Source organism: Heterodontus francisci, chromosome 43 (genome assembly GCF_036365525.1).
Source record: "Heterodontus francisci isolate sHetFra1 chromosome 43, sHetFra1.hap1, whole genome shotgun sequence".
Taxonomy (NCBI): domain Eukaryota; kingdom Metazoa; phylum Chordata; class Chondrichthyes; order Heterodontiformes; family Heterodontidae; genus Heterodontus; species Heterodontus francisci.
The window spans coordinates 26,311,781-26,455,372 of record NC_090413.1 but is presented as its reverse complement, the minus strand read 5'-3'; the positions used below and the strand labels follow the sequence as shown (position 1 = coordinate 26,455,372).

The window sequence follows — 143,592 nt, the reverse complement described above, 5'->3', positions numbered from 1 at the left end:
CTTTGCACTCACATTGTGTCCCAGTGTGGGGAGTGTGTCACAGTGTAGGGAGTGTGTCACAGTATGGGGGAGTGTGTCACAGTGTGGGGGAGTGTGTCCCAGTGTGGGGAGTGTGTCACAGTGTAGGGAGTGTGTCACAGTGTGGGGAGTGTGTCACAGTGTAGGGAGTGTGTCACAGTGTGGGGGAGTGTGTCCCAGTGTGGGGAGTGTGTCACAGTGTAGGGAGTGTGTCACAGTGTGGGGAGTGTGTCACAGTGTAGGGAGTGTGTCACAGTGTGGGGAAGTGTGTCACAGTGTGGAGGAGTGTGTCCCAGTGTGGGTGAGTGTGTCACAGTGTGGGGAGTGTGTCACAGTTTGGGGGAATGTGTCCCAGTGTGGGTGAGTGTGTCACAGTGTGGGTGAGTGTCTCACAGTATGGGGGAGTGTGTCCCAGTGTGGGGAGTGCTTCACAGTGTGGGTGAGTGTGTCACAGTGTGGGGGAGTGTGCCCCAGTATGGGTGTGTGTCACAGTGTAGGGAGTGTGTCTCAGTGTGGGGGAGTGTGTCTCAGTATGGGGGAGTGTGTCTCAGTGTGGGGGAGTGTGTCACAGTATGGGGGAGTGTGTCCCAGTGTGGGGGAGAGTGTCCCAGTGTGGGGAGTGCTTCACAGTGTGGGTGAGTGTGTCACAGTGTGGGGGAGTGCATCCCAGTGTGGGGAAGTGCGTCACAGTGTGGGGGAGTGTGTCGCAGTGTGGGTGAGTGTGTCACAGTGTAGGGAGTGTGTCCCAGTGTGGAGGAGTGTGTCACAGTGCAGGGAGTGTGTCTCAGTGTGGGGGAGTGCGTCACAGTGTGGGGGAGTGCGTCCCAGTGTGGGGGAGTGCGTCACAGTGTGGGGGAGTGTGTCGCAGTGTGGGTGAGTGTGTCACAGTGTGGGGGAGTGTGTCCCAATGTGGGGGAGTGTGTCCCAGTGTGGGGGAGTGTGTCACAGTGTGGGGGAGTGTGTCCCAATGTGGGGGAGTGTGTCCCAGTGTTGGGGAGTGTGTCGCAGTGTGGGTGAGTGTGTCACAGTGTAGGGAGTGTGCCCCAGTGTGGGTGAGTGTGTCACAGTGTAGGGAGTGTGCCCCAGTGTGGAGGAGTGAGTCACAGTGTGGGGGAGTGTGTCTCAGTGTTGGGGAGTGTGTCCCAGTGTGGAGGAGTGCGTCACAGTGTGGGGGAGTGTGTCTCAGTGTGGGTGAGTGTGTCGCAGTGTGGGTGAGTGTGTCACAGTGTAGGGAGTGTGCCTCAGTGTGGGTGAGTGTGTCACAGTGTAGGGAGTGTGCCCCAGTGTGGAGGAGTGCGTCACAGTGTGGGGGAGTGTGTCCCAGTTTGTGGACTGCGTCACAGTGTGGAGGAGTGCGTCACAGTGTGGGGGAGTGTGTCTCAGTGTGGGTGAGTGTGTCACAGTATGGGGGAGTGTGTCCCAGTGTGGGTGGGTGTGTCCCAGTATGGGGGAGTGTGTCCCAGTGTGGGTGGGTGTGTCCCAGTATGGGGGAGTGTGTCCCAGTGTGGGGAATGTGTCACAGTGTGGAGGAGTGTGTCACAGTGCGGGGGAGTGTGTCACAGTTTAGGAAGTGTGTCACAGTGTGGGTGAGTCTGTCCCAGTATGGGGGAGTGTGTCACAGTGTAGGGAGTGTGTCTCAGTGTGGTGGGTGTGTCACAGTGTGGGGGAGTGTGTCCCAGTATGGGGTGTGTGTCACAGTGTGGGGAGTGTGTCACAGTGTGTGGAGTGTGTCTCAGTGTGGGAGATTGTGTCCCAGTGTGGGGAGTGTGTTACAGTGTAGAGAGTGTGTCCCAGTGTGGGGAGTGTGTTACAGTGTGGAGAGTGTGTCCCAGTGTGGGGAGGGTGTTACAGTGTAGGGAGTGTGTCCCAGTGTGGGGGAGTGTGTCCCAGTGTGGGGAGTGTGTTACAGTGTGGGGAGTGTGTCTCAGTGTGGGGGGGGGGGGGTGTCACAGTGTGGGGGAGTGTGTCACAGTATGGGGAGTGTGTCACAGTGTGTGGAGTGTGTTACAGTGTGGAGAGTGTGTCCCAGTGTGGGGAGTGTGTTACAGTGTAGGGAGTGTGTCCCAGTGTGGGGGAGTGTGTCCCAGTGTGGGGAGTGTGTTACAGTGTGGGGGAGTGTGTCACAGTGTAGGGAATGTGTCACAGTGTAGGGAGTGTGTCTCAGTGTGGGGGACTGTGTCACAGTGTGGGGAGTGTGTCCCAGTGTGGAGGAGTGTGTCACAGTGTGGAGGAGTGTGTCCCAGTGTGGGGGAGTGTGTCCCAGTGTGGGGGAGTGTGTCCCAGCGTGTGGGAGTGTGTCACACTATGTGGGAGTGTGTCCCAGTGTGGGAGAGTGTGTCACAGTGTGGAGGAGTGTGTCCCAGTGTGGGGGAGTGTGTCCCAGTGTGGGTGAGTGTGTCATAGTGTGTAGGAGTGTGTCCCAGTGTGGAGGAGTGTGTCCCAGTGTGGGGGAGTGTGTCCCAGCGTGTGGGAGTGTGTCACACTATGTGGGAGTGTGTCCCAGTGTGGGAGAATGTGTCATAGTGTGGAGGAGTGTGTCCCAGTGTGGGAGAGTGTGTCCCAGTGTGGGTGAGTGTGTCCCAGCGTGTGGGAGTGTGTCCCAGCATGTGGGAGTGTGTCACACTATGTGGGAGTGTGTCCCAGTGTGGGAGAGTGTGTCCCAGTGTGGGAGAGTGTGTCACAGTGTGTCCCAGTGTGGAGGAGTATGTCACAGCGTGGAGGAGTGTGTTCCAGTGTGGGGGAGTGTGTCACAATGTGGGGGAGTGTGTCACAGTGTGGCGAGTGTGTTCCAGTGTGTCCTAGTGTGGCGAGTGTGTCACAGTGTGGGGAGTGAGTCCCAGTGTGGGGGAGTGTTTCACTGTTTGTTCCAGTGTGGGGAATGTGTCACAGTGTGTTCCAATGTGTCACAGTGTGGGGGAGTGTTTCACTGTTTGTTCCAGTGTGGGGAGTGTGTCACAGTGTGTTCCAATGTGTCACAGTGTGGGGGAGTGTTTCACTGTGTGTTCCAGTGTGGGGGAATATGTCACAGTGTGGGGGAGTGTTTCATTGTTTGTTCCAGTGTGGGGGAGTGTTTCACTGTGTGTTCCAGTGTGGGGGAATATGTCACAGTGTGGGGGAGTGTTTCACTGTTTGTTCCAGTGTGGGGAGTGTGTCACAGTGTGTTCCAATGTGTCACAGAGTGGGGGAGTGTTTCACTGTTTGTTCCAGTGTGGGGGAATATGTCACTGTGTGTCCCAGTGTGGGGGAGTGTGTCACAGTGTGGGGAGTGTGTCCCAGTGTGGAGGAGTGTGTCCCAGTGTGGGGGAGTGTGTCACAGTGTGGAGGAGTGTGTCCCAGTGTGGGGGAGTGTGTCACAGTGTGTCCCAGCGTGTGGGAGTGTGTCACACTATGTGGGAGTATGTTACAGTGTGGGGGAGTGTGTCCCAGTGTGGGGGAGTGTGTCACAGGGCGGGGGAGTGTGTCACAGTGTGTCCCAGTGTGGGGGAGTGTGTCCCGGTGTTGGGGAGTGTGTCACGGTGTGGGGGAGTGTGTCACAGTGTGGAGGAGTGTGTCACACTATGTGGGAGTGTGTCCCAGTGTGGGAGAGTGTGTCACAGTGTGGAGGAGTGTGCCCCAGTATGGGTGTGTGTCACAGTGTAGGGAGTGTGTCTCAGTGTGGGGGAGTGTGTCTCAGTATGGGGGAGTGTGTCTCAGTGTGGGGGAGTGTGTCACAGTATGGGGGAGTGTGTCCCAGTGTGGGGGAGTGTGTCCCAGTGTGGGGAGTGCTTCACAGTGTGGGTGAGTGTGTCACAGTGTGGGAGAGTGTGCCCCAGTATGGGTGTGTGTCACAGTGTAGGGAGTGTGTCTCAGTGTGGGGGAGTGTGTCACAGTGTGGGGGAGTGCGTCCCAGTGTGGGGAAGTGCGTCACAGTGTGGGGGAGTGTGTCGCAGTGTGGGTGAGTGTGTCACAGTGTAGGGAGTGTGCCCTAGTGTGGAGGAGTGTGTCACAGTGTAGGGAGTGTGTCTCAGTGTGGGGGAGTGCGTCACAGTGTGGGGGAGTGCGTCACAGTGTGGGGGAGTGTGTCGCAGTGTGGGTGAGTGTGTCACAGTGTAGGGAGTGCGTCCCAGTGTGGGGGAGTGTGTCACAGTGTGGGGGAGTGTGTCCCAATGTGGGGGAGTGTGTCCCAGTGTTGGGGAGTGTGTCGCAGTGTGGGTGAGTGTGTCACAGTGTAGGGAGTGTGCCCCAGTGTGGGTGAGTGTGTCACAGTGTAGGGAGTGTGCCCCAGTGTGGAGGAGTGAGTCACAGTGTGGGGGAGTGTGTCTCAGTGTTGGGGAGTGTGTCCCAGTGTGGAGGAGTGCGTCACAGTGTGGGGGAGTGTGTCTCAGTGTGGGTGAGTGTGTCGCAGTGTGGGTGAGTGTGTCACAGTGTAGGGAGTGTGCCTCAGTGTGGGTGAGTGTGTCACAGTGTAGGGAGTGTGCCCCAGTGTGGAGGAGTGCGTCACAGTGTGGGGGAGTGTGTCCCAGTTTGTGGACTGCGTCACAGTGTGGAGGAGTGCGTCACAGTGTGGGGGAGTGTGTCTCAGTGTGGGTGAGTGTGTCACAGTATGGGGGAGTGTGTCCCAGTGTGGGTGGGTGTGTCCCAGTATGGGGGAGTGTGTCCCAGTGTGGGTGGGTGTGTCCCAGTATGGGGGAGTGTGTCCCAGTGTGGGGAATGTGTCACAGTGTGGAGGAGTGCGTCACAGTGCGGGGGAGTGTGTCACAGTTTAGGAAGTGTGTCACAGTGTGGGTGAGTCTGTCCCAGTATGGGGGAGTGTGTCACAGTGTAGGGAGTGTGTCTCAGTGTGGTGGGTGTGTCACAGTGTGGGGGAGTGTGTCCCAGTGTGGGGTGTGTGTCACAGTGTGGGGAGTGTGTCACAGTGTGTGGAGTGTGTCTCAGTGTGGGAGATTGTGTCCCAGTGTGGGGAGTGTGTTACAGTGTGGAGAGTGTGTCCCAGTGTGGGGAGTGTGTTACAGTGTAGGGAGTGTGTCCCAGCGTGGGGGAGTGTGTCCCAGTGTGGGGAGTGTGTTACAGTGTGGGGAGTGTGTCTCAGTGTGGGGGGGGGGGTGTGTCACAGTGTGGGGGAGTGTGTCCCAGTGTGGGGGAGTGTGTCACAGTATGGGGAGTGTGTCACAGTGTGTGGAGTGTGTTACAGTGTGGAGAGTGTGTCCCAGTGTGGGGAGTGTGTTACAGTGTAGAGAGTGTGTCCCAGTGTGGGGGAGTGTGTCCCAGTGTGGGGAGTGTGCTACAGTGTGGGGGAGTGTGTCACAGTGTAGGGAATGTGTCACAGTGAAGGGAGTGTGTCTCAGTGTGGGGGACTGTGTCACAGTGTGGGGAGTGTGTCCCAGTGTGGGGGACTGTGTCACAGTGTGGAGGAGTGTGTCCCAGTGTGGGGGAGTGTGTCACAGTATGGGGGAGTGCGTCACAGTGTGGGGGAGTGTGTCCCAGTGTGGGGAGTGTGTCACAGTCTGGGGAGTGTGTCCCAGTGTGGAGGAGTGTGTCCCAGTGTGGGGGAGTGTGTCACAGTGTGGAGGAGTGTGTCCCAGTGTGGGGGAGTGTGTCACAGTGTGTCCCAGCGTGTGGGAGTGTGTCACACTATGTGGGAGTATGTTACAGTGTGGGGGAGTGTGTCCCAGTGTGGGGGAGTGTGTCACAGTGCAGGGGAGTGTGTCCCAGTGTGTCCCAGTGTGGGGGAGTGTGCCCCGGTGTTGGGGAGTGTGTCCCGGTGTTGGGGAGTGTGTCACAGTGTGGGGGAGTGTGTCACAGTGTGTCCCAGCGTGTCGGGGTGTGTCACATTATGTGGAAGTGTGTCCCAGTGTGGGGGAGTGTGTCCCAGTGTGGGGGAGTGTGTCACACTATGTGGGAGTGTGTCCAAGTGTGGGAGAGTGTGTCCCAGTGTGGGAGAGTGTGTCACAGTGTGTCCCAGTGTGGAGGAGTATGTCACTGTGTGGAGGAGTGTGTTCCAGTGTGGAGGAGTGTGTCCCAGTGTGGGAGAGTGTATGACAGTATGTGGGAGTGTGTCCCAGTGTGGGAGAGTGTGTCCCAGTATGGGAGAGTATGTGACAGTATGTGGGAGTGTGTCCCAGTGTGGGTGAGTGTGTCCCAGTGTGGGTGAGTGTGTCCCAGCGTGTGGGAGTGTGTCACACTATGTGGGAGTGTGTCCCAGTGTGGGAGAATGTGTCCCAGTGTGGGGGAGTGTGTCCCAGTGTGGGTGAGTGTGTCATAGTGTGGAGGAGTGTGTCCCAGTGTGGGAGAGTGTGTCCCAGTGTGGGTGAGTGTGTCCCAGCGTGTGGGAGTGTGTCCCAGCGTGTGGGAGTGTGTCACACTATGTGGGAGTGTGTCCCAGTGTGGGAGAGTGTGTCCCAGTGTGGGAGAGTGTGTCACAGTGTGTCCCAGTGTGGAGGAGTATGTCACAGCGTGGAGGAGTGTGTTCCAGTGTGGGGGAGTGTGTCACAATGTGGGGGAGTGTGTCACAGTGTGGCGAGTGTGTTCCAGTGTGTCCTAGTGTGGCGAGTGTGTCACAGTGTGGGGAGTGTGTCCCAGTGTGGGGGAGTGTTTCACTGTTTGTTCCAGTGTGGGGAGTGTGTCACAGTGTGTTCCAATGTGTCACAGTGTGGGGGAGTGTTTCACTGTTTGTTCCAGTGTGGGGAGTGTGTCACAGTGTGTTCCAATGTGTCACAGTGTGGGGGAGTGTTTCACTGTGTGTTCCAGTGTGGGGGAATATGTCACAATGTGGGGGAGTGTTTCATTGTTTGTTCCAGTGTGGGGGAGTGTTTCACTGTGTGTTCCAGTGTGGGGGAATATGTCACAGTGTGGGGGAGTGTTTCACTGTTTGTTCCAGTGTGGGGAGTGTGTCACAGTGTGTTCCAATGTGTCACAGAGTGGGGGAGTGTTTCACTGTTTGTTCCAGTGTGGGGGAGTGTTTCACTGTGTGTTCCAGTGTGGGGGAATATGTCACAGTGTGGGGGAGTGTTTCACTGTGTGTCCCAGTGTGGGGGAGTGTGTCACAGTGTGGGGGAGTGTGTCACAGTGTGGAGGAGTGTGTCCCAGTGTGGGGGAGTGTGTCACAGTATGGGGGAGTGCGTCACAGTGTGGGGGAGTGTGTCCCAGTGTGGGGGAGTGTGTCCCAGTGTGGGGAGTGTGTCACAGTGTGGGGAGTGTGTCCCAGTGTGGAGGAGTGTGTCCCAGTGTGGGGGAGTGTGTCCCAGTGTGGAGGAGTGTGTCCCAGTGTGGGGGAGTGTGTCACAGTGTGTCCCAGCGTGTGGGAGTGTGTCACACTATGTGGGAGTATGTTACAGTGTGGGGGAGTGTGTCCCAGTGTGGGGGAGTGTGTCACAGTGCGGGGGAGTGTGTCACAGTGTGTCCCAGTGTGGGGGAGTGTGTCCCGGTGTTGGGGAGTGTGTCACGGTGTGGGGGAGTGTGTCACAGTGTGGGGGAGTGTGTCAAAGTGTGTCCCAGCGTGTGGGAGTGTGTCACATTATGTGGAAGTGTGTCCCAGTGTGGGGGAGTGTGTCACACTATGTGGGAGTGTGTCCAAGTGTGGGAGAGTGTGTCCCAGTGTGGGAGAGTGTGTCACAGTGTGTCCCAGTGTGGAGGAGTATGTCACTGTGTGGAGGAGTGTGTTCCAGTGTGGAGGAGTGTGTCCCAGTGTGGGAGAGTGTGTGACAGTATGTGGGAGTGTGTCCCAGTGTGGGAGAATGTGTCCCAGTGTGGGGGAGTGTGTCCCAGTGTGGGTGAGTGTGTCATAGTGTGGAGGAGTGTGTCCCAGTGTGGGAGAGTGTGTCCCAGTGTGGGTGAGTGTGTCCCAGCGTGTGGGAGTGTGTCCCAGCGTGTGGGAGTGTGTCACACTATGTGGGAGTGTGTCCCAGTGTGGGAGAGTGTGTCCCAGTGTGGGAGAGTGTGTCACAGTGTGTCCCAGTGTGGAGGAGTATGTCACAGCGTGGAGGAGTGTGTTCCAGTGTGGGGGAGTGTGTCACAATGTGGGGGAGTGTGTCACAGTGTGGCGAGTGTGTTCCAGTGTGTCCTAGTGTGGCGAGTGTGTCACAGTGTGGGGAGTGTGTCCCAGTGTGGGGGAGTGTTTCACTGTTTGTTCCAGTGTGGGGAGTGTGTCACAGTGTGTTCCAATGTGTCACAGTGTGGGGGAGTGTTTCACTGTTTGTTCCAGTGTGGGGAGTGTGTCACAGTGTGTTCCAATGTGTCACAGTGTGGGGGAGTGTTTCACTGTGTGTTCCAGTGTGGGGGAATATGTCACAATGTGGGGGAGTGTTTCATTGTTTGTTCCAGTGTGGGGGAGTGTTTCACTGTGTGTTCCAGTGTGGGGGAATATGTCACAGTGTGGGGGAGTGTTTCACTGTTTGTTCCAGTGTGGGGAGTGTGTCACAGTGTGTTCCAATGTGTCACAGAGTGGGGGAGTGATTCACTGTTTGTTCCAGTGTGGGGGAGTGTTTCACTGTGTGTTCCAGTGTGGGGGAATATGTCACAGTGTGGGGGAGTGTTTCACTGTGTGTCCCAGTGTGGGGGAGTGTGTCACAGTGTGGGGGAGTGTGTCACAGTGTGGAGGAGTGTGTCCCAGTGTGGGGGAGTGTGTCACAGTATGGGGGAGTGCGTCACAGTGTGGGGGAGTGTGTCCCAGTGTGGGGGAGTGTGTCCCAGTGTGGGGAGTGTGTCACAGTGTGGGGAGTGTGTCCCAGTGTGGAGGAGTGTGTCCCAGTGTGGGGGAGTGTGTCCCAGTGTGGAGGAGTGTGTCCCAGTGTGGGGGAGTGTGTCACAGTGTGTCCCAGCGTGTGGGAGTGTGTCACACTATGTGGGAGTATGTTACAGTGTGGGGGAGTGTGTCCCAGTGTGGGGGAGTGTGTCACAGTGCGGGGGAGTGTGTCACAGTGTGTCCCAGTGTGGGGGAGTGTGTCCCGGTGTGGGGGAGTGTGTCACGGTGTGGGGGAGTGTGTCACAGTGTGGGGGAGTGTGTCAAAGTGTGTCCCAGCGTGTGGGAGTGTGTCACATTATGTGGAAGTGTGTCCCAGTGTGGGGGAGTGTGTCACACTATGTGGGAGAGTGTGTCCCAGTGTGGGAGAGTGTGTCCCAGTGTGGGAGAGTGTGTCACAGTGTGTCCCAGTGTGGAGGAGTATGTCACTGTGTGGAGGAGTGTGTTCCAGTGTGGAGGAGTGTGTCCCAGTGTGGGAGAGTGTGTGACAGTATGTGGGAGTGTGTCCCAGTGTGGGAGAGTGTGTCCCAGTATGGGAGAGTATGTGACAGTATGTGGGAGTGTGTCCCAGTGTGGGTGAGTGTGTCCCAGTGTGGGGGAGTGTGTCCCAGTGTGGGGGAGTGTGTCCCAGCGTGTGGGAGTGTGTCACACTATGTGGGAGTGTGTCCCAGTGTGGGAGAATGTGTCCCAGTGTGGGGGAGTGTGTCCCAGTGTGGGTGAGTGTGTCATAGTGTGGAGGAGTGTGTCCCAGTGTGGGAGAGTGTGTCCCAGTGTGGGTGAGTGTGTCCCAGCGTGTGGGAGTGTGTCCCAGCGTGTGGGAGTGTGTCACACTATGTGGGAGTGTGTCCCAGTGTGGGAGAGTGTGTCACAGTGTGTCCCAGTGTGGAGGAGTATGTCACAGCGTGGAGGAGTGTGTTCCAGTGTGGGGGAGTGTGTCACAATGTGGGGGAGTGTGTCACAGTGTGGCGAGTGTGTTCCAGTGTGTCCTAGTGTGGCGAGTGTGTCACAGTGTGGGGAGTGTGTCCCAGTGTGGGGGAGTGTTTCACTGTTTGTTCCAGTGTGGGGAGTGTGTCACAGTGTGTTCCAATGTGTCACAGTGTGGGGGAGTGTTTCACTGTTTGTTCCAGTGTGGGGAGTGTGTCACAGTGTGTTCCAATGTGTCACAGTGCGGGGGAGTGTTTCACTGTGTGTTACAGTGTGGGGGAATATGTCACAGTGTGGGGGAGTGTTTCATTGTTTGTTCCAGTGTGGGGGAGTGTTTCACTGTGTGTTCCAGTGTGGGGGAATATGTCACAGTGTGGGGGAGTGTTTCACTGTTTGTTCCAGTGTGGGGAGTGTGTCACAGTGTGTTCCAATGTGTCACAGAGTGGGGGAGTGTTTCACTGTTTGTTCCAGTGTGGGGGAGTGTTTCACTGTGTGTTCCAGTGTGGGGGAATATGTCACAGTGTGGGGGAGTGTTTCACTGTGTGTCCCAGTGTGGGGGAGTGTGTCACAGTGTGGGGGAGTGTGTCACAGTGTGGAGGAGTGTGTCCCAGTGTGGGGGAGTGTGTCACAGTATGGGGGAGTGCGTCACAGTGTGGGGGAGTGTGTCCCAGTGTGGTGGAGTGTGTCCCAGTGTGGGGAGTGTGTCACAGTGTGGGGAGTGTGTCCCAGTGTGGAGGAGTGTGTCCCAGTGTGGGGGAGTGTGTCACAGTGTGGAGGAGTGTGTCCCTGTGTGGGGGAGTGTGTCACAGTGTGTCCCAGCGTGTGGGAGTGTGTCACACTATGTAGGAGTATGTTACAGTGTGGGGGAGTGTGTCCCAGTATGGGGGAGTGTGTCACAGTGCGGGGGAGTGTGTCACAGTGTGTCCCAGTGTGGGGGAGTGTGTCCCGGTGTTGGGGAGTGTGTCACGGTGTTGGGGAGTGTGTCACAGTGTGGGAGAGTGTGTCCCAGTGTGGGGGAGTGTGTCCCAGTGTGGGAGAGTATGTCCCAGTGTGGGGGAGTGTGTCCCAGTGTGGGGGAGTGTGTCACAGTGTGTCCCAGCGTGTGGGAGTGTGTCACACTATGTGGGAGTATGTTACAGTGTGGGGGAGTGTGTCCCAGTGTGGGGGAGTGTGTCACAGTGCGGGGGAGTGTGTCACAGTGTGTCCCAGTGTGGGGGAGTGTGTCCCGGTGTTGGGGAGTGTGTCACGGTGTGGGGGAGTGTGTCACAGTGTGGGGGAGTGTGTCACAGTGTGTCCCAGCGTGTGGGAGTGTGTCACATTATGTGGAAGTGTGTCCCAGTGTGGGGGAGTGTGTCCCAGTGTGGGGGGAGTGTGTCACACTATGTGGGAGTGTTTCCAAGTGTGGGAGAGTGTGTCCCAGTGTGGGAGAGTGTGTCCCAGTGTGGGAGAGTGTGTGACAGTATGTGGGAGTGTGTCCCAGTGTGGGAGAGTGTGTCCCAGTATGGGAGAGTATGTGACAGTATGTGGGAGTGTGTCCCAGTGTGGGTGAGTGTGTCCCAGTGTGGGGGAGTGTGTCCCAGTGTGGGGGAGTGTGTCCCAGCGTGTGGGAGTGTGTCACACTATGTGGGAGTGTGTCCCAGTGTGGGAGAGTGTGTCACAGTGTGGAGGAGTGTGTCCCAGTGTGGGGGAGTGTGTCCCAGTGTGGGTGAGTGTGTCATAGTGTAGGGAGTGTGCCCCAGTGTGGAGGAGTGAGTCACAGTGTGGGGGAGTGTGTCTCAGTGTTGGGGAGTGTGTCCCAGTGTGGAGGAGTGCGTCACAGTGTGGGGGAGTGTGTCTCAGTGTGGGTGAGTGTGTCGCAGTGTGGGTGAGTGTGTCACAGTGTAGGGAGTGTGCCTCAGTGTGGGTGAGTGTGTCACAGTGTAGGGAGTGTGCCCCAGTGTGGAGGAGTGCGTCACAGTGTGGGGGAGTGTGTCCCAGTTTGTGGACTGCGTCACAGTGTGGAGGAGTGCGTCACAGTGTGGGGGAGTGTGTCTCAGTGTGGGTGAGTGTGTCACAGTATGGGGGAGTGTGTCCCAGTGTGGGTGGGTGTGTCCCAGTATGGGGGAGTGTGTCCCAATGTGGGTGGGTGTGTCCCAGTATGGGGGAGTGTGTCCCAGTGTGGGGAATGTGTCACAGTGTGGAGGAGTGCGTCACAGTGCGGGGGAGTGTGTCACAGTTTAGGAAGTGTGTCACAGTGTGGGTGAGTCTGTCCCAGTATGGGGGAGTGTGTCACAGTGTAGGGAGTGTGTCTCAGTGTGGTGGGTGTGTCACAGTGTGGGGGAGTGTGTCCCAGTGTGGGGTGTGTGTCACAGTGTGGGGAGTGTGTCACAGTGTGTGGAGTGTGTCTCAGTGTGGGAGATTGTGTCCCAGTGTGGGGAGTGTGTTACAGTGTGGAGAGTGTGTCCCAGTGTGGGGAGTGTGTTACAGTGTAGGGAGTGTGTCCCAGTGTGGGGGAGTGTGTCCCAGTGTGGGGAGTGTGTTACAGTGTGGGGAGTGTGTCTCAGTGTGGGGGGGGGGGGGGGTGGGGGGTGTCACAGTGTGGGGGAGTGTGTCCCAGTGTGGGGGAGTGTGTCACAGTATGGGGAGTGTGTCACAGTGTGTGGAGTGTGTTACAGTGTGGAGAGTGTGTCCCAGTGTGGGGAGTGTGTTACAGTGTAGAGAGTGTGTCCCAGTGTGGGGGAGTGTGTCCCAGTGTGGGGAGTGTGCTACAGTGTGGAGGAGTGAGTCACAGTGTGGGGGAGTGTGTCTCAGTGTTGGGGAGTGTGTCCCAGTGTGGAGGAGTGCGTCACAGTGTGGGGGAGTGTGTCTCAGTGTGGGTGAGTGTGTCGCAGTGTGGGTGAGTGTGTCACAGTGTAGGGAGTGTGCCTCAGTGTGGGTGAGTGTGTCACAGTGTAGGGAGTGTGCCCCAGTGTGGAGGAGTGCGTCACAGTGTGGGGGAGTGTGTCCCAGTTTGTGGACTGCGTCACAGTGTGGAGGAGTGCGTCACAGTGTGGGGGAGTGTGTCTCAGTGTGGGTGAGTGTGTCACAGTATGGGGGAGTGTGTCCCAGTGTGGGTGGGTGTGTCCCAGTATGGGGGAATGTGTCCCAATGTGGGTGGGTGTGTCCCAGTATGGGGGAGTGTGTCCCAGTGTGGGGAATGTGTCACAGTGTGGAGGAGTGCGTCACAGTGCGGGGGAGTGTGTCACAGTTTAGGAAGTGTGTCACAGTGTGGGTGAGTCTGTCCCAGTATGGGGGAGTGTGTCACAGTGTAGGGAGTGTGTCTCAGTGTGGTGGGTGTGTCACAGTGTGGGGGAGTGTGTCCCAGTGTGGGGTGTGTGTCACAGTGTGGGGAGTGTGTCACAGTGTGTGGAGTGTGTCTCAGTGTGGGAGATTGTGTCCCAGTGTGGGGAGTGTGTTACAGTGTGGAGAGTGTGTCCCAGTGTGGGGAGTGTGTTACAGTGTAGGGAGTGTGTCCCAGTGTGGGGGAGTGTGTCCCAGTGTGGGGAGTGTGTTACAGTGTGGGGAGTGTGTCTCAGTGTGGGGGGGGGGGTGGGGGGTGTCACAGTGTGGGGGAGTGTGTCCCAGTGTGGGGGAGTGTGTCACAGTATGGGGAGTGTGTCACAGTGTGTGGAGTGTGTTACAGTGTGGAGAGTGTGTCCCAGTGTGGGGAGTGTGTTACAGTGTAGAGAGTGTGTCCCAGTGTGGGGGAGTGTGTCCCAGTGTGGGGAGTGTGCTACAGTGTGGGGGAGTGTGTCACAGTGTAGGGAATGTGTCACAGTGTAGGGAGTGTGTCTCAGTGTGGGGGACTGTGTCACAGTGTGGGGAGTGTGTCCCAGTGTGGGGGACTGTGTCACAGTTTGTCCCAGTGTGGAGGAGTGTGTCACAGTGTGGAGGAGTGTGTCCCAGTGTGGGGGAGTGTGTCACAGTATGGGGGAGTGCGTCACAGTGTGGGGGAGTGTGTCCCAGTGTGAGGAGTGTATCACAGTGTGGGGAGTGTGTCCCAGTGTGGAGGAGTGTGTCCCAGTGTGGGGGAGTGTGTCACAGTGTGGAGGAGTGTGTCCCAGTGTGGGGGAGTGTGTCACAGTGTGTCCCAGCGTGTGGGAGTGTGTCACACTATGTGGGAGTATGTTACAGTGTTGGGGAGTGTGTCCCAGTGTGGGGGAGTGTGTCACAGTGCAGGGGAGTGTGTCCCAGTGTGTCCCAGTGTGGGGGAGTGTGCCCCGGTGTTGGGGAGTGTGTCCCGGTGTTGGGGAGTGTGTCACAGTGTGGGGGAATGTGTCACAGTGTGTCCCAGCGTGTCGGGGTGTGTCACATTATGTGGAAGTGTGTCCCAGTGTGGGGGAGTGTGTCCCAGTGTGGGGGAGTGTGTCACACTATGTGGGAGTGTGTCCAAGTGTGGGAGAGTGTGTCCCAGTGTGGGAGAGTGTGTCACAGTGTGTCCCAGTGTGGAGGTGTATGTCACTGTGTGGAGGAGTGTGTTCCAGTGTGGAGGAGTGTGTTCCAGTGTGGGAGAGTGTATGACAGTATGTGGGAGTGTGTCCCAGTGTGGGAGAGTGTGTCCCAGTATGGGAGAGTATGTGACAGTATGTGGGAGTGTGTCCCAGTGTGGGTGAGTGTGTCCCAGTGTGGGGGAGTGTGTCCCAGCGTGTGGGAGTGTGTCACACTATGTGGGAGTGTGTCCCAGTGTGGGAGAATGTGTCCCAGTGTGGGGGAGTGTGTCCCAGTGTGGGTGAGTGTGTCATAGTGTGGAGGAGTGTGTCCCAGTGTGGGAGAGTGTGTCCCAGTGTGGGTGAGTGTGTCCCAGCGTGTGGGAGTGTGTCCCAGCGTGTGGGAGTGTGTCACACTATGTGGGAGTGTGTCCCAGTGTGGGAGAGTGTGTCCCAGTGTGGGAGAGTGTGTCACAGTGTGTCCCAGTGTGGAGGAGTATGTCACAGCGTGGAGGAGTGTGTTCCAGTGTGGGGGAGTGTGTCACAATGTGGGGGAGTGTGTCACAGTGTGGCGAGTGTGTTCCAGTGTGTCCTAGTGTGGCGAGTGTGTCACAGTGTGGGGAGTGTGTCCCAGTGTGGGGGAGTGTTTCACTGTTTGTTCCAGTGTGGGGAGTGTGTCACAATGTGTTCCAATGTGTCACAGTGTGGGGGAGTGTTTCACTGTTTGTTCCAGTGTGGGGAGTGTGTCACAGTGTGTTCCAATGTGTCACAGTGTGGGGGAGTGTTTCACTGTGTGTTCCAGTGTGGGGGAATATGTCACAGTGTGGGGGAGTGTTTCATTGTTTGTTCCAGTGTGGGGGAGTGTTTCACTGTGTGTTCCAGTGTGGGGGAATATGTCACAGTGTGGGGGAGTGTTTCACTGTTTGTTCCAGTGTGGGGAGTGTGTCACAGTGTGTTCCAATGTGTCACAGAGTGGGGGAGTGTTTCACTGTTTGTTCCAGTGTGGGGGAGTGTTTCACTGTGTGTTCCAGTGTGGGGGAATATGTCACAGTGTGGGGGAGTGTTTCACTGTGTGTCCCAGTGTGGGGGAGTGTGTCACAGTGTGGAGGAGTGTGTCCCAGTGTGGGGGAGTGTGTCACAGTATGGGGGAGTGCGTCACAGTATGGGGGAGTGCGTCACAGTGTGGGGGAGTGTGTCCCAGTGTGGGGGAGTGTGTCCCAGTGTGGGGAGTGTGTCACAGTGTGGGGAGTGTGTCCCAGTGTGGAGGAGTGTGTCCCAGTGTGGGGGAGTGTGTTCCAGTGTGGAGGAGTGTGTCCCAGTGTGGGGGAGTGTGTCACAGTGTGTCCCAGCGTGTGGGAGTGTGTCACACTATGTGGGAGTATGTTACAGTGTGGGGGAGTGTGTCCCAGTGTGGGGGAGTGTGTCACAGTGCGGGGGAGTGTGTCACAGTGTGTCCCAGTGTGGGGGAGTGTGTCCCGGTGTTGGGGAGTGTGTCACGGTGTGGGGGAGTGTGTCACAGTGTGGGGGAGTGTGTCACAGTGTGTCCCAGCGTGTGGGAGTGTGTCACATTGTGTGGAAGTGTGTCCCAGTGTGGGGGAGTGTGTCCCAGTGTGGGGGAGTGTGTCACACTATGTGGGAGTGTGTCCAAGTGTGGGAGAGTGTGTCCCAGTGTGGGAGAGTGTGTCACAGTGTGTCCCAGTGTGGAGGAGTATGTCACTGTGTGGAGGAGTGTGTTCCAGTGTGGAGGAGTGTGTCCCAGTGTGGGAGAGTGTGTCCCAGTATGGGAGAGTATGTGACAGTATGTGGGAGTGTGTCCCAGTGTGGGTGAGTGTGTCCCAGTGTGGGGGAGTGTGTCCCAGTGTGGGGGAGTGTGTCCCAGCGTGTGGGAGTGTGTCACACTATGTGGGAGTGTGTCCCAGTGTGGGAGAGTGTGTCACAGTGTGGAGGAGTGTGTCCCAGTGTGGGGGAGTGTGTCCCAGTGTGGGTGAGTGTGTCATAGTGTGGAGGAGTGTGTCCCAGTGTGGAGGAGTGTGTCCCAGCGTGTGGGAGTGTGTCACACTATGTGGGAGTGTGTCCCAGTGTGGGAGAGTGTGTCACAGTGTGGAGGAGTGTGTCCCAGTGTGGGGGAGTGTGTCCCAGTGTGGGTGAGTGTGTCATAGTGTGGAGGAGTGTGTCCCAGTGTGGGAGAGTGTGTCCCAGTGTGGGTGAGTGTATCATAGTGTGGAGGAGTGTGTCCCATTGTGGGGGAGTGTGTCCCAGCGTGTGGGAATGTGTCACACTATGTGGGAGTGTGTCCCAGTGTGGGAGAGTGTGTCCCAGTGTGGGAGAGTGTGTCACAGTGTGTCCCAGTGTGGAGGAGTATGTCACAGCGTGGAGGAGTGTGTTCCAGTGTGGGGGAGTGTGTCACAGTGTGGCGAGTGTGTTCCAGTGTGTCCTAGTGTGGCGAGTGTGTCACAGTGTGGGGAGTGTGTCCCAGTGTGGGGGAGTGTTTCACTGTTTGTTCCAGTGTGGGTGAGTGTGTCACAGTGTGTTCCAATGTGTCACAGTGTGGGGGAGTGTTTCACTGTTTGTTCCAGTGTGGGGAGTGTGTCACAGTGTGTTCCAATGTGTCACAGTGTGGGGGAGTGTTTCACTGTGTGTTACAGTGTGGGGGAATATGTCACAGTGTGGGGGAGTGTGTCACAGTGTGGAGGAGTGTGTCCCAGTGTGGGGGAGTGTGTCACAGTATGGGGGAGTGCGTCACAGTGTGGGGGAGTGTGTCCCAGTGTGGGGGAGTGTGTCACTGTGTGTTCCAATGTGGGGGAATATGTCACAGTGTGGGGGAGTGTTTCATTGTTTGTTCCAGTGTGGGGGAGTGTTTCACTGTGTGTTCCAGTGTGGGGGAATATGTCACAGTGTGGGGGAGTGTTTCACTGTTTGTTCCAGTGTGGGGAGTGTGTCACAGTGTGTTCCAATGTGTCACAGAGTGGGGGAGTGTTTCAGTGTTTGTTCCAGTGTGGGGGAGTGTTTCACTGTGTGTTCCAGTGTGGGGGAATATGTCACAGTGTGGGGGAGTGTTTCACTGTGTGTCCCAGTGTGGGGGAGTGTGTCACAGTGTGGGGGAGTGTGTCACAGTGTGGAGGAGTGTGTCCCAGTGTGGGGGAGTGTGTCACAGTATGGGGGAGTGCGTCACAGTGTGGGGGAGTGTGTCCCAGTGTGGGGGAGTGTGTCCCAGTGTGGGGGAGTGTGTCACAGTGTGTCCCAGCATGTGGGAGTGTGTCACACTATGTGGGAGTATGTTACAGTGTGGGGGAGTGTGTCCCAGTGTGGGGGAGTGTGTCACAGTGCGGGGGAGTGTGTCACAGTGTGTCCCAGTGTGGGGGAGTGTGTCCCGGTGTTGGGGAGTGTGTCACGGTGTGGGGGAGTGTGTCACAGTGTGGGGGAGTGTGTCACAGTGTGTCCCAGCGTGTGGGAGTGTGTCACATTATGTGGAAGTGTGTCCCAGTGTGGGGGAGTGTGTCCCAGTGTGGGGGAGTGTGTCACACTATGTGGGAGTGTGTCCAAGTGTGGGAGAGTGTGTCCCAGTGTGGGAGAGTGTGTCACAGTGTGTCCCAGTGTGGAGGAGTATGTCACTGTGTGGAGGAGTGTGTTCCAGTGTGGAGGAGTGTGTCCCAGTGTGGGAGAGTGTGTGACAGTATGTGGGAGTGTGTCCCAGTGTGGGAGAGTGTGTCCCAGTATGGGAGAGTATGTGACAGTATGTGGGAGTGTGTCCCAGTGTGGGTGAGTGTGTCCCAGTGTGGGGGAGTGTGTCCCAGTGTGGGGGAGTGTGTCCCAGCGTGTGGGAGTGTGTCACACTATGTGGGAGTGTGTCCCAGTGTGGGAGAGTGTGTCACAGTGTGGAGGAGTGTGTCCCAGTGTGGGGGAGTGTGTCCCAGTGTGGGTGAGTGTGTCATAGTGTGGAGGAGTGTGTCCCAGTGTGGAGGAGTGTGTCCCAGCGTGTGGGAGTGTGTCACACTATGTGGGAGTGTGTCCCAGTGTGGGAGAGTGTGTCACAGTGTGGAGGAGTGTGTCCCAGTGTGGGGGAGTGTGTCCCAGTGTGGGTGAGTGTGTCATAGTGTGGAGGAGTGTGTCCCAGTGTGGGAGAGTGTGTCCCAGTGTGGGTGAGTGTATCATAGTGTGGAGGAGTGTGTCCCATTGTGGGGGAGTGTGTCCCAGCGTGTGGGAATGTGTCACACTATGTGGGAGTGTGTCCCAGTGTGGGAGAGTGTGTCCCAGTGTGGGAGAGTGTGTCACAGTGTGTCCCAGTGTGGAGGAGTATGTCACAGCGTGGAGGAGTGTGTTCCAGTGTGGGGGAGTGTGTCACAGTGTGGCGAGTGTGTTCCAGTGTGTCCTAGTGTGGCGAGTGTGTCACAGTGTGGGGAGTGTGTCCCAGTGTGGGGGAGTGTTTCACTGTTTGTTCCAGTGTGGGTGAGTGTGTCACAGTGTGTTCCAATGTGTCACAGTGTGGGGGAGTGTTTCACTGTTTGTTCCAGTGTGGGGAGTGTGTCACAGTGTGTTCCAATGTGTCACAGTGCGGGGGAGTGTTTCACTGTGTGTTACAGTGTGGGGGAATATGTCACAGTGTGGGGGAGTGTTTCATTGTTTGTTCCAGTGTGGGGGAGTGTTTCACTGTGTGTTCCAGTGTGGGGGAATATGTCACAGTGTGGGGGAGTGTTTCACTGTGTGTTCCAGTGTGGGTGAGTGTGTCGCAGTGTGTTCCAATGTGTCACAGAGTGGGGGAGTGTTTCACTGTTTGTTCCAGTGTGGGGGAGTGTTTCACTGTGTGTTCCAGTGTGGGGGAATATGTCACAGTGTGGGGGAGTGTTTCACTGTGTGTTCCAGTGTGGGTGAGTGTGTCGCAGTGTATTTAGTGTATCCATTTAATGAACTGCCTATTGGGTTATGTGGTGGTATGGGAACAGTCCTTCAATTTAATCCTGCGTAGAACTAAGGAACTTGTTGACCTGTGTTTACAAATTGTGACAATTGGCCAAGACTCCAATGGTTGGAGTGTGTTTATGGTGGGAGTTTGTACCCACTCTTCCAGCTCCTTGTATGTACAAAAGTGTGGGAAATTTGGAACTGGCCATTGGCCTGTTGGTTAACGAGTCTCAATGGAACTTTTGATGCAACAAACTGACTCACAAAACATCAGTTGTATGTAGCTAGCTGTTGTTAATGGGGTTCTCAGCTGACTAGATTCCACACTATTTGACATTATGAGATGTGACGATTTATCTCATGAAATAGGGAATGTAGCAGGTAATCCCACAATGGCACATTCCCAAGCATGGGGAAGAAGCAGAACTGAAAGAAAGTGTGGATCAGAGATAGGAACAGGAGTAGGCCATTCAGCCCCTCGAGCCTGTTCCGCCATTCAATGAGATCGTGGGTGAACTGTATCTTAACTCCATCCACCTGCCTCGGCTCCATATTGCCTTACCCTTGTCTAGCAAAAATCTATCGCTCTCAGATCTACAATTATTAATTGAGCTAGCATCTACTGCTTTTTTGTGGGAGAGAGCTCCACACTTCTACTGCCCCTTGCGTGAAGAAGTGTTTCCTAACTTCTCTCTTGAATGGCCTGGCTCTAACTTTATGTCCTGGATTCCCGCACCAGTGAAACAAGTTTCTCTCTATCTAACCTCCCAACTCCTTTCAAAATCCTAGTGAGATAGTCTATGTCAATGTAGCATTGATTCTCCAGCCTGTGCTCCGTACGAGCGTGGCTTTCATCCGGGAATCTGAGATTGGGGAGCCACTTCCTGGATCACCCGGCTGAAGCAGGTGACTTCCACTATGATGGAGCATGAAGTCCTGATATTTTCAAGGTTGGAATTGGGGTGAGATTGCCCACCACTTGCTACATGGTAAGAATGTCCTAAATTCACCATTTCTAGGGAAATCCCAAAAGGGTTCAAAAAGACTGCCTTTTTTCTCATTCGCCTTGCCATCACAATCTGCCTTGCGGGGGGAGTAATGTTGAGACTGAATGATGTTGCGATCTGCTCCTGTGAATTCTGGCAGTGGCTGCCTCCAATAGCCAGCTGTGAAGAGAGCATAGTGGAGAATTACAGGCATAGAGTTCAGTGAAAGAAAAGAAAGACTTGCATTTATATAGCACCTTTCACAACCTCAGGATATCCCAAAGCATTTTACAGCCAATAAAGTACTTTTGAAGTGTAATCCTGGCACTATAGAAATGGAACTTCTTTCTTCCTCATCTCTAGTCTGTTTCAGGCCTTCTTCTGCCTCCTGAAGCTTTCTCACCAAGTTCTGTGTGAGGTGTTGGATATAATCAGAGTGAATGATGTTGGAACAATTCATTGAATAGCCCTAGGGATGCTGTGGAATAGATACCCCATGCTGAATACCATCACAATAGCCTGTACAATGATGCCCATCTCAACAGGCTCCTCTGTTTGTAAATGGCCGTGCACAAATAAAGTCAAATTCAATCTTTGTGCGCTGCATGTGTTTTACACTCTGTGTGACACAGGTCACTGCAAGCCTCTTTGTTCAGAAACAGGTGGCTGAATCTGGCTTGGAGACTGAGTCTCATCATAATCAGACGAATGATCTCGGTTCCAACATGATATTCAGCCATTAGCTGGATCAATACAGTGCAATGGAGAGAGGGAGTAGAGAAAGTAAGGAGAGAAAACACAGACTGTAATGCAATATTATAGTTTCACAAAGGGTCGACATTAAAAGCGTGAACATGCCTTTTCCCTGTTCAGATACCGACAGCAGAGCTGAGTCCTTCCAGAATTTTCTGGCATTTGCTGCTTGTTTCCTTTTTACCAAAAGTGTACCAATTAATCCCTCCTCCCTTCACGTCCACCGCCAACATTATACACCAGGCCTGATGCTCCTTGACATCATGAGATAAAGAGTTGGAGGGGAGGGCGCGGGTATACATTGGGTGATAATATCGTCCGTTTCCCACCCTGACTAAATGTTAACGTTCTCTCCCTAACGTTTGGACCCCTTTGTGAACTGTAGGGTTGAAATATGAATGAATTGCAGCCATTTCCTAAGGTGCTTCTTGGTAGTTCTGTGTTATCTGTATACAGGATGACTCAAGCTCATACGAGGGAGAAGAGTCTAGTTACAAGGAGAGGCTTGAGACACTGTGGGGTTGGGGGGGGGGGGGTGGCGGGGGAAGTGTTGGAGCCAAGGGTGGGGGGAGGGGGTTGTCAACTCCCTGGAGTTTACAGGAATCAAAGATTAATCTCCGAGACTGTCTGCAGTGAGCAATGTTCGGGAGATAAATCAGAGGAGTTTTAAGAAAATTGTGTGTTTTTCATTTTTCTTTGTTACTTATTGGAGATGGAGAAAAAGGCTGCTTGCTTGACGGTCAACAATCATCCAATTGGTTAATGAAGAGTCTGTGGGCTGTGGGGAAGCGGGGCTCCGAGAGGATGGACATGTTGGGCGACCAATGGCAGGAGTGTGGGGGTGAGGAGGGTTGACGCTGTTCTTTAAAATGGACAGTGTTCAGTTACGTTACAGAGGGTATAGTAGTGCAGTTACTGGACTAGTAATCCAGAGGCCTGGACTAATGATCCAGACACGTGAGTTCAAATCTCACTACAGCAGCTGGGGAATTTAAATTCAATTAATTAAATAAATCTGGAATAAAAAGCTAACCTCAGTAATGGTGACCATGAAACTATAGGATTGTTTTAAAAATCCATCTGATTCACTAACCATCCTTACCTGGTCTGGCTGACATGCGACTCCAGACCCACAGCAATGTTAACCCTTAACTGCCCTCTGAAATGGCCTAGCAAGCCACTCCTTCCCAACAGGCTGCAATGCGTGTTTGATGTGGGGCAGAGCCTGCTCACTTGGCCCGTCAAACAATCCTGTGCCTGTTTTGCTTTAACTGGATGATTGCAGATGGAAAACAGCCAATGCATTTGCTTGTCAGCACGTCACAGATGCAGTTTGGCAACCTCACTGCGTGGAGGTGAAAATGGGTCTTGCTTTGCAGCCAGCTGCTTTCTGGTACAGGCTCCAGCTGGGGTGCCTTCGGCACATTGCTGATGAGTGACCTTCCAGGCCCCTATATCCTGGCAATACAACGAGCAAAGCCCAGCCAGCTCTCTGCTGTTTCTTCATGTGTAAGCTTGTAAGGGTTGGTTAGGGCTTCCTAAACCACAGCAGCAAAATCTGTTCCATCACCAATTGACATGAACATGATCATGGATTGGGGTTACCAACCTTCCAGATTGCCCTGGAGTCTCCAGATTAATCTCCAGGAAAGTGCAACAAGCAAGATTTTAGGGGAGAAAAATCACAGTGACATTGAAATGATATGGTGTGTGATTTTTAAAAAAAAAAATTTCTTTTGAACTTTTATTAGTTATTGAAGACAATTAACTCGCAGTCAAGCATCATCCAATCTGGTAATTGAGAGCAAGCTTGCCTTCCAATTGAAATGGGAAGGCAGGGCGCTGGGAGGATTGGCGTGTCAGGTGACCAAAGGTGGGCATGGAACAGTTGGAGGCATCAGGGTATATATATATAATGAAACCTCCAGAATCCAACCAGAGGTGGCAACACCATCATGGATGCAAACTTTCGGGCACAAAATTAACTTCAGATCTGGAGGCAAAGAGACCTGATGGGGACAGAAATATGAAAGGGAACTTGATAACAACGTTAGATTACCACTTCCGTTTTTCGGCCTTTGTAGGCACAGACAGTTTGTTAAGACAATCTTCTTCAACGTATGTTATAGCCTCCAAAACTCTGAAATGATTATTCATCCTTGTGAAGGGGGGTGTATTATTTCCAATTCCCAAACCTTTTATTGTCAAAGATTGTCCACATTGCTTCCTCAGAAGTACTTTCAGAGACTAAGATGTCATGATATTCAACTTACAAGATACGAGTGAAAGAAAGACTTGTACTAATATGGAGCCTTTCACAACCTCAGGATATCCAAAGTGTTTTACAGCCAATGAGGTACCTTTTTGAAATGTAGTCACTGTTGGAATATAGGAAACAGGAAGTACAAGTGTACACAGCAAGCTCCCACAAGAGCAATATGATAATGAGCAGATAATCTGTTTAAGGTGTTGGTTGAGGGATAAATATTGGCTAAGACACCAGGGAGAAGTGTTCTTGTTCAAAATAGTGCCATGTCCACCTGAGGGAGCAGACGAAGCCTCTTTTTAAGAGCTCATGTGAAAGATGGCACCTCCAGCACTGCCTCAGTGCACTGGGAGTGTTGGCCGAGATTTTGAGCTCAAGTCTCTGGAGTGAGACTTTTTTATTTATTCATTCATGTATTTATGTAATTCCCATCAGGAGTTGGTAGTGAGCCTCCTTAATGGCTTGCTTAGGTCATTTCACAAAGCAGTTAAGAGTCAACCGCATTGCTGTGGGTCTGGAGTCACGTATAGGCTAGACTGCATAAGGATGGAAGGTTTTCTAACTAAAGGGCCTGAAATCCCAAATTCCATGAAATGGTAGAGACATTGAGTTCCTTAGTGCCCTGTAGTGGCTGGATTGCCCTCCACCATTTCCAACACGGATCTTGGGCCTTGGGCAGAGATTTCCCAAACCTGGACTCCTGCTCCTGCTCCCTAGTAGGGGATCAGGCGGGGAAGAGGTTATCTCAGGTCGCTGCTCCTGCCACACAATGCACCTTGCTACAAAGCTCTGATGGAATTGGATCGAGATTTTTTTAAAGGTCATGAAAGGGAGAAGACCTTTCACCCCAGCAGTCCCCAACTAGATTCCAACAAAGGTCCTAAAAATGAAAGTTCAGCCTTAGGACAAGTTTGCCACCCAGCCGCTCTGCTTTATATTTTTGGTAACCTATCCCCAACTAAATAAGCCCTTATATTGCCGAATATATTTTTGTTTTACAACAGGATGGACCAAGACCAAAAATAGTAAACTATGCAGTAGAAACATGCTAGTAGGAGCTGTAATAAACTTACGGTCTTAACCCCAACAGAATTTTCCAACTATTCCATATCAAATGCAACCACAATCCAACCATATTATATCCCAGAGCTTCATTCCAACCGCACTCTGAAAAGCTCAAACTATCCTTCACTGGAGGCAGCCCCAGAAAAACATGGAAATGTGCCCAGACTTTCAACCAGGGACAAGCTATTGAGTTGATTCCACTGCTGATATGAAGGCACAGCAGTTTATAAATATGCAGGTGTCAGCTGTGGCCCTAATGGGTAACACTCCTGTCTCAGAATCTACATGCTGTGGGTTCAAGCCTCACTCCAGGAAGTTTCAGCATAAAATCTAGGCTGATGTTCTCAGTGCAGCACTGAGGGAGTGCCTCTTCATTGGAGGTACTGTCTTTTAGATGTGATGTTAAACTGAGGCTTCAGGTGGTCATAGAATATTGCTATTTATCTTTGTGGTCATTGCTACTCAAATCTCAGTGATGTTGTGTTAGCTGCAAATTATACTCCATACCTGATTTTCTTAGCCTTTGAAGGCACTGGGCAAAATTGGATGGGGGTGGCCAATTCAATTGCACCTTATCCCAAAACTAAAGTTACCCCTGATGGTGTCACATCTTCAAAATGTGGACTGACAAATGCTCATTTGCCTGTTTATTTAGCAAGCATCCATTCACAAATCAGCAAGTACCACAAATGGGCTGAATGGCCTCCACTTGTTCTCATATAATCTTCAAACTTCAGTTGGATTACCACTTTTCCATAGAAACCAAATTCACCTCACTTAAGTTTTCCTCAGAAGTTCTACACCTTTGCTTTCCCCTCCTCCCAAAAAAAGTTTTGAATTGCATCAGCTGTCTTCCATCTGATGTCCGTCCTCCCTTGACTCGTGAGCTGAAACTCCAGAATGAGTCAACACAAAACCATTAAGGGTTACAATGACAAACTTGGGAGGTGAAATCCACGTATCACAGTATGAATCATGATGTATGAAATTCCCTTGTCTGCCTCTGTTAAGATAGACAATAGAACAATTTCAGACAAAAGCATTAGGCACCAATACTGGACGACCTGATTGGAGATTTGTGACTATTTATTTATTGGGTGCACAACAACCCTGAATTTTGACACTTTTTTTCACAATGCTTCCTCCACCGTACATTAACGCCATTATTGCAGTGTCTGACACACACTGTAAACTATCTATGTGCCCAATACAAAACTACCCAAAAGAGGAATTTAAGATAAAGAGAAGGAAGCAAGTAGTTCAATATGAATGGAATTATGCAGCTGCATTTGAAACAACATTGAGTATACAAGAAGAGTTAAGTAGGGGAACTGGATACCATGAACTTCAAATAACAGTGCTGTTACTTGAATCACTAAATTCGATGCGGATAATAATAAACATGAGAAAACACAATTAATGGTGTTGAAAATAGGTGTGGCCTGTAAGTGTCTGAACATCACAGACATGGCCCAGTGACCTTGCTATGTGTTATTTAAGGAAGGATGTAAATGCATTGGAAGCAGTTCAGAGAATAGACTAATACCTAGAATGGGCGGGTTGTCTTATGAGGAAAGGGTGGGCAGGCTAGGCTTGTAATCTGCTGGAGTTTAGAATAGTAAGAGGTGATTCTAAGGGGTCTTGACAGGGTGGATGTGGAAAGGATGTTTCCTCTTGTAGGAGAATCTAGAACTAGGGGGTCACTGTTTAAAAACAAGGGGTTGCCCATTTAAAACAGAGATGAGGAAAAAAATTTTCTCCCTGAGGGTTGTGAGTCTATGGAATTCTCTTCCTCAAAAAGCGGTGGAAGCAGAGTCTTTGAATATTTTTAAGGCAGAGGTAGATAGATTCTTGATAAGCAAGGGGGTGGAAGGTTATCGGGGGTAGGCGGGAATGCGGAGTTAAGGTTACAATCAGATCAGCCATGATCTTGGTGAATGACTGCAGGCTCGAGGGGCTGAGTGTCCTACTCTTGTTCCTAATTCGTATGTTTGTATGTATGTTCCTATGACACCGACAGTAACAGATTATTAGAAACTTAATCTGTAATTACTGAACTGTGAATGAAAGGGGAAGAAAATCAGGATATGGAAAATGGTGAGAAATGAAGATAAGGAGTGATGGTGAAATAATGAGCAGTAGAATCGATCAAGTCTGTGATGGTGGGGATCATTACAAAGTGAAGTGTTTTAAGTCGACATAAGGAAGATTAATAACTAAACAGTATGGCTTGAAAATTTTCCAAAAGGCAGTGGTCTTTTGAAAATTTAAAAATGTAGGTAGATTTTTATTGGGTAAGGGTGTTAAGGAATAAGTTCAAAAGCAGGCAAATTGAGTTGAGGTACAGATGAGGCATGATCTAATTGAACATTGGAACGGCTTTGAGAAACTGTATGATCTCCTTCTGTTCCCACGGAAGAGGCCAATGAATATGAAGAGTTTGGTTAATACATGGTTACAGCTTGAGAAATGGACCTGAGATTCACACAGCAGGGTTTGGAAGGAACAGGAAACATGAATAGCAGAAGGGCAATGTTACATATAAAGGATGACCTCTTGGCCTCTTTCCCTGCCTACTGCAAGCCTCTCTCTTTGTGCCTCTTTCTGTTGTTGTGTGCTTTTTTGCCATTTTCCTCTGATGCCCTTCCTCTTTCGGAACTGTTTTCCTTGTTCGTTTCTTGCTCCTTTTCCTTCTCCAATTCCCTCCCCAAATCTCTCTGCCTCTCCAACTCTCTTTCTTACTTTAAGGCACTCAAACTTGTGTTCTACATGCTTGACAGGACCTGCCTAATAGGGGCATTACATTCGATTTCTGTGATACCAAATCTCAGCAAAAGGACAAGGGCACATAGATTGAAATCGTCAGAAGGCAACTGTAAAATTGATGTCAAAAAAACCCTTGATAACACTTGGAGTGGGCTGAGAACTAAGGTATTGAAGCTGAAAGCTTGAAGTCTTTTATCTGCCAGTTGGACTGTGATAAGGAACAGTAGGACTTTCCAAACACACAAGCTGAAATGAGCTAAATGATTCTCCTTAGCTGTACTTACCTTCCCATCTTTTGAAGTATTCTTTAAGGCAGCTCTTAATTGTTGCTGTTCTAGCTCAGCTGTTGGCCCAATGGGGGACTGGTGTGAAGATGCTTCCTCTGTGGGGGGATATCTTAACAAGGTATTTATTTAATGTCACACAGCTGGGCTGCCAAGATTATCTTTAAGCAATGGCTAACATTTCCAGATGAAATCACTGCCCAGAAAGTACAAAAGGCGCTTATTTTTCAAAGAGTGAAATACCATTTAAGATACTCCTTATTTAATCCCAAATGAGGATCCCAACTCTGTTTAGCTGACCATGTTTTGAGTAGATGGGATCTGACCAAGGCTCTATACAACTGCAGTAGAACTTCCTCTCCTTTGTATCCAAGCCCTCTTGGGATAAAGGCCAACGTTCCTTCAGCTTATGAATGAATAAATTGAACATGTTTTTGTAGACAGTGGGTTTACAATTTCTTTGCCGATAACTATGGAGAAAAATTCCTCCTTGACCTCAGTGGAGATAGGATCAGACTTGACCTTGATACTCCAATGGGTGAATCAGTTCTTGCTGCTCATTGCTAAGGTTCACAGATAAAGGTTGTGAACTTTGGTAAACCATCAGGCTGTCCTTCCTGAACAATGGCCCAGCACAAGTTAATAACTTCAGCAGAGGAGTGGAGAAAGTTGAATAGGACTGGTCTCCTAACTTACTGTACCCCGTGACTTAAGAAAAGATACGCATTTCTATGGCGTCTTTCACAACCACAGGACATCCCAAAGCACTCTATAATCAATGAAGGACTTTTTGAAGTGTAGTCACGATTGTAATGTTGGAAACGCACCAGCCAATTTGCACACAGCAAGCTCCCGCAAACAGCACTGTGATAATAACCAGATAATCTGCTCTAGTGATGTTGGATGAGTGATAAATATTGGCCAGGATACCGGGACAGGTTTTAATGTGAGGTTTTCCACCTCAGTGCATATCACAATGTTACAACTGACCGCCTGTGATTTTCAATCTTGGTGAGCAATTTTCTGAGATCCAGGAGGTGACAAAGCAAAAGAAATAATTCTACATTAATTCCTGTTTTTTTGAAGGATTCCCTTACAAAGGATGCCATAGAACGACCAGCACAGAAACAGGACATTCAGCCCAACATATCTATGTCAGTTTTATGCTTCACACGAACCTCCTCCCACTCTACTTCATCTCACCCTTACAGCATAACCTTCCCTCGTGTGTTTGTCCACTTCCCCTTAAATGCATCTATGTTATTCACCTCAACCACGCTTTGTGGTAGTGAGTTCTACATTCCACATTCTAACCACTCTCTTATTAATTCTAGAGAATGCTTTGTATGTTGTTCATGTAAACATACTGCAGGAGATTTAGATATACAGGGTGTCAAGTGGAACTTTATCACTCATCAATAATTCCAAGTGACCTGCGTTTGCCTCAAGGGCGTCAGCGATGTGATAGAAAAAGTGTCAAGGTGACAAAACCATTTTGTAGATTTAGCTTAACCAGTTTAATTTAACTGAAAATGGGCAGGCAACTGCTCAATTTTCCTTATTTATTGGCAACTTTCCTGCTGCGATCTAAAGCACGCAGTGATTGGAACATTTTCAGAGGGTCGGATGCAGTGCTGACCTTCCTCAGATTGTGATTTGTGTGGGCTCGTGTGCTCCATACAAAGAGATCAAGTTTCAAGGATGCAGCATGAGACAGAAGTGGCAGCTTGGTCCATTGGTTTAAACACTCTCACCACTCAGTCAGAAGCCTGTGGCTTCAAGTCCCAACTCCAGAGACTGGAGCTTGTAATCTAGGCTGAGACTTCCCAGTGCAGTACTGAGGGAGTGCCGCACTGCCTGAGGTGCCATCTTTCGGATGAGATATTAAACAGAGGCTCCGTCTGCCCTTTCAGGTGGGTGTAAAAGATATCAGGGCTACTATTTGAAGAAGAGCAGGGGAATGCCCCTGAGATGATGAAAGACAATTCTCATTGAGCAGTTCGGCTAATACCTTACAGTGAGTCACTCCTTGGTAACATTACTCAGTATATAGAACACTTGAATTTGAGCTGGTAACTCACTCCTGCATAGGAACATAGAAAAATTAGTGACAGGGGGAGGCCATTCAGCCCCTTAAGCCTGCTCCACCATTCAGTTAGATCATGGCTGATCTTCACCTCAGTTCTAGATCTCTCGATACCCTTACCTGGCAAAAATCAGCCACCTCAGTCTTACAAGCTCCAATTATCCCCCAGCATTTACATCCTTTCTGATGGGATGAGATATCTACTACCATGTGCTGAAAAATTGCTAATTCATTATATTATATATGAACCATCCAAACCTCTTGTTAGAAACTATAACTTGGAACTATATCACCTAGCCAGCCACATCCACATCCCATGAACAAATTTTAAAAAACTCAGTCCTGAGTTTTTCATGATTTTAGGTTGTTCTAAAGCGCTTTCGAGCCAATGAAGTACATTTGAAGTGTTGCCACTCCTGTAACGTAGGAAAACACAGCAGCTAAACAGCAATTAAATAAATTACCAGATCATCTGTTTTGATGTTGGTTGAGGGATAAATATTGGCCAGGACACCAGGGAGAACTCCCCTGCTCTTCTTTGAAATAGCACTGCAGATTCCGTATATCCAACTGACAGTTTAATGTTTCATCCTAAAGACAGCACCTCTGACAGTGCAACACTCCCTCAGTACTGCACTGGGTGTGTCAGCCTTGATTACGTGCTTAAGACTTTGGAGAGGGATTTGAACCCACTAACTTAGAGGCAAAATTGTTACCCATTTAGCCACAGCTGAACTCTCTAACTGTATTGGGCAGTGACACAAACCAAGCAGGCAGGAGACTAAATCTGAACTGTACTCTCCCTTTATTGAAATGTTGCTTCTTCTGGTATTTGACTGCACCATGTCCTGTTTCACAACGTGTTTGCATATACTTTGCATATAATTTCCATGTAATTTGTTGTCTCCATTGTTCAATATATTTCTGCCGATATCACGCAGCCCTTTAATTTCATACCATATGATGTAATGGAGTGGAGGACATTAGTCTGGGAGCCATGAGGTTTAAATACATAATTCCTCTGATTTGCATTTTTTTGGGGATGTAGGTGCTGCTGGCAAGGCCATCGCTCATTGCCCTTGAGAAGGTGGTGGTGAGTCGCCTTCTTGAACTGTTGCAGTCCGTGTGGTGTAGGTACACCCACAGTACCGTTAGGGAGGGAGGTCCAGGTTTTTGACTCAGAGACAGTGAAGGAATGGCAATGTATTTCCAAGTTGACGGCTATGAGGAGCTGGCACTAAAGAGGAGTTGAGACCTGGGACAGATCAGCCATGATCTTATTAAATGGCGGGGCAGGCTTGAGGGGCCAAATGGCCTACTCCTGCTCCTATTTCTTATGTTCTTAAGTCAGGATGATGTGTGACTTGCAGGGGAACTTGCAGGTGGTGGCATTCCTCTGTGTCTGTTGCCCTTGTTCTTCTAGGTAGTAGAGGTCGCGGGTCTGGAAGGTGCTGTTGAAGGAGCCTTGGCGAGTTTCTGCACTGTATCTTGCAGATGGTACACACTGCTGCCACTGTGCGGCAGTGGTGGAGGGAGTGAATGTTTAAGGTGGTGGATGGGGTGCCGATCAAGGGGGCTGTTTTACCCCAGATCTCATTGTTCTGATTGAGGATTTAAATCCAACAATAAAGAAACAGCCTTTCCAAACCCCCAAAGTAAGAAATATTAGTGAAAATGGAAATGGTTGACCCGGGTTTCATGGGCTGTTGTTCAGACAGCCCTCTAATACAAGAGATAAATATATACTAATTTAATCTGAACTATGTTATTGGGTGATAGCTTTCAATTGAGAGGAGCTGTAAATGCAATAAAAAATTTAAGCAATTGTAGCGGTGAAAAGGTGTTCAGTTCTTAGCCATGATGTGTTGCCATTCTGTTGATCTGTAGATTTCAGTCCAGCAACAGTATACACAAGCACTCATTTCACACACTGAGCTGGTGACTCAGAGCTCTGAAACCAAAGGATTATAAAATCACAAAACTCTATAAAAGCCTGCTACAATAATAGAGGATTTATTGATCGGCATGTGCTTTCTGACAGCTGAATGTGGCGCAGTCAGTAATGTCGGTACGTCTAACACACAGAGCTCTATCTGGGAGATAGTGCATGTGTCGGGATAATTTTTGTTCCTAGTGGGTTATAGGGGACAGATCAGGGAGCAGTACCACAGGACATGCGCGATGCCAATATCATCACCCTCTAAAAGAAAAAGGGTGACCGCGGTGACTGCAACAACTACCGTGGAATCTCCCTGCTCAGCATAGTGGGGAAAGTCTTCGCTTGAGTCGCTTTAAACAGGCTCCAGAAGCTGGCTGAGCATGTCTACCCTGAGGCACAGTGTGGCTTTTGAGCAGAGACATCCACCATTGACATGCTGTTCTCCCTTCGCCAGCTACAGGAGAAATGCCACGAACAACAGATACTCCTCTACGTTGCTTTCATAGATCTCACCAAAGCCTTTGACCTCTTCAGCAGACGTGGTCTCTTCAGACTACTGGAAAAGATCTGATGTCCACCAAAGCTACTAAGTATCATCACCTAATTCCATGACAACATGAAAGGCACAATTCAGCATAGCGGTGCCTCATCAGATCCCTTTCCTATCCTGAGTGGCGTGAAACAGGGCTGTGTTCTCGCACCCACACTGTTTGGGATCTTCTTCTCCCTGCTGCTCTCACACGTGTTCAAGTCTTCAGAAGAAGGAATTTTCCTCCACACAAGATCAGGAGGCTGGTTGTTCAACCTTGCCCGTCTAAGAGCGAAGACCAAAGTACGGAAGGTCCTCATCAGGGAACTCCTCTTTGCTGACGATGCTGCATTAACATCTCACACTGAAGAGTGTCTGCAGAGTCTCATCGACAGGATTGCAGCTGCCTGCAACGAATTTGGCCTAACCATCAGCTTCAAGAAAACGAACATCATGGGACAGGATGTCAGAAATGCTCCATCCATCAATATCGGTGACCACGCTCTGGAAGTGGTTCAAGAGTTCACCTTCCTAGGCTCAACTATCACCAGTAACCTGTCTCTCGATGCAGAAATCAACAAGCGCATGGGAAAGGCGTCCGCTGCTATGTCCAGACTGGCCAAGAGAGTGTGGGAAAATGGCGCACTGACACGGAACACAAGAGTCTGAGTGTATCAAGCCTGTGTCCTCAGTACCTTGCTCTATGGCAGCGAGGCCTGGACAACGTATATCAGCCAAGAGCGACGTCTCAATTCATTCCATCTTCGCTGCCTCCGGAGAATCCTTGGCAACAGGTGGCAGGACCGTATCTCCAATGCAGAAGTCCTTGAGGCGGCCAACATCCCCAGCATATACACCCTATTGAGCCAACAGCGCTTGAGAGGGCTTGGCCATCTGAGCCGCATGGAAGATGGCAGGATCCCCAAGGACGCATTGTACAGCGAGCACGTCACTGGTATCAGACCCACCGGCCGTCCATATCTCCGCTTTAAAGACATCTGCAAACGCGACATGAAGTCCTGTGATATTGACCACAAGTCATGGGAGTCAGTTGCCAGCGATCGCCAGAGCTGGCGGACAGCCATAAAGGCGGGGCTAAAGAGCGGTGAGCCGAAGAGACTTAGCAGTTGGCAGGAAAAAAGACAGAAGCGCAAGGGGAGAGCCAACTGTGTAACAGCCCCGACAGCCAATTTTATCTGCAGCACCTGTGGAAGAGTCTGTCACTCTAGAATTGGCCTTTATAGCCACTCCAGGCGCTGCTTCACAAACCACTGACCACCTCCAGGCGCTTACCCATTGTCTCTCGAGATAAAGAGGCCAAAGAGAGAGAGAAGCGAGAGTGGGTTATAGGGGACAGATCATTTCTCATTCTACGCACACCAAACACCAACAACAGCGAATTGTATTGTCTGCGTCTTCCAACACAATACAAGTCGCAAAAGCTTGACTGACACCAGGTGTTGGAGTGTTCAATTCTCTCAGAGCTGGGTTTGGGATCTAGCCCCAGTGGAAAGTGTTATACCTGAAGAAACACTGGACTGGTGTGGTAACAACCAGCTGCTTTTATCTCCAGACTCTGTAGAACATTGCATCAAAGAATGACAAAAGTAACACGAGACAAGACATTGGAGTGTAATTGCTGCAATGTGCTTACTCCCATTGATGGGAAGCTGGGGGTGGAGAGGAGGTGTTATCTTGTCCTTTATGTTATTCATTCATGGGATGTGGGCGTCGCTGGCTAGGCCAGCATTTATTGCTCATCCCTAATTGCCCTTGAGAAGGTGGTGGCGAGCTGCCTTCTTGAACCGCTGCAGTCCTTGTGGGGTAGGTATACTTTGTAGCGGTTAGATACAACTGAGTGGCTTGCTAGGCCATTTCAGAGGGCATATAAGGGTCAACCACATTGCTGTGGGTCTGGAGTCACATGTAGGCCAGACCAGGTAAGGACAGCAGATTTCCTTCCCTAAAGGACATTAGTGAACCAGATGGGTTTTTAACAACAATCGACAATGGTTTCATGGTCATCATTAGACTAGCTTTTAAATTCCAGATTTATTAATTGAATTCAAATTCCACCTTCTGCTGTGGTGGGATTTGAACCCATGTCCCCAGAGCAATACCCTGGGTCTCTGGTCTACTAGTCCAGTGACAACACCACTATGCCACCGCCTCCCCTTAGTTAACAATACACAAGTATCAAACATATCAGAAAGGAAATATCTGGGATAGATTTGGTATCGACTGGGTGTAAAATTGATGTTGTGGATTAACAACAGCAACTTATATTTATATAGCATCTCTAACATAATAAAATATCCCGAGGCACTTCACAGCAGCATTATAAAGCAAAATATGACATTGAGCCACATAAGGAGACATTAGGTCAGATGACCAAAAGCTTGGCCAAAGAGGTAGGTTTTCAGGAGCATCCTAAAGGAGGAATGTGAGGTAGAGAGGCGGAGTTGTGTAGGGAGGGTTTTCAGCTGTCTATTGCACAAAATGCTTGCCTTTCATTTCCTTTTTTCAATCTGTCCCATTGCTAACATATTTCCCAGCAATAGCTGGCTTAGAACAGTCAGTCTGGACAACTGCAGTTATACCATTCGTTTAAAGGGAATAGGACTAGATTCCATCTTCACTAATTGTCAGAACACGTCGGATTCTCCTTCCATCAAAATTAATGAAGGAAAATCCGGGCTGGTTCATTGGGGATGTGGTAAATTTCTCCGGAAGAATTTGCTTTCTGTGCTCCCCCAAGGGAGTAACGATGAAAATCTACCCCATGGTCATCGACAACCAAAAAAGAAAGAATTTGCATTTCTATAGCACCTTTCACAACCTCAGGACATCCCAAAGCACTTTACTTTTTTGAAGTGTAATCGATGTTGCAATGTCGCAAACACAGCAGCCAATTTGCACACAGCAAGCTCCCATAAACAGCAATGTGACAATGACAAGATAATTTTTGTTGAAATGTAAATATTGGCCAGGACATGGCGAAAACTCCTTCAAAATAGTGCCATGGGATCTTTTATTTTTATTTCAATAAAAATTGTGGTCAACCAAGGTAACAATTGTGAGAGCTGTAAAACAGGCAGATGATTTGCAATCACTCGTCTTACACTACTTGAGTATATGGAGTGTAATTTCAAAGCGCTGGATTTTGTGCAGCCATTGGGGCTCCCAGCACCAGGCCAAAGAGGTGGGGGGAACCCTGGCCTCAGCCTTTCGGAACACCACCCCCTCCACACCCCGCGCGCGCAACCCTCCATTGCTCTGGAAGTGAAGTTTCCGGCCCCAGAATCTCTGCCCTTTTAAAGACGGGCATTCCACCTCCAAGAGCTTCTGGCCAATCACAGGGCTGGAAGCTCAGCAGTATCGGCAGTGTCAACGGGAGTGGTGACCACTGCCACGTCTTGGACCCGGGCCCAATGCTGGAACCCCAGACCTCAGGTGAGTGAGGTCACTGGGATCACCGGGGCCAGGCCGGAAGGCCCTGGCGAGGACAGTTGCGTGGCTGGGCGTGAAATCCAAAGGGAGGGGTGTCCATAGAGTTGGAGGTTTTGCGGGCTGATGTCCTCTGTTGGCCATAGATTGCCCACGGAGTAGGGACACCCCCTCCCTCAAGGCAGCAGGGAGAGCACCTCGCATTACTGGGCAACTTCCCCGTGTGGTGGAGGCCCCCCACCTACTGGTTAAATCCCAGCGGCGGGGGAACGAGGCCCTTACGTTTGTGTTAATAGGCCACTTAAGGACCTCAATTGGCCTCTAAGTGGGAAGGCTGTCGTCGGACTATCCTGCTCACAGCAAAATCGCTTGGCGTTGGGCCCTCTATCTCCTGTCTCCCGCCATGATTCTTTGGCCCATCCCCCCGCCCCTCAATGACCCCGTCTCAGGGGGGGCCCATAAAATCCAGCCCAAAGTTTGCAGATGACACAAATCTGGAAAATGTGGTGAACAATGAGGAGGATAGCAACAGACTACAGAAGGACATTTCACCGACTGGTGAAATGGGCAGACGCACGGCAGGTGAAATTTAACCCAGAGAATTGTGAAGTGATACATTTTGGAAGGATGAAAGAGGAGAGGCAATGTAAACTGAATGGTACAATTTTAAAGTGGATGCAAGCACCAAGAGACCCGAAGGTGGCTGGACAAGTTGATAAACTTGTTAAAGAAAAGCATACGGGCTCCTGGGCTTTATAAATGGAGGATTAGAGTTCAAAAGTAAGGAAGTTATGATGAATCTTTATAAATCATTGATTATACCTTCGATGGAGTGCAGTCTAGTTCTGGTCACCGCACCTTAAGAAGGATGTTAAGGCCTTGAAGCCCATGCAGAGATGATTCACCAGAATTATACCAGGGAGGAGTGAATTCAGTTGTGTGGAGAGATTGAAGAAGCTGGGGTTGTTCTCCTTCAAGCAGAGAAGGCTAAGGGGAGATGTAATGTAGGTGTTCAAAATGATTAAACAGTTTTAATAGAGTAGATAAGCTTCCAGTGGCAGGAGAGTTGGTAACCAGAGGACACAGGTTTAAGGTGATTGACCAAAGGACCGGGGGGAGGGATGAGGAGAATTTTTTACACAGTGAGTTGTTGCGATCTGGAACGCGCTGCCTGAAAGGGCGGTGGAAGCAGATTCAATAGTAACTTTCAAAAGGGAATTGGATAAATAACTAAAAAGGGAAAAGATTGCAGAGCTTTGGGGAAAGAGCAGGGGAGTGGGACTAATCAGATATCCGACACAGGCAGGATGGGCCGAATGGTCTCTTTCTCTGCTGTATAATACGATGATGTTCTTTTTAAACCCACCTATTGCACATTGGCGATCGGAACAGATCCTGTCCCAAATTATTTTAACCACACGCATCAGCAGTAATAAAATGGAAGAGAAAGTTTAAGGCTATAATTGACCAGAAGATTTCACAATTTTACCACAAACTTGAATATTATCCAATGCCAGCTGAATTCTGATTAATATTTCATAACTTTAGCAACTGAGAAAAACCACTTCAAATCAAATAGCTTTGAACGTCTTCTCCCAGTTGCAGCAAGAAGCATCTAACTTGTTAGTACAGATGTGTTTAAGTGAGGTGATTTCCTTGAAAGATCTAAAATTCTTAAGGGAGTTGACAGGGTTGATGCTGGGAGGCTTTTTCCTCTGGCTGGAGAGACCAGAATTAGGGGTCTTAGTCTCAGGATAATGAGCTGGCCATTTAGGACTGAGATGAGGAAAAATGTCTTCACTCAGAGGGTTATGAATCTTTGGAATTCCTCTACCCCAGGGAGCTGAGGAAGCTCAGTCATTGAGCATATTCAAGACAGAGACACCAAGGCAATCATGAAATTGGGAATAGAGCAGGAAGGGGAAGTTGAGGAAAAGAATCAGCCAATGATGGTATTGGATGATGCAGCATGTTCAAAGGGCTGAATGGCTTACTCCAGCTCGTATTTCTTATGTTCCTGTGAAAGGGGGGAGGCGGAATAAATGTATGCTTAGTGATATCAATGGTGCCTGAGGGGGTCAGAGAAAAAGTTTCCCTTATTGACCCTGGGTTTTTCTCCATTTTTTTTTTCCTCTCCCATGAGTTACATTGGGGTCCAGAATGATACCACCACTGAAAGTTTATACCTATCAGGAAAGATTGAACAGGCAGCGGCTCTTTTCTTCAAAAAAGAGAGGTGAACTGATAGAGAATTTTAAAATTCTGAAGAGGTTCGATAGGGTAGACATGGAGGAGATCTTTACATTTACAGACAAGGCCAGAATGAGGGTCCATAAATATCAGACAGTCACTAATAAATCCAGCAGGAAATTCAGGAGAAACTTCCTTACCCAGAGAGTGGTGAGAATGTGGATCTTCCTACCACTGACGAATAGCATAAATGCATTTAAGGAGAAGCTAAAGGAATACATGAGGGATAAAGGAATAGAAAGCAATGTTGATGGAGTGAGATGAAGTAGGTTGGGACGAAGCTCGTGTGGAGCGTAAACACCAGCATAGACCAGTTGGCCGAATGGACTGTTTCTGTGCTGTACCTTCAATGTAGTCCTAATGCCAGTCCTCTCCTGGCCATCAATTTCCTATGTCGGTATATAATCTAGCAAATATAAAACCAGCTGCTGTGACTGTTACCCAATGAATTGAGCAATCTACTGGTAAAGAATTATTCAGCTGCCTGGTTCCTGGAACACATGAAAATCATCCTGAGATCAATACAGATATGGGAACAATGGAACGTGCAAATGAAAATCTGTTGGTCTCTACAATGCACGCAGCTAGCAAATTGAAAGTCACCTACCTAGTTTGTCCCGAGGGTGCGCTGCACTGTTCGAGCTGTCATCTTTCAGACGATTTCATTAAACCAAGGCTCCATCTGCTCTCTCAGGCAAACAGGATGTAACGATCCCTGAAATTTATTAAAACTAGGATCAATATATTAAACATTGCTGGTCATTTTCTCCATTTCTGTCGGATTATGGGAGTAGTATTTGGAGACAGGTCTATATTGTCCGTGTCCAGGGAGTGCTACATTGTTGGAGGCACCATCTTTCAGATGAGACGTTAAACCAAAGCCCCATCTTCCTGTTCAGGTGGATGTTAAAGATATCAGTCACTCTTTTTGAAGATAAGCAGGGAATTCTCCTCGTGTCCTGACTGACACCTAACCTTCAACTGACGCCACCAAAAACAGTTTATGTTCATTTATTTAGAGGTACAGCACAGAAAAAGGCCCTTCGGCCCACCGAGTCTGTGCTGACCAAGAACCACCCATTTATACTAACCCTACAATAATCCCATATTCCCTACCACCTACCTACACTAGGGGCAATTTACAATGGCCAGTTTACCTATCAACCTGCAAGTCTTTGGCTGTGGGAGGAAACCTGAACACCAGGTCACAGGGAGAACTTGCAAACTCCGCACAGGCAGTACCCAGAATCGAACCCAGGTCCCTGGAGCTGTGAGGCTGCGGTGCTAACCACTGCGCCACTGTGCCGCCTCATTGATATCCCATTGATATTTATGACATCATGCTGTGAGCAAATTGGCTGTTAGTTTTGGCCGAGTCACAAGCACGTCAGAAGTACTTCATGGTTGGTGAAGTGCTTTGGGGAGTCCTGAGGATGCTAAAGGCATTGTATTAGGGAACGTGATTTTGGATAAAGATACAAAAGGAAAATATTAACAAGAGCAACTTGTTTCCCTTCAGTGTTGTGGTGCAGTGGAACATTTCCTGATTTGCACAGTGGCAGGTCTGCAAATTGAATCTCTACACAGATAATTATCTTTATTCTGTGATTCTTGGCTAATAGGTCCGATGTTTCCAATTTGTCTGGATCAACAGGGGTGTGAGCTTTGCCAATGAAGCAATGCAAACATCAGAGTGAAATCAGAGCAGTCTGCGGAGCATCCTTTCAAAGGCAGCATCATCAGATATCTAGTCTTTAGAGGAAACAATATGTTTCATAGTTTGAACTTTGTGCTATCAATTGGCTTTTCATTAAAACGCAATGATAAAAATAAATTAGATTTGATCTGTACTCGATACAAGCAATTTTCACATCGGAAAAACTCTTCACTTCCATTGCTCCACGAGCACAATTGCCAACACAGTCAGCGCCATTTCACTGAGTCATAAATTCTGATCCAGTCGATGTACATTTTCTAGCAATTGCTCAAAGGTTGCTTCTCAGTAAAATGGCACCATGATCAGAAATAATTCTATATAGAATTGCATAGAGTTTCTAGAGAAAAGAGCCGCAGCCTGTCCAACCTTTCTGTATCAACGTCACCCTGCATCAAGGATAGCTAATAACTGCATCCCGAGCTTCCATCAGCCCAAAGTCTGTCCGAATGCAGATGACTCCCTAAATTAAATGAGTCCAGTGTATGGGGGAAGATTCCCCCTCCGAGTAGAAGGATTGTAAATTCGTTTATCAAGAACTTATACATAGACACAAAGGAAATGTCCCTGTTTACAGCCAATGAAACACTTAGAGTCATAGAGTTTTATAGCACAGAAACAGGCCCTTCGGCCCAACGAGCCTATGCTGACCTTCAAGCACCTGACCTAACTAATCCCATTTCCCCGCACTTGGCCCGTAGCCTTGTATGTTATGGCGTTTCAAGTGCTCGTCTAAATATTTCTTGAATGTTGTAAGTGTTCCTGCCTCTACCACTCCGTCAGGCAGTGTGTTCCAGATTCCAACCAACCTCTGGGTGAAAAAATTCCTCCTCAACTCCCCTCTAAACCTCCTGCCCCTTACCTTAAATCTATGCCCCCTAGTTATTGACTTCTCCGCTAAGGGAAAAAGTTTCCTCCTATCTATTTTATCAATGCCCCTCATAATTTTGTACACCCCAATCAGGTCCCCCCTCAGCCTTCTCCGCTCCAAGGAAAACAACCCCAGTCTATCTAGTTGGTCTTCATAGTTGAAATGCTCCAGCCCAGGCAACATCCTGGTGAATCTCCTCTGCACCCTCTCCATTGCAATCACATCCTTCCTGTAGTGTGGTGACTAGAACTGTATTCCAACTGTGGCCTCACCAGCATTTTATACAGCTCCATCATAACCCCCCCTTACTCTTATATTCTATGCCTCGGCTAATAAAGGCAAGTATCCCATAAGCCTTCCTAGCCACCTTATCTACCTGTGCTGCTGCCTTCAGTGATCTATGGACAAGTACACCATGATCCCTCTGACCTTCTGTACTCCCTAGGGTCCGACCATCCATTGTATATTCCCTTGCCTTGTTAGTCCTCCCAAAATGCATCACCTCACACTTCTCAGGATTAAATTCCAGTACTCTGGAGGGTGAGGGTGCATGCCGGAGGTCATGGTCCACGTTGGTACCAACGACATAGGTAGAAAGAGGGATGAGGTCCAGCAAAAAGAATTTACGGAGCTAGGCAGCAGATTAAAAAGTAGGACCTTAACGGTTGTAATCTCTGGGTTTCTTCCGGTGCCACGAGCTTGTGAGTATATGAATAGGAGGTTACAGCAGATGAATGCATGGTTGGGGAGATGGTGCAGGAGAGAGGGCTTTAGATTCTTGGATCACTGGGCCTGTTTCTGGCAAAGGTGGGATATGTATAAGATGGACGGGTTGCATCTGAACCAGAACGGGACCAACATCCTTGCTGGGAGGTTTGCTAGTGCTGTTGGGGGGGGTTTAAACTAATTTGGCAGGGGGGGTGGGATACAGAGTGGAAGCACAGTAGGGGGTGATGTACAATCAAATATAAATGTGAAGCTAAGTCAGTTCGGAGGACAGAGTAAATGGAGACCTGTTAAGGCTCAAGCAAATAATGCAAGGCTGGATTCTATCTATTTTAATGCAAGGAATTTTACTGGTAAGGCAGATGAATTGAGGGCGTTGATTAACACATGGGAATATGTTATTATTGCTATCACTGAGACATGGTTGAGGGAAGGGCAGGACTGGCAACTTAATATCCCGTGGTATAGAATCTTCAGATGTGATAGGGGATGGGTAAAAGAGGAGGTGGCATTGCACTGTTGATTAAAGAGACAATTACTGCAGTAAGGAGGGTTGATATCCTAGAAGGTTCCTGTAATGAGGCCATATGGGTAGAACTTAAAAACAAAAAGGGTGCTATTACTTGGCTGGGAGTATACTACAGGCCTCCAAACAGTCAGGCAGTGGTAGAAGAGCAGATATGTAGGCAAATCTCAGAGAGGTGCAATAATAATAGGGTAATAATAGTAGGGAATTTCAACTTCCCCTATATTAGAGGGGATAGTATTAGTGCAAAAAGCTTAAAGGGGGCGTAATTCTTCTAGTGCATTCAGGAGAGCTTTTTGAGCCAGCACGTAGAGAGTCCTACAAGAGGAGGGGCGGTACTGGACCTAATCCTACGGAATGAAGCCGGACAAGTGGTAGAAGTGTCAGTGGGGGAGCATTTCGGGGATAGTGACCATAAAACTCTGTAAGATTTAAGGTTGTTATGGAAAAGGACATAGAGGGACCAGAAATAAGAGTACTGAATTGGGGGAAGGCAGATTTCAATATGATAAAATAGGATCTGGCCTAAGTGAACTGGGAGCAGCTTCTTATAGGAAAGTCTACATCAGACCTGTGGGAGTCATTTAGAGGGGAAATTGTGAGGGTTCAGGTGCAGCATGTTCCTGTAAAGGTGAAGAGTCGGACCAACAGGTCAAGGGAACATTGGATGTCAAGGGATGCCGAGGATTGGATAAGGAAAAAAAAAACAGGCATATGGCAGATTCAGAGTGCTGAAAACAGCGGAGGCCCTAGAGTAGTATAGAAAGTGTAGGGGGAGTACTTAAAAAAGTAATTAGGAGAGCGAAGATGGGGCATGAAAAATCACTGGCAGACAAGATAAAGGAAAATCCCAAGGCGTTTTATAAGTATGTGAGGGGCAAGAGGATAACTAGGGAAAAAGTGGGGCCCATTAGGGATCAAAGAGGCAAACTGTGTGTGGAACTGGAGGACATAGGTGAGGTTTTGAACAATTGCTTTTCATTGTGTTCACTATGGAGAGGGACGATGGAGGTGTAGTGATCAGGGAGGGGGATTGTGATATACTTGATCAAATTAGCATTGTAAAGGAGGAAGTATTGGCTGTATTAGTGAGCTTAAAGGTGGATAAAACCCCAGGCCCAGATGAGATGTATTCCAGGCTGCTGTGTGAGGCAAGGGAGGAGATAGCAGGGGCTCTGACACAAATTTTCAGATCCTCTCTAGCCACAGGAGAGGTACCAGAGGATTAGACGACAGCAATGTGGGACCATTATTCAAGAAGGGTAGCAAGGATAAACCAGGTAATTACAGGCCGAAAGTCTAACATCAATGGTAGGGAAATTATTGGAAAAATTCTGAGAGACAGGATTAATCTCCACTTGGAGAGGCAGGGATTATTCAGGGATAGTCAGCATGGCTGTGTCAGGGGGAGATTGTATCTAAAAAATTTGATTGAATTTTTCAAGGAGGTGACTAGAGGTGTAGATGAGGGTAAAGCAGTTGATGTTATCTACATGGACTTCAGTAAGGCTTTTGATAAGGTCCCACATGGGAGATTGGTTAAGAAAGTAAAAGCCCATGGGATCCAGGGTAATTTGGCAAATTGGATTCAAAATTGGCTTAGTGGAAGGAGGCAGAGGGTGATGGTGGAGGGTTGTTTTTGTGAATGGAGGCCTGTGACCAGTGGGGTACTGCAGGGATCAGTGCTGGGACCCTTACCATTTGTAGTGTACATTAATGATTTAGATGTGAATATAGGAGAAATGATCAGTAAATTCGCAGGCGACATGAAAATTGGTGGTGTCGTAAATAGTGAGGAGGAAAGCCTTAGACTACAGGATGATATAGATGGGCTGGTAAGATGGGCGGAGCAGTGGCAAATGGAGTTTAGTCCTGAGAAGTGTGAGGTGATGCACTTTGAGAGGTCTAACAAGGCAATGGAATATACAATGGATGGTAGGACCCTAGGGAGTACAGAGGATCAGAGGGACCTTGGGGTGCTTGTCCATAGATCACTGAAGGCAGCAGTATAGGTAGATAAGGTGGTTAGGAAGGCATATGGGATATTTCCCTTTATTAGCTGAGGCATAGAATATAAGAGCAGGGAGGTTATGATGGAGCTGTATAAAACGCTAGTTAGGCCACAGCTGGAGTACTGTGTACAGTTCTGGTCACCACACTATAGGAAGGATGTAATTGCACTGGAGAGGGTGTAGAGGAGATTCACCAGGATGTTGCCTGGGCTGGAGCATTTCAGTTATGAAGACAGACTGGATAGGCTAGGGTTGTTTTCCTTGGAGCGGAGAAGGCTGAGGGGGGACCTGATTGAGTTATACAAAATTATGAGGGGCATTGATAGGATAGATAAGAAGAAACTTTTTCACTTAGAGGAGAGGTCAATAACTGGGGGGCAAAGATTTAAGGTAAGGGGCAGGAGGTTTGGAGGGGATTTGAGGAAAAATGTTTTCACCCAGAGGATGGTTGGAATCTGGAACACACTGCCTGAAGAGGGGGTAGAGGCAGGAACCTTCACGACATTCATGAAGTATTTGGATGAGCACTTGAAACGCCATAACATACATGGCTACGGGCTACTTGCGAGGAAATGAGATTAGTTAGGACGGGTGCTTGATGGTCGGCGCAGGCACGTTGGGCCGAAGGGCCTATTTCTGTGCTGTAGAACTCTATGACTCTACAACTCTATGACATACCAAAGGCTTGATATTATAAAAGACATTCAATTGGCTCTTTAGCTTGCAGTCATTCAGTTCATCATTTAATTTACAGTATGCATTGGATTAGCATTGAGCTACAGTTTATAATAAGTTAGTCATTAATCAGTTAGTCAGTAACCTGTCTCTCGATGCAGAAATCAACAAGCGCATGGGAAAGGCGTCCGCTGCTATGTCCAGACTGGCCAAGAGGGTGTGGGAAAATGGCGCACTGACACGGAACACAAAAGTCTGAGTGTATCAAGCCTGTGTCCTCAGTACCTTGCTCTATGGCAGCGAGGCCTGGACAACGTATATCAGCCAAGAGTGACGTCTCAACTCATTCCATCTTCGCTGCCTCCGGAGAATCCTTGGCAACAGGTGGCAGGACCGTATCTCCAACGCAGAAGTCCTCAAGGCAGCCAACATCCCCAGCATATACACCCTACTGAGCCAGCGGCGCTTGAGATGGCTTGGCCATGTGAGCCGCACGGAAGATGGCAGGATCCCCAAGGACACATTGTACAGCGAGCTCGTCACTGGTATCAGACCCACCGGCCATCCATGTCTCCGCTTTAAAGACGTCTACAAATGCGACATGAAGTCCTGTGACATTGATCACAAGTCATGGGAGTCAGTTGTCAGTGACATCCAGAGCTGGCGGACAGCCATAAAGGCGGGGCTAAAGAGTGGCAAGTCAAAGAGACTTAGTAGTTGGCAGGAAAAAAGACAGAAGCACAAGGGGAGAGCCAACTGTGTAACAGCCCCGACAATCAATTTTATTTGCAGCACCTGTGGAAGAGTCTGTCACTCTAGAATTGGCCTTTATAGCCACTCCAGGCGCTACTTCACAAACCACTGACCACCTCTAGGTGCTTACCCATTGTTTCTCGAGACAAGGAGGCCAAAGAAGAAAGAAGTCATTAATCAGCACCTTTCTATTCAACCAATGGAGCATTTAAATCACTGCAGGCACACAAGTACTTTAGCCTGTTGCTAAATCTGAGACTTAGCTAGATAGTATAATTCAGGTCCCTTATGCATCCCCAATTTCCTTCACCCCTCCCTTGGTGGTCATGCCTCTAGCTGCCTAGGTCCTAAGCTCTGTAATTCCCTACCTAAATCTTTCCAACTCTTTACCTCTCTCTCCTCCTTTAAGACATTCCTTAGTACTATTATGACCGAGGTGGGAGGAGTGCTTTGTCTTTTCTAGTCCCGCTTCTCTGCAGGTCACAACATAAATTTTTTAATTGTTTACCCAGTTACCAATTCGGTCAATCACATACTCTACTCTTTATCCCAGAATAAAATACACCAACCAGCTTTCTTTAATCAACAACAAAATTATCAGTTTATTATCAATCAAGACTTATCCAGCAACGAAGCAAAGCATTAACATACAGATTGAAATATAAAAGTTCCCTTTTTAAATTCCCCACATATACCCTCATACACACACTGAGAAAAATACAGAAGTTCTCTCTGCAGAGGTCTGTTACAAAAAAAGACCAAAAAAAAAAATACTTTGGCCACATACTTGCTAATTCTTGAAGGAAAAAGAGAAGATATAGAAGAAAGACAGTTTTCCATTTTGGTCTGGCGTCCGGGTATATGGAGATGGGTCACTGGGATCTTTTCAGAAGCAATTCATTCTGGAGCTGTTGAGAAATCGTCTGGTAGGCTTTCCAGGAGACATGTGACATCAGGAGTTTCAGCCAACCCACACTTGAATTACAGGGTTTTTCCAAAGACAGGAGGAAAGAGGAACTGACACACTGGCCTTCTCAGGCTCTCTTAGAGAGGTGCAGCCAAAATGAGATGAGGCTTCTTTTTTCTTGGCAGGCAAAACACCAACTGTCTTCAAAACAGTTCACACCACAACTGGCTTGAAAACAATATCCAAACCCCAAGCAGAAAGTCAACCTCCTGACCTCCATAAACCTTGGCACGTGGCTTCTCTGTAAACATCTTCCCCAGATCACCAAGGTTTCTGTTGTTTATTGAGCTTAAAGCACATGATTTCCAGCAAAGGTTGTTTTCAGACAACATCTCAGTGTCCTTTCAGTGAACTGTCAACAACAAAACAAAGTCCAGCTTCTATGAAATCTTCAGCCTTCCAATGAATCCATCTCCACAATTTAAATATGAGTCCTCAAAAAAAATACTGAACAAAAAAAATATTGAAGCACTGTCATAACAATACGTACCTCTCTGGCCAAGCTTTTGAACACCTGTCCTAATATCATCTTATGTGGATCAGTGCTGTGAAGTACCTTGGGACATTTTACTCCATTAAAGGCACTATATAAAGTTATTGTTATTTTCCCAAGCAACTAACCATCCATTAGTTTCCAGGTTGACTAATGGGGTTTACTAACTTGAGTTACCTCGAGGTATCCAACCACATATTGTCCATCATGGCTAATCTCTGTGGCTTTGTGTCGTTGTGAAGATGAATTTCCAGATCCTGTGTTAACCTTTCACATTTTGCCGAACTCCTTACTGGGTCCTTGGAGCTCATTGTCCTAAAGGAAAAAGATGAAAGAACTGTTTTTATATAACACGTTTCACCACCCCAGGATGTTCTCAAAGTGCTTTACGGTAACTGAATTCTTTTGAAGTGTAGTCACTGTTTTCATGTAGAAAATGCAGCAGCCAATTTACACACAGTAAGATCCCAAAAAAACAGCAATGTGATAACGACCAGACCATCTCTTTTAACGATGCTGGTCGCGGGACAAATAGTGACCACAACACCAATAAATAATTAGGGCAGATTTGCATGCCAGTTCCGGTAAAGCATCTCCCAAAACGTTAATCATTCCTTTCAGATGCTGGCCAACCTGTTTGTATGTTTCCTCTTACTTCAGATTTCTACTCACTGGCAAATGTTATCACACAGGCTGAAATATAGCCAATTTTCTCATAGAAAACATCGGTGGATTTACAGTGATAATGTGGTGAAACAGTAGCGACAACAGGAGAAGGTGGGAGTTCCCACTCGACAAGATATATCAGCTTGGACCAAATGAAACTGTTATATGTGGAAAAGCGGTAAGTAAGGAGTTTCCAAGGTCTGTAGTAATGTTATCAATGATCTTTATACTAAACTGGAGTTACTTAGATACCAATTCTGCATTAACACCTCTTGACCTGTGGCCATAATTGCGGTGACGGTGGTCAACATCTACTCCTGCTCCTTCCGACTACCTCTCAGCAACTAAGACTTCCCTCAGACTGAACGTGTTCTCACATTGAATTTAATTAAAATTGAATCTAGCTCTTGCAGGGAGCCGGCATGGACACGATGGGCCGAATGGCCTCCTTCTGTGCTGTAACCATTCTATGATTCTATTGAACAACTTCTTCTTTGACTTCATTCACTTCCTCCAAATAAAAGATGTTGCTATGGGAACCTGTATGCGTCCTAGCTATGCCTGCCTTTCTGTGAGATATGTGGAATGTTCTTTATTCCAGTCCTGCCCAAGCCCCCTCACTCACCTCTTTTTCCGGTACATTGATGACTGTATTAGTGCCGTTTCCTGCTCTCGCCCAGAACTGGAAATTTTCATCAACTTTGTGTCCAATTCCCACCCTGCCCTCGCTTCACATGGTCCATCTACAACTCTTCCCTTCCCTTCATCAACTTCTCTGACTCCATTTAGGCTATTGACCAATATCCACTATAAACTCACTGACTCCCATAGCTCCCTTGATGACACTTCCTCCCACCACGCTTCCTGCAATGACTGTTTCATTCTCCGAGTTTCTCTGTCCTAATCCCATTTGTTCTGATGATACACCTTCCATCAGTGCTTCTGATATATCTTCATTTTCCCTCAACTCAGGCTTCTTCTTCACTATGGTTGACAGGGCCCATGTGTTCATCCCATTTCCTGCAATTCTGCTCTCAAGCCTGTGCCTCTCTCCAAGAAACATGATAGGGTTTCCCTTGACCTTACCTTCACCCCAGCAGGCTCCTTATTCAACAGATCATCCTCTGCCATTTTCACCATCTCCAGCATGATGCCACCACCAAACCTATCTTCCCCCCCCCCCTTTTTCAGCATTCTGAAAGGACCATTCCCTCTGTGATACCCTGGTCTACTCCTCAAACACCCCCAACACCCCCTACCTTTCCCACAGTACCTTTCTATGGAAGCACAGCAGATGCAATACCTGCCCTTTTACCTCCTCCTTTCTCACCGTCCAGAGCCCCAAACACTCCTTCAAGTTTAAGCAGCGATTTACATGAACTTCTTTCAGTTTAGTATTTTGCATTCGCTGCTCACGATGCGGTCTCCTCTACAACGGGGAGACCAGACGCAGCTTGGGTGACCGCTTTGCGGAATGCCTCTGTTCAGTCTGCAAGTGTGACCCCCGAGCTTCCGGACATCTGTCATTTTAATTCTCCGCCACATTCCTTGTCCTCGGCCTCCTGCACTGTTCCAATGAAGCTCAATGCAAGCTCGAGGAACATCACCTCATCTTTCGATTAGGCACTTTACAGCCTTCTGGACTCAATACTGAGTTCAATAATTTTAGATCATAATCATTGCGCCCATTTTTTTGGTACTGGTAATAATTTTGCCGTTGTCATTTACAGCTCTTCTTTTGTGTCTTTACTTGTCCCATTATCATCTCCTTTTGCCTTGCACCATCATCCCTTTTGTCTTTTAATCACCCCTGCTCTCCACAGACCTACCCTTTTGATCTTTCCTCCCCTCCCACATCTTTCCCTGACTCTGTACTTGCCTAAAACCTCTTACATCTCTAACTTTTTCCAGTTCATCAACCTGAGATGTTAGCTCTGTTTTTCTCTCCACAGATGCTGAGTGTTTCCGGTGTTTAACGTTTATGTTTCAGTCTTTAAAGCCTGCTGCATTGCTTAAGAGGCAAGTTTAGCACAATCAGTTCCGTAAGAATATCAGTAACTGGAAGAAAACACCAGTCTATGACTTGGTTGGATTACCCAAGAGTAGTAGGTACTTTGTGCTCCCCAGTCATGGTAATATTACATAGAATTTTACAGCACAGAAACAGGGCATGCAGCCCAACTGGTGCAGGCCAATTTTTATGCTCCACACAAGTCTTCTCCCGCCCCTCTTCATCTCGCCCTACCAACATATCATTCTATCCCTTTCTCCCTCATGTGTTTATCTGGCTTCCCCTTAAATGCATATATGCTATTCACCTCAACCACTCCATGCAATAGTGAATTCCGCATTCTAACCACTATCTGGGTAAAGAAGTTTCTCCTGAATTTTGGACATCCCACAAGTGCAAATATTACATGTTTTCACGTCATGACATAGTTATGCAGTTACCCATTATCCACTTGGGTAATTGTGCAATACTTAACTAATTCTGCCGCAGTCACCATGACCTGAATGTTTGAGGTTGGATTAAATGCAAAAAGGATCAGTTAATGATAATCGGTTTAAATTCCTGTACAAATTGCCATTTTGCCTCAAGGGTTTGTTTGACTAAACAACTGTGTTTGTGCGAGCCAGCCTGCCCTTACTCGCTGCGATTAAACTCATTCTATTTTGCGTTTATGATGTGGTCATTGAGGCGAAATGAGAAAAGAGGAACAGTGGGAGAAAATGTTAACTGAGGAAATACGATCATGTGGGCTAGAATTTCTGAAGCCAATTGTAGCTGGTCATATAACTATCAAGAAAGACTAAAGAGGCTGGCACTCCTTTCTCTGGCAAAAAGAAGAATGAGGGGGTGACCTGGTAGAGGTCTTTAAAATATTGAAAGGATTTGAAAGGCTAAATTTGGAGGAGGTATTTCCACTTGTGGGGGAGACCAAACAAGGGGGCATAAATATAAGATAGTCACTAATAAATCCAATATGGAATTCAGGAGAAACCTCTTTACCCAGAGAGTGGTGAGAAGGTGGAACTCGCTACACATTGAGTAGTTGAGACCAATAGTATAGATGCATTTAAGGGGAAGCTGCATAAACACATGAGGGAGAAAGTAATAGAAGGATATGCTGATAGGGTGGCGCAGTGGTTAGCACCGCAGCCTCACAGCTCCAGGGACCCGGGTTCAGTTCTGGGTACTGCCTGTGTAGAGTTTGCACGTTCTCCCTGTTTCTGCCAGGTGCTCTGGTTTCCTCCCACAGCCAAAGACTTGCAGGTTGATAGGTAAATTGGCCATTGTAAATTGCTCCTAGTGTAGGTAGGTGGTAGGAGAATGGTGGGGATGTGGTAGGAAATATGGGATTAATGTAGGATTAGTATAAATGGGTGGTTGGCACAGACTCGGTGGGCTGAAGGGCCTGTTTCAGTGCTGTATCTCTGAATAAAAATAAATAAAGTAGAGTGGGAGGCGGCTCATGTGGAACATAAATATTGACATGGCCTGTTTCTGTGTTGTAAATTCTAGATCATTTCTCTGGAAAGGGAATGCTAGATTCTGTGACACACTACTGAGTGGTCTACATGTAGCTATGTCTTGACAAAAGTATAAAAAGCAGCATTGTAAGTTTCTCTCTGTATGAAAGTATGCACATGCATATTTATGTCCACAAAACTAATAGCCAGCTAGCTAACAAGAGGGAGAAAAGGAAGAGAAAAACAGATTAGTGGGAGGAGAGCAGGAGACTGTGTCCATGCCACTGGAAGCAATGTGACTGGTGCAACTTAATGCTTATGTTTATGGTGTGAGTGGACTGCTGAGGTAAGTGGCCTGTGATGATATGTCTCAAGCTAGAATGTCTACAGTACTGGGGCTCTGACTAAAGATGGTCACTTGGGACAACGGGCAGGGGGAGCAGCCCAAGGAACTGTGTCTAGCACAAGCCAGACAAAGTGGGAAGGAGTTTAAGAAGAACACTTTCCTTTACCAATCCTCTCCTGAAGATGATAACTATAGTTCCGCAGGCATTAGCTGCCTTTTGTTACCCCTTCCAGATAATCATTGGTCATGTGGGGAAAGAACGGGAAGAATGGGACTAATTGGATAGCTGTTGCAAAGAGCCTGCACAGGCACGATGGGCCAAATGGCCCCTTTCGTGTTGATCTGTTAATTATGTATCAATGTTTAACCATATGCAGGTGAAGGGTGTTCATTGGGGTCTTACTTGAGCACTTATAAGCAGACGCTTATGGAGACTGGTGGAGGTTTTTGCGTGAGGAGCTACATGTTTGTAACCCTTATACTCGGTACAATAAATATGAAACTGAGTAAAGATAGGCTCCAGTATCATCCTTCTACAATCAGCTTTCTGGAATTTAACATTCCGCACTGTATCATGCTATGATTCTATATGTGAGCCAAGCCGGTGAGTGCCAACAGGAAGTTTATCACAACTAAAGCTGAATCCAACCTCACCTGGTGTTTACATGCAGGGGCACAAATCTGGTTAACTTTCCCCTCAGGTCAATTATATCCCAACCAGCACCATCACCGAGGACAACCAAATTAGTCTGACAACAACTTGCACTTATATAACACCTTCAACTTGTTAAATCATCCCAAGGTGCTTAACAGGAGTGAAATCCGGCAAAAAAAAGTTGACACGGAGCCACACAATGGAGATGTTAGAAATAAGGACAGAAAATGCTGGAAATACTCAGCTGGTCTGGCAAAATCCATGGAGAGAGAAGCAGAGTTAACATTTCAGGTCTGTAACCTTTTATCAGAACTGGCAAAAGTTAGAAATGTAACAGGTTTTAAGCAAGCACAGAGACAGGGGGATGAGGGAGGAAAGAACAAAAAGGAAGGTCTGTGATAGGGTGGAAGGCAGGAGAGATTAAAAGACAAAAGGATGGGATGATGGTGCAAGGCAAAAGGAGATGGGAATGGGCCAAGTAAAGAAACAAAAGATGTCACAAGAGGAGGTGTAAATGGACAAAACAGAAACCCCACCAACAGCTGTTGTCCAAAACCCAAAAATAAACAATTGGGGCAGAGATTACGATATGAAATTGTTGAATCCAGATTCAACATTAAATTCACAGAGAGAGTGCCCTCATTCCAAATGAATGGATCCTGTTGCCAGTTATCACTAAGGTTGCCAAACATGTTGTCAAGACTTTTCACTTTCATATAGTTTGCTTTGTGCATTTGCCTGTAGGGGTTTAATCATTAATAACATCATGATTTACAATGCACAATAAAAAATGTTCATCTGTGTTCTGCAGCCAGTAATTCTGTCTCAGATAAAACTGACAGGCTGTTCAAAGCTCACTGTTTATACAGAAACAACAACTTTCATTTATATAGCACCTTTAATGTAGCAAAACATCCCAAGGCATTTCACAGGAGCGTTATGAAACAGAATTTGACACTGAGCCACATAAAGAGATATTAGGACAGCTTGATCAAAGAGGTAGGTTTTAAAGAGCATTTTAAAGGAGGAGAGAGAGGTGGAGAAGTTGAGGCAGGGAATTCCAGAGCTTAGGGTCTAAGCAGCAGCAGGTTCGGCTGCCGATAGTGGAGTGATTAAATGGGGCATGCGCTGGAGGCCAGAACAGGATGAATGCAGATATCTCGGAGGGTTGTAGGGCTGGAGAAGATTCAAAAACAAGAATGAGAATTTTAAAATTGAGACATAGCCGGGCCAGGAGCCAATGTAGATCAGCAAGTACGGGAGTGATGAGCACCAACTGGAGATAGGATGTGGGACAGGGTGGGGCAATGCGGGATCTCAGTTAAACCATGGGTGTAGCATTGTAGTGTCAGCTGGCGTACGTGCTCAAGCTAAGAGTTAGGCTCAAACCATCACCCTTCTGACTTAGAGGGGAGGGCACCTTCCACAGGGTCATTGTGGACTATGTACCGGGAGGGTCTCTGGATTGGCCATAGGAAGGTGGGCCGCCAAGAGGATGGACATGTCAGGCGACCAATGGCGGGGTGGTTACAAGTCATGTGATGAAATCTCCTGGGTTATGTCCAAACTGAGTTGGCAATGCTTACTGAGGAGGAAAGAACTTGGAGAGATTAAGAAAATAAAGAATAAAGGAGCAGCTGTCTTTCTCGGAAAACAAAAGATCTGGAATGGCCCCACTTTATTTTTATTGTCCTAAGATCACAATGAATTGAGGCATTGTTTCTTGAACATAACGTGTTGCTATGTGTCATGTTTTATACTGGCCAGACAACATAGCTCTTTAAAACCTCATCCAATCATTTCCTCAAACTCCACTCCCTGGGGTATTATTAACTTATTTTAAGCATGTGGGGAATGTTTTGTACAAAGGATGGTTGGGTCATTAAGGTCTTAATAGACTCACAAAAATATTACAATTTACACAAGAAGAAATAAGCAAAAAAAAAAAGCCATATTCACATCAATTATGGAAGACTCCCATTTTGGTGGGTTCGCATGGAGGGCTATTTTGTTCAACTGGACAGAATATTAACAATCCAAAGAGGAAATATTAAGGTTTTATTGCTTTTTCAATAACATCTCTGGGTCAAAGCTTCTGGGCACCATAAAGAAATCCAGCAGAGCAGTCTCTTGCAGATCCAACATCTGTTCTTAATGAGCAGATGTGGAAGATTGTTCAGTTGCGTTGCCAAGTAACATAAATGGTCCATCAGGCGTGTCACGGTACTTCCATTGTTGTGTAAAACTTGCTTAAGTTGTACAGCATTGCTGTGACCTCTTCACTCTGTTTACACTTGATTCTAGATGAGGGGAGACAATGCTGGGGAACGGAATACTTTTTCAGTTGCCCAGTGCCCACATCAAGTATTCCACAACCCAGATGGCCAGTAGAGCTCCATCTGCCTTGTCTCAGTCTCAGCAGAGTACTTCCTATTGCACCAGTAAGGCATTTCTGTTGCCCACAGTGACCATAATGGGGAAATAGGAGGAGTGCAAATTCTGATGACGGAGGACCGAGAAAGGAAAATAAGAGATGAGATGGGATTTGAGATGGGACATAGAGATGGCAGACAGAGGAACTTCAGCCCAGACCAGACTTTACATAAACGTCAAGACACTAGCATCTTTAACTTCACTGCAATTTCTGCCAATGTTCCCCTTGACGAGTTACACTGGAATCTTTTGAATTTCATTAACATACATTGGAATGTAGAAACCAGCATAGCACAAGTGGAAATGGATGGAAACAATCAAGGTCCAAGATAAGCACTGAACTTGCACCATATTCCTTCTTTAAGTTCCTCTTAAATGCATGAATATTAAAGGTTAAAGCTGTCAAACTATCATTTATGCACATTAGGCACAGTAGGGTAGAGTTCTGCTCAATTAGCGATGCCCTCAAAGATACAGAAGATGCTTTATCGATACCAGTGAGGAGAAATGAAAAAAAGCCCCATAAATCACGAGGAATATAACTAAAATTCTAGGTGTCCATTTAAAGCTCATTCAGAACTGGTGGAAATTTAGGAAATTCGGAGGAGCTGCACTATTACATGGGGAGACAGGGCTATGTCAATGAGCAGCAGAGGTTTCACAGAACCAGAGCAAAAGATCGAGGAAGTTTCGGTGGAAATCACACTCGAATTTCTTCGGGACCTTTCCCCGAAAATTGGCATCGCATTCATGCTACCGTTTCAGTGCAGGTTTTCAGGAAGTTCCAGTCCACAGTACAATATATCAGTCCTTTTAAAAATCAAAAATTTCGAAAGGACCAAGAGCATAAATCACTACCTTTGTTGTTTGAAATGATTATAAGTCTTGGGCTCAATTGATTTTATCACTAATTGAACCATTAACAGATCAATTCCATCTTGAAAAAGAGGTCGTCAATTTTTTCAGTGGATCGCACACAGAGGGCTGGGTTTTAAGGGGCCCTCGACGTCAGGCTCCATAGCGGGGGTGGGGCACTTGAAGAGGGCCCCGGATGAGGCCCGCCACACACCGGGACGCCGTCAGGGCCCGGCCTGGCCCAGCCCTCGTGGCGGCCCCCAGCCGCTCAGTCATGGGACCACAATTTAAATATTAAAATGAATTAAAATAATTGGATTAATGAATCTCATATCTCCTCCTGACGTCCCGCTGCGAACTTTAGCCCGTTGACCGGCACTGCTGTGCCTTCCGATCCCTGTCCGGGGAAACAAAGCAGAACACTTATTGGTGGGGGGGGGGGGGGGGGGGGAGGCGGGGGGAGAAGCAAGTTTATCAGTGCGGTGGTGGGGGACGGGGTGGTAACAGGGTCAAATTAGCATCATGGGAATAGGGGATGGTGGGAAGGGTTGAAGTTGAAGGTTTGTGCAGTTTGGTGGGGGCAGGTCAGATGGTAAAAGTAAGTGATTTGGGGGGAAGGGCAAATAATTAATTTAATTGTTCTGGGAGTGGGAGAGGGGCAAAAGAGATGTATTTATTTATTTTCATTTTATCTTTTTTTAAATATTTAAATATGCTGGTAGAGCTAACAGCCCTTTAAAAATGCGTCAGCCACTTTTGCCATTGCTGGGGACGGACATCCCGCACTGCCCCCATGTTCGGGGTGGAGGGTGGGGGGGGGGGCGGCCCACCCCGGCTATTTAAATAAGCCACCGCGCTTGGAATCGCGGCAGCTCTTTGGCGTGCGGCCCGCTTGGGCGGGCTGCCATATTTTTCGCCCACTGCTGACTTTGGCGGCGAGCTTATAAATTCAGCCCAGAGTGTTAACCCTCAAACTGATACCAGATAGACAGTGTCTAGTCATGATGCTCTGGTCATCATGAGTGTGGGGCAGGCTTGATAGATCAACCGATCTTTTCCTGCCTGCCAATTTTGTACATTCACCCACAAATAAGGATTGCGACCTGGATCCAGACTGTCATAAGGCTGGTTATATTACCCAAATTCCCATTGTAGTGCTCCGTTGTCCCATTTAATGAGTCCATTGTATTGGTGTTGATCAACGTGGCTGTCAATGCTTTTGGTTTTCGGCAATAGTGGAGGCCATCACTTCATTGTTCTATCGTAGTTCCTGGAACATAGAAGATTAAAGAGTAATCTGATTGAGGTTTTTACAATTTTGGAAGGAATTGATAGGGTAAATGCAGAAAAACTTTTTCCACTGGTGAGGCTGACGAGGACAAGTGGCATAACCTCAAAATCAGAGCCAGGCCATTCAGGAGATAAATTAGGAAACACTTCTTCACACAACGAGAGGCAGAAGTGTGGAACTCTCACACTCAAAAAGCAGCAGGTGCTGGAGCTCAATTAATAATTTAAAATGTGAAAGTGATAGACTTTTGCCAGCCAAGGGTATAAAAGGATAAGGAGCTGCCAATATGCCAAATAAGAAATATTAATTTAATCGGTTGGAAACTTACATTAGATTTTTAATGGAAAAAAATCCTACAGTTAACTTTAAAAAAAACTAGCAGCCAAGATGGCCACTGCAATTTGCATCTGAAATACCAGGAGATTGAACTAGAGACAAAAGTCTAACAAGAAGCCTGGCCAGAACAATGCTTTGGCTATCTGAGTAGATTACCCAGATCATCCTCGTTAGTGGGACATTCAAAGTCATTCTGAGGCATCCATAAGTAGAGATGTCCCACCGGGGGTAAACACTGACAACCCCACCTAAAAGAAGTTTTGGGTTTTAGACTTTGGACTGCATTAAAAACAAAGAGGATTGAGAGAACCATGTGACCATCTATACATCTTTGGGAAGTTTTGCTACACTCATTGGAGACAAGCAGTAACTGAGTGTGCAACAGCAGCGAAAGCTGTGTGCTTTCCTTTCTCTCTCTCTCTCTGTCCAGAAAACATCAAGTTTGAAAACTGCCTGCGACTGTGGACCCGCCAAGCCTGCAGATTGCTACAGCCAGAGACCAGGGGAAGAGAGCCAACTACCTGGCTGCCTTCAAGAAAGCCCTGAGCAAAGAAGGGCAGCCACAAAGTGCACTTTGACCAACCAAGGACTTCACGAGTACAGCTCCAGCCGGACAATCACTAACTCATCCAACCTCAAACTGTGGATTTAACTTTTATTTATTCTGGACTTTAATGCAACCAAATACCTACTTTCCACTTTGTAATCTATTTGTATGTGCGATTCTCGTGTGAATGTGTGCATGAATGGGTAGCGTATTTTTCATTATTTTTAAATCAGGGCTAGATTGTTAAGTATAATAAACGTACCTCTTTCTTGTTTAAATTCAAGAAAACCTGTCCGATTGGTTCTTTCAAGATCGCAGTAAAGGAAAAAGGTAAAACACTCACGGAAGTGGTAAACACAATCACTGTCTAAAAGGAATAAACCCTGTTGCGGTTAAATAAGAGGAAGGGCAAAAGGGGAGCCTGAGACCCCTCCTCACCTGGCCGTAACAAAGCCAAGGCAGGTGGATGGAGTTAATATACAGATTAGCCAGGATCTCATTGAATGGTGGAACAGGTGTGAGGTGCTGAATGGGCTACCCCTGTTTCAACAGGTAATAAATCATTCCATTCACTAGATGCTAATCTGCCACATGCAGCAAATGCACAGAAAAGAAATGGAAGTGACTGACCAGTAACAGAACAGACCGATTACCTGTAACATCAGATGAATTACATCCCAGTGAAGGTGTAGAGTGAATCATGTGAATCCTGTTTAATTGTCAGAGGTAGACTTGGGGACCTGCCTTTTCGCCCTGCTCTGTTGGTGTAATATGGATGTTAATCTGTGATGCTGACACAGCCAAAGCAGAAACAGAAATATTTTCCTGTTTGGTTGTTTCCAGGCTGTATATTTGCTGCATATATTTATCCCTGGCCATCCAGAATGAAAAGTTTAATCCTGTGTATATGAATAATGCTGATCAGAATGTGTTTCAAGGCTCCAATACATTTCAAGGGTCATTCAGTGTAGATAAAGTATTCTCGTAACCCTTTTAATACTTCACTGTTGTAAGCTGCTCCAATGTTTTATTTATGTGAAGTCACACTTCACATAAATAAGAAAACACATTCCAGTTTGGTGTAAAATAAAATATCAGTACTTTTGGATAATGAGGGGAGATCTGTTTCCCTTTCATTTATTTGAAGACGTGTTTATTTAGATTTTTATTTTATTTAGAGATACAGCACTGAAACAGGCCCTTCGGCCCACTGAGTCTGTGCTGACCATCAACCTCCCATTTATACTAATCCTACACTAATTCCATATTCCTACCACATCCCCACCTGTCCCTATATTCCCCTACCACCTACCTATACTAGGGGCAATTTATAATGGACAGTTTACCTATCAACCTGCAAGTCTTTTGGTGGTGGGAGGAAACCTGAGTACCCGGCGAAAACCCACGCAGACGGAGAACTTGCAAACTCCACACAGACAGTACCCAGAATTGAACCCGAGTCGCTGGAGTTGTGAGGCTGCGGTGCTAACCACTGCACCACCCAAAGCCTACTACACCTGATATTCCCAGGCAGTCTCCCATCCAAGTACTAACCAGGCCTGAATCTGCTTAGCTTCCAAGATCAGGCATTTTCAGACTAGTAGATTGATATACTAAACATGCTGTCACCATAACCAGCTTCAATTCAAAAACCTTGACCGTTGCAGCTACGTTGCAGTAAAGTGTATAAACAGCCTTAAGCTAAAGTCAGACTCAACTTGAAGCTATAGTGCCGTGGGGTGAGATTCCCAGGAGGAGATAGTCTCACTCTGCTTTATTCCGAGTCAAGCTTATCTTAATTCCTCCCTTCCCTGAAACAAGTTTACGGTTAACGCAAAGTCCAAACTCCATACCAAAACTAACCTTGCACTAAGTGTCTGAGCAGAGTTATCTCTGTTTGAGGGTGAGCTGGGTTGGCTTTAACTGGTAGATATTGGTAGTGTCTGAGTGTGAGCTGTGATGTTTCATGATATAAAGTGAAAGTAGTAGTGCTTCTAAGTTCCACTTGGAGATACTTTGAAGTCAAAGATATGGATTTGGACTCTGTGCAATAATGTAAAACGAGTGATAACGAATCAGCAGTTTGTTTTACATCCTGAGTTTTATTAACCAAAGAATCTATTCCCATAGACAATTTTATCCCAAAGAGTACGTTATGGTCTATAATTATCCCTGGTTTTATTGTTCATGTGACAGAGGCTGAAAACAAATGGGTTTGAGAATCTTTAGGATGATAATAAATCATTTTTATGTGCTTGGAGAAAGGATCCAATAAAGAATAAAAATAAAATGTCATCATATTATTATTGAGTGGTGATAAATTGTGGGGAGAAAACACAAGTCTCACTTCCTTGGATAACTGGGTAAACATCAATAAAACATTACTCATGACTCACTGACACAGAGATACACAATGGTCCTTTTGGGATTTTACACAGTGCCATTATTCCTGCTTTCTGCTGTTATTCACTGACATGCAGTAATTATCCAGCAACTCTTTGAATGCTGTAATCAATGTAACTCTTCTGATTCCTTTTTAGTGAAAATAAAGTTTCTTCCAAACTTCCCCCTTTAGTGCTTTTCTTGTGCTCATCAATTTATAAAATCCTCAATTTACCATAAAGAAATTAACCAAATCATTTCCTTTCTGGGTTGACAGGAACACAGGAAAATACAGAGGTGGGCTAGATTCTTCAGCCCATCCATACCAGTCCCAACACCCATTGCTGCTTGTTGTTAAAGGTGTTATATAAATGTAAGTTGTTGTTGTATTTGATCTCTTTCTTCTTGCTTCACCAAGTGTAGACAGCTATTAGTTTAGTTTAGAGATACAGCACTGAAACAGGCCCTTCGGCCCACCGAGTCTGTGCCGACCATCAACCACCCATTTATACTAATCCTACACTAATCCCATATTCCTACCAAACATCCCCACCTGTCCCTATATTTCCCTACCACCTACCTATACTAGGGGCAATTTATAATGGCCAATTTACCTACCAAACTGCAAGTCTTTTGGCTTGTGGGAGGAAACTGGAGCACCCGGAGAAAATCCACACAGACACAGGGAGAACTTGCAAACTCCACACAGGCAGTACCCAGAATTGAACCCGGGTCGCTGGAGCTGTGAGGCTGCAGTGCTAACCACTGCGCCACTGTGCCACCCCACTGTGTCTGGTTGAATGGCAGAGCAGGCTCGAGGGGCTATGTCGCTTACTCCTGTTTCTATATTCCTATTAACACTTTTCTAGGTGGTGTTTGCCCACTCTGTAGGTAGTCTCACATACCCCTGCATTATCTCCTGCATTATTTGAGGCATTTTGCTATTCCTCCCAGTTTGGCATCTTCAGCACTGTTGCTATCTGCCCAATTATGTCTATGTCCAGATCTTTTATGTCTAAAATTAATAAATGTTGCCCCTAGGTCACCTCGCCAACCACTGACTGCCATTCCTTGAGAAACATAATTTACTGCAAACCTTTGCTCTCTGCCTTGAAGACATCACTCACTATCCGTTCCAACCCATGGCGTCACTGAAATGCTACCAGTTGATTGAGTTTGTATTCCTTTTGAGCGAGGCAGTGTCTTCCATTGCTGGCTTTGACTCTTCATTGAAGGTTTGTCAATAGTCGGTGAGTTTAATATTCTCACTCCCCAATAGCCTCAAATGTGCCACCTCACCAGATTATAAATTGTTAAATGAAGTAATTAATATTAACTATGGGGTCATTAATATTACAGTTAGCAGGTTTTCTTTTTGATTTTGGACTTTTCAGCCAGCTTTACTTGGCAGGCTTTTTCTCAGTTACATTACAACAGTATAGAAAATAAATGAAATAAAAACAAGAAATGCTGGAACCACTCAGCAGGTCTGGCAGCATCTGTGGAAAGAGAAGCAGAGTTAATGTTTCGGGTCAGCAACCCTTCTTCGGAACTCCGAAGAAAATAAATGATGCTGACTTCCGTAATGTGTAAATTTTGGGGCCATTTTAACCGTGTTCAAACAGTCTTTTCAGAAATAGTGCAGTCTTGTATTTTCTGATCTGCAATCTTTGTTTTCCACTCATTGCCAAACCCTTGTCCCTAATGAAGTATTCTAAACTGCTGACAGGAGATCGGGTTTCAGTATCACACCACTCCACATCCTTCGAAATTTCACATAACCTAAAGGGATTGAAATATAAAAAGGAAAAATTTCCATTTATATAGCGCCTTTCACGACCTCAGCATGTCCCAAAGCACTTTACAGTCAATTAAGTACTTTTGAAGTGTCACCATTGTAAATGTAGGAAACGCAGTAGCTAATTTGTGCACAGCAAGCTCTCACAAACAGCAATATGGTAATGACCAGATAATATGTTTTAGTGATGTTGGTTGAGGAAGAAGTATTTTCCAGGACACCGGGAAGAACTCCCCTGTTCTTCTTCAAAATAGTGCCCAAAAATTCCGACCAAAAATATAAGAAAGGAGAGGCCAGATATCATGACAAGATTAGTACGAGGCTCCAAGAGGAGATGTAAATATAGACTGTAATGTAATTAAACTCACTTATATACAGAAGTAATCCATTGAAATATGTTGGCCATATAATTCCTCGGCCAGAGAAAAGATCAAATTACGTAAGCTTGACTCACACTGTGGTTTATTTTTAAGACTTGTGTTATAATGATAGTGAAGGCAAGTGATTTTTCACAGCATGTCGTCTCATGACCAATCCTGCTAGATTTACAATTCTCTGTGGCCATCGCACTTCTGGCTGAGGGTAGTGTGCTGAGATGGTTTAAAATGTTGCCGTTTAAAACTCCTTAACATTTTGTTTTCAAATCCCTCCATGGCCTTACCCTTCCCTACCTCTGTAATCTCCTCCAGCCATACAACCCTCCGAGATCTCTGCACTCCTTCTTCTCCAATTCTGGATTCTTGAACATCCCTGATTTTCATTGTTGGCCGTGCTTTCTGCTGCTGAGGCCCTAAACTTCGGAATTCCCTCCCTAAACCTCTTCGCCTCTCTCTCCAGATTTATAACACTCCTTAAAATCTACCTCTTTAACCAAGCTTTTGGTCACCCATTCTAATATCTCTTTACGTGTCTCAGCATCAAGGTTTGTTTGCTAACGCTCGTATGAAGCCCCTTGAGACGTTTTATTACATTAAAGGTGCTTTATAATGCAAGTTGTTGTTGTAACACTTGATCCTGCTGATTGTGAATCCACCACGCCGCGTCCCTTTAAAGCCAGCTCCCAGCTCAGCGGAAAGATATCCTGGAACTGCACCTAACAGCACTGAAGGAACACCTTCCCTGCTTGGACTGCAGTGATTCAAGAAGGCAGCTCGTCACCATCATCTTCTCAAGGGCTGAATAAGGATGCTCACATCTCGAGAATGCCCATAACCTTCTGACTCGATGTGAGAGAGGTAGTAATGAGACTAAAGTTGGAGATCTATCAGTGGTATAGAAATTATGGGCAGAGCCATATTATCAAACTAAATTGTAATCTATTTGAATGGCATTCGTTGATCCTCTACTTTAATAGAAGTTTTAACCCATTTATTTTGATATATCTTAAAATAGTAGAGGAGTGCAATACAGAACACATTAAATACGCACCTGCTAATTTCTAAAGTATTAACTTTTTCTATGTGCATTATTGCTGTGCCACATATCTTTCTTCTTGATTATCTATTGGAATTGTTTTGGAATTAATCCGTGCTGTCTCATTTCACGGCTCGTTTTTTGGTTTAAAAAGTCAATATCTGTAAGCACCTTCCAGTCGGTAAACCTCCCTCACCATGCAGCAATTGAACTCTGATTGTCCTCTTTAGATGATTGCCCTGCTAGAGGTAAGTGAGCAATGACCTTAAAACGGTACGACCAGGTTAGCTACCAAGCATTAGAACTGTTCTCCGGAACTGCAGCGCACCAATGAGCAATGTCACCGGTGATCAGTCAGTAGATACAATTTTTTAAGCCCACGGGTAGTGATACCATAAATTCCGGTCAAAATGGAGATAATTGGATAATTACCCCATCAAGCCATCACTGCTGTGAGTAACTGGGATTGATTGTACATACATAATTTGCATTGTATAGCTATCCTCCACTCACTGCATTTTGCTGGAGGAATAATCCTGCTTTTATTGGGAGAGTTTTCTGTAGTTTTGATCATGAGTTCTGTTTGCATTCATGGAGACTGTATAACTAGCCTCTGTTTGCTGCCTTGTATAAACACATGTTGAAGTAGTTGTCGAAATAGTTACATTATGGTTGTCCATCTGACCCATGTCGCTAAATGTTTCCCTCACTGGTGGGATAATCATAGAATACTATTCCACAGAAGAAGGCCATTTAGTCCATTGTACCGGCTCTCTGAAACTGCTATCGAATAGTCCCATTCCCCTGCTCTTTCCTCAAAGCCCTGCAAGTTTTACCTCTTGAAGTACGTATCCAATTTTCTTTTGAAGGTTACTATTGAATCTGCTTCCACCGCCCTTTCAGACAGCACATTCCGGATCACAACAACTCACTGCATTAAAAAAAATTGTTTCTTCATCTCCCCTCTGTTTCTTTTGCCAATTATTATGAACCAGTGTTCACTGGTTACTGACCCACCTGTCACTGGAAGCAGTTTCTCCTCATTGACTTTATCAAAACACAAAATTTTGAACACCTCTATTAAATCTCCCCTTAAACACCTCTGCTCTGTAAGGAGAGCAAACCCAGCCTCTCTGGTTTTTCACTTATTATGGCACTCATTAAATAGTGAGTACTTATTTTAGATATATTACAGTAAATAGAGAGTGCCCTAGTGTCTTGCAGTCTACTTTCCATTTAATATAAGCTAGCATTGAAATCCCTAAGCTTGGTAAAGAAGACTGATCCCACGATCATAACCTTTGACTGCTTTCTCAGCTCCATTGACAGGTCTGAGCTGTGTGATTTAGTTGCAGTGATAAACATTGTAGAGAAATACTTCCAGTAAGAGATTACAGATTTAAATACTGGAGCCGTTTAGTCACCAGCGAAATAACCCAAGCCAAGGCTGTGTAATGGGGCCACATTCATCATGCTGAGGGCTGCTTATTACCATCTCTTAGCCGATGGCATGGAATGATATTCCCCAGTCTGTATGGAAGGCTGAGGGCAGGGCTTACAGCCACAAATCGGCACTCCGTCAGCATGCAGGCTGCCAAAAATTGCTTACCACAGACTCCAGCATCAGATCTGAAAGGGCCAAGTATAAGCTTGCTCTGCAAGTGTTGTGTTCAGAGTGTCAGCACTGGAGAGGTTCCAGGTGTGAAATGTTTGGGTCAGGGGTCAGAGGCTCCAGGACCCGTCTGTCAAAGGGGGTTCCGGGGCGCTTGACTGCCACTGATGCATTCCTCTCCCTCTTCTCCGGCTCCCTCTTTCTGTATTTCTCTGGCCTGTCGGGTAGCCCTCTCACCTCAGTGTCAGGAGGTTCAAGTCCCACTCCAGAGACCCGAGCACCAAATCCAGGCTGTCACCCCTGGCGCAGTACTGAGGGAGTGCTGCACTGTCAAAGGCGCCGTCTCTACGATGAGAAGTTAGCTGAAGCTCTGTCTGCCCTCTCAGGTGGAAGTAAAAGGTCCCCTAGCACTATTTCAAAGAAAAGCAGGGGAGTTCTCTCTGGGTCCTAGTCAACATTTAAAATGGATTATCTAGCTATTTATTTCATTGCTGCTTGTGGGATCTTAGTGTGTGCAAATTGGCTATCATGTTTCCAATATTATAACAGTGACTACACCTCAAAAGTACCTCATATGCTATAAAGCGCTTTGTAACATCTGAGGCCATGAAAGGTGCTATATAAATGCAAGTTCTTCCTTTCTTGTACCAAGTCTGCCTGGTTGTGGGAATTGCGAGCATTTACTTTCCTGTCTGTGGTTTGATGAGAGTGCAGCTATGGAGGCTGAGCTATCCCAGCATCCATGGTGCTAGTGAAAGCCCTCCATCAAAACTAGATGTTCATTGCTTTTAACAGAAAGCTTTTGTTGTTGTTTTTTTGATGTTGGGATAGCCCCATGTCCATAGAGAGACAGAAGTTATCAGCACCGTCATGGCAGGCAAGAGACTGTGATCCCCAAATGGGGATGGAAACTCACAACCTTCCACAAGGTCCCTGTCAATTTAAGAGGGCGTTGCTTGTCCTGATTCTGATACTGCTTTAAAAATGAGATGCATCCCAACTCGCACAAAGTCCCGTTCACCCAGTGCCCCTGTACTCGCTAAACCTACATCGGCTCCCGGTGACGGCAACACCTCAATTTCAAAGTTTTCATCACTGTTTTCAAATCCCTCCATGGTCTCACCCCTTCCCAATCTCTATAACCTCCTCCAGCCCGCAGCCTTCCTGCACTCCTCCAATTCTGCTCTCTTATCCATCCCTGATTTTAATCGCTCCACCATTGGTGGCTGTTCTTTCAGTGCCCTGGTCCCGAAGCTCGGGAATTTCCTCCCTAACCCTCTCTGCCTTTCTCTCCTCCTTTAAACTTATCCCTTTGACCAATCTTTTGGTCACCTCCATATCTCCTTATGTGGCTCAGTGTAAGATTTTGTTTTATAACGCTCCTGTGAAGCACCTTGGGATGTTTTACTGCATCACAGGCACTATATAAATACAAAGTATTGTTATAAAGCTGGCAATTTTTTTGTTACAGTGCATGCTATATTCTGTCTATAAACATGAATAATGGGGGCTAGAATACAAGGGGTTATGCTTCAGTTGTACAGAGCCTTGGTCAGACCCCATCTGTAATTCTGGGCACTGCATCCCTGGATGGATAGACTGGCCTTGGAGGAAGTGCGGTGCAGATTGCATAATATAGAAGATTGAGGTGTTTAAAATGTTTAAAAGATTTGATAGATTCAGCAAAACCATCTCCACGGGTGAAGAAATCAAGAACAAAGGAATGCAACCTTAAAATTAGACGGTGGGCGTTCATGAACAAAATCAGGAAACACTTTTTCACAAAGAGGGTAGTGGAAATCTGGAATTCTTTCCCGCAAATGGCTGTAGATGCTGGGGACAATTGGAGCTTTGAAGACTGTGATTGATGCAATTTTGTTAAGTCAGAGCATCACGAGATATGGAGCTAAGGCAGGGAAATCAAGGCCATGATCCAGTTGAAAGAACGAGCAGGCTTGAGGGGCTGAATGGCCTCCTCCTGTTCCTGATGTTCCTATTCATGGTAGGGCATGACGCACTGCACAGCAAGCTTTATATAAAGTTTGTTTTTAGTAGACAGCCAGCCAGTAGCAATAGTTCATGTAGGGAGAAGTTAGCTAGGATTCCTAATCCCAATCGTTATCCAGTGGCCTCCTCTAGAAAAGATATTGTAGTGGTCGGGCGAGGTCACTCATTTCCTGCACTCGCACCTGGGGGAATGGCCAATTGGACAAAAGAGCAGAGGGTAACTATCACATCTTTAGAACTATAGCATAAATCAGGCCATAGGGGTAAAGGAGGGCATTACAGGGACGAGAATCACAGTTCAATAATCTAAACACTGTCCCACTTCCTTCAACCATCCCCCAGTTAGGTTATCAACAAAGCAAATCAAGGATAGTATAAATATACAAATGTGAGACCACACATTCATCTATAAATAAATTTGGCAGGGAGGAGGTCATTACAGTCAATATTCCTTCAAAGGTCACCTGAAGTCCAAGAATAGATGGGAATCACATCCTGAAATTCAATATTATATATTTACGATATAAATGCAGCCTTCGTGTTTCCAGTTCAAGCCCTGCTCCTGGAAGTCTTTTGGGACATGGTGAAACTAGGCTCATAATTGAAGATTTATTAGGGATGTTCAAAATCAGGAAGAGTTTTGATAGAATAAATAAGGAAAAATTGGCTCCATAACAGAAGGGCCAGTAACTAGTGGACACAGATGTAAGGAAATTGGCGAAAGAAACCAGATGTGAGATAAAGAGAATTTTTTTTAACGCAGTGAGTTGTAGTGATCTGGAATGTGCTGTCTGAAAGGGCAGTGCAGATTCAATAGAAACTTTCAAAAGAGAATTGGATAAACACATGAAGGCGAAACATTTACAGGGATATGCGGACAAAGCTGGGGAATGAGACTAAATGAACAGCTCTTTCAAAGAGCCAGATACAGTAGGCTGAATAGCAGCACAGTGGTGCAGTGGTTAGCACCGCAGCCTCACAGCTCCAGTGACCTGGGTTCGATTCTGGGTACTGCCTGTGTGGAGTTAGCAAGTTCTCTCTGTGACTGTGTGGGTTTCCACCAGGTGCTCTGGTTTCCTCCCACAGCCAAAGACTTGCAGGTTGATAGGTAAATTGGCCATTGTAAATTGCCCCTAGTGTAGGTAGGTGGTAGGAGAATTGAGGGAAGGTGGGGATGTGGTAGGAAATGTAGGATTTGTATAAATGGGTGGTTGATGGTCAGCACAGACTCGGTGGGCCAAAGGCCCTGTTTCAGTACTGTATCTCTCTAATAGCCTCCCTCTGTGCTATGATATTCGATGTTATGATTGTATGTGATAATGCAGGTCACCGAGATTGAAAGAAGGACAGGAGCAGAACAAGAATTGGTGCATTTTTCTCTTCATTCATGGGATGTGGGTGCGTCACTGGCTAGGCCAGCATTTATTGCCCATCCCTAATTGCCCTTGAGAAGGTGGTGGTGAGCTGTCTTCTTGAACCGCTGCAGTCTGTGTGGGGTAGGTACACCCACAGTGCTGTTAGGAAGGGAGTTCCAGGATTTTGACCCAGCGACGGTGAAGGAACGGCGATTATAGTTCCAAATCAGGATGGTGTGTGGCTTGGAGGGGAACTTGCAGGTGGTGGTGTTCCCATGCATCTGCTGCTCTGGTCTTTATTGAAGCCTATGGATTGTATGAAATTGTTCTGTCAAATCTCTGTTCCCATTGATTGCTATCATCTATCAGATGACAGTAATTTTGAAATTAATGATAGGATAAAGCTTATTGAATATCAGATAACCTTTGTTAATTGTGCAAGAAAACATTCCTACTAATGCTGATTGCTCAATTCCTAACAAATAAACACACTGTTGCATGCTGGTTATTCCTTTGACAGGAATTGACTGCATAAGTAAAAAATAGCCTGCAGAAAAATGGCCTCCAATGAAAGCACAGGGATAGCAACAGGTTTGACCTGCGTGAACAACCTGGGGAATTTGCCAGAACGTGTTTGGAAATTATTTGAATGCATTTTCAAAACCATTTACTGAAAGTGCCCATTCAAGTGCAAATCTGCAGTTAACAATGCCAGTCAAACCTTAGGATACATCTCCAAAGCATTTGGCAACAAGCTGAACAGGGTTATTTAACTCTTCACAGCTAATTGGGAAGGAGCATAGGCACAGGAGGAGGCCATTCAGCCCCTCACGACTGCTCCGCCATTCTGTTAGATCATGGCTGATCCCCACTTCAACTGCAGCGGATCAAGAAGGCGGCTCACCACCACCTTCTCAAGGGCAATTAGGGATGGGCAATAAATGCTGGCACAGCCAGTGATGCCCACATCCCCCAAACAAATTTTAAAAATCCATTTTCCCACCTTTGCTCTATATCTCTTGATCCTTTACTTAACAAAAATCGATCAATCTCAGTGTTGAGTTGAGCCCCAGAATCCACAATCATTTGGGGAAACAGTTCCAGATTTCCACTACCCTTTGTGTGAGGAAGTGCTTCCTGATTTTTCTCCTCAATGGCCTGGCTCTAATTTTAAGATTATGCCCCTTCGTTTTTGAATTCCCCTCCAGAGAAAATAGTTTCTCCAAATTTACCTTGTCGAATCCTTTTTACCATTTAAAACACTTCAATCAGATCATCGCTTAATCTTCTATACACAAGGAAGTACAAGCCCAGACTGAGCAATCTGAGGATATATTTACAATACTGCTGGATGTTCAATCTGAAGAACCTAACCTTGAAAAATGTCACAGACGAGAAGCAAAGAAGAGTCTGGGATTTCAGAGGCTAACTCAAGTATAGCTTGACATGTTCTTGCTGGCGATATTTGACTGGAGGCATAATTTGGGCTTTGAAAATGCTGAAATGCACAGATAATATAATGGCAGTGAGTTATTTAACTTAAATGAAATCCAGGCCTCTGCCAGACTTGCTTTTTCATGACTGTAGGATTGGAAAGAAGCTCAGGACAACATCCATGGCCAACATCAGGAGCTAGTTGCATTGCTATTTGCAAGCGCAAGCCCACATGTTAATAGTCATGGACATTCCTGTGGTTATATCTGCTGATGTAGCAGGCTGGGTGGGCTTTGTAAAGTGCACAAGTCATTGCATAGGTTAGATGTACTTGGCTGAAGCTTGCTATGTCAGCTGAGTGCGAATTCTCCTGAAGGCTGGGATGGTTGCCTCAATGAATGGAGTAACCCATCACTGACAGATGCTGGAAGTGCAGAGAGGGTCATTTGCTTTTACAAACTGTTGTCTGAAATATTTGCTCAATGGTTCATCAGTGGGTAGATGGATGAGAGCAGTTATCATGGTCAATAATCAATATTCAATCATACCATTTCATTGTGTTTTGGGTCTTCTGATACAGACAACCTGTGGTGCAAAGATGTAGATGATCTATAGACCTAAATTTATAAATGGCTTGTCTATTTGGCTGCATGGGGAAGACACACTTAAACCATTCAGCAGAGACACAAAATCATCTAACTGGAACTAATTGTGTATTTACTATCTCTCAATCAAGAAATACTCCAGACATTATCACCCTCCCTCAGTACTGTAAGTGATACACTGGCCCAGAAAATTGGCCACAGTGCCTGTATTTTTGGTGCTAAGTAGCATCCTAAGCCACCCTAATGAATAGATGCGCTCGTGGTAGGAGCACATATTTGGGAATACTTTAATGATAGAATCATTTATTTAAGTTAGAGTTCAATGCTTCATTTGCACCTGCACGGCATAATGTGGCACTAACCGGTAGGAAGGCCCCCTTATTGCCACATACTTAGCCGAACGTGGAGCTGGGAGGAGAAGCAGTGCTCCCCCTTCATGCACCGCCATAGGATTCGTCACTGACGGGAGTCTCAACGACACACCTAGCACCTCAATCCCCTCCGCTAATCATCGCTGGCCAACCCTCCTACCTCCCCACCCAGGCTACTGACTCCCCCCACCCCCCTCCCCCAATACAACCATTCATTTCTTTCAGATTCCTATGATTCCTCCCTCTGAGGCCCAATCTCCTCCGAGGCCGAATCTCCCCTGTCAAGTATTGATCTCTGATTCCTTCTATTACCTTCCTTCAATGTCCAATTAACCCCCTCTGCCATTGAGGTTCCATTCCTGAAAGAGCATTAGCGAAGCAGTTGGGTTTTTACAACAATCTGGAAGCTTTCTCTGTGCCAACCCACAAGCCGCCAGGTTAATTGAATTCAATTTCGCTTCTGGGTTCCCTGGCAGAGAATCACTGTGCTAGCACACTCTGTAATCTTGCCTGGGAAAGCATGATTGATGAAGCAGCTGCCAACGGTTCCCAGAGTTGGATGTTGTATCAGCTAATGTGGTGAGCTGATTGCATCAGTTCAAAATGTCTTGGTCAGCAACTGTAGTCTTCAAATGAAACTGTTCCTTTATTGCACTCTTTGTCAGACTCACAGACTGTTCTTTTTTCTTTTTTTTCTTTTGGGCCTCCTTATCTCGAGAGACAATGGGTAAGCGCCTGGAGGTGGTCAGTGGTTTGTGAAGCAGCGCCTGGAGTGGCTATAAAGGCCAATTCTGGAGTGACAGGCTCTTCCAAAGGTGCTGCAGAGAAATTTGTTTGTCGGGGCTGTTGCACAGTTGGCTCTTCTCTTGCGCTTCTGTCTTTTTTCCTGCCAACTACTAAGTCTCTTCGACTCGCCACAATTTAGCCCTGTCTTTATGGCTGCCCGCCAGCTCTGGCGAATGCTGGCAACTGACTCCCACGACTTGTGATCAATGTCACACGATTTCATGTCGCGTTTGCAGACGTCTTTATAGCGGAGACATGGACGGCCGGTGGGTCTGATACCAGTGGCGAGCTCGCTGTACAATGTGTCTTTGGGGATCCTGCCATCTTCCATGCGGCTCACATGGCCAAGCCATCTCAAGCGCCGCTGACTCAGTAGTGTGTATAAGCTGGGGGTGTTGGCCGCTTCAAGGACTTCTGTGTTGGAGATATAGTCCTGCCACCTGATGCCAAGTATTCTCCGGAGGCAGCGAAGATGGAATGAATTGAGACGTCGCTCTTGGCTGGCATATGTTGTCCAGGCCTCGCTGCCATAGAGCAAGGTACTGAGGACACAGGCCTGATACACTCGGACTTTTGTGTTCCGTGTCAGTGCGCCATTTTCCCACACTCTCTTGGCCAGTCTGGACATAGCAGTGGAAGCCTTACCCATGCGCTTGTTGATTTCTGCATCTAGAGACAGGTTACTGGTGATAGTTGAGCCTAGGTAGGTGAACTCTTGAACCACTTCCAGAGCGTGGTCGCCAATGTTGATGGATGGAGCATTTCTGATGTCCTGCCCCATGATGTTCGTTTTCTTGAGGCTGATGGTTAGGCCAAATTCATTGCAGGCAGCCGCAAACCTGTCGATGAGACTCTGCAGGCGCTCTTCAGTGTGAGATGTTAAAGCAGCATCGTCAGCAAAGAGGAGTTCTCTGATGAGGACTTTCCGTATTTTGGACTTCGCTCTTAGACGGGCAAGGTTGAACAACCTGCCCCCTGATCTTGTGTGGAGGAAAATTCCTTCTTCAGAGGATTTGAACGCATGTGAAAGCAGCAGGGAGAAGAAAATCCCAAAAAGTGTGGGTGCGAGAACACAGCCCTGTTTCACACCACTCAGGATAGGAAAGGGCTCTGATGAGGAGCCACCATGTTGAATTGTGCCTTTCATATTGTCATGGAATGAGGTGATGATACTTAGTAGCTTTGGTGGACATCCAATCTTTTCTAGTAGTCTGAAGAGACCACGTCTGCTGACGAGGTCAAAGGCTTTGGTGAGATCAATGAAAGCAATGTAGAGGGGCATCTGTTGTTCACAGCATTTCTCCTGTATCTGACGAAGGGAGAACAGCATGTCAATGGTCGATCTCTCTGCACGAAAGCCACACTGTGCCTCAGGGTAGACGCGCTCGGCCAGCTTCTGGAGCCTGTTCAGAGCGACTCGAGCAAAGACTTTCCCCACTATGCTGAGCAGGGAGATTCCACGGTAGTTGTTGCAGTCACCGCGGTCACCTTTGTTTTTATAGAGGGTGATGATATTGGCATCGCGCATGTCCTGGGGTACTGCTCCCTCGTCCCAGCACAGGCATAGCAGTTCATGTAGTGCTGAGAGTATAGCAGGCTTGGCACTCTTGATTATTTCAGGGGTAATGCTGTCCTTCCCAGGGGCTTTTCCGCTGGCTAGAGAATCAATGGCATCACTGAGTTCCGATTTGGTTGGCTGTATGTCCAGCTCATCCATGACTGGTAGAGGCTGGGCTGCATTGAGGGCAGTCTCAGTGACAGCATTCTCCCTGGAGTACAGTTCTAGGTAGTGCTCAGTGATTATGTCCCCCGATTTAGATTTGAGGGGGGCGATCTTCTTGATGATTGGCCCAAGAGCTCTCTTCATGCCATCATACATTCCTCTGATGTTTCCAGTGTCAGAGGCCAGCTGAATATGACTGCATAGGTGTTGCCAGTAGTCGTTTGCGCAACGCCTAGCTGTTCTTTGTGCAGTACTTCTGGCTGCTTTAAGTGCTGCGGATGTTAAATCGCTGGGGGCTTTCTTGTAGTTCAAAAGTGCAATGCGCTTAGCGGCTATGACAGGTTCCAGCTCTTCATTATGAGATTGAAACCAGTCTGCATTTCTCTTCGCACTTTTGCCGTAGGTGGTCAAAGCTGACTCATAGATGGCGTCTCTGATGTGGGCCCACTTGGTCTCAGCATCCCCTGTGGGAGTGTTTTGAAGGGCTGTTACAAGTGAATTTAGAAATTTTTGTAACAGCTGTGGGTGAGAAATTCTGCTCGTGTTGATGCGCGGGTGGCCCTTCTGCTTGGAATGATGCAACTTCTTTGGTCTGAGTCTAACCTTGCTGCACACCAGGGAGTGGTCGGTGTCGCAGTCCGCACTGTGGAAGCTGCGTGTGATTTGAACACTGTTTAAGGCGGCTCGCCTTGTGACAATGAGGTCTAGCTGGTGCCAACGACGCGATCTTGTGTGCCTCCATGAAACCTGATGACAGGGTTTTGTGTGAAAGAACGAGTTGGTGATGCAGAGGTTATGATAGGTACACAACTCAAGCAGCCTCTGCCCGTTCTCATTCATCCTTCCAACGCCATAGCGCCCAAGGCAGGAGGGCCATGAGTCATGGTCGGCCCCAACCCTGGCATTAAAGTCCCCCAGCAGGAATAGGTGTTCGGTGTTGGGGATGCTGCTAATGATGTTATGGAGTTGTTCATCGAACTGGTCTTTAGCTTCAGGTGGGGAGCAGAGTGTTGGAGCATAGATGCTGAGTAGGTGTACTGGACCAGAGGTGGTGAGCAGTCGGATGGACAGTATGCGTTCCGAGCCATTTGAGGGAGGCTCTATCATGCTGAGCAAGGAGTTTCTGATGGCGAAGCCCACTCCATGCTGTCTTGGTTCTTCAGGATCCCTGCCCTGCCAGAAGAAGGTGTAGTCTTGCTCTGCTAGAGAGCCACTCGCGGGGAGGCAAGTCTCCTGAAGTGCTGCAATGTCCACATTGAGCCTACTGAGCTCGTTGTTAATGATGGCGGTCTTCCGAGAATCGTTGATTTGTGTAAGGTCTTCCGACAGGCCAGGACACATAGTTCTGACGTTCCAGCTTGCAAAGCGAAGGGCTGGTACCTTCTTTCCTTTTTTCACGTTGTTTGGTGCGGTGTTTCAGTCCACCTTTCGGGCAATGACCCTGAGCTCCAAGCACCCATTGAAGCAGGCAGACTGTGGCGGGACAGAACCTTATTGACCGGGGGCTGCCCGGTTTGAGGCAGGCGGTAGCTGTCCAGTGAGGTGCAATGACCTCTCCCACCGACAAAGGTACATTCTCTTTAATAACTGGTTGAGTTGTATTATTAATTCAGAAATCTACAGGAAATAAATAACAATAAGAATACCAAGAATGGTTGTTAACCATTGCTGCATGATTTAAGATCTGTAAGAGTTTGTGTTGACTGTAATATTACACTAGATTCCTAATACTTGATCATTATTTTTTCCAAAAACTAATTAATGACCCAGTGAGATTGCCTGTAAACTGGGGACTTTCTCTTGGATTTACACTAAGTGGAGTTCTTTTGAATAAAAGATATACTTGGGATTGGACTTTATTTCATTATAGGTTGGAGCTTTAACAAGTTAGCAATGATTTCATTTGTAAACTCTTTATGGATCTCAGCAATGCTTGAATCTTGTCTCAGTCTAGTGATACATACAGTGAGGATTATAAAATGAGCCTCCCCATATCTTCTCATCAGGAAAAATCGATGACCCATGTGTCGGAGTCAGCATCACTTATTGGGCCTTTTTAATGACTGCAGAATGTTCCGCACATGGCCATGATGGCATGTGGGGGACCAGAAACTGGAGACAGGTGACCAGGAGACCAGAAGAGGTACAGATCCATGGGTCAGCGATCCACTCCTTTTCTGAAGGTGGCTCTTTGCAAGGGTACAGTTATAGTATCCCCTCCTTGTGGAGTACTGACGGAGTGCTGCACTATTGAAGTTGCTGTCTTTTGGATAGGCTGTTAAAACTGAGACCCCGTATTCCCTCTTAGGAGGACGTAGGAGATTACACAGTGCTATTTCTGAAGAAGAGTAGGGGAGTTCTGCCCGGTGTTCTGGCCAATAATTATCCACAACCAACACCAATACAATAGATTTTCTGTTTATTAGCACAATGCTGTATGTGGGATCTTGCTGTGTGCAAATTAGCTGCCGGGTTTCCTACGTTACAACAGTGGTGACACTTCAAAACATACTTCACTGGCTGTAAAGCAGTTTGGGGCATACTGAGATAAAAACAAGAAATGCTGGAACCACTCAGCAGGTCTGGCAGCATCTGTGGAAAGAGAAGCAGAGTTAACGTTTCAGGTCAGTGACCCTTCTTCAGAACTGGCAAATATTAGAAATGTGAAAGGTTATGAGCAAGTAAAGCAGGGGCGGGGAAAGAGATAACAAAGGAGAAGGCGTAGATAGGACAAGGTCACAGAATAGCTGACCAGAAGGTCATGGAGCAAAGGAAAATAATATGTTAATGATGTGTTGAAAGACAAAGCATTAGTACAGATAGAGTGTTAACAGACTGAAAACTGAACAGTCACAAGTACAAACATGAAAAAAAACAGTGGGTAAGCAAACTGAACAAACTAAGATGAAATAAAATAAAATAAACACAAAAATTATATTTTTAAAAAATAACTAAAATAAAAGTAAAATGGGGGGCCCATCATGCTCTGAAATGATTGAACTCAATGTTCAGTCCGGCAGGCTGCAGTGTGCCTAATCGGTAAATGAGATGCTGTTCCTCGAGCTTGTGTTGATGTTCACTGGAACACTGCAGCAATCCCAGGACAGAGATGTGAGCATGAGAACAGGGGGGAGTGTTGAAATGGCAAGCAACCGGAAGCTCGGGGTCCCGCTTGCGGACTGAGCGGAGGTGTTCCGCAAAGCGGTCACCCAGTCTGCGCTTGGTCTCCCCAATGTAGAGGAGACCACATTGTGAGCAGCGAATACATCCGCAGTATTTTGCTTTTATTTTAGTGGGACATCCTGAGGTTGTGTAAGGGAGTATGACCACCTGTTCTCACAGCTCTTTATGTGGCACAGTATGAAATTTTGCTTAATAATGTTCCTGTGAAGCGCCTTGGGCATTAGAGGTGCTATAGAAATGCAATTTGTTGTTATTGGGTGAGATTTGATGAACTCAAGGACACTCCTTGTGCATCGGGCTGAGTTGTGAAGAAAGACTGACAAATGTGCTCTTAACCTTGAAAGGAGGTGTCTGAGATGTAACCAATGAGAGGTATAATTTATACAAATAGTATTGAAAAGATAAATCCAGACAATTCATTCAAACAGAACTATGACAGTCGGCAGAAAGGCATGAATTTAGGACTAACATCCAGGGGTTTTTCTTCATGTAGAGACTGCTCAAGACATGGTGTGGAGTCATTTACAAAAACATAGAAGTTAAAACACAGAAGCAACGAGTCCATGTCCGCACTTACCTTCCATGTCAACAAATGGCTCAAATCACGTTTACCAGTCCTCTTTCCATACCCCTTCAAGCGCTTTAATTTCATCCACCTCTCCGATTTAATCTTGAATGTTGAATGATTTGAGACCTGCCTGCCTGGCAGAAACTGGGTTAATACCGTTGCCTTATCGAGGAGGCTCACTCTGATGACCGCAGAGGAGAAGCAGAAAGACCAGCCAGAGGCTGGCAAACCAACTCGAGGATGACATGCCACATCTGCCGACTGCATGAACAATTCTGTCCACGTTTTCCCTCTTCCCACCATCTACAGACATTTATAGAATCATAAAGAATCTTACATGAGATGGGGGGAGTCTTTTTTACGAGTTATTGTAATAGAGAACGCGTTGCCTGAAAGGGCGGTGGAAGCAGATTCAATAGTAACTTTCCCAAGGAAATTGGATAAATACTTGAAGGTGAAAATTTGCAGGGCTATGGGGAAAGAGCAGGGGGGTGGGTAGATCTTTCAAAGAGCCGACACAGGCATGATGGGCCGAATGGCCTCCTTCTGACCTGGTGAGGTCATTAAACTCTTGGCAGGGCATTGTCAGTTGTGATATCATGGAGGTGGCACTTACTGCCACAGCCACCATCACATATCCAACATTCATTAGGGGACCTCGCGTCCTTTATAAACTGGAGTGTGCTGTTGCCTGCCTCTGTTTTTAGTGATGTTGGTTGAGGAATAAATAGTCTCCAGGATATTGGGAAGAACTCTCCCAGTCTTCTTCGGAATTGTGCCATGGGACCTTTTACGTCCACCCGAGGGCAGATAGGGTACTGGTTTAATGTCTCGTCCAAACAGCAGAACCTCTGACAGTGCAGTACTCCCTCAGTGCTGTGTTGGAGTGTCAACCTAGATTATGTGCTCAAGCCTCAGACTCAGAGGCTACCCACTGAGCCACAGCTGACATCAATCACAGCGAAACTTTAACGGCTGTTCTGGGCAGGCGACTTGTGAGCCTCCTAAAATTAATAAAAATCAGGGTTTTGGCTCAGTTATACTGCAAGTACTGTGAGCCAAAGGAGAGGCTGGAGGCTCCCATTACAAAATCCCGAAGCTGGAATCCTGATTTCCCTTTGGCCACACTGCACAGTTGGTGTTACTGTGAAGAAGCAGGTCACAGCAGTGAAAATGATAGGAAGAACAATGTCAACACAAGTCTCTTGAATCAGTCTGTTGTGAAAATGAGTCATCTGCACACCCAGGTACATGAGAACAAACAATATAACTGGGGACAGAACACTCTGAGTACTGCAAAGGCATCAAGAATACTCTGAGGAATAGATCGAATTTTCGCTGGTTTTAAGATAAAGAATAATCTCACCTCTGCAGTAAAAATTCACACTGATTTATTTAATTGTCCTCTGCCAATGTGAAATAATTGGCCTTTTTCTGCTTGCCTGGTTAGAAATGCATCAATCTGATCTCTTGCTGGCCTGCATTGTTCCCATTAAAATGATTTAACAGTGTGAAACCTTTCCAATTTAAAAGAGCAAAGTACTTTGCAAAACAATTGTATTCTATAATGGAGGCTGCAGCCATAACTCAACAGTTTACCTCAACCCCAACCCTAATCCCTAAGAAAACCTCACCTTAATATTCCAGTGAAACATTCCTGTTTCCCAACCATGTGGCTTTCTGAAGATGACTATCAATTGAGAGCTATATTATTGGCTCCCAGTCCCTGAATGCATCAATGTTAAAACTTTCATCTTTACATTCAAATCCCTTTATGTCCTCACCCTTGTCTATCTCTGTAACCTCCTCCAGCCCTACAATCCTCCAAGAACTCTACACTCTGATCTCTTGCACATCTGCAATTTTCATGCCTTCAGCTACCTAGGCCCTAAGCTCTGGAATTCACTCCCTAAACCTCTCCACCAGAAATTGGCTAGCATGTTTCCTACACCTCCTAATCAAATAATGAATTCAGAGGAAACTTCCTTACCCAGAGAGTGAGGATGTGGAACTCACTGCTTCGGGGAGTAGTTGAAGAGGATGGTTTAAGGGGAAGCTAAATACCCATATAGAAAGGAACAGAGGGTTATGCTGATAGAATGAGATGAAGAAAGACGGAAGGAGGCTTGTGTGGAGTATAAACACCATCATGAACTAGTCGCGCCTGTTCCTGTGCTGTATATTCTGTGTAACTATAATCCACCCTTCCAAATTTTTCTTTCTAGTAAAGCCTGTGGAAGGGAAGGTCGAGCAGCATGTAGAATAGAGGGACAACCACAACCCTGAAGAAATGCTACGGAGGAGAGAGATGAATTAAAATGAAATGGAATTATCTGAAAAGGCAACAAGCAAACTTTGGGTGATGACAGTGCACTAACTCTATATGTTTACCACCAAGCTGTGAGAATGTCATTTCCCAATTAACTACTTGGCAAGGGTTCAAAGAAGCTCTCCAACATTAACACATTCTTAACAGTAAGTATTTATCATAACAAAAATGGAAATGAACCCCTCTGACTCTAGTTAGTGTGTGATAATATCTCATGCTAACTGAGTAGAATTGTAAAAGTTACCAATTGGAAGAAAAATTAATTGTTACACTAAAGAGACTCTGTAATGCAGTGATGACTGAATTAAAGCTAGTGGCTAAGGGAAAGGGAAGTAAATTGGACATGTTCGTCAATGCTCCTAATACGTGCAGTTGGAAGAGTTTGAGTGGTTTTGTGGATTTACAGCCTGGAGTGCAGGTAGGAGGCACACAGTGGTAGTGAGCGAGGAGCATGTGAAGACTGCTACGCAAAGTCCAGATACAAATGGAGAGATGGCAAATATGTTGGAAGCGCAGGTTGTAAGAGGGAACACAATAGTGGAATGGATGGACTTGAGTTATGATAACAGTGTCCCAGTTCTATTTCATGTGGGAAAAGGGTCAGTAAACCAGAGTAAACAGATATGAGATAATTGGCAAAAGAATGAGATCAGGAGACTTTACTCAGCACGTTGTTATGATCTGAAAGGGCAGTGGAAGCTGTTTGGATACGAACTTTCAAAAGGGAATTTGATAAAGGGGAAAACTTTGCGGGGCTATGGGGAAAGAGCAAGAAGAGTGGGACTAATGGGTTAGCTCTATCAAAGAGCTGGCACAGACACAATGGACCAAATGGCCTCTCTGTGCTGTATCATTCTATGACTTGATGAATGCTAATGGTGCTGGGTAGTGTTTTTCCAAGGGAGCGAAGAACACAAAAACAAGATGTGATGGGCTGAAGAAATGGCTTAGTGTTGAACATACTATTGCAAATGTATGACTTGCAAAACACTTCAAAAGTAATTAATTGGTTGTCAAGCATTTTGTAACTTCCTTAGGACATGAAGGGTGCCATATAAATGCATGATTTTTGATCCATTTTTGTTGCATGTGGGGACAAATGACATGTGGGACAAAAGGACTCATAAACCAAAGAAGGAACATACGATAGAATTATATGTCCACTCTACCCAATATTACTTACTATCGAAGTCAGTACAATACAATGGAAGGCATGGTAGCACAGTGGTTATGTTACTGGACTAGTAATCCAAAGGCCTGGGCTAATGTCTGGAGACTTGAGCCTGGAATTAAAAAGCTAGTCTCAGTAATGGTGACCATGAAACTACCAGATTGTCATAAAAAGCCTCTAGTTCACTTATGCCCTGTAGGGAAGGAAATCTGCCATTCTTATCTGGTTTGCACTGTAGGTAACAATGTAGTTGCTTAACTGCCCCCTGAAATTAGGGATGGGCAATAAATGCCAGCGATGGCCACATCCCGTGAATGAACGATAAAAAAAGATTGGATGAGATATATAGTGGGAAGTCTACCAGGATCCTGAAGAGATGCTAAGGCTGAAGGAGGTGAATTAATATGAAACAGAATTATAGGAAAAGGGCGAGAGGGGGCTTTCCTGGAACACAAAGGCTGAATAGCCTGCTTCTGTGCTGTAAATTCAACATAGCTCTCTCCATCTTTTAAAAAAAAATCCTCAAAACCTTTTACTTTAGCCTACCCTCCTTATCCCTCCCCCTGCCCCCCACAGCACCTTTATGTCTATTTGTAACACACCTTGTGATATTTTTACATAAATGCCAATTGTTGTTCAGATATACAGCTGGCATAACCCATTGACATTGGTGGATGATGTGTGAAAAATATGGGCCATTGGAAGGTGCAAAGGGAGGTAGGATTGACCTGGTAAATTGAGTTAAGTAATGGGTAAGGGATTATTTCAAAGGGTTGATATGACAACAAAGTGGAAAGCAGGAACATTGGTAACAAGGGTAATAATGCAATCATTGTCCTCTGCTCTTGGCTATGTGCTTGATTCGAACAAGTAGGCAATAAAGTGGTTCTGCCAGTGAAAGATGATCTGGGAATGTGATCATCTTGGGAGAGGAGAGTTCCCCTTGGGTAATGTAGACAGACAGGTACAACCAGAAGGATGAAATCACAGACAGTTTTGTAGAGGGGCCTCTGGCTTCCAAAGTCAAGAAATTAACCAAGGCAGCTGCTATACTAGATTTAGTATTTAGTAGTTCATCAGAACTGGTTAATAACCTGAAAGGGTGTCAACCTCTGTGTTCCAGTGATAAAGGAAGACAAAATAAGACTTGCATTTCTATGGCGCCTTTCACCTCCTCAGGATGTCTCCAAAGGGCTTCACAGCCAATGAAGTACTTTTTGAAGTTCAGTCACTGCTGTAATCCAGGAAATGCGCAGTCTATTTGCACACAGTAAGATCCCACCAACAGCAGTGTGAGAAGTAGAGCATCTGCTCCAGTGTTAAACACAGAAAACGCTGGAAATACTCAGCAGGTCAGGTCAGGTCAGGTCAGGTCAGGTCAGGCAGTACCTGTGCTGAGGTCAGTGGGATTTTATCCATGGGCTTCTTGACTGAGCCCTTTCCCTTTCTTACCCCACGTCCACACACCCAATCATATGTCCACCGGGTTCCAACAGGAATCCCGCCTAGTCTATTGCCCTGGGGGCACAGAGACTGAACACCCCGCTCAAGCAGTGCTCTGGTAAATCGGCACAGAGCAAGAGCTGAAGCCTGAGACCATGCAGGTTTCGACGGCTCAGTTCCACCCGCCAACTGCCCTCCAAGCTTGAGGCCAGAGAGTAAACAGCGGCAGGCTATGCAACTGCAGGAGGGCATCACAGCCCAGCCTGGCTGCCTCCCCCACCCCACCCCCTCTGCAACACGGGCGCAACTCCTTGGAGGAGTGGGCACCCAGCGTTCCCTACCACAGGGGCACTGAGCTCAATTATAGCTTCCACACGGCCACACACACTAGGAGAGACCATCAGAAATCCAACACCTGGGGGATCCCTGACCTGTAAAACCAGATTTGGCTTCAGATGAACGGGAGCACATGGAAGCTAGCAGCCACAATCTAATCAAAAACTGAAACTGACTAAACAAGTTACCAAGATCTTGATAGTGACCAGAGAGCTAACAATTTCAGAAGTCCGAGTGAATGTGAAGTTGGAGCAACAGGAATGTTCTTTTACGTGGTTCTATGCACTCAGTAAGTTGTTTGAGCTGAAGTGAGATCAAGCTGAAAGCTTTTTAATGTGATTGGTTGCAATATTTCATTGCAGACTGGATACTGAGATTCTTCCCCTATTGGCTGTGAGCAGGGAAGCTGTGGAAAGGGTTTGGCTATAAAGGACTTCACAGGCGCTGCGAGAGAGAGAGAGAAAGTCAAAGTCTTTTGTGGACAAGCTGCTCCAGGAGCCAGGGAGACAGATGCAGAGACTGATCTTACAAACAGGCAAATGGACTGGAGACTGCCACTGAAGGTTTCACAGTGATAACAAAGAAGCTGATTCTGAGAGATCTCCTTCAATATCTAGGGTTAATTTTTTTACAGGAAACTGAGAAGGAAATAATTTCCTTTTGCTCCCTCCTCTCTCCCTCAAGCCTTGACACAGCCTGGAAGGAAGGACAGAGAAAGCACAAATGCTTTCTTCTCTAGCGGCTGAAGTGTTTGTTGCCCACCCCTGTTTGGTTTGTGTTTCTTTTCTCACTATTTATTGTAGCCAGCTGTGTGTGTGTATGTGAGTGATACAGGGCTGAATGTCGTCAGCCTCCAAACCTGCACTGTGAAGCCACCAGCTCTGTAGCCTCTTCCCCAGTGAGGAGTGCCCTTACCCTCTGGGAGAATTGCTGATTCCCCCTCCCTCCTCTCTGCACACCTCACCACCACCCCCCCCTCCCCCGATCCTCGCTGTAGGAGAGGAGCAGCTCTTCACACCCAGAGACACTGCAGGAGGGCTCACCTGAACTCATTCCACAGGAGGAGAACATTGCCTCCGGGTTGAAGATTTGGGAATCGATCCTTCTGAGGCAGATCCTGCCCCTTTCCTTTGGGAGCCGGGCATCTCAAGAAGACGGAAAGGGTTCAAGGTAAGTTTTCAAATAAAATAGCTTAAGTAATTAAGATTCTACTGACTAGGACCAAAGGACACAGATTTAAGGTAATTGGCAAAAGAACCAGGAAGGAGATGAAGAGAATTATTTTACGCAGAGAGTTGTTGTGATCTGGAATGCGTTGCCTGAAAGGGCAATGGAAGCAGATTCAATAGTAACTTTTAAAAGGAAATTGGATAAATATTGAAAAGTAAAACTTTGTAGGGCTACGGGGCAAATGAGGGTAAATAGATAGGTCTTTCAGAAAGCCTGCACAAGCACGATGGAATGAATGGCCTCCTACTGTACGTATCATTCCTGGATGACTAAAAGCTGGGCATTGCATACGATTCCTTCCCGCTTTGCTTCTGACTTTTACTTTCTGATAAAATGATCATCCGTCACTCGCGTAGTAAAAGCAGAAACTGCAGGAACATCACTGCTCTGTGACCAGGTGACAGGAGGAAAATCAACTCTGTGTTTCATGTAGATCCAGCGCTGGGTTTGAGTATTCTCCCTGTCTCTCAGCAGTTGAATTTTCATTTCTAAACTCTGCAACACCTCATGAAGTAGGCATGGAGAAATATAAAGAGTGACAAGGCATTACTCAACCTTAAGCTGTCAGCCTTGGCTAACACTCTCACCTCTGCGTCAGAAGGCTATAGGTTCAAATCCCAATTCAGAGCCTTTGGCACCTAAGCAAGGCTGATACTCCCAGTGTAGTACCAAGGGAGTGCTGTGATGTCGGAGGTACTGTCTTTCAGATGCGATGGTTAAACTAAGGCTCTACCTTCTCAAGTGGATGTAAAAGATCCCATAGCAATGATTGGAAGAAAGCAAGGGAGTTCTCCCTGGTGTCCTTGCTAATATTGAGCCTGCTACCAACATCACTAACAACAACAGATTATCTGGTCATTATCAAATTGCTGTTTGTGGGATCTTGCTGTGTGAAAATTGGCTGCTGCGTTTCCTATGTTGCAACAGCGACTACACTTCAAAAGTACTTAAGTTGCATGTAAAGTGCTTTAGGATGTCCTGAGATTGTGAAAGATGCTATATAAATGCAAGTTCTTTTTGCCAACCGACATGCATTTAAGACTTGATGAATCTGTTCCCTGTCACTAACACGCCTTTCTATCCTCAGCATTGACACTTTTTCCTTTTGTCTGCATGACTCCCAGCTCTGTGTTAAATTCCTGTGTTTGCAATTATAATGGAAATTTCTAATGTAAACGAGTCACGCCGTAGTTATACCTTTCTGCCTGTGGTGAGGGGGTGGGGTGGTGCTGTTTCAGTACCAGAGGGCTGCACACATCAATTTGCTGAGTTGTATTTTGAAAGGAAGAGGTGGAAGTTCTGTGCAACCCGAAAAGCTTTGAGTGAAAATGAACTATGTCCCTATCAGGAACGGGGAAGTCTTGTTGTTTTGCAAACCTTTGTGGTGTGGTGTTTGTGCACTACATCTGTTGGGGGAAGGAAGTGGGATCATGCAGCTCTCCTCCTGTTGACTAACCACAGGATGAAATTTCCATCAATGCATGTTAACATCATCATGTCCATTATCTGAAAGTGCATCGCTGGCCATCAAATATTGTGTAAGCAGCAAAAGATTTTTATTCTTTGACTGCGTAGAAACATCTTGATTCCCAGAAAGTAAGAGGTGCAAACAGCAGGGAGAGAGAGTGAGATTGAAAAAAAAACAAGAGGCAAAAAAGAGCATGAGGAAAGTATGGTCGAGAGAGACAGATGTAGAAACATGTTCACAGAGAGGGAAAAATAGTGACAGAAGAGAAACAGAGACACAACGATGCAAAAGAGAAATAAAGTGACAGAAAAATAAAGAGATAGAAAAAATGAATGAATGAAAGAAAGAAAAGTGGGGAAAGTGAGAGAAAATACAGAGGAAAATGGAGTCAGGCTTAAAAAAAGTAGCAAATGGACAGAGAGTAAAACAACTTGAAAGAAAGAAGTGATAAGGGAAAGAATGATGACAAGAGTCTGTGAAAAACAGAAACACAGATAGAGACAGGAAAATGAAAAGCAGATGAAAGAAAAGTGAAAGAAAGAGAAAAAAGGGACAGACAGAAAAAAACAGAAAGAGGAAAACATAAAGAACCACAAAATACTAAAGAGGAAGAGAGAAAAACACAAGTGACAGAAGTGAGGAGAACATACACACACATACACAACAATATAGGAACATAAGAAATAGGAACAGGAGTAGGCCATTCAGCCCTTCGAGCCTGCTCCACCATTCAATGAGATCATGGCTGTTCTTCTACTTCAACACCATTTTCTTGCACTATCCCCGTATCCCTTGACATTTTTAATATGTAGAAATCTATCGATCTCAGTCTTGAACATACTCAATGACTAAGCCTCCACATCCCTCTGGGTAGAGAATTCCAAAGATTCACCACCCTCTGAGTGAAGAAATTCCTTCTCATCTCAGTCATACACAACCTTACACACACACACACACATATACACACCCAGAGAGACACAGAAACACACACAGGTGTACACACATACACACACAGGGTGAGCCACAAGGCCAGATATTGTGTGATTTTTTTTTAACAGTTCCACGCACGAATGAGCAAATCTTAGAACTGCCTGCCCACCAATAACCCTGCGCTTTATTATGATAACATTTCTTAGCTATCACCTAGTGAATCATTAGTTCCACATTCCAGCACGGGAGTATTGTTTACAATCCACTTTATTTCGGGAATTTATTTTAAAAATAGCCACAAGAGCCAAGCTGAGTATCAATTACTAATCTTTCGTCAACAAGAATGATATTTAGAGAAAAAAGAAATAAATTCAGGATCCTTAAAATGTCAGAAAGTGTCAAAACAAAGTGTCCAGTGTACATTCCAAATGGAGAAAGCAGCAGAATTTAATATTTATTCAAATAAAGATGAAATGTATTCAATCTGAAGGACTTACTCAACATTTTTCACAAAAAAAAGTTGTTGATTGAATGACACTTTCTCACAAGTACAATGTTAATAAAACATTTTAAAAGAACAAGCCATTTAATTACCATCAAAATGGATTCGATTGATCAAGGTGCTAAGCTACAGGTTACAGACCCCTGGCCTAAACCAACCATGCAATATTAGTGGGAAAGTTGTGTCTCCTGCAGTAGCTCCACAGTGGCTCTAAGGTTATGATCAGAGCTAAATTAGGGGCAGTTTTTCCATGGGGTCAAAGGCACCCAGTGCCAATGGATTAGAGTTTGCAAACCCCGGTACATCCAAGACAATGAGAGGGGGAACACCGGTCCATTAGTCCATACTTGGTTAAAATGCAGACCCCACGTGAGCTAACCCCTTTTACCTTCCAGTCTCCCATAATGGTTTTTAATTTTATTATAGTCTTATTGATAACAGCACAATCATTATTCTTGCAACCTGTGATAATTTCTTAAAACTGTGCGATAATGGGGCAGTTCACTTAATCAGTGGAATAGTGATTTTAATGATTCAATACATTCCATCAATGTTCTGAAATGTTAGCTGTCAGAACCAATCTTTTTATTGCCCAAATCTTCTCAATTAAATTGCTGTCTGCTGGCAGGATTTTCCGGCCAGGATATAGTGATTGCTCAGCAATTATATTTCACCAATTGTGAGCCATACAGATCGTGGAAGCCTCCAGTTTTGATCCCATGTTTGTGCTACGATAGTCCATCTCAGTGGCTAAGGGTTTGCCATCAACTACAGAGCCCTTGAGCTGGGGTGGGAGTTAGAAAAAACCCTCACTCCTGCTCCCAATCCAGACACCCACACTGCTGTTGGGAGAGGGGAGGTGGGAGTAAACTGGGAAATCAAAAGAGGCACTATCTTCATGAAATATCTTTGCCAAATCCCACCTCATCCGGTGACAGACACAAGCCATTGGAATATTGGATAATTTCACACCACGTGACCTCACCCCGACACATCACCCCTCCTTCCCAGAATCAAAAAGACATGCCTTCCAAACACTTTATTTAAATGAAACGGCAGCCCTTTAAAGCTAAGCATATTAGCTAAAGCTTTGCCCCTCAGAAGCCCCTTTTTAAGCGAGACTGCAACTATCAGTGGGAGCCTCGTTATTAGGATTCCTTTTGCAAACGGAATTTTACTATCAGGGCCGTTTGACAATACCTGAGCAAAAAGCAAAATACCGCAGATGCTGGAAAATCTGAAATAAAACGAGAAAAAGACTCAGCAGGTCAGGCAGCAACTGTGGAGAGAGAAACAGAGTTAACATTTTATGCAAACTGTATGATGTAAGAGATGAAGGATAAGGGAAGTAGGGGAAGGGGAAGAACAAACAGGAGAGGCCTGTGAAATGATGGAGGGCAGAAATGAAAAGTTGCATTTCTATAGTGCCTTTCACAACTTCAGGATGACTCAAAGTGTTTTACAGCCAATAAAATACTTTTGAAGTGCAGTCACTGTTGTAAATTAGTAAACAATTTACATACAGCAAGATCCCACAGACAGCAGTGAGACAAATGACTAGATAATCTGTTTTAGGTATTGGTTAAGAGACAAATATTGGCTAGAACACTGGAGAGAACTCCCCTCCTCTTCTTTGAATATTGCCATGTGATCTCTCACATCCCACCTGAGTGAACAGATGAGGCCTTGGTTTAACATCTCTCCTGAAAGACAGCATCTCCGATAGTGCAGCACTCCCTCAGTACTGCACTGGGGAGTGTCAGCCCTGATTAATGCATCACAGCAAGTGCCACAGGCCTGATTAGTAACACATTATAGCAAAATGATTCAACCTTTGCTAAGAGGAGGATAAAACATGAGATCTTAATGTAATTTTGAATTCATCTCAATCGCTTCCCAAATGCAGCAACACTTCCAAGGGGTTTGATCCCCACGCTCTGGTTTTTAATGTATCTACCTCGCCCACATTAATGCCAATATTAACAGATCTAAAATCATAGAAACATAGAGTCATAGAATGGTTACAGCATAGACAGAGGCCATTCGGCCTGTCGTGTGCGTGCTGGCTCTCTGCAAGCGCAACTCATCTAGTACCACTCATCCACCTTTTCCCTACAGCCCTGCAATTCTTTTCTCTTCAGGTATTTTTCCAATTCTCTTTTGAAAGCCACGATTGAATCTGCCTCCACCACACTCTCAGACAATGCATTCCAGATCCTAACCACTCGCTAAGTAAAAGGTTTTTTCTCATGTCGCCATTGTTTCTTTTGCCAAACACCTTAAATCGGTGTCCTCTAGTTCGTGACCCTTCAGCCAATGGGAACAGTTTCTCTTTATCTGGTCTCTCCAGATCCCGCATGATTTTGAACACTTTTCTCAAATATCCTCTTAATCTTCTCTTCTCTAAGGAGAGCAGGTCCAGCTTCGCCAATCTATCCTCATAACTGAAGTTCCTCATCTCCAGAATCATTCTCATGAATCTTTTCTGAACCCTCTCTAATGCCTTCACATCCTTCCTAAAGTCTGGTGCCCAGAACTGGACACAATGCTCCAGTTGAGGCCAAACCAGTGTTTTATACAGGTCTATCATAAGTTCCTTGCTTTTGTACTCTATGCCTCTATATATAAAGCCCAGGATTCTGTATGCTTTGTTAACTGTTTTCTCAACCTCAAATAAACACGAATTTGTGCCAATATATAAGTGGAATGGCTGGAGAGAGAGTAAATAAGGAGAAGCTGTTTTCATTGGTGGGAGAGTTGGTACCCAGAGGACACAGATTTAAGATGATTGGCAAAAATGCCAGCAGGCAGAGGAGAAAACCTTTTTTTAACACAGTGAGGTGTTGCGATCTGGAATGCGCTGCCTGAAAAGGTGGTGGAAGCAGATTTAATAGTAACTTTCAAAAGGGAATTCGATAAATACTTCAAAAGGCAAAGATTTGCAGGACTATGGGGAAAGAGCCAGCACAGGCACGATGGGCTGAATGGCCTCCTTTCTTACTGTATGTTCTATGATTCTACGAGTGCTGCAGAAACAGTGCACAACAGGAATTAAACTCATTGCAGATTAGTCACTGAAACATTAGTGGAATGTAATGATCGAGTTAGAACTTGAATCAGTCACTGCGTTGACAGGAGATATTTCCTTGCTTGTTTACTGGTTAACTCCATTTAAGAAGTTAACTCTATGGGTTGACGCACCATGTTTTCACCTCTGGGACAAAGGCTCGAACTCAGTCCAAACTGAACTTTCTCTGCCAGCTGCAAAGACGCCAATTTGAATGAGTTTGAGAGATTCCCAAAGTATGTTCCTGGTGAATAAGAGTATTGGCACTAATTGGAAGTCTGGAACAGTGAGTCCGCTGGGACCTGTTGAGGCAGGGATTGGGGCAACTTTGGAGGGAGTAACTAAGGAAATGTTTCACAATTCCAGGAAAGTTGTTGCAACCTCTCCAAAGAGGTGCTGAGACAGAAAGACTCACTTGGTGAGATGTTGTGCAATCAGGGAATAGTATTGGGAAGAGCAATCGCAGGTTTTTTGCTGAGAATGAGCTGTAACCAAGACGAGGTTTGTTCATTCTGGTTGGACGTTTCACGTGTCTCCCACTGACCCATCCCCAGTGTTGCTCTGACATGTCCATCCTGACAACACTCTGCCTTCCCACCGTCAATCAAGAAGCAAACAGATCCTTCGTCGCACCATTGGACAATTCTCAATGTTAGTCCTTTTCCCCATTTCCAATGTGTTAAACTATAGTGTTCACAGAAACTTTTCAAAAATGTGCCTTTTTTAATGCCCCGGTGATTTTTCTCCCAGGTGATACTCGCGGTAGCATACAGGACGTCAATCTTCAAATCCTGGTGACACCAGCTTGATGACCCTCAGTAAATTGGGATTCTCAGGCCTTTTCCTACTGGGCCCAGGACAAGCCTCCTGCCTGATACAAACAGGAAAGACTGAGCAGGCTAGGGCTCTTTTCTCTAGAAAAGAGAAAGCTGACGGCTGATCAAAGAGCTCTTTAAGGTTATGAAAGGAGACCAAAACCAGGGGCCATAAATATAAGATAGTCACTAATAAATCCAATAGGGAATCAGGGAGAAACTTTGTTTACGCAGGGAGTAGTTGAGTTGAATAGTGTCGTTGCATTTAAGGGGAAGCTAGATAAACATGAGGGAGAAAGGAATAGAAGGTTATGCTGACAGGGTGAAATCAGTGGTTCTCAAAGTGGAGTCCGTGGACTCCTGGGGTTCCATAGAGGGGTCTGTGAAATAATATGACTGGGATCTGTTGTTGCCATGGATGTGTGTTATTGGCTGTCCCAGTTACTGGTGCTGTCCTTACCGTAGTAATGCCACACACCAGGCAGTGTGTCAGCAATATTCCAGCACAGACAGGCCGGTAAACAGCGGTGGGAGATGATAAAAGCCCTGAAGCACTTAGCAGCTGTGCAGTGAGTTGGCAGGTAGTGGAGGGTTACATCTGAAACGGTGCCAGTCTTCCCAATAGGAGTCACCGAGCCTGATCCCACTCCAGGAAGAGTAGGGAGCTGTGAGGTGGTAAAATATCTCACAGGCTGGTTGCTGAACCTTTTAGCTGACGGGAAGGTGGAAGTTTTCACATCACCAAACACATTAATGTTCACTATATCAGACAGCCCTGGCAACATAACATGCAGGACACCGATAAACTTTACAGCCACAAATGTTAATGTGCAAGAAGTTTATAGTTTTATAACTTTGATGAGGGGGCTCCATTATTACTAGTCCATTTGAAAAGGGGTTCTTCAAGCAACAAGTTTGAGAATCACTGTTTTTTATTGGTTCATGGGACGTGGACAATGCTGGCAAGGCCAGCACTGAATGTTTGGTTAAATGAATAGGGCTGGCTGGCGATTTGTGTGAAGCATAAGCACTGCCGAGGCGCGGCTGGGCTGAATGGCCAGTTTTGGTGCCATACATTTTGTGTTTTCTTAACCTTAATGAGGAAATATCTGCCTTGCATTTGCTGCCTCCCAGTGGCAATGGATTGGAATCGGAAACAAGCTGGGAGGGAATTAATTCCACAGTGCACCATTCTACGAAGCAACACACTACACTAAGAATTAATAGTTTATTTCATGTTTTTGCCTCTTTCTGATTTCATCCCGTCTTCGCCTGCTGCCAAGGGTACAGATTCAATCACTGTATTCCCTCTGATACACCCGACCGAGGAGTCATTCTTCACAGATGAACTTCAATAGACTGTCAACAGGCTATTTGACTGTCAGAGGCATCACGGCTGATCCTATTACCATTCTCACACATTCATCTTACCAGAGGTCATTAAATTACTCAAGACTGGGCATCCTGTCTGATTCCCCTTCCCCACTCCCTCCCACACTGACCACCTGTAGCTGCGGAGCATTGAGGCCCATGTTAGCTCCCTTCCCCTCCAGCCTCCCACCCGTAACCATTGCCGAGATCAGCGACTCGACTTAAAAAAGAGAAACCTGGCCATTGTTTTCTGATATTAGATTACTTTTAGGAATCCTATTAATTCACGGTTGAATTCTAAAGGATTTGACAGGGTAGATAGAGAGAAACTATTTCCTCTGGTGGGAGGGGGGAGTCCAGAACAAGGGGGAATAATCTTAAAATTGGAGCCAGGCCGTTCAGGGGTGAAGTCAGGAAGCACTTCTTCACACAAAGGGGAGTGGGAATCTGGAACTCTCCCCCCCAGAAAGCTGTTGAGGCCGGGGCTCAACTGAAAATGTCAAAATGCAGGTTGCTAGATTTTTGTTAGACAAGTGTTACCGAAACCAAAACAGGGAGATGGAGTTAAGATACAGATCAGCCATGATCTAATTGAATGGCGGAACAGGACTGAGGGGCTGAATGGCCTCCTGCTGTTCCTATATTACTATGTAGCAACTTCGGACTGACCTCTCCCTCCACTGCCACTCAATCTGCTCCGTTGTTTAATAGTAATATTGATTAAGGGAATAGCTATAAATTCTCATAAGTTTCTGGTCTGTGAAACAAGGCAAAGTGATGAGTCTATGGAAGGGCCAGTAATTGTAACTGTATTCTACAAGTCAAAATATGAGAGGGGTATGTTGAGGAGAACTAACAGGAACAGTGTATAGCAGGAGTGAAGAAGGATGACAAGATCTATGGGATAATAGTCGGGGGATAGAGCAGAAAGTGCTGGTTTGGTTCACCTTGAACGATTTCTGCCCCTCTCCTTGACGGGAATTCTGTTTGTCTCTTTAACCTTGCTCACTTTCATTGCTTTCTATTTCCCTTCTCATGTTTGATCAGGTATCCGTCAAAACAGTCACATCTCCTTCCTCAGCAACTGTCTCTGGCTCCGACTTATTCCGCGTGGATTTCAGCCCTTCAAGTGTCGGATCCACCCGTGATTACAGATATCGACAAGATAGTCAGTGTTCCGCCAGCCGCTGTTCTCACTGCATTCTGAGATTAAAGCTTGCTTAATCGCTCACACTTCCCGGTTCTGATGAAAGGTCATCGACCTGAAACAGTAACTCGGTTTCTCTCTGCACAGAGGCTGCCTGACCCGCTCAGTATTTCCAGCATTTTATGTTTTTGGAAACATAGAATGGTTACAGCACAGAAGGAGGCCATTGGGCCCGTCGTGTCTGTGGCAGCCCTCTGCAAGAGCAACTCATCTAGTCCCACTCACCCACCTTTTCCCCGTAGCCCTGTAAAATTTTTGTCTTCAGATAATTATCCAATTCCCCTTTGAAAGCCTCCATTGAATCTGCCTCCACCACACTCTCAGGCAGTGCATTCCAGATCCTAACCACTCGCTGCATAAAAACATTTTTTCTCACGTCGCCTCTGGTTCTTTTGCCATTCACTTAAATCAGTGACCTCTGGTTCTTGATCCTTCCACCAATGGGAACAGTTTCTCCCTATCTACTCTGTCTAGACCCCTCATGATTTTGAACACCCCTAGCAAATCTCCTCTCGACATTCTCTTCTCGAAGGAGAACAGTTCCAGATTTGCCAATCTATCTACTGAAGTAACTGAAGTCTCTCGTCTCCAGAATCATTCTCGTAAATCTTATCTGCACTCTCCCTAATGCCTTCACATTCTTCCTAAAGTGCAGTGCCCAGAACTGGACACAATACTCCAGTTGAGGCTGAATCAGTGTTTTATAAAGGTTTATCATAACTTCCTTGCCAATGTAATCTATGCTTCTATTTATAAAAACCTAGAATCTGCTATGCCTTATTAACCACTTCCCCAACCAGCCCTACCACCTTCAACAATTTGTGTACATATACCCACAGGTCTCTTTGCTCCTGCACCACCTGGATTTTTATTATCCTTTATCTTATATTGCCTTTCCTCATTCTTCCTGTATTTCCTCACTCTTCTCTGTATTAAATTTCATTCACCGCGGGTTTTCCCATTCCATCAGCCCCATCTACGTCCTCGCTGAATATCACTATCCCTCTCACAGTTCACAATACTTCCAAGTTTTCGGTTATTTGCAAATTTTGAAATTGTGTCCCGCACACATCCTTTTCTATAAAGATTGTGTAAAGTACTTTGGGATGTTGTGAAAGGTGCTATAGAAATGCAACTTCTTTCTTCTTTCTCACTGTCTGTGGATATTTGAGGAAACATTCTAGGTTTTGTTTCAATTAAAGTATTTATTTGCAATGTGAAACCTCCTTGTTGAGTCTCTCCTTTGCAGCCTCTCTCAGTGGGTAGTGCTATCCATACACATATTGCTCAGCTTGTGCTCTAGATGGCTCTGCATGCACAAGGGAATTAAGACTCGTCACACACCTTTTCCTGCTTGTAGCCGGCCAATTAATAATGGCTTATCAGGAAAGGAGATTCATGCCTACACTGATCTTTAAACAGTTGATATTGTGTGTTGGACAGCTGTAAAACTCATCTTAAAAAATGATGGAAAATGAGATCAATGCTAAATCAGTTTTGAAATCTGGCTCAAGGCTGGCAGGAAGTTCCAAGAAGGAAACTTCAGGTGAAAGGGTCACTCCACCACACTCATCCTGTAGAAAGAGCGGAATAAACGATTGTGGGTAATTCTAACTGTGGGCAGGAATTCCATGAGATTGGTTGGAAGGCTGGTTTTACAATATGCTTAATATTAATTTTAATAGCGAGTAAAATTAGCGAGGGCAATACTCCAATCCCATCAATATCCTGACAGCACATCCCGTTTTAAATGATGGCCCTCTTTTGCTTGGTTTACACACTGTTTTGGAGTGTCCCTTTAATTTCACCTCTACCCCTTGGATTCCTGCCAGCCTTGAGCCAGATTTCAAAACTGATGGAGCATTGATCTCATTTTCCACCATTTTTTAGATGAGTTTTACAGCTGTCCAACACACAATATAAACAGTTTAAAGATCGGTGTAGATATGAATCTCCTTTTCTGATAAGCCATTATTAATTGGCCAGCTACAAACAGGAAAAGGTGTGTGGAGAGTCTAATTCCCTTTTGATATCAAGTAAGCAGTTGGAAAAAGTCGAATGAATGGACAAGTTCCAAGAAGGAAATTTCGGGTGAAAGGGTCACACCACCCACACTCACCGTGCAGAAACAGTGTAATAAGGAATTAGGACCATGTGCGGTTTTCTCTCTCTAACCCAGGGGCATTGAGACTGGGACTCTCCATTGTTGCCACACAGGCTAACTTAGCAGAGTGGGTACAATTAGGGAATGGTGGCATAGTGTTTACATTACTTCATTAGTATTCTAGTGACATGAGTTCAAATCCCAACACAGCAGCTGGGGGGATTTAAATTCAATTAAATAAATAAGTCTGGAATATAAAGCTAGTCTCAGCAATGGTGACCATGAAACTACTGGATTGTCATAAAAAACCCGTCAGGTTTACTAATGTCCTTCAGGGAAGGAAATCTGCCGTCCTTACCTGGTCTGGCCTACATGTGACCCCAGATCCACAGTAATGTGGTTGACGCTTAACTGCACGAGCAAGCCACTGAATCATATTCAAGAAGGTGTCTCACCACCACCTTCTCATGGGTAGTTAGGAATGGGCAATAAATGCTGGCCTAGCCAATGATGCCCACATTCTGTAAATGAATAAAAAGAAAGTCAAGTTTGAGATCTTTCTCTGTGGCTTAACTTACTCACTGGATAAGCTCATTCTGTCATCAGAGGACAAGAGGGGGATGTTACTGTTGGCAATCAGATGCAAAAAAAACACCTTCCTATTTCTCAATAGAAGTCTTCATTTGTTTTAGGAAAGCCAAGGCACCCGCCCCTCTGTCTATCAGTCTGGGATGGCCAGGGCAATTGGAGGCCACTTGTGAAGCAAGATGAATTAGATTCATAGAATTATACAGCACAGAAGGAGGCCAGTCTGCCCTCATGCCTGTCCCAGGTCTTGGAAAGAATTATCCAATTAGTTACACTCCCCCTCTACTCTTTCCATCATAGCCCCACAAATTTTTCTCCTTCAAGTATTTATCTAATTCCATTTGAATGCTACTTTTGAATCGGCTTCTATGGCCCTTTCAGAAAGCGCATTCCAGATCACAACAGCTCACTGTGTAAAAAAAAAAGTCCTGATATCGTACCTGGCTCTTTTGCCAATTACCTTAAATTGGCATTGCTAAGCCTCAGCTAAGCCAAAGCAGCTGGCTGTGCATACAGAGCCATCTAGAGCACAAGCTGAGCAACATGTGTATATATAGCACTACCCACTGAGAGAGGCTGCAAAGAGACTCAACAAGGAGGCTTCACATGGTAAATAAATACTTTAAAATTGAAACAAAACCTAGAATGTTTCATCAAATATCCACAGACAGTGAGAAAGAAGAAAGAAGTTGCATTTCTATAGCACCTTTCACAACAACCCAAAGTATTGCGCAGCCAATGAAGTATTTCTGAAGTGTAGTCACTGTTGTAATATAGGAAACACAGCATCCACAAACAGGAATGTTTTAACTGACCAGATAATCTGATATTGGCCAGGACACCAGGGAGAACTCGGCAGCACTTCTTTGAAATATTGTCATGAGATATTTCACATCGTCATGAGGGCAGACGGAGCCTCGGTTTTACTTCTCATCAACAAGGCAGCACCTCTGACAGTGCAGCACTCCCTCAGTACTGTACAGGCAGTGTCAAGCTTGATATTGTGCTCAAGCACTGGGTGTCAGACTTAAACCCACAATCTTTTAAGTCAAGGTTGAGAGTGTTACCCACTGAGCTATAGTTGACACTGAGGTAAAGGAACTTGGTACTGGCCAGAACAGTAGCTCACTGTGGAATAGAACCCATTATTTTAATCCATGGTGGGCCTCTCATTTTCATGCATTGCTCCACACAAATATTTCAAGGTTTGAGGGACAGATAATGCTTGGTTCTCAAACTAATCACTTTCTGATCCAATATTTGATGCCTCAAGCTTATTATTCATCCCATACTAGTTTTTATTAATTTAACACGATTCATTTCTCTGTTAATAGGTGCCTAAATGGATCTGCATGAGTTATGGACATGGTGAAATGCATCATGGCTGCAAATGCCAACATGACGGTGCTCTATCAAGACTACGCTAACACCATCAGCAGCTCCACTGACAATAGCAGCCTGTCTCAGGCTAACATCAGCACTCCAGCTGCTCCATCCTCTAAGTCGGTCGCCATCCCCAGCTTCTCCATGACCTTGGGCGCCTTGTCGAATGTCATCGCTCTCATTATTCTGATCAAGTCCTACGCCAGGTTCCGCAGGAGGTCCAAAGCCACGTTCCTACTCTTTGCCAGCAGCCTGGTGCTGACAGACTTTGCTGGGCACGTCATCCCGGGTGCTTTGGTCCTCCACTTCTACTCCAAGAAAATAGACAGTGCCGGTCTTACGTGCCAGTTTTTGGGGGGCTGCTTGGTGTTTTTTGGCCTGTGCCCGCTCTTCCTCGGTTGCATCATGGCGATTGAGCGTTGCGTTGGCGTCACCAGGCCCCTCCTCCACTCAGCAGTAGTGACCTCCACAAGGACTAAGCTCATGGTTGTCTGCCTCTGGCTAGTGGCTGGTTTTGTTGCTTTGTTGCCGTTCATGAACATTGGCAGGTATGGCATCCAATGGCCAATGACCTGGTGCTTCATCAGTGTGGGCCCCAAGGGCCACTGGACAGAGGATGCCTTTGCCCTCCTCTTCTCATTCCTAGGAGTGATGGCCCTTTTAATATCTTTGATCTGCAACACCATCAGTGGAGTAACACTTATCCAGGCCAGGATTAAAAAGCAGAACTGTAATCGAAGGGCCAAGTCTCATGACATTGAAATGGTTGTACAGTTGATTGGGATCATGATGGTCTCCTGCATCTGCTGGAGCCCACTGCTGGTAGGTATTGAGAATATCATGTAGCATTATACAAAATACTTCAAAGTTAATCTCTCACCGAATGAGCTTTCTTTAACAGATTACTACAACAACTTGCATTTATATAGTGCCTCAAATGTAGTAAAATGGCCCAAGAACCTTCACAGGAGTGTTTCTCAGACTAAATTTGAAACCGAATCACAAAAAGACATATTAGGTGACCAAAAGCTCGGTCAAAATAATCGGTTTTAAGTAACGACTTCAAGGAGGAGGAGAGAGGCGGAGAGGTTTAGGGAGGAAATTCCAGAGCTTAGGGCCCCAGGCAGCTGAAGGCACGGCCATAATGGTGGAGAGATAGAAACTCAAGAGGCCGGAATTGGAGGAGTGCAGAGATCTTGGCGGATTGGACGGCTGGAAGAGGTTGCAGAGATAGGGAGGGACAAGGCAGTGTTAAGTGACCATGAGAGAGGAAAGGCCAGAAGATGATTGCCTTGTTTATTTTAAATGTTTAAAGTAGTGGAGAGATGAATTTGATACCCAGGTATTAAATGTTCATGGACCAACATCATCTCCAGTAGTTTCCAGGCTTGCCTTAGGAGTAGATCGTTCCTTGTTTTAGACTAAAATATAGAATTGGAGGAGGCTCATGTGGAGCATAAATACCAGCATTAACCAGTTGGGCCAAATGACCTGTTTCTGTCTTGTGTATTTGATGCAATTCCTACCCTATTCAATAAAGTATTCATTTTGTTCCATTGCAGGTGGTTGTCTGTATAAGTAGAATCCAGAGCACTGAGGGACACAGCTGGTTAAGCTTCCTTGGGGTACGTATGGCCTCCTGGAATCAGATTCTAGACCCCTGGGTCTACATCCTGCTCCGCCGTGCAGTCCTGAGGAAAGTCTACAAAATGCTCATAAGAAAGACCGACTTCAATAAGAGCAAATTTGACCGCTGGGAGGTCAGTTCTTTTCAGAGCTCTGAGCGTAGTGTCGTCAACAGGTTTTGAATGAAGACCACTTGTGAAGGTTGGAAGAGATGCTGAAAGAGGTTGGTCATGAATCCGGACAGGTCTGGTTCAATGTGGGGACCAGAAGCCACCTTCAAAGAACGTCAAAGCTGCTTTGGATGAACAAAAGACGGGAGATGGCACGAGGGAGACAAGAGGGGGAGGATAAGTTTGGAAAAGGACTTGATGACCAGATTCCTCAGGTTCTTTGGAGCAGCTGGATGTCAGTTTCCCAGCAGAAAACAAATGATCATTTTAACCCACTGGGATCTGACTTGGGAGATCAAAGAGTATTGTGGATTGAGAAACTCAGTCTGAAATGGATTTAAAGTATCTCGAGTTACAGAGTTTGGACTCAACCAGCTGAAGTGTGATGATCAACATTACTAGCTCCCAAGTTGTCCAATCAGTGGAGTATCTGTAAATACAACAGACTGATACATCTCTAGAGCAGGCATCTCTTTGGGGTTCAATTGACCCCTGTTCAACAATAGAGCACAAACAAGAAAAGATCCCTTTTGTGTTCAATGAGATTTGGGGAGGGTGATTGTGAGCTGGTGATAAGCAGGAAGTGGAGATGTCATATGCTCTGAACCTTGACTGATCCTGCAGACCAGTAACTTGATGGTAAAGTGAGCGCAAGTCTACAGGAGATTATGGATTGAGAGCCCAAAGATGGTCTGGTTACTCTCAAATCAGCTAGCTGGGCTGCATTATGCCAGTTTCCAGTTCGATGGAACGCTTTACCTTGTGAAAAGTCATCCCTTGAAGAAAAGAGAGCACGTTGGCCATTCCTTTATAAATATTCTTCTGGCTGTCTCATTTTGTGCGGTAGAAGGTTTTGGGGCATCTCCAGCTTTGGCAGAATCCACCTCTCTACCCACCCAGAATCTGGTGTAGAAGAGAAAGAGGAGGAACAGGGAACTAAGCAACAAGATTAAGTATAAAAACAACAAAAAGAAATCCTGTCCAGCCAGCACAAGCAAGAAAGGCAGAAAGTAAAGCAGTATAAAATGCAACCATAGCAAGAACAGCCAAACCACTACTAACTCAACACAGCTAGGGAAACTGGTTAACAATATCACATCGATGGTCTTTAGTGTTGTAAATGCTCTTGTGCGACAGGTGGTTTCTAAGTTGTCGTGTGCGTTTTCAGAGGGACGTTGCCACACTGGCTGGTGTAGAATTCTCCAAGATCAAAAGATGGTAATACAGGATTTTTTCCAATGTTAATGACAGTGATACCCCACTGGATCTAGATATTATCCTGCATGAAGCACTGAACAAGCCTATTTCAATGTCAGAGATATTTAATATTTTTTAAGTTTTGTTGGCATGCTGCCTTTTGTTGTGGTGGTTCTTGACTGTTCTGCTATTTGTTGTGCACCTTTGGCACAATTGTTCTGATGAGTTTCTTTCAAAAAATGTTCCCTTCCTTTTCATTCCGCCACCTTTTATGTTCCCTCTGTGTGCTGTGCAATCTGCCTCTTGAATGATTGGATCCCACCCAAAGCCCAGGCTTTGCTCCGTTCCAGTCTGTAGCCAGCAATGAGGAGATGGATGAGTGTGGTTGATTTTTGCCCTTTGTTTGAGGAGTCCCCATGACCCAAATCTGAGTAAGGATTGCGATGGGGTGGAGGTTAAAGGTCGGGTCAGGTCTGCAAAAAAAAACCTGTCCCGAGCCTGACAGAACCACATCCGACCCGAGCCTGACCCAAGTCCTTCCACTTTTTTCCCACGCCCGGCCCCACCATCAGTTAACCTACCTTCCATTTTTCACTTTGTTGCTGATCTGCACGAGCTTAAAATAACTGTAACAAAACCACCTTTCTAGTCCAAAAATTAAATTAACATTGGAGCTATTTACCTGTGATAGAGTGTGTCTGACCCGGCCTGATCCGAGCCCAAATGCCGGACCCGGAAGCGCAACCCGACCCGATCCGAACCCGACACATGCCGTTGGGTCCTGTCGGGTAGCCGGTATTTAGCAGAGATTTCATATGAATAATGATGGGCAGGTAAAGACTCTGTGGTCCATCCATCCAGCCGGTTGCACATAACTGTGATCCCTTATGTATCCGAATGCATTCACTCTCCATCCAAAAACCATGCGATCACCCGGAAGAAGTGAAAAAACAGATAAAATCCTGGACTCATTTGAGGAAAAGAATCTGAGAAATCCTTCTCGTACACATCTAGGCAACAAAGCCAGTCCAGCAGATCTCACTGGCCCTGAATTCTCTGAGGTAGTTGAAATAGGTACATTTTGTAAGAGGTGATGTCTGACCCAGGATCATGCTTTCACCTTTGGTCCAATTTGGTCCAACACAATAATATAATATTTTGGTACAAGATTGCCTTGGGAAAGGGTTTATATGACATTGAATCATTTAACTTACAGAAATATTCAATGAGGAACCTTTCTGCCCACGATAGGGCAAAGAAAAGAAACCCTTTGACCAGTTATCTACCATATACTGAGTGGTCCCATGATAAACAACACACTTCTCAACGCCTCCTCTTTAAGAGATATGGAAGCAAGCTGGGGTAACTGGAGTTAAGATACAGATCAGCCACTATGTAATTGAATGGTGCAACAGGCTTGTGAGGGTGAATGGGCTCTTCTTGTTCCTATATTCCCTTCCAACCACATAATGAATACCAGTAACTCTGTGTGCCCATTTACAATGGAATTTAGGAAACAGTGTGAACAGGGCACAGCCCAGAAACAATGTGCTCTATTAATCCCTGCTCTACTACAACACATCAAACACAGATGTTTTTTCCTTTTCATCACTGGAAATAAGGCGGCTGTGGGGCCATGTGATAGTGGTCTTTTATATTGTGATGGAGTTTGATTGGGTGTTCAAATGTTTCCACTTGTGAGGGAGGCCAAAGCCAGGGGCCATAAATATAAGACAGTCACTAGAAAAATCAATTCAGGAGAAACTCCTTGCCCCAGAGAGTGGTGAGAATGTGGAAGTCGCTACCACAAGGGTGTAGTTGAAGTGAATAGTATAGATGCATTTAAAGGGAAGCTGGATAAACACATGAGGGAGAAAAGAATAGAAGGATATGCTGATAGAGGGAGATGAAGGAGGGTGGGAGGAGGCTCATGCGGAGCAGAAACACAAGCATGGACCATTTGGGCCAAAGAACCAATAGACAGAGTTCCTTGGGCCTTGAGAGTTGCATTGTCAGACCTCAATCCTTCCCCTATTCCCCACTAACCTATACTGGGTTGGAGTTTCCACGAACACCAGCTTGCTTCCTTCCTCCACGTAGGGAAGCACCAACCTTCAATATGGGAGCTCAGGCACCACGGGATAGGCAGGCAATTCGCCAGTGGAAGGCTTCACAGCCTTGACCTTAGCCAACACCCAGGGGTGGGCTTTTCGGAATTACCAGAGTTTCAGCCAGAGCAGGACAGACTTTTCCCTTTCCGGATCCAAAGGGCACGGAGGCCAATGGTGAGAGCCCCAGTTGCTTCCCTGGCTGGGATTGGCTGGCTCAGCATGGACTTCAGGGAGTTATGCATTTAGAGATGGCCCTCAGAAAACAACCTCATTGGACAAAAAAAAACCCAATCAGAATACATGTAGTACCAGATTGACAAAGTCTCGAATCTTGTTTGAAATGGAGAATCAATCTTCTTCCATGTTCTTCTGTGTTTTATGGGGAAAGGACAGGGGAGTGCAACTAGCTAAAATATTCTTGCAGAAAACCAGTACAGGCTCGATGGGCCGATGGGCCAACCTCTGTGCTGTAACCTTTCTATGATTCTGGAAAAGTTGGGTTAATGGTTCATTTTGACGAAGGATCTTGACACAAAATACCATCACTTCCTCATTGCAGATGCTAGTGGCCCTTCCCTGTATTTATTTTCAGGTTTGCACATGGTTTCTCTCCTCCCCCTTTCTCTGTCAGATATTTCAAATGTGTTGGAAGCAAATTCTCAGCACCGTTTGCCTTCATCGTATGCCATAAAGGACCTCGCCCACAAGACAGTAAATGGTAAACTGTTGTCTGAGAGACGTGCTCAGCCCAGGCAATTGTCATGGAAATTGTCATTAAATCTTTAAAGAAACGTAACTTGCCTCTGTCTGTAAGATGTGGGTTCAAGTCCCACTCCAGAAACTTGAGCACAAAAATCCAGGCTGACACCCCCAGTGCAGTACTGAGGGAGTGCTGCACAGTCAGACGTGCCATCTGTCTGTTGAGACATTAAACTAAGGATTCCTTTGCCCTCTCAGGTGGACATAAAAGAGGCCTTGGCACTATTTTGAAGAAGAGCAGGGGAGTTCTTCCTGGGGGCCTGGTCAATATTTATCCTTCAACCAGTTTCACTAAAACAGATTATCTGGCCATTGCTGTTTGTGGGATCTTGCTGTGCGAAAATTGGCTGCTGCGTTTCCTACAACAGTGATTACACTTTAAAAGTACTTCATTGGTTCTAAATCGCTTTGGGATCTCCTGAGGTTACGAAAGGGGCCGTATAAATGTAAGTTCATTCCTTCTTTTTGCAATGTGGCACTTTTGATACTGTCACGTGCCCCCCAGCTGCATGAAGTAGGTGGGCTGACACAGTTTAATGTCCTCTGGAAGGAGCTAGATTTTAAAAAATAAAACAGAAATAAAAAATGCACTGACCACTTTCTAAAAAATTTCCAAAACATTGACAGTCAAGACTGTGACACATTATCTGAAGGGGTTATGTCTAAAGCTAGAGCAACTGTTGACAGTTAACTCCTTAAATCAATGCACTTTATTTTGCAAGTGGCACTTAACTAAAATATATATTTGCAAAGATCCCAGTACTGTCTGTTCTGTGTGGAGTTGTTGAGGAATGCAAACAATACTTTATCTGAAAGAATTTTAAATACATATATATTTTAAATGAATGTATTTAAGAATTGTAAATTTTGAGCCATGTATTTTTGTATTGTGGCCTTTTTAGTCAGTGCTTTGATGTGATGGAATTAAAATAAATGTTCATCATACGCTTTGAATTTAATATTTAACTAGCTTGGCTGTGGGGGAAGGGGGGGGATGGACGGAGGGAGGGTGTGGGGAGGGGAGTGGGTGGAGGGTGGATGGAGGGAGAGTGGGGCGGAGGGTGAAGTGAGGGGGGCTTCGGAGAGAAGGGGATGGGGGAGTGGGGGCAGACGTAGGGAGGAGAGGGTGGGAAGGGGGGGGGGGGGTGAGAGGAGGGGGATGTGTGGGCAGAGGGGAAGTGGAAGTGGTGTGGGGAGGATGGGGTGGGCTGAAGGGAGTGGGGGTTTGTGGGGAGGAAGAGGTGGGAGGAGGAGATGGAGGGAGGGAAACTGTGCTTAATGAAGACTAGCTGGCCATCGTGCTAGGGATCAGGCGTGATGGGGCAGTTGGTCTTTTCCTGCTCACAAGGTTTGGACATTTGTACTCAATCTGCTTTCACCAATGTCTCTCAGCACTGGTCATGAACTGTAGACACTCATGCACTATAACATATCCCACTCAATTTGGCAGGTGAACTTACAAAATCAAGTGAAGTCTTGCTGTGGCACTCACTGCTCCAAACTTCAGGAACAGCTCAGATGACAATCGGCCCCAGCTGACATGAGCTCAGAAGCTGCCTCAGTACACCGAGACTTTGACTTAGACCAACCCACGTGAAAAACATGACTTTCATCCGTGTATCCATTACCAACGACAAACTATCGTATCTTAGAGCCACAAAAACCCTTCCTTTAAGTTTCACCAGAGTACATGTATTGAGGATTTTTGAAGTAAAGTTCAGCACCTTTATTGTATTGCCGATGAATTTATTTCCTCTGACATATCCCAGCAAGGTGTGATTTATAGACTTTATACATCTCATAATTCAAAATAAACACCACAGGAAACTCAAACTTTAAATCACAGATGAGTGTAATAAAACTCTCGGACATCACAAAACACATTAGTTTAATTGACAGGTCATTTAAACAGCTTGCAAGACACAACCTCCATCCAGTCAACTGGGTGCTAATTGGAATGGTGAGGGGAGGCAGGGGAAGGAGGAGAGGCAGGGGGAGGAGGAGGGGAGGAGAAGAAGCAGGGGGAGGAAGAGGAGGAGGGGAGGAGAGAGGGAGGAGGAGGAGGAGGGGAGGAGAAGAAGCAGGGGGAGGAAGAGGAGGAGGGGAGGAGAGAGGGAGGAGGAGGAGGAGGGGAGGAGAAGAAGCAGGGGGAGGAAGAGGAGGAGGGGAGGAGACAGGAAGGGGGAAGGGGGAAAAAGAAGAGGAAGGAGAGGAGAGGCAAAGGGGACGGAGAGGGGAAGGGGAGGGGGATGGAAAAGAGTGGGAAGGGGAGGGAAATAGGGAGAAGGGAGATCAACAGTGGAGGGTAGGAAAGGGGAGTGAAAAGGGAGGGACAGGAACTAATGGGACAGGAAAGGGAAGGGAGAGGAGGAGCAGGACAGCACAGAGTCTACCAATAGTTAGTGTGAAGCAGTCAGTACAGCTCATTCCAAACATTTGATACCTCACAGAATGCAAACTGTTCAAAAACGCAATTATGAAAAACAATGGACTCGCTAATTGATGCCCTGTCGAGCTTCTGGTTTCCAAGGTTTTTCCGTGAGGAGATAAAGGTGTTTCAAAAAGACATTAATGTGACACCTCAGACCAGTGCACAATGTGAAGGCAGATTATTGTCTTAGATAATGAGTGGGATCGACTGTAGCCACCTCAATAGCAGATGAGCAGTGAGGCATTATTAACCCGTGAAGGCTTGACAGTGGGGGCAGTGTGGTCAAGCTTGTTATTTCCCTGGGCTGCAGGAATATTGGGGCCTGAAACCGTTTAAATTCCTGTTCCTATTCATTTGCATATATTGCAAGTTTCTAGTACAGATCTTGCTGCTCTGATTTAGGATTCATCTGTGAAGGAGGCAACAGGACGAGGAGCAGCTCGTTCCAAACCTCCAGGCCCAAACTGGACAAACCAGTGAATAATAAATAAAAGAACCAATAGACAGAGTTCCTTGGGCCTTGAGAGTTGCATTGTCAGACCTCAATCCTTCCCGTTTTCCCACTAACCTATACCGGGTTGGAGTTTCCACGAACACCAGCTTGCTTCCACCGCATAGGGAAGCACCAACCTTCAGTGTGGGAGCTCAGGCATCAAGGGATAGGCAGGCAATTCGCCAGTGGAAGGCTTCACAGCCTTGACCTTAGCCAACACCCAAAGGTGGGCTTTTCGGAATTACCAGAGTTTCAGCCGGAGCAGGACAGACTTTTCCCTTTCTGGATGCGAAGGGCACGGAGGCCAATGGTAAGAGCCCCAGTTGCTTCCCTGGCTGGGATTGGCTGGCTCAGCATGGACTGAACCTCAGGGAGTTATGCATTTAGAGATGGCCCTCAGAAAACAACCTCATTGGACAAAAAAAATCCAATCAGAATACATATAGTGCCAGATCGACAAAGTCTCGAATCTTGTTTGAAATGGAGAATCAATCTTCTTCCATGTTCTTCTGTGTTTTATGGGGAAAGGACAGGGGAGTGCAACTGGCTAAAATATTCTTGCAGAAAACCGATACAGGCTCGATGGGCCGATGGGCCAACCTCTGTGCTGTAACCTTTCTATGATTCTAGGTGGTGTTGAGATAATGAGGTCATGTTTTCAAAGAACTTTCATCAGCAGAAAAGCAAAAGGTAGGAAAACCATGCTGGTCGATTCAACCCCTTCCCCACCACATACTGATTCCTGTCCCAAGCCAACTATACCCTACACCCACATTTGGATTAGACAAAATGCCACACCCTCACTGAATTCTGTGTGTTTTTGACTGTCACTGGACTTATTTCTAAAATATATTCGGATTTTTAAAAAAAACATTTTCAAAGAGTTAAATTCTTTCTCCATGCCAGCTTCAAATTCATCCCTCACTCCATGAAATTCAAACCAATAAATTTAGGCCCGGAACCTGCATCAGTCTTTCTAGGAGGATGAATTATGGGAAATCTGGACAGCCTTTTTCTCTCATTGACTCTGAATGGGGAGAGTGAGAGAAAGAGAGGAGAGAGAGGGGTATAAATCCAGCTTGGCGTTAAAAATAAACCAAGGATAACTTTCAAAACAGACCCATTTGCCAGGGTTACCACTCCGGTTGGACATATTCTGGATGTTTCAACATAAGAGATCATTCCTTCGACTGCCTCGTCCGGTCTAACAGCCTTTTTGCCCCATCTCTAATATTTGGATAACGAATGATAAAAATGTCCCAAGAAAATAAAAAAACATTTCTTAATCTCCCTTTGACTTTTCCTCTCTCAACAACATCCTGGAGATTAAACTTTAATGCCTAGAGGCTCCAGGGCAATGCTGGAATATTGGCCCCTGGGGACCAGCTCGCCGGCTTTATTTAAACAAGGCCTTGGGCCTATCTCGGATTGTTCCCTGTGCCCAGTTTGTGCCAGCAGGCCGGTCCTATCCAATGTTCACACAGAGATCTGGGAGGGTTGTTGCGCTGGAAGAGGCTACATTGAAAGGGAGGGGACGAGGGCCTGGAGGGATTTGAAAACAAGGATGAGAATTTCAAATTTGAGATGTTGGGAGACCAGGAGCCAATGTAGGTCAGCAAACACATTCTTGGTACTAAAACAAGATATTTAAAAGCTTGGGGATTTGTGTACGGGTTTTGTCATCCCTCAGACACAGTGTTGTTTCTACTCTCTCGCACTGAGTGTACAATATATTTCAGCGTGCAATGCACATTAACGGAGGGGCTGCTGTCCAACACCAATTCAAGATTTACAGAATGAGGATGGGTGAGGAGATGGGACTATAGAGAGACAATTCGGGTATCAGATCTTCTCCCAATGTAAAATGACTGAAAACCATTCGTGTTCAGAAAACCAAAGTCTCCACTTGGTAAAACATAGACGTACCTCAAAACAAAGACGGTCTTCTCTTTCGAGAGGCCACACTTTTGTTTTACACTCTAGCCAAATTGTAAAAGACCGAGCTATCCAACCCATACCTGGATGAACGGCAGCCGTAATGTACAGGGGTGAACACACACTCACACACACACATACACACATGTGTGTGCACACAAACTCACACAAGCATGCACCCGTTCCCGCACAGTACCCATGGTGAGTGGGCCATCACATTTACTCCCTGTGTACTGTACAAAGCACTGAGCTATGAACCCACGCCCACCGGTAACCAAACATACACATCTGGACACAGGTCAGAGGTCATGAAGCTGAAGCAATACTCAGAGTCCGAACCGCCATGAATAAGGTATCGCTTTCCCGCAAGGTGACAGTTCTGTCCTTGGCGATGTGCAAGGGTGTGAGTTAGGCAGCCTACTCAAACTGTGACCTGTAATCTTTGACCTTTGACTTGCTGCTCAGTTGTAAAGATCATCATCTCCCTCTTCACGATACAAGTTCCCTGCACTCCCTCCGTCACTGCTCCCCTGTCCACTGCTCTGACTGCTGGATGGAAACCTGTAGAGGAAAGGAAAGAGAAATCCCTCGACAAATTATTCTTCTTTTACCCGTATTGTGTAGGCAGTGCCTCAGATAATGTCTTCCCTTTGAGTAAAAAAGCATTGGCTGCGAAGCACTTTAGGACGTCCTGAGGTCGTGAAAGGCGCTATAGAAATGAAAGTCTGTCTTTTTCTTTAGGCACAGATTCCATACGCAGGAGTCAGTGGGAGAAATGGCTGAGAATCAGTGGCTCAGTGGGTAGCATTATCGGCAGAGTCAGAAGGTCAAGGGTTCAAGCCTCACTGCAGAGAGCTAAGCACAAATTCTAAACTGAGGGCGAGCTGCACTGTTGGAGGGTCAGTACTGAGGGAGCGCTGCACTGTCAGAGGGTCAGTACTGAGGGAGTGCTGGACTGTCGGAGAGTCAGTACTGAGGGAGTGCTGGACTGTCGGAGAGTCAGTACTGAGGGAGTGCTGCACTGTCAGAGGGTCAGTACTGAGGGAGTGCTGGACTGTCGGAGAGTCAGTACTGAGGGAGTGCTGGACTGTCGGAGAGTCAGTACTGAGGGAGTGCTGCACTCTCAGAGGGTCAGTACTGAGGGAGTGCTGTACTGTCGGAGGGTCAGTACTGAGGGAGTGCTGTACTGTCGGAGGGTCAGTACCGAGGGAGTGCTGCACTATCAGAGGGTCAGTACTGAGGGAGTGCTGCACTCTCAGAGGGTCAGTACTGAGGGAGTGCTGCACTGTCAGAGGGTCAGTACTGAGGGAGTGCGGTACTGTCGGAGGGTCAGTACTGAGGGAGTGCTGCACTGTCAGAGGGTCAGTACTGAGGGAGTGCTGCACTGTCAGAGGGTCAGTACTGAGGGAGTGCTGCACTGTCTGAGGGTCAGTATTGAGGGAGTGCTGCACTGTCGGAGGGTCAATACTGAGGCAGTGCTGTACTGTTGGAGGATCAGTACTGAGGGAGTGCTGCACTGTCACAGGGTCAGTACTGAGGGAGTGCTGTACTGTTGGAGGATCAGTACTGAGGGAGTGCTGCACTGTCGGAGGTGCCCACTTTCAGATGCAACATTAAATTGAGGCCCCAGTGCTCTCTCTCAGGTGGACGTAAAAGATCTAATTTCACTATTTCAAAGAAGAGCAGGGGAGTTCTCCCCGGTGTCCTGGCCAATATGTATCCCTCAACCAACACCATTAAAACAGATTAGCTGGGCAACATCGTGGGGAGCTTGCTCTGTGCAAATTGACTGCCACGTTTCCTACATTACAATGGTGACGGCACTTCAAAGTACCTCACTGGCTGTAAAGCATTTTGAGATGTCCTGCGTTCATGAAAGGCGCTATATAAATGCAAGTCTTTCTTTGCACGTGGTGCTACAATGTACTCTGATATATAAGAGAGACCTGAAGTTCCCGAAGCCTCGACTCTGCTGGAGCGTCTGGGCGAACATTTCGTATTTCCTGATGTCATTGTCGCTGACCGACCGGCGTCCAAACCTCATGGCCTCCTCAAAGTGATCGCGGCGAATCTCGGGAACGGGATCATAGTCATCTTCCTGTTAAAAAAAAGCAGTAACATGGAAATGGGATTGGGACAAAATCCCAGCAGGGCAGCGGGATCATGGCAGGAACCATGGTGGAAATGGGTCATCGGGTGGCAGTGTTCAATTTTACAAAGAACCCTTTGACTGAATGTCAGCAAATTGACAAACAGCAGACCTCAGCTCACGACCCCTGTTACTCTACTGGAATATTTTTATTGGCCCATGATTTTGCTGGAGTGGGCATCTCTTAGTGCAACCTGTTAGCTTTCCCCCACCCTTATCCTCCAGCTCAAACTCTGCATCTGAAAACACTGAGGGCAACGGTGCATCTGAACGGGGCATGGTGAATGACGGGATCGTGCCTTCAACTACCTGGGCCCTAAACTCTGGAATTCCTTCCCGAAACCTCTCCGCCTCTCTCTGCCCCTTTAAGATGGATATTAAAACCTCCCTGTTTGACCAACCTGTCCTATTATATCCCCTTATTTGGCATGGTGTCAAATACTGATTGATAATCACTCCTGGGAAGTGATTTGGCACGTTTTACTATGTTAGAGGCTCCAAGTTGTTGCTCTTGTGGTTCCTTAATCACCTTAAACTGTTCAGCTCCACAAATGCCATCAATGATACTTGGACCCCAAAATGTCAAATCTCATCTGAGATTAGAATTCAAGCACAGATATCAGAGATCCCCATGCGCTCTAGCCTTGTAGTGAATGGATGACTTTCATTCCTCAGTGTCCTCAGAGATGTGCACACGTCACTCACCATAGCCACATCTGGGTTGCTTTGGTGTTCCTGATCTCGTTTAACCTCCGCTTCAATGGCCTCTCGAATCGCAAGCTTGCAAGCCCGCTGGCAAATCTCGGTGAGGTCAGCACCCGAGAAGCCGTGCGTTATTTTGGCCAGGTACGCCAAGTCAACATTCTGAGAACCAAAAGGAAGAGCTGAGTGTGAAGATGGTGCTTTATCACATCTCCCAGGACAGTAACAACTGATCTGCCAGAGAACTGGACAACTACAGATCGTAGTGATCTCAATCCTTAGAGCTTATCCAGACAAACCTGCTGTGGTTTCTAGTTCTGCTTGTTTCCCTTCTCAGTTCTTGTTTCGATCAGAAGCCAACGCTCATACTATTCCACACAGAATTTTCTGGTTTTGGACAGCCGCAGGTTTGGGAGCTACCCCAATCACTCCACCCCAGTGGCACTCGCAGCAAGTAGCATCAATCTAAGACAGTCACTAATAAATCCAATAGAGAATTCAGGAGAAACCTCTTTACCCAGACAGTGGTGAGAATGTGGAACTCACTACCACAGAGAGTGGTTGAGGTGAACAGTAAAGATATATTTAAGGGGAAGCTAGATAAACACACGAGGGAGAAAGAAATAGAAGGATATGCTGATAGGGTGAGATGAAGTAGTGCGGGAGGAGGCTCGTGTGGATCATGAACAGCAGAATGGACCAGTTGGGCGGAATGGCCTGTCTCTGTATTGTAAATACAATGAGAGCAGGTCCCTCCCTCGCAATGGGGAGGAATGGTGTGTGGGGGACAGTGGTTGATGCTGTGGTCAAATAAATGAGAAGCTTTAGAGGTGACAAAACAATATTTTAAAAAATGTGTGGAACATCTAAAGAACTAAAATGTATGAAAAATAGAAAGAAGAGTAAAGTTCTCTCTGTTATAACCCAACGACATGCTTCAACCCAAACTCAGAGGGAGCGCACCCTACTGTATGGAGGTGGCAGTGCTTCAGTTATAATCAGGATGTCTTTTCACATCCTACCCTCACTACAGATGACTAGAAAACAAATTGCATTTTTCCTTTGAAAGTTTCATCGTCTTTTAGCATTTGAACTTGCAATTTCATTTGGGGTGGCTCCTGAAATCTGGGGGCTGGAGACAGCTTCAGATAGTGCTCAAAATTCCATTAGTAACTTTAGCACAAAACTTGCTGATTAATTTTAAATCATGGGGGCTCTTGTGATATTATTTTGGCAAAAACAACCGCTGGTTTGCGGCTCGTAAGAATGTTTCACACAGAATCACGGAATGTCAAAATCTCAAGCACCATTGCAGAAACTCAGGCGATAAAAATAGAGCTCACCCCATTCAGTGACCATACGTCAGTGACTCCTTCATCCCAGCACAGTTGTGACACTTTCGCCCTTGGGTATATTTGAGGAGCGGGTTCTGTAGATATCATTATGTCGAGTTATTGGGCTTGACTGCAGGAGGATATTGGTCTGACACACACACACAGAGGAAAGATCTGGAAAAGGCCATTTAGCCAACAGGTCTTTGGTGGACCTTCACCATGTTTTTCTTGTTCTCTTACCATCTCCCTCTATCCTTTACCTCCAAATATGTCATGCATAACCTGTTGGTTGCAATGGTCTTCTGAACTAACTTATTCCATCTATCTGCCAGAATTCCTTAACTCCATACCTTAGCGATTGGCGACTTCCTCAGATTTGCCTTCAAAATGGACGTTCTTGATTTTTCATCAGGAAGTGGGATATAAATCAACTGATCCAAGCGTCCAGGTCGCAGGATGGCTGGATCAATGATGTCTGGTCTGTAAATAAACAAGTTAATTAAGTCATGCGATAAAGGAAGAACTTGCATTTATATAGCATCTTTCACAACCTTGGGACATCCTGAGGTGCTTTACAGTCAGTGAAGTACTTTCTGAAGCGTAGTCACTGTTGTAATGGAGGAAACGCAGCAGCCAATTTGCGCAAAGCAAGATCCCACAAACAGCAATGCGATGATGACCAAATCATCTGTTTTAGTGATGTTGGTTGAGGGGATGATCCCTGTATGTGAAAGTGGACCCTGCCTGTGGGAGTGGGGCCCACCCTGTGGTAGTGGGACCCAGCCCCTGCAGTGGGGCATACCCCGTGGGAGCGGGACCCAGCCCGTGGGAGCAGGCCTGTATTGATCTACCTGTTTGTGGCTCCAACAATAAACACGTTCTTCTTGTCTGACATGCCGTCCATTTCAGTGAGGATCTGGTTGATCACTCTGTCTGAGGCACCTCCCCCATCACCAGCACTCCCTCCACGAGATTTAGCAATCGAGTCCAGCTCATCGAAGAACAAGATACAAGGGGCAGCCTGTCGCGCCTTAAAAAATAGCAACAACCAATGACAGCATGAGCTTTCAGCCCAAAAAACTAGATTAGGAACAACACACAACAAAGTGTTCAGTGACTGAAACCCAACCAGACTTGGTACAACGTCTGGTACGGTAATAAACCTGTTCTGGCCTATAAGTGATTCTATTCCTGCACCAATGTCGTTGACTCTTAAGGGTCATCTAGAGTGTCCCAGCAAGCCACTTAGTTGTATCCAGGGCAACTAGGAATGGGCAATAAGTGCTGGCCCTGCCAGTGACACCCACCCGAGAATGAAATAGATTTTATGAGATGTTTGATGCACATTTTCCTAGATTTTATTTAAAGACAATGAAACAATTGATGTTAAAGTTATTATATTATATTAGACTGATGGGGATTCTGCGATTGATACCAGGTCTGTAAGGGATTCACTTGTTCTGGTAGTGCAGCATGTTCATGTGAAATTCCTTTGTGGGATATTTTAACAGGGCTATTAGCCCATTGTTGTTGTTTCTGTATCTTCTCACTCTTCCCCTTGGAGGATTCAAAGACTGATTAACAGTCTGACGGGTTGACACTATTCTTGCTCTTTCCCCACAGCTCTCCCAACTTTTCATCTTTAAATATCTATCAATTCCCTTTCGAAAGTTACGATTGAATCTGCTTCCACCGCCCTTTCAGGCAGCGCGTTCCAGATCACAACAACTCGCTGTGTAAAAAAAAACAAATTCCCACCTCCCTCTGGCTCTTTTGCGACTTATCTTAAATCTGTGTCCCTCATGTGATATATCAATAAAGCTACAGTAAGGTGATTAAATAACCTCCTACCTTGTCAAACACATCGCGAACATTGGCCTCCGATTCCCCGAACCACATGGTAAGCAGCTCTGGCCCTTTGATGGAGACAAAGTTAGCCTGGCATTCACAGGCTATAGCCTTGGCGAGCAGGGTTTTGCCACATCCCGGGGGGCCGTAGAACAGAACACCACGGGAGGGAGTCATGCCGAATTTCAGAAACTTGTCTGGATACTCCACCGGGTACTGAGGGCAGACAAAGTACAAAAATCAATCCTGTTCTCACTTCTCCTGGCCAACCTCCCATCTTCCACTCTCCACAAACTTCGCTCATCCAAAACCCTGCCGCACGTTTCCCAACTCGCATGACGTCCCGTTCACCCGTCACCCGCTCTGCTCGCTGACCTACATTGGCTCCCGGTCCAGCAACACCTCAATTAAAAATTCTCATCCTGGTTTTCAAATCCCTCCATGGCCTCGCCCTTCCCGATCTCGGGCAATCTTCTCCAGCCCCACAACCCTCCGAGATCTCTGTGCTGTTCCAACTCTGGCCTCTTGCTTATCTTACTACTGAACCTGCTTCCACTCAGGCAGTGCATTCCAGATTGTAACCACTCATCGTCCCTCTGAGTCTTTCGCCAAGTATTTTAAATCCGTGTCCTTTGGTTACTGACCCTCCTGCCACTGGAAATAGTTTCTCCTTATTTACTCTAACAAAACTTTTCTTTTTGCGAATATGGTTGTGAAAATTTAAATCTATGACTTCAAAGTACTTGTTTTGGATTTGTTCTTGAAAGCACTGACCTGTACCAGCTCCTGAAGTTCACGCTTCACCTCATCAAGGCCTCCAATGTCTTCCCAGGTTACAGTTGGCACCTCCACCACAGTCTCTCGCAAAGCTGATGGGTTACTCTGGCCCAGAGCCCACTGGAATAGAGATAGACATGGACCATAAGGGTTAAGCAACACTGCAAAGAAGCACCAGTAACAGCAGCCCCTTCCTCCGAATCTAAACTGCCCGATATATCTGCAGAGTGCTGTTTGCATTTCTCTCTTCATTCCCCCTGCTCCCCTACCCCCACCGGCCAGGTCCCTCCTCTATCACAATGCTTACTTTGTAACATTTTCATTACTTTACCAGCAAAATCTGGCCTCAATGTGAGGCTAACGGCACTCGACTTTATTTATGTGCAAATGGTGCAGCAATTTCAGGTGAGGGGCAGTTGGGTCGTTAAAGAGCAATATCCAAAAGTTTCTGTCTGAGTTGCTCTGCTGTAGCTTTGTGAAAACAGCATCTCACTGTCTATCTCACTGCTAACCTGCATCGCATGGTGTGAAATTGCTGTATTTAAGCAGTAGATGTGAACTAAGTTCGCCAAAGAAAGCCAGGTCCAGTCACTACAAGCGTCAGTACCCTATTAATGATATGATCCTTGTTAATTACTGCCGGTCACCACAATGGCCCAAACCCAGGCAATTAACCTTGAACGCTGAATGAAGGCCCATAGTGCAGAACATCACCAAAGACTGGAAGAGCAACTGAGATAAATTAAGAAGTGAGCTTGAAGTTATTTCTCTTGACTTTTTATTTTCTGCATTTCTTCAATTTTTTCCCCTCCTCTTAAGCGTTGCCTCTTTGCTGTGCGGACAATTCCACCTGCTCAAATACCTACAACAAGAGGGCACTTCTATGCATCTGGGCCTGGAGAGTGAGTGGCCCTAGGTCATTATATTGAGACAGCATTACAGCCAAGGCGCCTTCTCACCTGGTCGTCTTCCAGTGGGGTGTGGAGGGGTTCACTGCTCTTTAACCCCACTTCACCTGACGACTAGACTTGGCCTTGATTCGCTGTGTGTGATACATTGATATTAAGACAGGATAAAGCTCACCAGCCTTTTATCGAAGCCTCACCCATCGTTTGGTTCTTGAAATCTCCGATTTTCATCGCTCTACCATTGGTGGCCATGTCTTCAACTGCCTAAGCCCTAAACTCAAATTTATTCCCCAAACCTCTCTACCTCTCCTTCTTCCTTTAAGACGCACATTATAACTATTTGGCCAAGCTTTTGGTCATCTGTCCTAATATCTCCTTTTGCGACTGGATGCCAAATTTTGTTTGATAACCCTCCTGTGAAGTGCCTTGTGACGTTTTTACTACATTGAAGGGGCCGTATAAATTGTAATATTGTGCACTGACGGGTCCTGAGTGCCATGCGAGCCTCACCTGGAAGTCGTCCATTGTCACCGCCATCGAGTTGAGGACATCTGCGTCGATCGTCTCGTCTTCCAGGTCAATGATGCTCATCTTCTTCCGAATGGCCTGCAGCGCAGCCTCGGAGCAGAGGGCAGCAAGGTCCGCACCCACATGCCCGTGGGTATCATGGGCAACCTGCAGTGGGAAAATACCTCAGCAGAGAACAAAAGTTCACTAGATTGGTTCCTCAGAGGGTTTGACAGGGTAAATGCTGAGAGGCTGTTCCCCGAGTTGAAGAGCCTCGAACTAGAGGTCACAGTCTCCGGAGAAAGGATTGGCCATTTGGGACTGAGACGAAGAGAAATTTCTTCACTTCAGAGGGTTGTGAATCTGTGGAACTCTCTAGCTCAGAGGGTTGTGGATGCTCAGTTGTTGAGGAATTCAAGACTGAGGTTATTAGATTTTTGGATGGGGATAGGGCGGGAAAGTGGAGTAGTGATATAAGGTCAGCCATGATCGTGTTGGATGGCAGAACAGGTCCGAGGCTCCTGCTCCTATTTCTTATATTCAAGCCCTTCAAACCCGAGTTGTCACAATCTTTTGTGAATCAGCCGCCAACACAAAATCTTAAAGTGTCCATCTTTTTTATGCTGTGGTCACCGATGGTCAACTGTGGGTGGGGGGATGGGGAGGTGAACACCGAGATGGACAACAATGAACATGTCCCCGACATCGGGTTGACGAGGGGACAGCTGTTGGCGTAAGCCTATTGCCATCACTCCCTGGGCAGCAGAGTCCCAGGTCAGAATGGAACAGCTGTCAGGGGCTTGTTCCTGGTTATGCCTAAAATGTAGTGAATGTGGCAACAGGGAATTGTTTCCAACATTGATCCTTCATCTGACATTCCTGCCAGGACAGTGTTTGAGGAACAGACCCTGTATTAATCCAACCCACTGCTGTTACTGATGTCTAAGGCATTCATTTAATCTCACAGAGGAGGAATGGAAGCTCTCAGTTGGGTCTCTCTCACTCCTGATGACTGTTTATGAAGTTTGAAGCCCCAGTTTCAAAATCAAACCCCTCCATGGTCTCACCCCTCCCCTAGAGTTATAAATCAGCAAAGCCTCCAGTTCACTATGAGCAATATCACGGGGTGTCAGTTCATCAAGAATAATACATCCAGTCTGCACAGGCTTTAGAAGCAGACGGGGAGATGATGAGAATTTCTTTTACTATGTGAGTTGTGGTGATCTGAGAGGGCGATGGATAGATTCAATCGTAACTTTCAGAAGGGAATTGGATAAATACTTGAAAAGGACAAATTTGTGGGGAAAGAGCAGGGGAAGTGGGACTAATGGATAACTCTTTCAAAGAGCCGGCACAAGCACAATGGGCCGAATGGCCTCCTTCTGTGCCGTGTAATTCTAAGACAGGGATGAGTTCAGGGTTGATTTTAGAGTATCAGCAGCCAAGAGAAACAAAATTTAAATTTAAAACGATGCGTTACGATTTACAGGTGAGGTTTGTCCTCGTGCTGCTCGAGTGATTGTTTAATTCAAGTTAAAATCACTCACTCTCTGACCATTGCTTACCCCCCCTCTCTCCCCCCAATCCCCCCCCCCCCCCACCGATAAAGAGCCCCTCTTACCCTCTCGAGATCCACATCATCCGACAGCTTCATGTTCTTCGTGTGAATCTGCAAAATCTCAAGTCTCCCAATGGAATCAGGAATTCCGATATCAATCTCCCGATCGAACCGACCTGTCACAATACGGAGGGAGCGCTGGTCATTCAGAGAGAGGTCACCGTCGCAAGAGCTCGGAATTAAAGGAGCCATTGACGGATGAAGCCCATTGGCACACTATACTGATCAGATTACACAGGCAGCAACACTATGAATAGAGCCCTGAGAGGCACTTGGTAACAGTAGCATAGCGGTTATGTTACTGGACTAGTAATCCTGAGGCCTGGGCTAATGATCCAGAGACGAGTTCAAATTCTACCATGGCAGCTGGGAAATTTAAATCCAATTAATTAAATAAATCTGGACTAAAAAGCTAATATCAGTAATGGTGACCATGAAACTACCAGATTGTCATAAAAACCTATCTAGTTCAATGTCCGATAGGGAAGGAAATCTGCCGTCCTTACCTGGTCTGGCCTACATGTGACTCCAGACCCACGGCAATGTGACTCTGAAACAGCCTAGTAACCACTCAGTTAAGGGCAATTGGGCCTCGTCGGCAATGGCAAATCCCATGAATGAATAAAAAATGGGATGTGGAATGAGTTCCGATTCAGTTCTGTCCCCGCTCCTGTACAATGAAGTAAACTACTAAGAGAGGGGGGATCAATATCCCAGCTCCCACACAGCAAGGGGTTTTACTAACGGTTTTTTGCACTGCCTGATATAAAACCTTATTTCCTGCAGTCATATTTTGTCATAATTTGCATCAAAATTTTATATTACAAAATTTATGATCAAAAAGCCCAATGTAAATTTCTTTCAGAAAACAACATTTTGGGATCCAGTATGTGAATAATTTGGGACATGATGAGCGTTGAGTGGAGCGTGCTTGGGAGGAACAGGTGAGTTTGGACCTCTGGTTCCCAAAGCTCTCCACCACTGGGGGGTTTTCCCTCGCCTCCATGTCTGGGTCTGTTGTTGACTTTGATAGAGATTGATCACTGTGATTAGTCAATAACTCCACTATCGTTGTATCATATGACGACCAGGATGATAGAAGGTAAACTAGTTAGACCCTGGCCTTTTATCAGCTAGCAACGTCAATGTTAATTATCAGTCCTAATCTTTGCTCCTTCTCTTTCCGATGCCCGATAATGCAAGTTCTCCCTGTGTCTGCGTGGGTTTCCTCCGGGTGCTCCGGTTTCCTCCCACATGCCAAAGACTTGCAGGTTGATAGGTTAATTGGCCATTATAAATTGCCCCTAGTATAGGTAGGTGGTAGGGAAATATAGGGACAGGTGGGGATGTGGTAGGAATATGGGATTAGTGTAGGATTAGTATAAATGGGTGGTTGATGGTCGGCACAGACTCGGTGGGCCGAAGGGCCTGTTTCAGTGCTGTATCTCTAAACTAAACTAAACTGACCTTGACTTGACCACAACTCACAGTCATTTAACTGAGGACATGAGCTGACTATGGCGGGGGCAAGTCCCAGCACCGACCCTGCTCTTGGTGCAGTGTGCACTTCAATCTCTAAGAGAAGGCTTTGATCAAAGAGACTATTTTCAACTCGTTACTTGGGCTGTCAATGGTCAGGAACCTGCAGCTTAACATAAATGAAGAACAAACGTGACAACACGCCTTGTGTTTCAGTTGTCAATCTGCTTCAGTGATCCTGTGACAGTGCGGGGCGGATCTGCTCAGTCACGTACCGAATCTCCTGAGTGCGGGATCTATGCTGTTCGGCCTGTTGGTCGCAGCTATTACAATGACATGAGAACGTTGCTTTAATCCATCCATTAGGGTGAGGAGCTGTGAGACAATCCGACGCTCCACCTCTCCATGAGTCTGGAAGACAGGGAGAGAGAGAGATGGAGAGAGAGAGAAAAAAAAATACATAGAGAGAGACACACAAAGAGAGAGACAGAGTGAAAGAGACAGAGAGAGAGAGAGCAAGCAACACAGAGAGAGTGACAGAGAAAAACAGAGAGAGAAATAAAGACAGAGAAAGAGACACAGACAGAGACACAGAGAGAGAAAGATACGGAGAGAGAGAGACAGAGAGAGAGACAGAGAGAGAGACACAGACAGAGAGAGAAAGAGATTCATAGAGAGAAAGAGACAGACACACAGAGAGACACAGACAGAGAGAGAGACACACACACACACAGACACAGACAGAGAGATAGAGAGAGAGAGAAAGAGAGAGAGAGAGAGAGACACACAGAGACAGAGAGACACACACACCGAGAAAGAGAGAGACACAGAGCAGGAGAGACACAGAGAGAGAGAGAGAGAGAGACACACACACACACACACACACACACACACACACAGAGGGCAAGAGAGAGAGGGCGAGAGAGAGAGACACACACAAAGAGAGGGCGAGAGAGGGTGACAGAGAGGGCGAGAGAGAGACAGACAGACAAAGACAGACAGAGAGTGTGTGATCAGTACCTTGAATGACAGTTGGTTAAAACATAAGGCGGCAGGAACAGGAGAACAGGAGGCCATTCAGCCCCTCGAACCTGTTCTGCCATTCAGTTAGATCGTGGCTGATCAGTATCTTAACTCTATCATGGTTCTGTCGCCCAACCTCAACTGCTTTCTGGGGGAGAGAGCTGCAGATTCCCACTCCTCTTTGTGTGAAGAAGTGCTTCCTGACATCACCCCTGAACGGCCTGGCTCTAATTTTAAGGTTCTGCCCCCTTGTTCTGGATTGTCCCACCAGAGAAAATAGTTTCTCTCGACCCTATCAAATCCTGTAATCATCTTAAACGCCTCAATTAGATCACTCCTTAATCTTCTATACTCAAGGGAATACAAGCCGAGTCCATGCAACCTGTCCTCACAATTTAACCCTTTTAGCCCTGGTATCATTCTGGTGAATCTACGCTGCACCCTCTCCAATCGTCCCTAAGGTGCGGTGCCCAGAACTGAAAGCAGTAATACAGATGGGGTGTAACCTGAGCTTTATATAACTGTAAGAGGGTGAGTGGAATTCCCAACCCAGCTCTGCCCCAGCTGTCCCATTTATTGTACCAAAATGGATGGTGTTGTCACATTAAACAGCTCCATCCCGAATTCCCCCAACCAGCCCCTTCACTGTGTCCTCATTGCCACTTTCTAAATAAAGGCTATTTCAAATAGTAAGAAAAAAAAAACTCCAGTTAAAGTTAACTTCTGTCTTTCCTCTCTCCAATTTCAAATCTCCCGAATGCAATCCTGGCCTTGGTTGTTACTGGCGGGCAATCTCAGCTGATGAGTTTAAAAAGGTGAGCTTTACTGCGGCAAAGTAAAAACACAAGAACAAGAAATGCTGGATTCACTCAGCAGGTCTGGCAGCATCTGTGGAAAGAGAAGCAGAGTTAACGTTTCGGGTCAGTGACCCTTCTTCGGAACTGACAAATATTAGAAAAATATTTCTAATATTTGTCAGTTCCGAAGAAGGGTCACTGACCCGAAACGTTAACTCTGCTTCTCTTTCCACAGATGCTGCCAGACCTGCTGAGTGAATCCAGCATTTCTTGTTTTTGTTTCAGATTTCCAGCATCCGCAGTATTTTGCTTTTATAAAAACACAAGAACTTGTATTCTATAGCACTTTTCATGACCATAAATAGCCCCAGAGTGCTTTACAACAAATTAAGTACTCCTGAAGTGCAGTCATTTTGGAATGTAGGAAATGCAGCAGCCAATTTATGCACAGCAAGCTCCCACAAACAGCAATAATAATGACCAGATCATCTGTTTTAGTGGTCCCAGTTGAGGGATCAATATTGTTCTGGAGACCTGAAGTTGTCACTCTCTCACTGAGATACAGTTCCACAAGTCAAGATATCCTTCTATTCCTTTCTCTGTCAGGTGCTTATCTGGCTTCCCCTTAAATGCTTCTATGCTATTCACTTCAATCACTCCTGGTGGGAGTGGACCTCTATCAGGTCTCCCTTCAGCCTTCCCCCTCAGCCTGCTCTAGAGAGCCCCAGTATATTCCTCATAGATATACAGTTATACAGTCATCACGGCACAGAAGGCGGCCATTCGGCCCATCGAGTCTATGCCGGTTCTCCGTAGAGCAATCAGTCCCGTTCTCCTTCTCCATCCCTGTAGCCTTGCAAGTTTATTTCCTTCAAGTATCTGTGCTGGTTCCAGAGCACTGGGCTCTGTGCCAGTTCTGGAGCGCTGAGCTCTCTGCTGGTTCCAGATTGCTGGGCTGTATGCACATTCCATATCTCTGGGCTCTGTGCTGTTTCTTGAGCTCTGGGCTCTCCGCTGGATCTGGAGCACTGGGCTCTGTGCTTGTTCTGAAGCACTCTGGTCCTGAGCGCAGGGCTTGGCAATGAATACCAATGTTTTTGACTATCAATAGTCTTCTCATTGTGCTTACTAGGACCTAAAAGTGACCTTTACTTATAAGGGTCATCAGGGACGAAGCAAACCCGCTGGTTATACAAGAGGTCTGCACAGTGGGCACAAAAAAATGGAGTCCAACAGGTTGTGTCGAGGAGCAGTGAGAAGAAAGATCTTTGCCCCTGAACAATCACAGTTGAGCTCTTGGTATAACCTCTCAGTTCATCACTGTACATCTTTTGTTATCAGTGGGTGACACTCTCACCTCTGAGCCAGAAGGTTGTGGGTTCAAGTCCCACTCCAGAGACTTGAGTACAAAAATAGGCTGATACTCTGAGGGAGTGCTGCACTGTTGAAGGTGCTGTCACTGGAATGAGATGTTAAACCGAGGCCCAGTCAGCCCTCTCAGGTGGATTTAAAATATCCCAGACTATTTTGAAGAAAAGAGGGGGAGTTCTCTGCATTTCCTACATTACAACAGGGATTTACACTTCAAATGTAATTCATTGGTTGTGAAGCGCTTTGAGACGGCCAGTGATCATGAAAGGCGCCATATAAATGCAAGTCTTCCTTTTTTATTGCATCTTCTCCAGTGCCTTAAAATTAAACAAGACCATTATTTTCTTCTGTAAAAATTAGTAGTACTTTGAACAAAAAATGTTCCTCTGACACTTTCATCCCTCTTTTCTATAACCTGGAGACCAGGACTGTCCCGAGCACTCCAAATGTGATCGATCCAAGTTTCTACACAAGTTTAACGTAACTTCTCTGCTTTTCAATTCTATCCCTCTAGAAATAAACCCCAGAGTTGGGTTTGCAACTTTTAACGTTACCTTCTCTCTCTTCGGAGCAATGGCATCCAATTCATCAATGAAGATGATAGCTGGTGCATTCTTCTCAGCTTCCTCAAATGCCTTCCTCAGGTTGCTTTCAGACTCGCCGGCGAGTTTGCTCATAATCTCGGGACCTGCACAACATGTAAACAACAGCACCGTTCAAAGAAATATATTTATCACAAAGCATTAAAGCCAACCACATTATTTTGTGAACGTGTTCCCGGGATTCGGCCATACCTATTGCCCATCCCTAGTTCTTCTGAGAAAGTGGTGGTGGGTCTTCTTCTAGTAACCACTGTATAAGCTTGTTAGATCATTCAAAGAGGCATTAAACCTAGATTTTCCAATTACAATACCAATGGTAACCCATTGAGTGAATGGATTACCATTGGAAAAGGTAGTTTGGGCAAGAGCTGCATGTAGGTCAGATCGGTAGAGTAGCAAGTTGGGTTGCCGTTAACTTTCATGGTCATAATTAGTTACCAAATTTATTGAATTAATTTTCACAGCTTACCATACCATGGTGGGATTTGAACTCATGACCTCCTGGGTTATTAGTCTAGGTCCCAATCCACTGGTCCAGTACTCAGCAGTAGATTCTAAAGCACTAGTTTGACCTACCAAGCACTGCCATGATGTAGCAATGCACCATTCTGGGCTGTGATAAAAGGTCAAACTCTGCCCAGGATTCCCCACATGTGGTGACCTCCTTCTCAGTAGGAGGACCCTTCACCACAGAGAGGGCGCACCAACTTGAAACCCTCTTCCTTTGAAAGCAACACCAACACAGCCTTTCACAAAAGTCAAGTGACCTTTTTAGGGAATCGATGAACGTCAGGGGAAGGGCTAAAGAGTGAGAAACAAGCAAAGTATTCTTAGCCCACCATTAGGAGCAAGGTGATATCCAATAATATAGCAGCTTTCATAGACTAGGCTTGTGTTCCCTGGAGTACAGAAAATTAAAGAGTGATCTAATTGGTGTGTTTAAGATGATTAAAGGATTTGATAGGGTAGATCAAGAGAAACTAGTTTCTCTGGTGGGGGAGTCCAGAACAAGGGGGCAGAACCTTAAAACTATAGTGAGGCTGTTCTGAATAATGTCAAGAAGCACTTCTTCACACAGTGGATAGTGAAAATCTGGAGCTCTCTCCCAAAAACAGAGATTGGGAGCCAATCGAAAATTTCAAAACCAAGATTGATAAAATTGGCAATGGTGTTAAGGGATAATAGAACCAAGGCCGGGAAATAAGAGGTTGCCCACTTAAGACTGAGAGGAGGAGAAATTTTTTCTCTCAGAGGGTTGTGAGTCTTTGGAATTCTCTTCCTCAAAAGATGGTGGAAGCAGAGTCTTTGAATATTTTTAAGGCAGAGGTATTGATTCTTGATAAGCAAGGGTTTAAAAAATTTTTTTTTTAATTCATTCATGGGATGTGGGTGTCGCTGGCCAGACCAGCATTTATTTCCCATCCCTAATTACCCTTGAGAAGGTGGTGGTGAGCTGCCTTCTTGAACCGCTGCAGTCCATTTGGGGTAGGTACACCCACAGTGCTGTTAGGAAGGGAGTTCCAGGATTTTGACCCAGCGACAGTGAAGGAACAGCGATATAGTTACAAGTCCGGATGGTGTACGACTTGGAGGGGAACTTGCAGGTGGTGGTGTTCCCATGCATCTGCTGTCCTTGTCCTTCTAGTTGGTAGAAGTCACGGGTTTGGAAGGTGCTGTCTAAGGAGCCTTGGTGCGTTGCTGCAGTGCATCTTGTAGATGGTACACACTGCTGCCACTGTGCGTCGGTGTTGGAGGTGGTTGAAGGTTATCAGGGGTAGGTGGAAATGTGGACCAATCAGTCCAGCCATGAACTTATTGAATGGCGGAGCAGGCTCGAAGGGCCGAGTGGCCTACTCCTGCTCTAATTTGTATGTTTGTAAAGCCGGTAAATGGAGTTAAGATACAGATCAACCATAATCTAATTGAATGGTGGAACAGGTTCGAGGGGCTGAATGGCCTCCTCCTGTTCCTATATAAAGAGTCTTGTTTAAGCGCATGCTCAGTAAGCATCATGCTTTCTGAGGCACTTTACATATCACACATTGTTGATGACACTCCTATAGTCACAGATTAGCAGAGTCTCCAATTCAATGGGAGCACTGTCATGGGATGCCAGCTAATTAAGAGTAAGAAATCCAGGCTGCACAGGCTCCTGAACCACAGAGAGAGATGAGGAGAACTTTTTGTTAATGCAACGAGCTGTTGTGATTTGGAATGCATTACCTGAAAGGGGAAAAAGCAGGAGAGTGGGACTAATTGGATAGCTCTTTCAAAGAGCTAGAATAGGCACAATGGGCCAAATGGCCTCCTTCATTGCTGTGACATTCTATGATTCCTGCCAGTACATTATTATGATGCTAAGTTATCGGTACAAGTGGCAGCCTACTGTGTGAACCTTCTCTTCGAGCGAGCAATCTGATTTAATTTTCTCATGGAAGTGTTTGAAGCATTTTTGCAGCGTTCCGAGTGAGAGAACTCACACTTGTTTCATTGGCGCCAATTCCTCGGCTAGGAAAGGAGGCACCTGAGAGCGGACCTTATGGAGTTCGATGATGGCTACGGGTGGGCGGAAGTTAAATCCAAAGTATGACTTCAAAGTAAATTTGTGGGAGTAGGATAAGGAGGGTGAGAGAAATATTCCCACTAGTGGAAGGTATATTTAGAACTGATATCAGGAAACTCAACTTCGCAATAACACATGGAACAGATTTCCAGATGGAGGGGTCAACCAGATAGACAACCATGGAACTTTTTAGGACGCCATTAGATTCTATGTTGGGGACCACTGTAGGACACTTCATGATAGATGATTTTAAGATGGGCCAAATGGCCTCCCTAATCTGAGTTTATCATGTGACCTGCCACTGTGGAATGGAGAAAGCGTCAGGCATTTCCGTCTCACCGTTAATGAGGAAGAAGAATGCTCCAGTTTCATTGGCCACAGCCCGAGCAACTAGTGTCTTTCCAGTCCCTGGAGGTCCGTACAGCAAGATTCCCCGAGGAGGCTGTGGGCAGATTGAACCAAATATTTGTCAAATTGAAACAATGCGCTAACATGGTTTCTTGTTGTAAAGCTTCATAGAGACCTCCCGTGCCCTCCAAGCCCTGTACTGTTACCATAGCATGTTATGTTGTCGTTATGGTATAGAAACTCAACTTCGCAATAACACATGGAACAGATTTTCAGATGGAGGAGTCAACCAGATAGTCAACCAGGGAACTTTTTAGAACGCCATTAGATTCTATGTTGGGGACCACTGAGGGAGGCCATGTGGCCCATCTTAATTCATCTATCATGAAACACCCTAAGATGGGCCAAATGGCCTCCCTCAGTGGTCCCCAACCCAATAGTGGTCCCATAGCAACAGAACTAGGCCACAAGATGCCTTTTCATCGCCTTATGGGGTCAACACCACATCTTGATGGTGACCAGATCTAATTGTGTTGGTTGTCTTCATCTGTGTCCGCATCATTCACATCCACGCACCAGTGTGACCCACAGTGTGGATGCTGCAGCCGCTAAATGGGCTACAAAGTTGCTACAGGTCCCTGTGCTCAGAGCTGTTGGGAAAATCAGTGCTTGTGATCCTCCTCAGGATATTAAAGTGAGATTGGAAGAATTTCACAGTAATGAACAAAGGAAAAAGCTTGCAGTCCAGCAACATGTGTGATCAATGGTTCAGCGTGAGTGCTTTAACAGCGAGAGTGGTTCTGTAATCGGACTTGACTTCCTATATTGTGAATTTCCTCCCCGTACCCTGAAATTCCACCCTGTGCTCTGAATTTCCTCCCCAAGATATGAATTTCCTTCTGTTCTCTGAATTTGCTCATTGAGTTCTGAATTTCCTCCCTGTACTCTGGATTCGCCTTGGTTATACTGTGGAGACATGATAACACTGTGCAAAAAAATCACGCTGGTAACCTTCACAGTCTGGTCATATGACCCGGCTCACAACAGTGAGCTCAACACATGTATTTCACGCATCTGTGCACAATATCTCTAACTGAGACAAAAGCAGCTCCACTAATCACAAGGTGGTGATGGTTACAGAGTAAAAAGGAGAAACTCTGGGAAAAAACACTTGACAAACTCTGCGTTGGCAACACCAACCTTCACTCCGATGGCTTTGAAGAGAGCCGGATGTCGAAGGGGCAGCTCCACCATCTCCTTGATCTGTGCGAGCTGTTTACGACAACCTCCTATGTCATCATACCCAACATCATTCAGGTTCTCCTCCTCATCCTGCCAGAAGAGCAACAGGGTAACCAACCCACCACAAAATAAAAAAAGAACTTGCATTTATATAGCACCTGTCATGGCCACCAGACATCCCAAAGCACTTTCCAGCAAAGGAAGTACTTCTGAAGTCCAGCCACTGTTGTAATGTGAGAAACATGGCAACCAATTTGCATACAGCAAGCTCCCACAAACAGCAATGACTAGATAATCCATTTGAGTGATGTTAATTGAGGGAAAAGTATTTGCCAGGACACTGAGGGGAACTACCCTGCTTTTCTTCAAAATAGTGGCCGTGGGGCCTTTTTACATCCACCTGAGAGTAGAGGGGGGGACTCAGTTTAACGTCTCATCCAAAAGACAGCATCACTAGGGAGTACTGCACTGGGAGTGTCAGCCTGGATTTGTGTTTAACGCTCTGGAGTGGGAACCCACAACCTTCTGATTTCGAGACACTGAGCCATGGTCATTTAGATTAAGCTGGGTTTAACTGAGTGTTAAATCAGGGAACATGCACAGGATGGTAACTCCTACATAGAGCCAGTTCCTGACTGCAGTGAACCCTGTACGGAGAGGGAGACGGGTAAACAAAGTCTAAGAAAAGGAATTCTGGATGATCCATTCTGCCCATGTGGAAGCATTTACAGTGGTTTTGTCTTCATTTTAACCTTTCTTACTTAGTATCATCGATAGTATCGATGAAATAAGGTCAGTGCTCAGAACCTTTCTCGAAACAGCAAATATGCCAGCCCGTGAACTCTTTCTGTCGAATTACACGGAATATATAGAACAGAAACAGGCCATTTGGCAGAAATGATGCCTGCTGGTATTTATGCTTCACACGAACCTCCTCGCACCTTACTTTATATCCTTGTATTCCTTTCTTCCTCATGCATTTATCCAGATTCCTCTTAAATGCATCTACTCTATTTATCTCAACTACTCCCTGTGGTATTGAGTTCCACATTCTCACCATACTCTGGGTAAAGAACTGACCCTGCAGATTCTGGTGAATCTGTGCTGCAGCCACTCCGTGGCCAGGATCTCTTCTATCTCCTTCCTGAGATGCGGTGTCCAGAAACAAGCCCAGTATTCTTAAATGGGGTCAAATCAGAGCTTTATACAACTGTAACGTAACTTCCACTCTTTGTATTCCAGCCCCTTGAGATAAGGGACAATCTTCAATACCATATATAATATAGCAGCATCTTTAATGCTCCAAGTAGCTTGCTCACTCATCAATGCCTTGGACCATTTGTGAAAGAAACAGTTCCTGAGGCACTGGCCATTTGATGCTACTTCTCTCCAGCATCATCCCACCAAGCTGCCTCTACAGAACTGCATCGGCGGGCGTTGTTGGTCTCTTCAATTAAATCTGGGCTACAGGACTCAGACATGTCATCCTTGGGGGCGGGGGCAGTTAGACATAAAACCAGAAGAGGGCACCTTTACCTCTCGTTTGATTGGCTCTCCCTCGCAGTGAAGGATTGTATCGGGGGCCACAATGCAATGAGGCGTTGGGTCAGTTTCCACCACCTTGAACTCCACGGCGCGCATCCCACCTCGGATTAAGAAGATGTCTCCTGTAAAACACACACCAGCATTTCACTGCAGCATCTCCCTTTCTCCTCACCCTGGCACAGAGTGGCAGCTATTCAGACCAGGAACATCTGAGGGTCAATCCTGGGTTAGCCAGGAGAACATAAGAAATAGGAGCCGCAGTAGACTGATCCACCATTCAATAATGACTGATCATCTACCTCAACTCCCTTTCCCACTCGATCCCCATATCCCTCGATTCCCTCAATCAATCAATCTCTGTCTTGAATATACTCAATGACTGAGCATCCACAGCTCCCCGGGGTAGAGGAATTCCAGAGATTTACCACCTTCCAAGTGAAAAAGTTTCTCTCTTCTCAGTCCTAAATGGCCGACCCCTTACCCTGTGTCTAGGATCCCTAGTTCTAGACTTTCCAGCCCGGAGGAAACAATCTCGCAGCTTCTATGTCACCTCAGTAATCCAGGGATAGAGTTCCTGCTCTGGATTACTACACAGTGGCTCATCCACTGGAAATGGATACATAGATGTTGGGTAAGAGGCAGGATTAGGCTTGGGAGTGACGACTTCCACAGTCAAATAGACTGATGATGATGCTCACTGTCAAGACTTCGGCATTGGAGCATTCTTGGATACAGCAGCTTGTGGAGGAACCTCTCTGATTGACCCTTTGAGAAACAGGACATAACTGTTCCCGTGCTGGTTTTGCCTATGCAGGAGACACTGCATGTGCGGTTGCAAGATCTTTCTGCTGTGAAGCTCTCCAGGGTGAGTAACGTACTGATGACATCTGAATTCAGAACATGTTGAATGCTTACACAGTACTTGATACACGTCATATAAAGCCTTAAATGTATGGTACAATGCTTGGTATGAATTCTATGCTGCCTTGTATGTGTTATGCACTACCTGATAGGTATTATACAGTACTTGCTATGTTTCAAACAGTACTTGGTATGTATTATATAGTAACTGGTGTGTTTTATACAGTAAGGCAAAAGCCAAAATACTGCGAATGTCGGAAATCTGAAACAAAAATAGGAAGTGCTGGAAATACTCAGCGGGTCAGGCAGCATCTGTGGAGAGAGAAACAGAGGTAACGTTTCAGGTCTGTGAGCAGAACTGGGAAATGTTCTGACAAAATTAACTTTTTCCAGTTCTGATGAAGGCTCTTCGATCTGAAAAGTTACCTCTGTTTGTCTCTCCACAGGTGCTGCCAGACCTGCTGTGTATTTCCAGCACTTCCTGTTTTATTTTATACAGATTCTGGTGTCTTTTATTCAGTAGCTGTTGCAATATTGTGAATGGGAATAGTCCTCCTGGGAACCTGTAACACTGCTGAGTTTGGGTTCTGTCATACCTTTGTGCACAGGTCGATAAGCTTCCAGAAAGTAAGGCTTCAGATAGACTTCAAACAAGTTCCCTGTTAGCCCTTCGATGGTATCATCAATGGGTAATACGTGAATTCGCTTTCCATATTTTACATCTGGACAGGCCTGAATGCTGCAGGACAAACAATGCAACAATTAACATTTAATCAATTACTACCTGATGTAACCCAGTGCTCCTGTGTATCCAGGGCATTAACACATCGTCACTGCCTCTTGTGCATCCTCAGTTTGCATCTCTCCACCATTGGTGGCCGTGCCTTCAGCTGCCTGGGCCCTAAGCCCTGAAATTCCCTCCCTAAACCTCTCCGCCTCTCTCTCTCTCTCCTCTTTTAAGCCCCTGCTTAAAAACGACCTCTTTGATCAAGCTTTTGGTCCCTAATATCTCCTTATGTGGCTTGACGTCAAATGTTGCCCTTATAAATGCAAGTTGTTGTTATTACCTCACGACATCGCCCAGTCGAACCCGCAGATTATTGCGGGTCACCCTGCTAATGCGGATTCTCTCCTCAGCACAGGTCTCGTCTGACAGAACGATGCAAATCGTCTCTCTCCGTTTCTTCCCCTTCAGCATCACGGTGTCGCCTCGGAAAAGCTGGAGCTCGTCCATTTTGACCTGCGGTAAAGAGCAAGCCCCGGGTCACCTTGGGAAGAATCCCCTCAGTAAGCGTCATTCTGGAAGAACCAGCCATTTGACATAGATAACCTTTTTTTAAAAAAAAAGTGCTCTTGTGCATTGGAAAAGGGAATAACATGAGCATTGCCAATCCTCTAGGACTGCTCTGCCGTCTCCAGGAATTGAGGATTAATCCCCGGGAAGCTGCAAAGACCCAGGAGAAAGATTATCAGGGCAATTGAAACAAATTGTGCTCTATGAAAACATTTCTTTGAACACTTTTGTTGATTAGTCATAAAAATATGGGAAATGGGGAGTAAAGGCTGCTTGACCGACAGTCAGAAATGATCCAACTGGGTAACGAGAAGTCAGTTCTCTTTCCAATTGGCCGTAGGAAGGCGGGGACATGTCAGGCGACCAATGGCAGGAGTGTGGGGGTGGGGTGGCGAGAGGACCATGGTCACAGCTCCAGGAATATGGCTGACCAGAGCTGACAACACTCATTAATGTAGTTCACTAGAAGTCAAAGTGAGCATGAGGTACCAAGTATAAAATGTTGTCATCAAGCAAACAAAATGGTGGAAAATTTGGGGCCGAACTGAGAATTGATACAATAGTCTCAGGGTGATAAAGAATTAATCCGCTTTCGGATTAAAAAAGGTTAGGAAGAACAAAGAGCTGAGCTGATAGTACATAACAATATTCTCATTGTTGACAGATGTGCTGTGGGTAGTTCTACTGAAGCTTATGTATGGCAACTGAACTGACAAAACTCATCTAAGATAACAATAGCAGTCCAAATATTGTGGTTATAAGGTGAAAGTATCTGAGAAGGACGATGGAAATGATGGAATCACCATTGAATCATTGCAAATTCTGCTGCCCTATCCGAACTCACACCAAGTTCCATTCACCCCTTACTCATTGCACTCGCTAACCCACATTGTCCCCTGGTCTAGCAATGCCTCAATTTTAAAATATCCATCCTCATTTTCAACTCCCTCCAGGGCCTCGCCCCCCTCCTTATCTCTGTACCCAACTTCAGCCCTACAACCCTCCGAGATCTCTGCACTCCCCCAATTCTGCTTGCATTTACATAGCGCATTCATGCTAGATGACCACCGGACTTCTCCTCAAAGTGCTTTAGAGCCTACAAAGTACTTTTGAAGTGTAGTCACTGTTGTAATGTAGGAAACGCAGCAGCCAATTTGCGCACAGCAAGATCCCACAAACAGCAATGTGATAATGACCAGACAATCGGCTTTAGTGATGTTGGTTGAGGGATAAATATTGGCCAGGACACCGGGGAGAACTCCCCTGCTCTTCTTCAAAATAGTGCCATGAGATCTTTTACATCCACCCAAGCCAGCAGATGGGGCCACAGTTTGACATCTCATCTGAAAGACGGCATCTCCAACAGTGCAACACTCCCTCAGTACTGCACTGGAGTGTCAGCCTGGATATTTATGCTCAAGCCCCGGACAGCGCTACTCACTGAGCCACGGCAATCCTCAATTTTAATTTCTCCACCACTGGCGGCCGTGCCTTAAGCTGCCTGAGCCCAAAGCTCTGAAACTCCCTTCCCAAAAATTCCCCGCTTTTCTGCCTCTCCCTCCTATTTTAAAATGCTCCTTAAAATCTACTTCTCTGGCCAAGCTTTTAGTCACCTGTCCTAATATCTTATTATGCAGCTCAGTGTCAAATTTCATCCGATTACACTTCTGTGATATTTTACTATGTTAAAGGTGTTATCTAAATGTAAGTTGTTCATTGCCTTTGTGCCTGAGCTAGATTCTGTGCACCTCCAGCATTTTCTGGTTTTCCAGTACTTGTCTCTGCTGAATTGTTAACACTGTTTAAGTATCTTGGGGACCCACTGATTTACTGAAGAAGCTACACACAACAGTTGCACTGAGACCAGGCGATATTTCATTTACCTGGGACAGCGAGACGATGCTGCTGTCATCATTAATGGCCTCGTCCACAATGAGTCGGTTTGGCCGATGCTTCTGCTGAAGGATAGCGGTTGAGACATCATCTGGCTTTGTGCTGCGGAAACCAAAGCAAAAAAAGTGGTCAGCGAGCTGCGACAGGTCTTGCTTTTCTGAGCTCCGACTAATAAAGAGATGGATGGAGAGAAACCCAGATGTGAGAGGATGGAAGGACTGGACTGTGAGTGCAACTAATTGGATAGCTCTTTCAAAGAGCTAGCAGAGGTTCAATGGGCTGAAAGGTCCCCTTCCGTGCATATCATTCTACGTTCTATGAGGAATAATTTTGTAAATTGGATATGTTCTTGCTGGAAAGAGAGAAGACCAAGAGGTGATGTGATTACTATATTTTAGGACTCTAAAGGGACCAGACAATGTAGACCACGATGAGCTATTTCACCTGGTCCAGAGCAATAGAACCAGAGGATACAGCCTGAGCTCGAAGGGGGTGAATTCACAACTAATCTGCAGAAATCATATTTCAGTAAGTGAGTAGTTAATCTGTGGGACTGGCTCCTTTTGGGATCTGGTATCTGAGTAATTTGGGATGTAATGTGTAGTGAGTGGAGCTGGCTTGGAAGGAACAGGTGACTTTGGATCTATGGTTCCCAAAGCTCCCCACCACTGGGAGTTTTCCCTCGCCTCCATGTCTGGGTCTGTTGTAGATTCATTGATCGAGATTGATCACTGTGATTAGTCAATAACTCCATTATCGATGTATCACGTGATGACCAGTATGGTAGAAGGCGTACTCGATGGACCTTGGTCTCGCTTCACACAGCAATTCCTACATTACTGTATTATCTTCTTTGGCCTCCTTATCTCGAGAGACAATGGGTAAGCGCCTGGAGGTGGTCAGTGGTTTGTGGAGCAGCGCCTGGAACGGATATAAAGGCCAATTCTAGAGTGACAGGCTCTTCCACAGGTGCTGCAGATAAATTTGTTTGTCGGGGCTGTTGCACAGTTGGCTCTCCCCTTGCGCCTCTGTCTTTTTTCCTGCCAACTGCTAAGTCTCTTCGACTCGCCACACTTTAGCCCTGTCTTTATGGCTGTCCGCCAGCTCTGGCGAACGCTGGCAACTGACTCCCACGACTTGTGATCAATGTCACAGGATTTCATGTCGCGTTTGCAGACGTCTTTATAGCGGAGACATGGACGGCCGGTGGGTCTGATACCAGTGACGAGCTCGCTGTACAATGTGTCCTTGGGGGATCCTGCCATCTTCCATGCGGCTCACATGGCCAAGCCATCTCAAGCGCCGCTGGCTCAGTAGTGTGTATACGCTGGGGATGTTGGCCGCCTCGAGGACTTCTGTGTTGGAGATACGGTCCTGCCACCTGATTAACACTTGTCGTAAGTGAGCTGTTGACTAGCCCAAAGAACACAATGTACTTAGGATGACCAGTGGGACAGCCTATGAGGGTGATAACCAAATGATTCGATTATAGCAGGATTTACTCACTAATCACACACACTGGGACCAAATGCAAACGTTTTCCTCACTCGATGCGTGTCTTAAATGGGCAGCACAGTCTCTGAATTCAACTGTAAGATGAACTCCATATTCTGAGATGAAGAGAGAGATGGTTCCTAGTTTTTTTGTCCATTTGGGTATTCAAAAGGCTGACTGATTCCCTCCCCCTGCCCCCACCCCACCTCAACTCCATCATTTAGTCCACAACTCCACTATAAGTTGCCCAGTGAGTGATGCAAACAAGCCCAGTAGCTGAATCTGATTTAAGCTTTCCTAAATGTTCCATTGGTCAGAGGGTGACTATTGTTTCATCCCAGTGGATTTAATAGAGCTGAAAAATGAAGGTAATTTCAGAGACAACATCTCCTGTGTCTCCGTTCTACTGATATTCCTACGGCCATTGCTCCAACTACGTCCTAAATCCATTCTCTGCCCATCTTCACTGTGTTGTGTCACTTCTTGCACTGACTCCAACATCAATCTTTCACAGAGCTTTAAACCTGTTGAAACTTCTTTATTATGAGGAAGATACCAGAACTGAGAGGTTATAACCATCAGGAAAGATTGAAGAGTTCTCTAGAAAAGAGATTTAGGACTCTAAAGGGACCAGACAATGTAGACCACAATGAGCTATTTCACCTGGTCCAGAGCAATGGAACCAGAGGATACAGCCTGAGCTCGAAGGGGGTGAATTCACAACTAATCTGCGGAAACCATATTTCAGTAAGCGAGTGGTTAATCTACGGAACTGGCTCCTGATAGGGATCTTTAAAATTTTGATAGGTTAGATGTTGAGAAGATGTGGGGGAGTCCTAAACTAGAGGTCATAGGTAGAAGACAGTCACTAATAAATCCAATAGGGAATTCAAAGGAAACGTCTTCACCCGGAGAGTGCTGAAAATGTGGAACTCACTACCATGTGTTGTAGTTGAGGCGAATAACATAGGTGCATTTAAGAGGAATCTTGATAAACACATAGAGAAAGCAATAGGATATGTCGATCGGGTGCGATGAAGATGGATGAGAGGAGGCTCATGTGGAGTACAAACCAGTTAGGCCGAATGGCCTGTTTCTGTGCTGTAAATACTGTGTAGATCTTATCTTCCTCGATCTTCCCTCCCTCTGGTGTATATTTTAAAATAAAGAAATAACTTGCATTTATATAGCACCTTTCACCACCTCAGGATGTCCCAAAGTGCATTATTGTCAAAGAAGTACCTTTGAAGTATAGTCACTGGTGTAATGTAGGAAACACAGCTGCCAATTTGCACACAGCAAGATCCCATAATCAGATAATCTGTTCATTTAGCTGTATTGGTTGAGGAGTGAATATTAGCCAGGAGACCAATATCTAGTTAATCATCTTATTCCCGTCTGAAGGATTTGGCTGTTTGAAAATAGCTTCCCATGATAACAGCCATTAAAAACATCTTATGTGAAATACTCGGAGACATTTCTGAGAGATTGATAATGTACTACATAAAGATGCAAGTCTTTCGAATTATATAAATGAAATTCGGAGATGCAGGAGGAATTACTAACACTATATCCTATAACAAGGGCGGCACAGTGGCGCAGTGGTTAGCACCGCAGCCTCACAGCTCCAGCGACCCCGGTTCAATTCTGGGTACTGCCTGTGCGGAGTTTGCAAGTTCTCCCTGTGTCTGTGTGGGTTTTCTCCGGGTGCTCCGGTTTCCTCCCACATGCCAAAAGACTTGCAGGTTGGTAGGTAAATTGGCCATTATAAATTGCCCCTAGTATAGGTAGGTGGTAGGGAAATATAGGGACAGGTGGGGATGTGGTAGGAATATGGAATTAGTGTAGGATTAGTATAAATGGGCGGTTGATGGTTGGCACAGACTCGGTGGGCCGAAGGGCCTGTTTCAGTGCTGTATCTCTTAAAAAAAACTTGCAGTTTTCCCTCCATTTCTCTCCCTCTCATGAAGGTGCTGACTCATACCAGTGTACATTTATACAGAAACCCAGTGCCCTCTACCAACCTTGGCACACACACTGTGAGGTCACAGTAATGCCAGGCTAGTCAATGGTTCTGGGAAAAGGCTGAACAGGCGGGGGCTCCTATCTCTAGAAAAGAGAAGGCTGAGGGCTGACCTGAGAGATCTTTAAGGCTATGGAGAGGTTTAGTAAGGTGTTGGGGGGGGGGGGGGGGGGGTGAGTCCAAAACTAGAGGCCATAAATAGAAGAGAGTCACTAACAAGCACAAGGTTATGGACAAAGATTAGGGTGGTGGGACTGAACGGACAGCTTTCAAAGAGCCAGACCAGACATGATAGGGTGAATAAAAGCAAAATACTGCAGATGCTGGAAATCTGAAATAAAAACAAGAAATGCTGGAACCACTCAGCAGGTCTGGCAGCATCTGTGGAGAGAGAAGCAGAGTTAACGTTTCAGGTCAGTGACCCTTCATCAGAACATGGCCTTTTTCTGTGCTGCATCATTCTATGATAAATGCAAAATGGAATTACCCGGAGAGTGGTGAGAATGTGGAACTCACTACCATAGGGAGTAGTGAATAACACAGATGCATTTAAGGGGAAGCTAGTTAAACACATGAGGGAGAAAGGAACAGAAGGATATGCTGATAGGGTGAGATGAAGTCAGGTGGGAGGAGGCTCATGTGGAGGATCAACAGCAGCATGGACCAGATGGGCCGAACGGCCTGTTTCTGTGCTGTAAATTCTGTGTCATTGCAAAGTTGTGCAATAGTGAATAAATAACCAAGTGGCCTTGCTCAAGAATGGCACTGCCGGTCGAGCGTAACAAGCCTGGGAGCAGATCACTGACATTCTCTATCAGCCTGTGCAAATAGTGCAGGGCTGGGGAGGGACTTCTGCAAGAGAGGAATAAAATGACCCTATTTTTAAACAAAAAACAAGAGTAAATCAATGGCATCAGAACCTTGCCCACTTTGGCTTCATTTTGCGACAGAAATCTCAGGGTCAGCACGTTAGAGAACTCAAAAATTAAAAATATCTCAACAAACTAGCCTCTCCTCCCTGTGAGGATAGTGGGGGAAATAAACAGCAACTCACATTACAGCATGTGACTCAGCCTACATACAGACAGATCAAACAGACAGAATACAAGAATAAACTTTACCTATCAAACCGCTGTTTGAACTCAAAGACTTTTTCTTTTGAAAAAAAGCACTTTCACAGACAGCTGAAATCAGTGTTAACTGTTACTTAGGCTGCAGCTCATTTATTTCAACAACACCGAGGCCCATTTAGTTCCACTAAAAACCGATTTCCAGAAGTCATTATTTTGCTGTCCTTAAGGCAAATACTTAAGGCAAATATCACAAGCAATATCCATAAATGACAACTCTTTATTCGGTGCATTTTCAAAGCCTATGCTAGTAACGAGGTAAATTTCACAGTCAAAAAAATAACCTTAAGCTTGGATACGTACTCTCCTCCTGATTTTGGCATGGTGATTCTCTGAAGGAACACAGTAGATTTCCAGATTTGTTTAAAAATCGTCCTTCCCCCCTTTTTGCTTGCACTGCTCTCTCTCCCTCCCTCTATCGTTGTGTAGCTTGGCTGAAATGTCAGATTACTCAATGCTTTAGTCACATCAGCCTTCTGGTTTGGATCACGTCCCAGCTGCATTGAGCCTGTGTCAGCCACCCCCTTTCCCCTCCCCCACCTTTTTTTTTTAACAGCAAGAAATGTCTTATCAGAACTGATGTGCACACACACACAAGCTGGGAGAATTGGGAACAGAATCTGAGCAATGGCCCACTTCTAATCGTGAAGTTTAAAAAAAAAATTAACACGTTGATTTAGCTTTACAATGCAGTGCCTCAGTGCACCTCCCCCCTCTCTGTATTTCATGTTATTAGGAGGGGATTACATAGGCCAGCCCAATGACTGGCAGAAAAATTCCTATCGCGATTGGATGATACTTGGAAATGCAATAGAATTTGGAGAGGAATGTGAATTTGCAGGATTGATGTATACAAACAGAGATCAAATGGAAATGTGCCCTAAAATTAAATATGAAGAGAAAGGGAGAGAGAAAATTGGGGTTCCTTTTCACACGTGTTCTTTTTAATTTCAATTTTTAAAATAATCAGGATTTGACTCCTGCTGTCCTACACCACCTTCTTAAAATGAATTCCATAGCCTTAGCCCCTTTCCAATAAAATAGCAGGGCTGGGTGAATATTTTCTTTATTCAGTCGTGAGGACAATTTATACCATATGTGTGGTTTACATTACTGGTTTCGACTCCGTTTTCTTATGCTCCAGTGCTGACACATTTTTAGCAAAACCAGATGTGCATCGCAGCCCCTTTGCACATCTGTCAGAAAACCAGTGACTCGCCTCCTTTCCATTTTTCTAGTTTTAAGTCGCTCACTTAAATTTACTTCTTTGTCCAAGCTTTTGGTCACCTGTCCCAATGTTTTCTTCTTTGGCTTGGTGTCAATTTTTTGTCGGTTATACTCCCGTGAAGCACCTTAGGATGGAACGTTCTGCTAGGTTAAAGGCGCTATATGAATGAACATAGAACATTACAGCACAGTACAGGCCCTTCGGCCCACGATGTTGTGCCAAACCTTTAACCTACTCTAAGATCAAACTAACTACCTACCCTTCATTCTACTATCATCCATGTACCTATCCAAGAGTCGCTTAAATGTCCCTAATGTATCTGCTTCTACTACCACCGCTGGCACCGCATTCCACGCACCCACCACTCTCTGTGTAAAGAACCTACCTCTGACATCTCCCCGAAACCTTCCTCCAATCACCTTAAAATTATGCCCCCTGGTGATAGCCCTTTCCACCCTGGGAAAAAGTCTCTGGCTAGCCACTCTATCTATGCCTCTCATCATCTTGTACCCCTCTATCAAGTCACCTCTCATCCTTCTTCCCTCCAATGAGAAAAGCCCTAGCTCCCTCAATCTTTCTTCATAAGACATGCCCTCCAGTCCAGGCAGCATCCTGGTAAATCTCCTCTGCACCCTCTCTAAAGCTTCCACATCCTTGCAAGCTTTTTTATATTTCCCTGAGGTTTCCTGTCATTTTCATCCCTTCCTCTGGACTCTAATTTATGGAATATCCTATATAAACAGAGAGGCTTAACTGTAATTCTAACCTTATCCTTTCCCTCAGCTCAACCCCAATATTAACACCTATCAAAACACTAACTATTCCAAGTCCAAGACTGAGGGGGTAATGAGATAGAAGTCTAAGATTATGATAGGGTAGATATAAGGCAGGCATTTCTACTTGTGGGGGAGACCAAAACTACAGGGCATGAAGACAACATAATCACAATCCCTGAATTTTGTTTTTCACCCACATCCCATTTTCCCTAGAACTTGCAACCTTTAGCCTATCTTTAACTCTCACCATAGTCCTAAAGCTAGAGCTTTACCCGAGGCAGACATTACCCCCTAGCCTTAGCCCTAATTCCAATATTGGTTCCCCAGTTATCCTCAACCCTAAATTATATGGCACAGTGGCGCAGTGGTTAGCACCGCAGCCTCACAGCTCCAGCGACCCGGGTTCAATTCTGGGTACTGCCTGTATGGAGTTTGCAAGTTCTCCCTGTGTCTGTGTGGGTTTTCGCCGGGTGCTCCAGTTTCCTCCCACAGCCAAAGACTTGCAGGTTGATAGGTAAATTGACCATTATAAATTGCCCCTAGTATAGGTAGGTGGTAGGGGAATATAGGGACAGGTTGAGATGTGGTAGGGATATAGGATTAGTATAAATGGGTGGTTGATGGTCGGCACAGACTCGGTGGGCCGAAGGGCCTGTTTCAGTGCTGTATCTATAAATAAATAAATACACAGTCCTCAGAACATAAAGAACAGCCAGCTCGATATGGCTGGGTTACATGTGTGGCAGTTTTGATTTTCTTGTGGTGAACACACAGAATGTAGAACACAGAAACAGGCCATTAAGCCCAACAGGCCTATGCTGGTGTGCATGGGAGCCTCCTCCCTCCCTCTTTATCCAACCTGATCAGCATGACCACCTATTCCTTTCTCCCTCATGTACTTACCTACCTTCTCCTCAAATGCATCTGTACTATTCACCTCCCACAGCCAAAAGACTTGCAGGTTGGTAGGTAAATTGGCCATTATAAATTGTCACTAGTATAGGTAGGTGGTAGGGAAATATAGGGACAGGTGGGGATGTTTGGTAGGAATATGGAATTAGTGTAGGATTAGTATAAATGGGTGGTTGATGGTCGTCACAAACTTGGTGGGCCGAAGGGCCTGTTTCAGTGCTGTATCTCTAATCTAATCTAAATCCCTGAAAGTTGCCACCCAGGTTAATAGGGCTGTTAAGAAGGCATATGGTGTGTTAGCTTTTATTAGTAGGGGGATCGGGTTTCGGAGCCACGAGGTCATGTTGCAGCTGTACAAAACTCTGGTGCGGCCGCACCTGGAGTATTGCGTGCAGTTCTGGTCACCGCATTATAGGAAGGATGTGGAAGCTTTGGAAAGGGTGCAGAGGAGATTTACTAGGATGTTGCCTGGTATGGAGGGAAGGTCTTACGAGGAAAGGCTGAGGGACTTGAGGTTGTTTTCGTTAGAGAAGGAGGAGGAGAGGTGACTTAATAGAGACATATAAGATAATCAGAGGGTTAGATAGGGTGGATAGTGAGAGTCTATTTCCCTGAATGGTGATGACAAACACGAGGCGACATAGCTTTAAGTTGAGGGGTGATAGATATAGGACAGATGTTAGAGGCAGTTTCTTTACTCAGAGAGTAGTAGGGGCGTGGAACGCCCTGCCTGCAACAGTAGTGGACTCGCCAACTTTAAGGGCATTTAAGTGGTCATTGGATAGACATATGGATGAAAATGGAATAGTGTAGGTCAGATGGTTTCACAGGTCAGCGCAACATCGAGGGCCGAAGGGCCTGTACTGCACTGTAACGTTCTATGTTCTAATTTGCAACAGGACACATCTCTTTATGACAGGGCATAAATACTACGCCTTTCTCGGGTCAATTATAAATTGACTATCGCGGCAGATCCTTGGGTCAATTAAGAGGTCAGACAACTCATTATTTCTGGCACGTTCGTTAACTTTTTCACTGTTGCAATTCTTGCATCAGAAGATCACCCTCACAGTTGAGTGCCAAACGTGCATCTTGAGAGCAGTGAGGCCTGTCAGAAATGTGCCCAGAAAACAAGTAGACATTTTCATATATACAAACAAGAAATGCTAGAAATACTCAGCAGGTCTGGCAGCATCTGTGGAGAGAGAAGCAGAGTTAACGTTTCAGGCCAGTGACCCTTCTTCAGAACTAGCAAATATTAGAAATGTAAAAGGTTATAAGCAAGTAAAGCAGGGGTGGGCTCAGAGATAACAAAGGAGAAGGTGTAAATAGGACAAGGTCACAGAATAGCTGACCAGAAGGTCATGGAGCAAAGGAAAACATTATGTTAATGGTGTGTTGAAAGACAAAGCATTAGTACAGATAGGGTGTTAACAGACTGAAAATTGAACAGCCACAAGTACAAACATGAAATAAAAGTGGATAAGCAAACTGAACTAAGATGAAATAAAATAAAAAATATCTAAAAAAGGAAAAAGAAAAAACTAAAAATGAAAGTAAAATGGGAGGCCCGTCATGCTCTGAAATGATTGAACTCAATGTTCAGTCCGGCAGGCTGTAGTGTGCCTAATCGGTAAATGGGATGCTGTTCCTCGGGCTTGTGTTGACGTTCACTGGAACACTGCAGCAATCCCAAGACAGAGATGTGAGCATGAGAGCAGGGGGGTGGCGGGGCGAGTGTTAAAATGGCAAGCAACCGGAAGCTCGGGGTCTGAGCGGAGGTGTTCCGCAAAGCGGTCACCCAGTCTGCATTGGTTCTCCCCAGTGTAGAGGAGATAACATTGTGAGCAGCGAATACAGTATACTATGTTGAAAGTGCAAGTAAATCACTGCTTCACCTGAAAGGAGTGTTTGGGTGAAAAGAGAGAGAAAGAGAGAAAAAGAGAGAAAAAGAGAGAAAAAGAGAGAAAAAGAGAGAGAAAGAGAGAGAGAGAGAGAGAGAGAAAGAGAGAGAGAGAGAGAGAGAGAGAAAGAGAGAGAGAGAGAGAGAGAGAGAGAAAGAGAGAGAGAGAGAGAGAGAGAGAGAGAGAGAGAGAGAGAGAGAGAGAGAGAGAGAGAGAGAGAGGAGATAAATGGGCAGGTATTACACCTCCTGCGATTGCATGGAGAAGTGCCATGGAAAGGGGACAACGTAGTGGGAGTAATGGAGGAGTGGACCAGGGTGTCACGGAGGAAACGATCCCTTCAGAATGCTCACAGGGGGAAGGGAAAATGCATTTGGTAGTGGCATCACGCTGGAGGTGGCGGAAATGGCGGAGGATGATCCTTTGGATATGGAGGCTGACGGGGTGGAAAGTGAGGACAAGGGGAACCCTGTTGCAGTTCTGGGAGGGAGGGGAGGGGTGAGGGTAGAGGTACGAGAAATGGGCCGGACACGGTTGAGGGCCCTGTCAACCACAGTGGGGGGAATCCTCTGTTGAGGAAAAAGGAAGACATATCAGAAGCACCGTCATGGAAGGTAGCATCATCAGAGCAGATGTGTCGGAGACGGAGAAACTGGGAGAATGGAATGGAGTCCTTACAGAAGACAGGGTGTGAAGATGTGTAGCTGTGGGAGTCAGTGGCTTATAATGGATATTAGTAGACAGCCTATCACCAGAGATGGTGATAGAGAAGTCGAGGAAGGGAAGGGAAGTCAGAGATGGACCATGTAAAAGGTGAGAGAAGGGTGGAAATTAGAAGCAAAGTTGATAAAGTTTTCCAGTTCGGGGTGGGAGCAGGAAACAGCACCGATACAGTCATCAATGTACCGGAAAAAGAGTTGGGGGAGGGGGACATTTTCATTGCTTGATAAAGAATTTATTCTCAACGATCAAAGTGAAAGACACTATAAACCACAGGATTTGTTGTACTACCAGTACCCCATGGTGAAGAAGCTTTCACTTACAACTTACCATCAGAGACCAACACTAAAATCTTCCTAAAAAGAGCTGCAAGGATTCTAGAATTTGCCTTTTATTAAGCAGCCACATTAGTCCACCTGCATAGACAGTTGGGTTGAATGGCTTGTTTCTGTACTGTAGATTCCGTAATATTGTACAAGTTTGATTATTACAGTCTTTAATGTATTGCTGTGTCTGTTTCCTGTCATGTATTATTCAGCATGCAAATAACTTCCATGTATTATAATTTTAGCCTGCAAGAACTAATGACAGGTTATTTTGCACTTTCAGAAGTGACAGCTGAGCTTGGAGGGTATATCACGTATCGCCCAGCATTATGGGTTAATCGTTAAACCTGGGCACAATATCTTGTACACAGTGGTGAATGCAAGATGCAGGTTTTGGTTCACAAGGGACTCTGTGTACTTACAGAAACTATACCCTGGTCAAGAACACAATAGCAAGTGCCAGGAAGCGTTGGCCCCACAACAGGAGCTTCTGTGTGGAGACTGAATGAAAGAAGAACCGGTTTGAGGTGCAAAATGTTAGGAAACAATGATGAGACACTCCAGCATTATATACATAAAAGATTTATTTGCCTCGCACAGTACATTGTTAATTGTTTCCTAAACAACTGTTTTCCTTTCGAGGATTCAGTCAATGCGCTACCTCAAAGAGAATGTGCATCCTACAAAATAATCACTTACCAAACTCATTCCTTACAACTGACCCCACTCCTGGTGGTAGACGATTGGTAACTCCTTCCAGATCAAAACATATGCAGAGAATGCTTGCCAACCGTTGGAATGGATTGGAAAGGTGCACCTCTTGCCTTTTAATTCAACACAAATGTTAAACTGGGTGCTCAACAGTTGCCCAGCAGATGTCTGATAATACGAGTTAACTCAACTGGAGCTTGGTGCCCAAAGGGCCAGATTACGTATCAATCTCCAAAAGCTACCGTCAACTAAATTCACACAGTGTAGACACGTACAACCAGCTCAACTGATTCAATATCCTCTTGTAAATACCCCATGAGCAGAACATATAGTCGTTCAGGTCAAAATTTGAAATGAATAGATGATTTCTCCACAATTCCTTGGTCTATTACTGAACAATCTGCCAATCTGTCATATCGGTTCAGTTCACTGAAACAGTCGTAAAGCACACACTGACCCTCTTCAAAACTGGCAAGGCTTAGATGTAAAATAAACCGTGCTTCTGTACTGACAGGTACCAGTGCGGCAATGTAACTTGACCCTAAGTCACGGGTCCGAGTCCCACTCAAGGACATTGGTCTCAGAATCTGTTGTAAACAAGGCAGAACACTCGAGTGATACTGAAGGAGGTGCTTCAGGTGAAGGGAGTCATGCCTCATGCAAGACTTTACATGTCAGGAAGCTAAAAAAACACCAACTGTTGGAATGTGAACAAAAACAAAATAACTTAGGTTTTAAGTTAGGATGTGACCCACTGAAAGTTACAACAGAAATTGTAAGCTTATTTACAATAACTAAATTTTCCTCTAGGACTTTATTCTCCAATATGTAGAATTAGAATATATTTTAACCATCATGCCCTTGTAATATTTACTCATCAATATCTCTGATGTC

The 143,592-nt window shown here is 46.1% G+C and overlaps 3 protein-coding genes across 5 annotated transcripts in view; 1 reads left to right on the top strand and 2 right to left on the bottom strand.

Moving 5' to 3' along the window:
- Positions 1-81,691: 81,691 nt before the first annotated feature.
- On the top strand, positions 81,692-102,668 carry ptger1a (prostaglandin E receptor 1a (subtype EP1)). The gene is made up of 3 exons (XM_068021225.1): positions 81,692-82,396; positions 95,843-96,713; positions 97,454-102,668. Exons 2-3 carry the CDS (start codon positions 95,868-95,870, stop codon positions 97,697-97,699), a joined length of 1,092 nt encoding a protein of 363 aa, XP_067877326.1. The 5' UTR covers positions 81,692-82,396; positions 95,843-95,867; the 3' UTR covers positions 97,700-102,668.
- Positions 102,669-103,588: 920 nt separating this feature from the next.
- On the bottom strand, positions 103,589-136,571 carry LOC137355743 (transitional endoplasmic reticulum ATPase-like). Of its 3 annotated transcripts, none has more exons than XM_068021222.1 (18): positions 136,425-136,570; positions 131,465-131,576; positions 129,355-129,527; positions 128,884-129,026; positions 127,418-127,548; positions 125,840-125,971; positions 124,631-124,733; positions 121,681-121,814; positions 118,211-118,346; positions 116,460-116,572; positions 114,842-115,006; positions 113,421-113,543; positions 112,650-112,862; positions 111,650-111,828; positions 111,149-111,278; positions 109,468-109,626; positions 108,560-108,711; positions 103,589-107,174 (listed from the first exon to the last, which is right to left on the bottom strand). In XM_068021222.1, exons 1-18 carry the CDS (start codon positions 136,442-136,444, stop codon positions 107,075-107,077), a joined length of 2,418 nt encoding a protein of 805 aa, XP_067877323.1. In that variant the 5' UTR covers positions 136,445-136,570; the 3' UTR covers positions 103,589-107,074. The 3 variants fall into 3 exon arrangements, with proteins under 3 accessions (XP_067877323.1, XP_067877325.1, XP_067877324.1); XM_068021224.1 differs by having other exon boundaries at positions 136,406-136,525; XM_068021223.1 differs by lacking the exon at positions 109,468-109,626 and having other exon boundaries at positions 136,425-136,571.
- A 5,982-nt stretch (positions 136,572-142,553) lies between these two features.
- Positions 142,554-143,592, bottom strand: part of LOC137355655 (6-phosphogluconolactonase-like) — a 22,521-nt gene continuing 21,482 nt past the window's right edge. The window contains 1 exon segment of the mRNA XM_068021027.1: positions 142,554-143,592. This exon segment is cut by the window's right edge and continues 662 nt beyond it. The gene's annotated coding sequence lies outside the window, so the exon portion shown is untranslated.

What these genes read in the sequence shown, in the direction of transcription:
- ptger1a (XM_068021225.1), top strand. Translation starts at nt 95,868, where the DNA reads ATGGACATGGTGAAATGCATCATGGCTGCAAATGCCAACATGACGGTG. An exon ending in TCTGCTGGAGCCCACTGCTG is followed by an intron (nt 96,714 to 97,453) that starts GTAGGTATTGAG and finishes GTTCCATTGCAG; the next exon opens with GTGGTTGTCTGTATAAGTAG.
- LOC137355743 (XM_068021222.1), bottom strand. Translation starts at nt 136,444, where the DNA reads ATGCCAAAATCAGGAGGAGA. An exon ending in TTGCTCCGAAGAGAGAGAAG is followed by an intron (nt 118,347 to 121,680) that starts GTAACGTTAAAA and finishes CCTGTCTTCCAG; the next exon opens with ACTCATGGAGAGGTGGAGCG. An exon ending in GGAAGTCGCCAATCGCTAAG is followed by an intron (nt 109,627 to 111,148) that starts GTATGGAGTTAA and finishes TTTGGTTCTCAG; the next exon opens with AATGTTGACTTGGCGTACCT.